General features: G+C 50.7%; 4 protein-coding genes across 4 annotated transcripts; 2 read left to right on the forward strand and 2 right to left on the reverse strand.

The window, feature by feature from the left end:
* The first annotated feature begins 11,376 nt into the window (after positions 1–11,376).
* SLCO2A1 (solute carrier organic anion transporter family member 2A1) lies at positions 11,377–41,021 on the forward strand. The gene is made up of 14 exons (XM_009899437.2): positions 11,377–11,623; positions 23,240–23,377; positions 26,170–26,332; positions 29,780–29,995; positions 31,337–31,435; positions 33,047–33,180; positions 35,095–35,176; positions 36,060–36,224; positions 37,311–37,500; positions 39,112–39,271; positions 39,645–39,814; positions 39,983–40,047; positions 40,196–40,316; positions 40,435–41,021. The coding sequence occupies exons 1-14, from the start codon at positions 11,534–11,536 to the stop codon at positions 40,553–40,555; spliced, it is 1,914 nt and encodes a 637-aa protein (XP_009897739.2). The 5' UTR covers positions 11,377–11,533; the 3' UTR covers positions 40,556–41,021.
* A 3,634-nt stretch (positions 41,022–44,655) lies between these two features.
* LOC104299285 (ovotransferrin) lies at positions 44,656–70,663 on the reverse strand. Its single transcript, XM_054166541.1, has 25 exons — positions 70,509–70,663; positions 68,019–68,182; positions 67,721–67,829; positions 66,257–66,448; positions 65,939–66,074; positions 64,993–65,048; positions 62,806–62,975; positions 62,510–62,696; positions 61,223–61,377; positions 59,671–59,764; positions 58,882–58,988; positions 58,133–58,307; positions 56,889–57,033; positions 55,094–55,158; positions 54,318–54,502; positions 52,879–53,065; positions 52,665–52,698; positions 50,205–50,314; positions 49,990–50,145; positions 49,770–49,864; positions 49,363–49,440; positions 48,082–48,164; positions 47,527–47,663; positions 46,595–46,649; positions 44,656–45,526 (listed from the first exon to the last, which is right to left on the reverse strand). Exons 1-25 carry the CDS (start codon positions 70,549–70,551, stop codon positions 45,310–45,312), a joined length of 3,135 nt encoding a protein of 1,044 aa, XP_054022516.1. The 5' UTR covers positions 70,552–70,663; the 3' UTR covers positions 44,656–45,309.
* A 196-nt stretch (positions 70,664–70,859) lies between these two features.
* On the forward strand, positions 70,860–102,337 carry LOC104299306 (uncharacterized). Its single transcript, XM_054166543.1, has 6 exons — positions 70,860–70,872; positions 70,991–71,167; positions 74,567–74,579; positions 99,214–99,324; positions 99,922–100,861; positions 101,480–102,337. The coding sequence occupies exons 1-6, from the start codon at positions 70,860–70,862 to the stop codon at positions 102,335–102,337; spliced, it is 2,112 nt and encodes a 703-aa protein (XP_054022518.1).
* Positions 102,338–105,324: 2,987 nt separating this feature from the next.
* On the reverse strand, positions 105,325–107,610 carry LOC104299307 (aquaporin-12). Its single transcript, XM_009899464.2, has 3 exons — positions 106,989–107,610; positions 106,366–106,482; positions 105,325–105,506 (listed from the first exon to the last, which is right to left on the reverse strand). The coding sequence occupies exons 1-3, from the start codon at positions 107,593–107,595 to the stop codon at positions 105,325–105,327; spliced, it is 906 nt and encodes a 301-aa protein (XP_009897766.2). The 5' UTR covers positions 107,596–107,610.
* Positions 107,611–114,849: the final 7,239 nt, after the last annotated feature.

The following is a 114,849-nucleotide window of genomic DNA, read 5'->3' on the forward strand; positions in this document are numbered from 1 at the left end:
AGGCTGGTTTCTCACCTGCAGCAATAGACCACAAGCATCTCCACACATTGGGAACCTTTTGGGTTGTCCTTACAAAATAAAGAGGAAAGAGATGATCCCGTTTCAACGCTCTTTGACTGTGAAAGCTTTTTGCCCTTCTGTGTTCCCTCCCCCAAAAAATCAATTAATAAATTAGTGCATTTTGTCTGGAAGCCAAAAGTTTTTCCACATTCATTTAGAATGGGGACATGCAAAAGAAGTTTTGGAATCATCATCTCTTAAAGGAAACAGTGGCAGAGTACTTTGCTCTGAAATGATTGTTTAGGAATCTGAGCAAATCCCAGGGTACTAAAAAAGCCATGATCTAAAGGAAATGTTTTGAGATTGTGAGAGGGAGATATTGCAGCCAACCTGAGCCTGAACCTTTCCTCTGTTGATGAAGCTTTTCAAGAACAGGGATTTTTGTCTGGCTTTGAGATGGGAGTGCTTTGAGGTTTCTCAAGCTCCCCAGGTAAGAGAAATTGCAGACTACAGCGAACGAGGACTCGGATTGCAGAATTATGATGTTCTACATCCCCTCTACCTTCCTTATGGAAAGCTGGCAGGATTTTTAACTTCTTTCCAGTGCTTCTCTGGTACCTGCACAAAAATTAAAGCAGGATCCCTTCACCCTTAGCAACTCACACCAGTGCCCCTGGACACAGCTCTCATGGGATCGTTCTCCCACACTCAGCTCAGAGAATCACAGAATATCAAGTTGGAAAGGTCCTCAAGGATCGTCTGGTCCAGCCTTTCTAGGTGTAGTTGAAATGAGATGGCCTAGCACCCTGTCAAGCTGAGTCTTCAAACTGTCTAATGCAGGGGAATCCACCTCTTGCCCTGGAAGATGATTCTAGTGTCTGACTGTTCTTGTGGGGAAGCATTTTCTTCTGGAGTCTAATAGGACTCTCTCCAGCTTCTCCCCATCACCCCTTGTCATTTCCATGGGACTCCTTGTAAAAAGGGAGTCTCCATCCTCCTGGCAGTGCTCCAGGTGTGGCACAATGTCTTCTTTTTCTCTGTTGGTGATGCCCTTGTTGATGCAGCCCAGTATCCTGTTGGCTTTTTTTTGCCTCTGCAGCACACTGTTCACTCATGCTGAGCCTGTTAAGTTCTTCAGCATCTCCATGGAGGAGATGCAAAGAGACAGCATTCTCCTGTCAAGTAGAAATCAAGAGCCTTAAACTCCCCAACTGTTCCCAGGTCTACTGTTTGCCTGTATTGAGAACTGGGAGGTCTTGTCACATTTTGGTACCCATCCTTTTCTTGCTCATAGCCCATTCAGATTATGGGTGGGCTACTTATTTGTTCAACTTCCCTCAAAGTCTTCTGGCTTCTCTCTTAATCCACTCAGGCAGACCAAAGTGGATGTCACTCAATGTCTTGTCTCTCTCTTTTCCCCATGATGGTTGGATGGTTCTTCATCATTCAGTCCACACCCCATGTGTTTGGTGGCTCCTTGGCTCCCTCCTACTGAAGTGGAAACCATTAGAGGACATTGGGAACTGTGATGGGATGACTCCCATGTGCATCAGCACAAACAAAATGTCATTTCCACTGGAAAATATTTCAAGGTGCTTCAACCTTCCAAGATGAAACAAAATCTTTACTTGCAAACTGTCAGTTCCAGCCATTGTTCCAGTTCCACTTGCCTATTCCAAGGAAAACAAATACATTTTGACTTGAAATGGCTGATGCTGATACCAGCTCAGACTCAGCCCTTCCCTCCTGCACATTCAGCACTAGGGGAGGATTTTGTGGTGATCAAAAACCTTCTGGATGTTTTCGTTTCAACTTCTCCAAACAGAAAGTTTCCAGAACTTTTTGTACAGGGGACATTGCAGCTTCCCATCCTGCCCTGGGTGACACCCAGATCCTCTTCTCAGGCTGTAGCCTGAGACAGAGCCAGAGTGACCAGCAGCAAGGTATGATCAAGACTTCACCTTAATTCTGGGCTTCTAGCTGCTAAATATCAACACTGGAATGATGAAGCCCATGGGAAGAGACTCCTGGCAAAGGTATTTTGCACAGGGGCGAAATGAGTTTATGGCAGTGGCCTTTTTTTGATTTGGAGGATGAAGAGGGGAATGAAGTGGGTCCACCAAAAGTAAGTTCCAGCAGAGCTCTACAAACCACAGCAGGGAGTGGTGGCTGCCAAATCTCAGTGTCTTGCTTATAACTGCCTCTGCCTCACGTCCAGCCTGAGGAGTACTGATTTTATTAGCTTGATTTTGATTTGTTGCTTCGTTGAAAGCTGGGCTACTTTATTGAGTGGGTTGACCCTTCCAGAGGGACAGCCGACACCTCCCCTCCCAACAGAGCATCAGGGACATTTAGAAGGGTTTGAACTGAACAAGGAGTTTTTATGGAACATCTGAGCTGGAAAACCCCCATAGATGAGATGATTACGCAACTTTGTTGGCACTTGCTGCTGCTGTCATTAAATAAGTCAATACAGAGTCTAATAAAAATATTTTGCTGCGTGTTAGTGGAGACTGACTCATTTTCCTTGCAAGCACATAGCTCTTGTTCTATGTTTAACAGTGCTCAGAGCTTCAGGACTTGCAGCAGTATGAGTACTGCCTTGTGGCCAGCTATTAGGAATGAGCTGTGCTGAATCAGCTTTCTTTTATCCTCTTTTCTTATTGTGTTTAACCTTTTTTTTCCCCCTTCCCCCAGAGGGAAGCAGACAAGGATTCAAACGCTGGTTTAGCTGCCCTTACCACAACTTTAGGAGGGATCAAACCAGAGCTATGATTATCACAGAATCATAGAATTGTTAGGGTTGAAAGGGACCTCGAGGATCATCCAGTTCCAACCCCCCTGCCACAGGCAGGGACCCTTCACACTAGATCAGGTTGCTCAGAGCCACATCCAGCCTGCCCTTAAAAACCTCCAGGGATGAGGCTTCTACCACCTCCCTGGGCAACTTGTTCTCACCACCCTCATGGTGAAGAACTTCTTCCTAACATCCAATCTGAATCTGCCCATTTCTACTTTTGTTCCATTCCCCCTAGTCCTATCATTACCTGACACCCTATAAGGTCCCTCACCAGCTTTCTGGTAGACCCCCTTCAGATACTGGAAGGCCACAATTAGGTCTCCTCAGAGCCTTCTCTTCTCCAGACTGAGCAGCCCCAACTCCCTCAGTCTGTCCTCACAGGAGAGGTGCTCCAGCCCTCTGCTCATCCTCGTGGCCCTTCTCTGGACACGCTCCAGCACCTCCAGATCCTTCCTGTACTAGGGGCTCCAGAACTGGACACAGGAGAGTTGCTGTGTGTTTGGAGTAGCTCCTCTCATGCAGTGGGGTGAAAGTCATTACATATCTTGGGTACTTTGTTTAATTTTTACCTTTTTTAATTATCATTTCCGTTTGAGTAGTGGCTGCCAGAGTACCCTGAGGACTTTCAGAGATGAGAGAATAGCTAAAGAAAACCATTTCCAAGGTGAAAGTATGTTTTGAACTTAAGGAAAAACATCTCTAGTTTGAGGGTGGCAAAGCTCTGGAGCAGGCTGCCCGGAGAGGTTGTGGAGTCTCCTCTGGAGGCTTTCAAAACCCACCTGGGCATTGCATTCCTGTGCAGCCTGCTCTGGGCAAACCTGCTTTTGCAGGGTGTTGGAGCACATGATCTCCAGTGGCCCCTTCCACCCCCCAGCATTCTGTGATTCTGTGATGTCCCACAGGCATCAGCGCTTGGAGGAGGTGAATCATAGAATCAGCAAGGTTGGAAGAGACCTCAAAGATCATCAAGTCCAACCTGTCACCACAGACCTCATGACAAAACCATGACACCCAGTGCCACATCCAATCCCCTCTTGAACACCTCCAGGGACAGTGACTGCACCACCTCCCTGGGCAGCACATTCCAACAGCTAACAACTCTCTCTGTACTGTGTCCTCTTGTTCTGGTGCTCATTGCCTGGGAGAAGAAACCAACCCCCTCCTGGATACAACCTCCCTTCAGGTAGTTGTAGAGAGCAATGTGGTCTCCCCTGAGCCTCCCCTTCTCCAGGCTAAGCAACCCCAGCTCCCTCAGCCTCTCCTCACAGGGCTTGTGCTCGATGCCTATCCACTGGGATGCATCCCCATCTCCCAAATCATGAAGACATGTTAGCCTTTCTGCTCCTTCTTGGGGCTTCTGTGAGGACTCTGTAGTCATGTTAATCCCTTGTTTGTCAGAGCAGAGATGTATCACCAGGAGTGAATAAGAGAGTGCCTCATCTCTCGTGGTGATGCATCTCACACATTGCCTGTCCCAGACGTTCACAACAGAAGGAGGAGGCTGAAATGGGAGGACTCCATCAGCTAAAAGACCTGAGGAGGATGCCAGTGCTTCTGGATTGTGCCCAACTGAGAGCAATTGTTCAGGTAGGTGATGTTGAGATGTCACCACCTTTTCTTCACTGTGCTGGCATGGACCACCCACCATCAACCATGTTATGGGATATAATTCTGCACAGGACCCTCTGGAGAGATCTGATTTGGTTACACATCTCCCCTTCATCCCTTAGGCTGGCCTGCCGCCAGAGGTTTAACACCATACCTACAAGCAGCAGCAGGTTTTGGTGCTGCAGAGTGCAGCCTTTTTAGGTGTGAAATAGCAGGTTTGTCCTGCAACTGATTTCAAGGCCCAGGAAAGCCTGGAGAAGTCTGTTTCTCCTGGGTGTGCAAGACCATGGAGGAATCATGGTTAAGGAATTTTACCAAAATATTTGACTCTACCTCTCTAGGCTGCAGAAGTCTTGCTTAGGGGCACTGCTCCTGGAATATTTACTGATTGTAAAGTTTATTGGCAGTGGGCAGAGTGAAATTAGATTGTCTCATCATGATCACTTGAAGCACTCCTGCTTTGAATGGCACAGTCAGATCCTTGTCTGCCTCATTTAATTGCTTTTACTACAGGATACTGATCCTTTAGATTGCAAATCCTTCCAGGCATAGACTGTCTCTTTGTTCTGGCCTTGCAGAACACATCCTGCAGTGGTGATGAGGGCTCTGGCCCAGCTACAAACATCCAGGTTTATTTTGACTACTGCACTCAGAGAGGGCTCCACAGTGGTGGCTGGAGGGTGCAAGGGTTGCAGGGTCCTCAGTGGCGCAGCTCTGCTGGGTGCTGACCCCACTATTCCCCAGCATCCACATTGCACTGAGTGATGCACATCATCTTCCATCCCTGTGATTACTCTTGTTTGTGGTGGGACAGCATTTATTGTGCAAATCACTAGCTGGGGAGAGTGTGGGAAAAAATGTTCTTAATTCCAGTCTCCCATCTCCTCCTTTTACCAAAGATCAGAGTTTCTGTTCTGGAATGTGCTGAACAAAAGGCCCCAAACATGGCATCTAAGGGCTGGCATCTCCAAACAGTGTTATGGAGAAAGGAGAGTTGACTGGTCCAAGGGAGACCCACCAAAATAATCCACACATTAGGTCATCTCCAGCTTAACTGGAGAGTCTTCAGTGTATTGCAGCAGGGATTCAACTGATGGTGAGACTCAAGTGGCTTCATTATAAACAAGGCTCAAACCAGTAAAAGGCAGAGGAAAGAGGAAAAGAAAGTGTTCAGAAGACGTGACGTAAAGTACCACCAGGGCTCATTTCAAAGCATTTCCTCCAGTCCTCTGTTCACTTAGAGCCCTCTTAAAAGTGGAGTTGTCTGCTTTCCTCTCTGCTCTTCTTAAAGATGCAGCCTGCCAAGCCCACAGCCTCCCAGTTTCCATGCTCTGCAGTCACTCTCTCAGGGCAACTGCAGCCCTGCAAAGCTTGTCTTCTCACTGACTCCAGAACGCATCTTTCTCCTGCCATTGCCCTGCCAGAGTTTTGATTAGCTGGGTTGCCATACGAGATGGAAAGCACAACAGAGTTGCTTAATGTGTGAGTTAGTCACCAGCATGGACAGATATCCTCTGCTTCAGGTTAGCTGGTTGTAGGTAGCCAGCCGTGGGAGGGATGGTTTAGTGCTGACACACACTTCTGCCATCATTTTCAGTACGAATAACCTGTTCTGCCATCCTGCCTTGACCTTGCTCCTGGTCTCTGGTTTTCTGCAGGGCTGGTGGTGGCCTTGGCTGAAGGGTAAGCACTGTCAGGTCCAAACTAGAAAATGAGAGCTTGCACTTGAGCTTAATGAAAGGTTTCTTTCCTGTGAGGGTGACAGAGCCCTGGAGCAGGCTGCCCGGAGAGACTGTGGAGTCTCCTTCTCTGGAGACTTTCAAAACCCACTTGGATGTGTTCCTGTGCAACCTGCTCTGGGTGACCCTGCGTTAGCAGGGTGTTGGACTAGATGATCTACAGAAGTCCCTTCCAACCCCCACCATTCTGTGATTCTTATGAGTCCCCCACTCTAGGACTTGGATATTACTTGTCCCCAGATCTCCTCTGTACACGTCTCTCCACTGCATACTTTCCCCGAGGGCTTGATCACCTCCTCAGGTGCTGGTAAACCACCTTTCCCTTGCTCTCCATCCAGAGGAGCAAGTTGGTCTGTAAGCCAGCCAAGCCTGTTGTTCAGGTATGGCTGTTCACCTCCTTCTGACCAGTGTTTGTGCTCTAAATCAAATATACATTGTTGGCAAACTAATCCCAGCCTGCCCCACTCTGCGATTTCCATTGCAACCACGGGCAGTGGCAGGAACTGCTGGTGCCCACCCAGCCCCTGCAGTCCTTGTCCCCTACTGTGGCACAGCAGAAGCCCTGGAGAATGAATGGTGTTTCCAGGGATTGGGGCTGGCATGCTAGCCTGCAGCCCCAGGGACTGGCTCTGGGAGCGCAGAGGGGTGTTTGTTTTTTATCTGCATTCCCAGAGCAGTGTTTGGACTTGCAAGACTGAAACCCTCCAGGAGCCCTGAGTGCTTTCGTGTTTGCATCTGCAGAGGCTTGTGCTGTCCTGATGCTGGTGTGCAGTAAGTAAATGGGGGTCACACAGCTTCAGGAAGTTTGCTTTTAAGATGTGGGAGATTCCCAAGTAAATACAGGGATCATGTTTTGCTCCCTTCCTAATTCTGCTTATGACTGCATCACAACAGAGCAGGAGACCCAGGCCACCTTGCATGACAAACCTCTAGGGCTGCTCATTTTGTGAGCTGTATGTGGGGATCTGATCCTGCTTTTGCTCCTTGCTTTCTCTTGTGGAGTCTACCCAGGTCTTCCCAACACAATGTGTGTCTCCAAGGGTCCGTCCATCTTCACATCTCATCCCATGGCTGACATCTGCAGTAGGACCTTCATCACCGCTACGTCTGAAAAGGTCAGATGCTTGGATCACATCTCGCTCCCTTCTGTTGAGCCAGGAGATCCCAAGGTCTAGTTTCTTCTGCAGCTTCTAGTTTTATCTAATGACAGAGCATTTCCCAGGTTGGGGGATGTACACAGGCTTATTGTGGCCTTCCCTGTTACTGCTGCTCATCTTATTGCTCCTTTCGGGCCAGGGCTCTCTGACTCCAGACCATGGATAGTGCTTCGAGCAAGTCTCTGTGAAATTAAATATTGACTGCAGAAGTCCAAGTCTCAATCCTCAGTCACTGATATGAAGAGTACTGGGGAAGAAATATCTTCCTTTCTGAAGGATCTGCTACTGGTCCAGCTTCAAATGTAGCAGGGACTACTGCCTCCTAATTGCTCTCTATGACTACCTGGAAGGAGATTGGAGTGAGCCCGGTGTTGGTCTCATCTCCCAAGTAACCAGTGATAGGATAAGAGGAAATGGGTTTAAGTTGTGCCAGGGGAGGTATTGGACATTAGGAAAATCCTCTTAACCAAGAGAGTGGTCAGGCATTGGAAGAGGCTGCCCAGGGAGGTGGTGGAATCACCGTCCCTGGTGGTGTTCAATAAGCTGTAGACATGGTGTTTCAGGACCATTTAGTGGTCATGGTAGCTGGGTTATGGTGGGACTCAATGATCTTAGGGACCTTTTCCAGCCTTAATCATTTATAGCACAGAGGGAAATCATCTTCCATACTGTGTCTCTTCATCTAGTCACAAATCTTCACAGAGGCCAAGAATATCATCTGAGTTAGACTTGAGGATCCTTCTGGATCCCTTCCAATTCAGGATATTCTATGATTTGGTGTTGGTGGGTGTGCACTGCCTTTTGAAGCCCAGTGGGCTAATAATCACTGAGAGTAATAGATTTGGAGTACTGTGGAGGAAAAACTAAGATGTGTCACTCCCTGACAGATTGAAACCAGGTGGTAGAGCAGAACTAGTGTGGTCCTAATCCCATGAATGCATCAACACACTGCTTGAGAAAAAGAAATGAGGAGGATGATGCAGGGAAAGAGAAAAGCTGTGGTCAGGTCAAAAGAGATTGACCCAATCTCCTCCCCAGCAGAAGAAAACTGGGGTTTGAGGCTTCTGATACTCTTCCAACAAAGTGATCATCCCTTGGTAGCAAAGAGGGACCTGCTTCAGCTCCTGCATAGCTACAGCGGTGAGAGTTTGGTTTGTCCATGGGAAACATGCCTGGTGGGCAGGTTTCAACTGATGGCTTGTTTAGGATGAGGACAAATGGCCAGGTACAGGATGAACAGGGGGTGTTCATAGAGAGCTGTGGACCTGGTTCAGCTTTGTGGCTGAAGTAGCTGATTCCTACCCAGTGACAGCAAGGTGGTCTTCCAGGCAACATCTTGGCCAGGGGAATGTGACTGCTTTCACAGGAACTCGTTTCACAGGGTGAGAAAGAAACAGCCCCAGGAGCCATGTAAAATGAACCAAACCCTGTTGATGTGAGATCTTTCCTGCCAGATGCTTAGCATCAGCTGTATCACCCTAAAAAAGCATGATGAAAAGACCTTGAAACCAAACCCTTCCCTTGTCAGCACCACTGTAAATCACTTTGCTTCTGTGCACTTATCTGCAGGCTGAACCCTTCCTTGCCAAAGCTGTATCCCAGTGGGAACAGAAATGCAGTGAAGAACCTTCAAGAAGAGGCAAGAATCTCTCTTTTCTTGTGTGTATCTCTTTTTGTTACTCCTATTGCACAACCTGTAGTCTAAGGTCTGTAATTCAAAAGCAGTGTCAGTGTAAGAAAGTTAGGGCTGAATTTGTGTCCAAGGGCTGGAGTTTCTCTTCCAGCAGGATCAAGGCTTTGGAGGTGTCAGTAGTGCTCTGTGATGGTCCCATCCAGGTGGGCAGAGCCTGCTCAGGATAGCCCTTTGCTTCTGCTTTGATACAGAGCTCCTGCCCTGGCCACAGGGAATGTTGTGGAGCTGCTGAAGCACACCAAGTCCTGGATGCATCCTTAAATTTTGCTTGCCTTTAATAATCAAAGCCATCATGACTGAACTTTTAAGTGCAAAATTTTCAGCTTTTATGGTGTGATGTACTACAGCTAGATAAGCTTCCAAGGCTTGGGCAACATTCCTTGCTTGGAGCAAGAGTGTTCACTGGAAGCTAGTTTGTGGGAGAGTGCTGCATGGCATAGTAGTCAAGGTGTGCAGCCCCTTGGGGGAGGCCCCCAACGCTACAGGTGGCTCACAGCTGGGTGTGAAGCAGGTGTGGTTTTGCCTTACCTATTGCAAGAGCTGCAGATTGAGAAATCCAGTGGCATTGTGGGTTGTCATCGTGCTTTCTTTCTGTCCTTCAGCAAATTAGCCCAGCTGGTGCATCCCTCCATGTCCAAGATCTACCAAGGTCTTACCAGGGACCTGGGGGGCTGAGTGCTGCCTGGTGACCCAGGTCCTTTGGTTTGGAGCACATCAGAGGCTGACCCATCCTCTGTCCCTTCCTTGGCCAGCTGGGATGTGTGGTTGGTTCCTACCAAGTGAGCCACATCCCAGGGAGCTGCAACATCCAGCCATAGGTGGTGTTTACCAGCAGCTGCATGCAGAGAGCTCTGATTACCTTTTGACTCAGCACAACCTTTTGCTTCCCTTTGGAGTTAACTCCACCAGCATGGGTTCTCCAGCCACATCCAGGGGATGTGGTATTGGGGCAGGGGTGTTTCTGCCAGCTGCCAGGCAGGGCACAAGCTTGTCAGGCATCACTCCTCTTGCCAGGCATGTCTTGCTGCACAGAGACACATTTGTATGGAAGAGCTGAAATTTGTGGCCGAAAGAGCTGCTGCGTGAAGGTGGTTGTGACGAAAAGGTGAGTGTCAGAGGTGGTGGCAGAAGAAGCTAAGACAGAGCTGTTAGCAAGCAGGTCAAGCACTGCCTGGAAAATCAGGACAGCAGCATGTTGAGCTCTCAGGGAGGGTTGGAAGTAATCAGAGGAGATGTTGGCTTGCTTGAGCTTTTCTATTAGCGAGGCTGAAACTCTGCCTTTTACAATCAAGTGGCAGCTAGCAGTTATGGGAGGGAAGGGTCTCTTCACATTGCTTTCTGCATCTAGCAAATTTGGGGATGGGAGTGGAAAAAAGGGAAGATGGGAACATTAGATGCCACTCACAGAGCAGTGATGTCCATCAGTTTCTGCCAGCAGTGCTCCTGGGACATGGGTAGAAAACTGGGAAGCCGATAGCCAGAATAGCTCTTGTTATCTCAGCACTGCTACTTTTCACACTGCTTTCGAGGTCTGTGCCTGGCCAGACTGGTGCTAGGTCCCAAAGATCCTGAGCTGGGGCCTTGCAGTGCAGCTTGGGTGAGGCAGGAGGAGGGGAGCACCCAGGGTTCCTCTCTCACGGATGCAATGCACCCTCTCGTGGTGACCAGCCAGGGCAGGTGCCTGGGCAGAGCATGGGTGTTGATGGGTGCCTGCTGAACAAGGGTTTGCTTCCTGGCATCATACCTGGGCACAGGTATCCTTCCAAAATACTTGAAACTGGCTTCCCCTCAGCTGGGATCAGCCTGCCCGCCTCATCTGATGCTTTTCCTCCCTGTGAGGAGCCTGCAAAATAAATCAGTGTTTTGCATAAACAAAGCCCAGGAGAAGTGTCGGTGAAAAAGCCAGTGGTGAGGAGAAGAGAAGTTTTTCTTTTTCTCCATCACCCCTTAAGCCAGGGAGGTATTTGTCCATCTGACCACCCACTTTTTCCCCTCCCATCAGCTGGGAGCCAAAGTTCGGCTTGCCGAAATGTGCCTCCCCTTCGTCTCGCCCCTTTCACGGGGAACTCAAACCCCCAGTACTTGTCCCGCCAAGGAGGCTGCGCTGCAGATCCCACTGTGCAGCCGTATCCTGCAGCCTTGGACAGGAGCAAGACAAAGGGGAGCTGCGGCAGGGGCGAGCGGAGGGTGGGCATCCCAGGCGTGACAAGCTTCGTGGCACCGGGGTGGTCCCCACCCCCAGGGCAGCCGGGGCTCGGCCAGCCCTCGCTCCCACCTGCCCCTTGAGCCGCTGGCGTTCTCTTCCTGTGGCTTTAAAGTTCCCTCGGCTCACGGAACAGAAGAGGGAGGAGAAAGAGTTTCATCATCGCTCCCGACAGCAGACATAAAAACTTCGCGCTCAGGCTGCCTGCCGCACTCTCGGGCTTGGAGGGCTTTCGGCGCCGACGGTGTGGGCTGCCAGCGACGGGACCGGCTGGAGAGGCGAGGGAGCCCGCCTGCAGCCCAGCTATTTAAGGGTCCCTAGGAAGCGCTCACGATGGGAGTCCACCCCGAAGCCGGCAAATCCCCAGTCGACGTTCCAAAAAGATCTGGCACTTGCTCTCGGAGTATCTTCTGCAACATCAAGGTAAGAAGCGGTGCCCGGCAGGGATGTGCCACTTCCGCGGCAGGGAAGGAGGAGGGATGCTCGCGTGGAGAGGGACCCCAGCCCATCCCAGGGGTATCCACATCCCCTGGACACGTCGCCAGTGAAACGAGGGCTGTTTGCTGAGATGCAGCCTTTGAAAGGCAGCTCCTTGGGCAGCCCAGGGCGACGCTGCTGAGGTCTGCCTTACCGGCGCACAAGAAGAGCTGGTGGTCTCGGAGGGGTTTGTAGCAGCATCCTCTACCCTGTATGGGTATGATGCCCTCTGGAAGTGGCATGGGCAGCTCTCCGTGGGCCTGCGGAGCTTACCCATGGCATCCGGTACACAGCGTCCTGCTGTTTAGGGAATGATTAACCACATCCTGGTACGAAAAGAAAACACTGCCCTGCTCTGAAAAAAGGAGGTGAGGAAGGGGCATTTTGAGTGGCAGAATCAATCTCATCAGGTCCGAGTGGGTTTTCTGGTGTTGGTTGCCCAGTTACTCACCTGCCTCTATTAGCAAGGCAAGATCTGTCATCCCAAATCTGGTCCCTGCCTAAGTGTCAGGATTCTGAGCTCGTTGGCTGCAGGAGACACCCCCAGCCATGCTCGTACACCACCCCTTGCCCTGTCGTGTTTGGACGGGCACCAAGGCTGCTGCCCGTGCTGACTCCCATCCCCAGGACATCTGCCTGCATTTGCCAGGATTTCTCTTGGGAAAAAGCAGCGGGGTAGGGGTGGAATTTTGTGCCTCAGTTGGCAACCAGGAGCACTTTTAGGGAACAATGTCTCCCATCAATACCTGGCCACAGGCAGAGCAGCTCTAAGTGTGAGAGGGGCTACTAGCTGGCCAGACCCCCTTGTGCTGGGGCTGCTGGCTGTGCCTGGGGCTCAGGTGTGATTTCCCACTAGTGTTACTGACTGTGAGCGTGTGCTTGCTGGGAGGAAGTGTTTCTCAGCACTTCCCAGCTAAGTGTGTTTTCAGGAGTGTGCAGTCATGGGCAGGACATCATGGTCCAGCATGGCTCTGGGTTTTGTTGGCCACCTATCTTTCCTCTTCTTGAATGAAGGATGGCTCTGCCTGCCATTGTTCGGGTTGTGCTTGCTTGGGATTGCTTTCTGGGCTGGAAAAAGTTTTGCCAAGTCGTGGGGCCCTAACAGTTCTGTTGGCATAGAATCATAGAATCAACAAGCTTGGAAAAGACCTCAAAGTCACCCAACACCTCATGACTACTAAACCCTCCCTTCAGGTAGTTGTAGAGAGCAATAAGGTCTCCCCTGAGCCTCCTCTTCTCCCTGATGTGGGGATGCTGCCAGGGTATCACGGGGCTGTTCCCAACAGGCTGCTCTTCTTCCTGGAGACTCAGAGGGCTGGAAACATCATCCCAGATGATGTCTTCTGGTTCAACATCCCTGAAGGTCTCTGCTGCCCAGGCTGGGCTGTTGCAGGAGGAAACTTGACGGTTCTTTATGGCTGTGAGCACCAAGAAGAAAATTGCCCTATGATTACCTTAGGTAATTTAAAGCTGCTTCTGGGATACTCTGCTACAGCCCCAGAGAGAAATGGTGACCTGACCCCTCCTCTGCTGGAGGTGCAGAAGGTGGCCCTAACCCCACTCCAGGATGCTCCAGTAATGACTGGAGGTGCTCTGGGTGAGTAACATCACCCCAAATGAGAGCTCTTCTTGTAGTTCACACACCTCCCTAGCCATACACACAGCTCCATTCAGCTGCATGTTTGCAAAATTATCTTGAACTGAAAAAAAACATTGCCAAACTCAATGGCTTTTTCAGGATTTAAAGCATTAAGGTTAAAAAACCCAGCCCCAACAGATGTTAATTTATTTCTACACCCCATAAGCAGCCACAGGATACACAGGCTGTTTGTGCCATATGAGCTGGGCTGGACGCTCAGCACCCTGCATGCCCCAGGTTACTTGGGTCAGGGACTGTGTCCTCCTCCTCAGGGGCATTTGGCAGAAAACATGGGGGTGTCACTTTGCTAGTGGCAGGAGCTCTGGCTGCGCCAGGAGGTGGCTGGCTGCTCACATTCATCAGCTCCAGCTCCAGTCACCCAGCATGTAGTGCCAAGTGGAGGGCTCAAAGCTTCATTTCAAAATGAGCAAGGATCTTGGAGCTCCTCTGGCAAGCCACAGGAAGTTGCTCCAGGGGAGCTTCAGGTTGGACATTAGGAAGGGTTCTTAACCATTTAAACAGGGTCCCCAGAGAGGTGGTTGAATTCCCACACCTGGAGGTGTTTCAAAGAGGCAGAGATGTGGTGTTGAGGGACATGGCTTAGCCATGGTACAGTTAGAGAATGGTTGGACTTGATGATCAAAAAGGTCTTTTCCAATTGAAGCAGTGATATGGTTCTATTCTAAGACTCTGTCCATCACTGAGCCTGTCCTAGGGGATAATGGTGATTTTGGAGGGAGAGGTGGTGCTGCAGCACACGGTGTGGCAACTGTGTGGGACCCCATGAAGAGTGATCCTAGGAGCAGGAGATGCCACCAGAGCCCCCCACCTCCTGCCTGCCCTGGCTGGTGTAAATGTAGCTGCACTAAGACAGAAGCAGCACTTTTGGTTTAAAAACTCAACAGGTTTTTTGCTAAGTCAAAGGGAACCAGCCCTCAATTTAGCACAGCCCAACAGTGGCACCATGCAAGCATGTCAAGGAGCTCTATCAGAAGATGCTTGTTAGGATCAATTGGATGATGTGTACCATCTGGAGTGGCAGGGAGTCAGGACATGCATCCCTTGGTGAAAATGTACAGGCAGTGACATCCCTCACCCCCTCCTGACTTGTACACTTTTCCTGTGCTGTGGCATTTGTGTTAAAATAGATACACATCAAACAAACAAAACCCCAAACCAACCAAACAAACCACCCCCCCCAAAAAAAAACCCCAACAAACCCAAGCCAACCAACCAAACCCCACCCCCCCAACAAAAAAAAACGGCCCTGCAAGGTAGATTAACTTGTCATCTCTCTCAGATCCCCAGAATTAGTAGGAAATTGGTGTCACAACTAAATTGCCAGGTCTGGGGAGTTATTTTGTTGTGACTGGGTCATCAGAGAGCGAGGTGTCCAGCAAGCATCCCAGCTTACATGGCTTTAGAGCTGATGTTTGTACAAGAAGCCAAGGGTGATGTAAATAACATGTCTTCACCTAGCTCCTAACTGTGTGGCAAGCTGCTGGCAGAGATGGGGACTGTAAATGGGTTTAGAATCATAGGATCACAGAGTTGTTTTGGTTGGGAAAGACCTTCAAGATCATTGAGTCCAACCATTCTCACAACTCTACCAAGTCTGGTGCAAAACCATGGCCCACAGCACTAGATCTCTCTGACTTTTGAACACCTCCAGGGATGGGAATTCAACCACCTCCCTGGGCAGCCTGTTCTAGTGTTTGAGAACCCTTTCAGGGAAGAAGATTCTTCTAATGTCCAACCTAATGGAGAAAATCTTCCCCACGAAGTGGGTGAGGCACTAGAGCAGCTTGGCCAGAGGAGTTGTGGAGACTCCAGCCCTGGAAATGTTCAAAGCCAGGTTGACCGTAGCCTTGAGCAAGCTGGTCAAGGAGGTTAGGAGGTGTGTTTGCCCATAGAACTAGATGGTCTTTAAAGTTCCTTCCAACCCAAACCAGTCTATGATTCTATGATTCTAAATCTCCCCTGGTGCAACTTGCAGCCAGTTAAATTAATTAAGCACAGCATCCTATAAATGATGGCAGTTTCTGATGAGGACAGTATCTCCAACACTTCTTGTAGCAGGCTTCAAGTCTTAATCACGAAGCTCCTATTTAATCCCCAGAGGTTTGCATGCCAGCATCATTTTCAGAGTGTCCTTTGCAGGGCTATGTCCAAAAGTAATGAATTCATTTTCTGTGCAAACTGTTTTGCTCCTCTGTATTCCCCGTGATGGGGACCACCACCACCACCCCTCTGCACTGGTTTATCACTCTTGGGGTGCTTTTCAGCACCACCTCAGTTGCTCTGCTGCTCAAAGGTGAGGAAGCATGGTGGTGCTGGGGATGAGCACGGGAGAGGCTAAGGTCCCTTTGGAAAGCAGTGGTTCTTATGCTTCTGTGGGATGGGGATGGTGGCTTTATGGATTGATGGGAGAGAGACTCTGCTGGGGATGCAAGAGAACCAGTGCAGGAGCAGATGCTCAGGAAGGCAATGCCCCATAGATGTGGCTCCTACCTCCTGTCCATGATTTGACACAACAGGCATTTACAGCTGATTTCTGAGCCTACAGGGACAGGGTTGGTGACAGACAGCTCCTTGTTGCTGCTGTGGAAGTTACTCCCTGTTGTACCTGGGCATTAATGACTGTAGCTAGCGCTACAGTCACACCAAATGAGAGCAAGGCTCTGTCCATACCTCATCTATGCACTGTCTGCACCTTGTCTCCCAGCTGAAATAAACCTGTCCTCATCCTTAGGTTTTTGAGTGCCCTCTCAGATGTGGCAGGGTTGCTTCAACCCCTTTAGAACCTGACTGCTGTCTTGAATGACCTTAAAGGGAGACAGCAGAATGCAAAAGGCCTTGAATTTTGAGGGCTGGGATGCTGCTGCTGAGAAAATCCACAAGAAGCTTAAATATCTCTCTGATCACACAGTAGTGGGGAAGATAAGTGATGACAAGCAAGGGCAATCCCCTGCTTTGAAGTTCACTAGAGCATCCAGGGTTGTGCTGATGGGTTGCAGTCCTTGGCACCGGGGCATTGGAGGGTTGCAGCTGTGCTCCATGGCAAATGTGGGATGAAGCCAGCTTTCAGGTGGATGTCAGCAGCTGGTGGCACTGGGCACACTGAGGACCACACAACCTAAAGGAGGAAAACAGGTTTGAAAGATGAGGAGGTGGATGGCTAGTCTCTTTGATATCCATGCATGGTCCCAGACCACATCGATGTCGCCAAGTCCAGAGTCCTAAGTGCTATCTCAAATCATCATGTCCATGCTCATCTTCCAGACATCCACTGAAAAATAATTACTTCAGGGGTATTCTCTGTTTGCAGTGCCTCACATGTTTTGGCTTTGTCACCTTTACTGTCTCTTTCTTGCTTTCATGTTATTTTGATTGATAGCAAATTGCTTGCTCAGGATCCCCAGAAGCAAGACAAAGAGGAGAGCTTTGTAAATATCTTGTCACTTAGCTGAGCTGGACTGGTTTCCATTGGAATCCAGTTAGTCAGAGAGTGCAGGCAGGGGGAGGCTTTTATCCTGTGGACCACCTGGTGTGGAAAGCTAAGCAGGAGGATAACAGAGTTATTGTCACTTATGACAATAACTGGACGAAGTTCAGGAGGAGATCTACCTTATGGGCAGATTGAAATTGGGTGCTCTGTTGGGGCAGGGAGATGACTGGTGTAGGAGAGGAGACAGCAAGGTTAGGAGACTGTGGGCTCTCAGAATGTGACAAAGCATCCAAGGGTGAAGATGTTCAGGGCATGTGGGGTGTAATGCCCAGGTGCAGGGAGCTCTCCCTTCCCTGGGGAAGCTGAATGCCTTCTGCAGAAGAAATGGGAGTCTTGCCTTGAAGTCTGAGGTCCCAAAAGCATCAGGGCAAGTTTTTTGTCCCTTCCTATAAAAGGACTAAACGAATTTGCTGAGAGCAGTGTATTCCAGAAGCCTGGAGAGGTCACAGTTGTGTTCTTACCTCCTGCTGGAAAAGATTACAAGTTGCCTTATTTACCTGTTAGCAAAAATAGAAGAGTCATCAAGTCATTGGTCTGAAAACATCAGGGCTGTAGATTTGGAGAGAGAAACAGCAAGAGGAGAAAGTCATTGCTGATTGGAGCCATTGGTTTAAGCAAGAAAATCAAAGGATATCCACCAGTGCGCAAGCAGAGACGGCGAAATGCATGAGTGCTTGTAGCAAAGAAGCACGCAGGGTCCTTAGGACAAATGGGGTGAGGGACTTGTGACTGGGGCTTTCCAGCATTTGTGGTGATGGTGCTGCCAGCAGAATGGATCTGACGCTGTGTTAAGGTCTGGTTTTGGTGGGGTCTGGTCTCAAAAGGGTAGATCCACTCGGCCTTCACCAGTAACACCAGCAGCGGGATAAAGAAAAAGATGGAAAGAGCCAGATGGTAAAACGGGTAGGAAGGTTTAGTGGGATCAAGGTCTAGGAGACATGAGACAAGGTAATTTTATGAGGGGTGAGGTGGTTCAGTGCCCAAACACAATTAAGGAGTGGTCAGCATAGATAAGATTATCATGAGCAAAATGGGAGAGGAGTGTCGCTGATAGGGAGCACGAGGCATGGCCAGAGCTGCGGGAGCGGTGTTTACATATCCTTGTGGGTCAGGCAAAATGAAACCAAGCTGAAGCTACCTTCAAGGAAATCATGACTGGACCCTGACCCACTATAACGAGAAGAAACCTTGTTGAGACACTGGAATAGGTTGCCCAGGGAGGCTGTGGATGCCCCCTCCCTAGAGGCGTTTAAAGCCACGTTGGACAAGGCCTTGAGCAACCTGGTCTAGTGGAGGATGTCACTGCCCATGGGAGGGGATGGAACTAGGTGGACTTTAAGGTTCCTTCCAACCCAAATCATTCTATGAATCTCTTAACATCTCCTCTGAAGGAGATTTAGGTTAGGATTGACCAAATAGCTGCCAACTCCCTGCTCTGAACCTGAGAAGCGTTGTCCAGACCATGGAGGTACCAGCCTTGTCTCTTCCCTGCAGTACAGTGACAAAGGACATGATCTAGCACCAGATTTGGTAGAGGTAGATAATGGTTGTACCTGATGAGCTCAATGGTCTTTTCCAACCTAAATGATTCCATGGTTGGATGATTCCATGTTTCTCTTGCTTATGAAAAAGGATTGCCCTGGGAGGTGCCAGTTCGCAGGAAGCGGGGCAGGGTGGAGGGGAGCAGCAGGTCTGTGAGGACCTCCCCCCAGGCATTTGCTTCCCTTTTAAATAAAGTGCTTCTTGGAAAGCACTCAAGCGTCTTGTGTAAACAGAGTGGAGCCAGGATCGCCCAGCTCTGGAGGAAGTGTGGGGATGGGTGATTAGGCTGGGATTGGGGCCAGGGGGGGTGCGGGTGCCTGTGGGCGCAGGCTGGTGGCCTGTCTGCAGTGCTCCCTGCCTGCCGCCCACGACTGCTGCTTGCCAGCAGCTCCAAAAATACAGCAGGCTCTGATGGGAGCATCTGCTCCGGAGGGTCAGCACTTTGCATTCATGGGAGTGTCCCTGACTCCACAACCTCCCACCATGCTTTTGCCCTCCGGGATGTCGTGTTGGCTTGGTGTCAGCAAAACCTCCCTTCAACTGAGCGTGGCTTTTCTTTAAGATCTCCTTCTTTGTCAAGCGTTATGGAAGATGGATGGCAGCAGTGTTGTCCCCTCCTGGGGCTGCTTGCTGGGTGCCTGGGAGCCATGCAGCACATCTGGTGCTCTCTGTAGAGACCTGGTTTCCATGGACGAGCAGGTTGTGGGTGCTCAGCATGAACATGGGGACTAGGGATGCATGGGAGAAGGACAGGGATGGGAGAATCCTATGAGGACCTGCAAGAGGGCATGGCAGAGTGATGCCCTTCATTTCCACCAGCCTCAGAGGTCTGCTTTTCCTAGCCAGAGTGTCTCAGCCAGTGCTGAGGGCAGGTAGTGCATGGGTTCTTGTTGGGGAGCCCCCCAAGGAAGCCCCTCTCCCAGGCATTTGTACTCAGAGGCTTCAAGGTTTGAACCATCATTATTGTAATTAGAATTGTCTGCTGAACGCAGGGGAAGTCTTAAATCAGGGACATCTCTCACCTCTGGACAGTCAAAGCGTGTCTGGAAACGCTGAGCTCCAGCTGCACAAGTCCTGCAGCAAAGGCTGACTGGCTTTGCTCCAGTGGTTGTGGGTGGCAACTTCTTCCCAAGCAAAATCCAGAAACCTCCTCTGCTCCTCACCTCCCACCCTCCAGACTCTGCATCCAAGGGCTAAGGCTGCTGTGGGATCAGGGCCCCTGAGCATCCTTCCTGCCTTTCCTGCTGTCCTTGCTTGCAAGAGCCAGATCAGAAGAGCTCATGGGCAGGGAGGAAGCAACCACACCCCATAGTCTTTCCCCCGCTGGTGTTCTCCAGCTGCATTTCTCCCATCTTAGTTTCCCTCACAGCTGGCAGCCCCATCCTGCTCCCAGCCTCTCAGGATCCACAGCCTTGTTCTGTCCATCCTCATCGGTTATCACCAACGCATAAACCCATCTGGGGCTATCTTCTGCCAGCTCTGCTTGTTTCCTGTTTGCCCTCCCTGACCACAGCCCGTCTCCCTCAGCTCCTGCCCTCCATCATCTCATGACGCACAGTCAGTGCTGATTGCCCGTGGTCCTTCTAATACCCTACCTTCCTTTCTCCTGCCAGCCTCAGCATTCTGAGGAGTCAAGCTGCCTCTCCTCCTTATCTCCCCTGCCCACCAGCATCCTCTCTCCCCTCCAGACTCCTCATCTCCCCATCTGCCCTGAGATTAAGCTGACATTTGCTGTGCTAAATTCAGCCTCAGTGATCCACCCTCTTCCCTCCCCATTGGTAAACAGCTTTGCTTCTCCAGCTAACGCCTTGCGCCGGGAGAGGTCTTCCTCCAGCTGCTCTGCATCTCAGGCGCTCACGGTCCTCCACTGTTTAGCCAGAACTTCCTTATCCGAATGACTTCAGTAGGGTCTGGCCAGAGCTGCAGGAACAAAACTTAAACGTTCTTTGGCAACAAGATCCCTCCTCCATTTCTCGTCCTTGCAGGAGTCACCTCTCTGCTCCAGCCCAGCTGGAGTGTCATCCCAGATCGGGGCTGGGGAAGGTGAAGGTGGTGGATCCAGCTGTCACCTGCAGGACCACGTGCTGGGATGAATTTCTGAACTCAGGAGTTGATAGCTGGAGGGTGTAGAGGTCATTCTGCTTCAAGAGTTTACTTTCAGATGTTTCACTTCCACTTTGTCCCTGTCTGGGAAGGTTTCCCATGTTACACCCCGCATCACAGCTCTGTGGCGTTTTTGTTGGGGCAAAGTCCCCACCTGAGACTTTGTCATCTCCTGTGCAGTTATTGCTGTGGCAGATGCCTGCCTGAGGCTGACTGTCTTCTGACACCCCTTCAAGTTGTAGCTAGGGAGCTGATGATGGCAATTCTCCCTGTGACCCTTCTTCTTTTTTTGGTGTTGCCCTTTCTACTACTTTCCTGTGGTCTCCAGGTTGTTCTCAGCCTGCCCTCACATGGCCAGGGCTACATCTTTTCTTTCTCCTTCATCTCCATTGTCTTCTTTCCTGCTCTCTGTCGGCACACTTGGATACTCAGCTGTGTCTTCTGGATGGTGCTATCCATCCTTTCAGGGGAATCTTCCCAGGCTTCCTGTCCATCTGCTACCTAAATTCTCTTGCAGCTTCTCTGAGAAGCACTCATAGTACAGGTTATGAGAACTCGTGCCAGAGGAGAACATGTGCCTTCCTCTACTCCCCCAAAAGCCACTCCACCCACCTACGACATTGGCATCCTCTGTGCCAAGTGGACACTTTCAGTCCTTTTTCTGGTGTGTGGTTTGCTTTGGTTTGGGTTTTTTCACATTCCCCCCCCCCCAAAATGGATCAAGGCTTCCAGGTGCTGTCACCATCTCAAACAGCTCCTAATACCAAGTCTTGCTTCTCTCTTGGCCAAGGCCACAAGGAATTTTGTCAGCCCTCCAGGAACTTTGATCCCCCATTCATCATCTCGTGCTTCCCGCCGTTATCTTTGTGGGACACGCTTCCGGTCTTCAGCAAATATTTGATCTCCTGTGAATTCAAATAAAAAGACCTTTGCTATCTTTTCTTTCTTTTTTTTTTAAGGTTATTTTAAAATACTTTTGGCACCAGGTGGATGTGCTCCATTCCAAGAAAAATAAAGGAAAACTGCTCTGGCTAAATATAGATCAAAAAGATGCTTGTGAGCTGCCTCTTGCATCCTTTGCGGAGAGCTGCTTGCATCTCCCTGGCCACCTGGGATTTTCTGACCATGCTTCTGCTCTGCACTATAAACTCTCTGTCTTCCCTCCTCTGCTCCAGGCAAGCTCTGCCTCCCTTCAGCTTGGTTCCTGGCTTGGCTCACAGTCTGACTCAAGGGAAAGATGCCCTTTTTAGAATACTACAGAGGTCTTCCCATGGTGAAGTCACACTCTGGATTAAGACCTTCTTGCTCTCTGCAGCTCCCTGAAAAGACGTTTGAGTCAGGTGGGTGTCAAGTGATAGAATGAGAGGAAATGGCCTCAAGTTGCACCAGGGAAGGTTAAGGTTGGATATTAGGGGGAAAAAAAAAATCCCTACAAGAATGGTCAGGCATTGGAACAGGCTGCCCAGCGAGGCGGTGAAGTCACCACCCCTGGAAGTGTTCATGAAATATGTGGACATGGCACTTTGGGACATGGTTTAATGGTCATGGTGGTGCTGGGTTGATGGTTGGACTTAATGATCTTAGGGGTCTTTTTCAACCTCAATGATTCCTCATCCTTTCCCTGTGGGGCTTTTAAAGCCCTTCTTCAGCTGCTTCTTGCGACACCCATTGATGCAGGTGCTGTTAACTGGCTTTACATACGAGTGAATCCACAGGATGAACTAGAAATACTGGATGTCAGGTAGTGCACACCAGCACAGCTTCCTTTCAGCTGCGGCACAGGGGCTGCAGAGTTGGCTCTAATATGCTCTCCCTCTTTTAGTACCAGACTTGGTAGAGTTAGGAAATGGTTGGAATCACTTACTTTGAAAATAAAGAAGTTTACAAAGTAATGATGTTTTCAAAGTAAAGAAGTTTCTCCTTAAGTTCATGTGAAACCTTCTGTGTTATGGTTTGTACCCACTGCCCTTTGTCCTATCACTAGACATCACTGAAAAGAGCCCAGACCCATCCTGATGACCTCCACTCTTTAGCTATTGCTAAAGAATGGAGATTCCCTCTCATGCTGCTCTTCTCCATGCTAAACAGCTCCAGGTCTCCCAGCCTTTCCTCATGAGGCAGAAGTTCCATTCCCTTACTCATCCTTGTAGCCCTCCATTGGATTCTGTCCAGTAGTTCTCTGTCTATCTTGAACTGGGAAGCCCAGAATTGGGCACAATACTCCAGATGTGGTCTCACCAGGGCAGAGTAGAGGAGGATGAGAACCTCTTAATGCACCACTGAATGCAGTTGGCCTTCTTGGTTGCGAGGGTGCATCGCTGGATCACGGGCAACTTGTTTTGGTCTTTTCCAACCTAAATGATTCTGTGACTCTGGGAGCACGCACTGAGTCCATGCAAAGTCAAGCCTATCTCATTTACCATTGTACAGCTCCCAGCATAACAGATCCTCAGGTTGGAGGCTTGCTCTTGAGGATGGTACAAGAGTTGCCACAGTACAAATTCCACAAGGGTAGAGCAGAGAGAAGACAAAACCAGAGCTCTTTTATCCTCTCTTCTGCATCACTCATTTTGCAAAGCTGTGTTAATCAAGAACCCAGGACTGAGCCCTTCAGTAGATCTGCTGCATGTCAGAGGTGCAGCCACACTGGCCAGGTTGAATCCATGTGTGTATGACCCTCACATCCCATGCCTGAGATGTGGTCACAAGCAGTTACACATCAGCAGGGCACTACTGGGTACTAGCCAATGACACTTTTTTCTCCCTGCAGGTGTTTGTGCTGTGCCATGGCCTTCTCCAGCTCTCCCAGCTCCTCTACAGTGCCAACTTCAAGAGCAGCCTCACCACCATTGAGAAGCGCTTTGGGCTCTCCAGTCTCTCTTCAGGTTTTATCTCCAGCTTGCATGAGGTAACTGGGTGAGAAGCTTGAGTGTGAGCCCTGAGGAGTGGTCAGAACACAGTGGGGACCTTTCCAGAATAGGTTCTCAGGATTGTTCATATCCAGTGCTTCCTTGGCCACAGCTGTATGTGCTAAATGAAGCAGCTGCTGCTGTGCACTTGGACAGCTCAGCTCTTCACACTTCTGCTCTGCTACATGCTGGGAGATTGGACGTAGGTTTATGTGGTGAAGACATGGCCTTGGAGGGCAGTAGCAGGAAGCAGGTTGCTTCAGAAGAGACCACTGCATCCTGAGCTGCCATGCATCTCCAGCAGAGGCATGACTGGGAGGAAGAAAACATCCATGTGATTCTTCTCTGTTGGTCACAGTTCTTGCCTATGTTTGCCTAGGTTTCTCATTGGCTTTTGGAATGACCCTGTCCTGAGTCATTCCAGCCTTTGTCTAAAAGGAGACTGGCCTGCAGTATCTCCAGTATCTAGACCTTTCCTCCAGTGCTCCCAGCTGCTGATGGTCCCCTGGCAAATGACTGTCTTGCGCTGGCATATTGCTGAGCTGGCTGAGGATTTTCTCACAAATACTTTCTAACCACTTCTCTGGAATAAATGTTCTAGTTCACATTTTCATGAATCATTACATTTCTGGTAGCTATTCAAGGCCATCTAGGAAGAGACCTACTGGCAGAGACTTTCTTTGGATGGCACACACAAAGTAGTGCTTGGTGGCCACTGGTCTTCTCACACGGAATCCTCCACCAAGAGACTATGCAACAGGAGTACTTTTGGGTCCTTGGGGAAGTAGATGCCCAGGTCTTACCTCAACATGTGGGCTTAGAAGACCCACTGGTTGAAAGCCTGTAGAGACCAGTGAAGGATTTCCCATTTGTTATGGCTAGGTCCAAACCACGCAAAGAAAGAAACTTGGTGCTGATGGCTATGGCATTGGTAATGATGAACTAGCATAACTAAACCCTGCTCAGTATCTCAAAGCTCTAGTCCATGTCCTCCTTATCCACTAGAGAGCTTGTATTTAGGAGAATGAATGCCTGGAGAAGTAACCTCAAAACAAACACAGAATCATAGAATCATTTCAGTTGGAGAAGACCTTTAGGATTATCAGACCCAGCCACTACCTTAAGCATGCCCCTTAGCACCACATCATGTAGAGCAATCTGTTGCTGCAGGAACATAAAGGGAAAAGGAATAGAACAGGACATGTTCCACACTGGCAAACAGCAGCCTGCAGACAGCATATACATCTTTCTTTCTCTCCTCTAGACAGAAGTTTCTGTTCTTCAGTTCAGCTCTTAGTGAGCTGCCCTGCTTGTCCAGGACCGTGGTTTTTTCACATTGATGTCTGCAGCAATTCCGGGAGCAAAACCCACAAAGAGATAAAGGAGCAAGCCCACGCAAACATAAATACAAAGTGTCCCTAGCCATGCATGTGCATGCTGAGGTTAAAATAATGTCTAGTTTGTCCCAGGTACTGGTAGTTTCATGGTCTTCACACACTTTTCTGAGCAAGCTGCATCTTTTCACATCTTTGTAGTGATCCAATCTGCAGCTGCAGAGGACCGGAGTCAGGAAATCTGCCATGAGCTGGACTTTGTAGCTGGGAATGGAGGCAATAAGTTTCATTTCTTGCTGTGGTTGGGGGAATTATTAGTTTATGTCATATCCTGTGAGGTACAGAGCAGGTGTGGTTGCTGAGAAAAGCCCCAGCCACATCACAGGGAAGCTGTGATGCTGCTCATGCCAAGGGATAAGCACAGGTGACAGCAGCCAAGGAGTGTTGGCTTTTTATGAGAAGGCAGTGGTGACTTGCTGTGAGTGTGCAGGTGAAGAGCTGTCCTGCTCCTGCTTGTGTCAGACACCACCTGATGAGAGAGCTCTACGCCCACTCAGACACAGTCATGGGGATCCAAACATAGCCTTGACTTTGTCTCCCAACATTAAATTGCCAGACCAGCCCAGATGGAAGCAAATGAAGCTGTATTTACAAGCAAAACTGCAATCTACAATGACAGGCAATGAATATGTACAAAATATACAGTAGTTACAATATTTACAGGTGTTTACAATTTGGAAACAGCACAGGAACCTCCCTGGCCAAAAAACACAGAGGAGCTGCTAATAGCTTCCCACTCCCTGCTCCCCTCCTTATCCTCCCGGACACAAAGGGACAAGAGAAAAGAGCAGAGTTATTTTGTTAGGGTACTCAGCCAAAACAAAGCAATGAAGCCAAAGTCAAACAGAAGCAAGCTAGTGTCTCCCAGAGTGAGGAAACCAAAAAAGAGAGAGAGCTTTCTTCACTGGCTGATGTTTGTAATCTGTCCAATGGATTGTTTAGAATTTATCATAGAAAGAGTGACTGGCCATTGGAATGTGCTGCCCAGGGAGGTGGTGGAGTCACCATCACTGGAGGTGTTTAGGAAGAGACTGGATGGGGTGCTTGGTGCCATGGTTTAGTTGATTAGATGGTGTTGGGTGATAGGTTGGACTTGATAATCTCAAAGGTCTTTTCCAACCTGGTTTGTTCTGTTCTGCTCTACTCTTCTTGTGCTGTATTTTATCCTGTTCTACTCTACTCTACTCTACTCTGCTCTACTCTGCTCTGCTCTACTCTACTCTACTCTATTCTATTCTACTCTACTCTACTCTATCATTAGTTCCCTTTTTACCCCCCATCGTAACTTACTTACTTCCTACCACTTTCTGTTCAAGATCTGTGGTAAATTTTAAAGGTACAGCCTAAAACTACCACACATGGTCAACGTTCTCCCTCTTTCACTCTGCCCTTTCCAGATTGGCAACGTGGTCCTCATCATCTTTGTCAGCTACTTCGGCAGCCGCGTTCACCGCCCGCGGGTGATCGGTGTGGGCGGGCTGCTGCTGGCGCTGGGAGCGTTCCTGGTTACCCTGCCCCACTTCCTCTCCGACCCCTACGAATACACCGTGCTGAGCACCGGTAAGTGCCTCCACCCTCACTGCCAGCCGCTGGCCCACCACAAATCCATCACCAGTTGCTCTGGGCTGAGTTAGGACTCCAGCCAAAGCGAGGGGTTGTATCCAGTGCACACACCATTCAAAGGCAATGTCTGGAGGGAAAAATCCAAGGCAGAGATTTGCTGGTTTCAGCCTGACTTCGGTGCAGCTCGTACAACCCTTTCCGAATGCAATAGTGGCGTGTGGGATCTCTTCTGCCTCTTCTGGCCATGTCATTCCATCCACAGTTTCAGGTGCTGTGGTCATGGTAAAGGACCTAAGTTCCTCAGAGATGCTCCTGAAGGCCTCCCTGAAAGAAGGTTGGAGCCAGGTGGGTGTTGACCTCTTTTCCCTAGTAACAAGCGACAGGATGAGAGGAAATGGCCTCAAGTTGCACCAGGGGAGGTTTAGGTTTGATATTAGAAGACACCTCAGTGAAATGGTTCTCAAACACTGGAACAGGCTGCCCAGGGAGGTGGTGTCCCTGGTGGTGTTTCAAAGAGGTGGAGACATGGTGCTGACATCCATGGCTTAGCACCAGCCTTGGTAGAGTTAGATACTGGTTGGACTCAACGATCTTTGAAGTCTTCTCCAACATAAGTGATTCTGTGATGCTGTTCTATGATTCTATATGGCAGCAGTCTGTGGTTCAAGTTCAGCAGGCAGGATGTTCTCTCCAGGCTGCCAAGACCTTTCTCCCTCCCAAAGGAGCTTGCTGTAGCTCTGAGAGCGCAACACAGAGAAGCTATGGAGGCTCCAGCCCTGGTAGCGTTTGAAGTCAGGCTGGATGAGGCCTTGAGCAACCTGCTCTAGTAGGAGGTGACCCTGCCCATGACAGTGGGGTTGGAACTAAATGATCTTTAGAGTTCTTTCCAACTCAGACCATTCTATGCTTCTAAGAGTATCTCACACCCACGTGTCAACCCTGGAATATTTATAAGGAGATTCCACATCCAGTGAGAGAGCATATCCTTCCACTTGGATGCTGTAAATGAGACCTGAAAACCAGCTCTTTAAATGGCCTCATCTGTTATTTTGAATATGCTTTGCTCTGGCTGTGCCCACACATCTCTCCTCAGATCTCTAAGCACCCTGTGTCCCTGCTTTCTGCAGGGATGTGTCCTTCCAGCCTGCTTCTGGGCATCCTGGAAACAGGTTTGCTTTCCATGGCATCAGAAGAGCCTCAGCTGCATCTTGAAGCCTGCAGCTCTGCCTAGAAACAGCAACATTGTTATTAATGATGACATGTCCTCTAGCTGTCCAAAACCCAGACAGAAAGAGCGTGAAACCAACTGTGAGCACAGCATGCTGCTGCTGAGGCAGCAGATTAGGGGCGGAAGCTCTGGGATGCAGGAGATGCTGTTTCTGCTGCTTCTGCCCTGTGTGATTGTAGACAAATCACTTCACTTCTGGCTTTTCTGGGGCACTGCCGCAATTCCAAAGGGGCTCAAGGGCTCTGCAGTACCTTGCTACTGAGCTTTTGTGCTTTTCTGAACACTGAGCTGGATTCACACCAGAATAGTGCTCAGTCTTGTCTTGATGGCCTTTATATGCTCAAGAAGTAGGTCGGTTCCATACGCTCTGGAAACAGAGCAGAGCAGAGCAGAGCTAAGAAGGCTTGAAAGTTCAGTCCTCATGTGTGTGTATGCCTTGTTGCTCCAGCTAGGCTTTGACCTGGCTGAAGGATAGAGTACAGAGGGTTGTGAGCAATGGTGCAGGGTGTAGTTGCAGGCTTGTAGCTAGTGATATTCCTCCAGGGATCAGTACTGGGTCCATTCTTGGTCAATATCTTCATCAATAACCTGGATGAAGGGACAGAGGTGACTGGGAGGAGTGGGTGACACACTGTCAAGCTGTGCTGCCATTCAGCAAGATCTGGACAGGCTGGAGAACTCTCTCCCAGTTTTGGGGAATCGTAGAAGTAGCTAGTGTTGGTGGTTTCACTGTGGGCAGCTGAGAGCTGTGGCAGCACAAGGTGGGACAGCCAAGCCTCTATCACAGCCTGGCTTCCCTGCAGCCCTGCTGAGAGTCCAGCCTGAACACAAATGCAGCTGATGGTTCCCCTGTAGCCCAAAGCCTTTTGGCAAGGAAAGGAACATTGTCTTTACTGAAGCCACAGAGGTATTGCAGCATGAGAAGAGAGGTGGTCCCCTTGCTGCTGAGCAGTATGTGGGTGACCAGCCAGAGTGAAGTTCTGCTTTAGCCAGCTCTGCTGTTCTGCTCTAGCCAGTATGCCTTACAATCTATGCTAAGGAGGGCTACTGGTTTAGCTGGATAGGCTTTGAGAAGAAGCCAGAGTGTCTGACAGCTCCAGCTTCCCTGCAGAGTCCAATACACAGAACAGCCTGCAGTATGTGCCACAAGGCTGGCTTCAGTCTTCCCAGAGTGATTTCAGCTCCTGAAACCTGGAGATGCTAATGAGCCTTTGCTTCCTTGGGGATTCCCACCTCTGAAAGTCCCAAGTCACCTCAACCCTGTGTCAAGTTTCTCCCCCTACCTGTGCCTTCAAAGGGAAGGACAGCATTGCCAGCCAGGGAAAGCTTTCCACCTCTGGTTAGAAGGTGCTTTCTCCTAGGAATGCTTTGAAGCTCTGCATTCCATCCTCAGCCTGATCCTCTGGGCTCATGGAGCCTTAGCTGTGTCAGGGAACTGCTGTCTGGCCTTGGGCAAGTTGCTCCATTTATCACAGAATCATAGAATCATTTTGACTGGAAAAGACCTTCAAGATCATCAAGTCCAACCATTCTCTAACTCTACCGAGGCTGGTGCTAAACCATGTCCCTCAGCACCACATCTCCACATCTTTGAAACACCTTCAGGGATGGGGATTCAACCACCTCTCTGGGGAGACTGTTTCAGTGTTTTAGTAAAGAAGTTTCTTTCAGAAGTTTCTTCTTCAGCTAGGTCCTGAGTTTTGCTGCAGCTCCACAAGACCTAGCATTTGGCACCACAGATTATTCTGCTCTTCAGTGCCTTCATTTTGCATGAAAACAATTTTTTTGGGGGGTCCATGAATATTTAGACTTTTCCACTGGCTTTGACAACATCTGTCTGAATTCTGTCAGTTGTCTGGGTCCAAGGTTGCTGCAACTTTGATGGAAAGCTTTTTTGTCCTCTGATGACAGCTGGAATGCAACTGTCTGGAGCCAGGCTGCAGGGCTGAGCCTGTGCTGGAGAAATTAATTTACTTCTACCTTCCCTGCTCAGGCTGGTTTGAAAAGTTTGGTTGCTTGCTATGCTGACCTCAGGATAATACCCCAAAGGAAGGGAGAGGTGATGAGAAATGCTAAACAAAATGAGTGATCCATCCAAAATCCATTAGTGTGTGCTGACTCAGCGAATGTGGGAGATTTCCTGTGCTTGCAGATTTAGTGCAAGAGGAGGCAGGGGACTTGCTCAGCGCTCTAATGCTCGTTCTTCTCCCTTTCAGGTAACAAAAGCCAGGTTCAGGTTGAACTCTGCTATGCAGAGAATAAGTTTATGTGCCCAAACACCACCCAGGACCCCCAGAAGGAGGCCAGCAGCATATGGGCCATGATGGTCATCGCCCAGCTGCTTGCTGGAATCGGGACGGTTCCCATCCAGCCCTTTGGGATATCCTATGTGGATGACTTTGCAGAAGTGAACAATTCCCCACTGTATGTTGGTAAGTGGACTGTTGCTGTATATTGCTGGAAAAACAAGCTTTTAAAACAGGTGCACAGCTGAGCCATTTGCAGCAGGATCAGGTGCCTTCATAGCCAGCATGCTCAGAGGCTCCAAACCGGCAAAGCACACAGAAATGGTCCATGCAGTTCAAGCAAACTCCTTTCAGATCACAGACTCACAGAATCACAAACTGGTTTAGGCTGGAAGGGACCTTTAAAGGTCATCCAGTCCAAGCCTCCTGCAGTGAGCAGGGACATCTGCAATGAGATCAGGTCACTCAGAGCCCAGTCCAACGTGACTTGAAATGTTTCCAGGGAGGGGGCTCCTATCACTTCTCTGGGCAACCTGGGTCAGTGTTTCATCACCCTTCACATAAACAGTTTCTTCTTTGCCCTGACCCAGGTGCAGGACCTTGCATTTGGCCTTGTTGGACACCATGAGGTCCATCTTTGATTGATGGCTTTCCTTGAGCCTTTCACCAACGCTGTATTGGAGCTGTGTATCTGCCAACAGTGGAGGACAGCTCAGGGCAGGCTTTACATTAAAAGGTGATGACAAAATTCTCTGTGAGGAGAGGCATCATCTGGAGACTCTGTCCTGTCCCAAACAGAAACACAGCATTGGGCACATGATGGTGTTGGCATGGGAACACACAGAGTCATTGCTGGTTTTGCAGTAAGTCCCTGCAAAATCAAGGCTGTTTGGTCTATGTGGGGTCCTGACATGTTGTGCTGGAGCCCTTGAGACAAGCAATAGATCCATTGTGCAAAGAGGAGGGAAGCTGAACACTTTCATTCCAAAGAATTCAGAAAGAAACATTTTGATCCAAAGAATTCAGAAGGAAACATTTTGACCTTACACATGAGGTCAGTTCAGCTGAACCAAGGGTGATCTGCTGGCCTTTTTGCCTTTGGCATCTTTCACCGACTCTGAAGTTTGCACCAAATAGTTCCTTAGCCTCCTGTAGGAGATTAAGGTCCCTGCCACCTGCAGGAGCCCAAAATGCCACCTCTGTAGTTCCACCCTTAATGACAGTGAAGCATAGATATTCACAGTGTAGCTGACAACTTCAAGCACATTGGCAAAGCCTTGACTGCAGCAGAGCAGAGGGACTTCTGCAGGCAGCTGCCTGCCCTCCTCCTAATCCTGCTGTAATACACACCACATTCAGTATCTGAGCAATGGGAAGCTTCTCAGTATCTACCACTTGATAAGAGATGGCTTTCTTCCTCTGCATGTTGGAACACCATTCCTGCCTCAGGTTGGAAGCCAAAAGCCATGTCTGTAATGAAGCTACTGTTCCCTGCTCACAGTGGCTTTCTCTGCTCCCTTTTCCCAGCCATCCTCTTTGCCATCGCGGTGTTTGGCCCTGCTTTTGGATACCTGCTGGGATCTGTGGTGTTGAGGCTCTTTGTGGATATAGGAAGAGTTGACACTGGTAAGTATTTCTCAAGTCACTATAGCCCTCCTAAAAGCCTTCTCTGAGTCAGAAGGTCACGCAGAGATGACTGGTAGCAGAATCTGTGTCACACAAAACCCATTTATCTGGAAAGTTCTGACCTAGAATAACACCTCCAGCACACTTCTTGACTCCATCTCCCCATGAGGGTGGTCCTGAAGCCACCATTGAAGCAGAGCCCTGTGGTAGGAACATTTCAGTGTCCTACTTGTGCTGCTGCACTAGTGAGTGGTCATTCCTGAGGTCTGCCAACTGCTACCACACTGAGGATGTATCACACCACCCTAGGATGGTGGTGGAGAGGAGCAGGGACATCTGAAGCATCCAGGGATGGAGAAAACAATAACAGGGCAACCTACTGGTGCACAGGAAGGCTCAAGACTACTTTTCCTCCTCCCCCACCATCCTTCACCAGCATCTGCAGAGAGAGGGACCAAGCCACCACCGCTGCAGGGCTTATTTTCCTTATCTGCAGTGTGTGCTTATTATTTCTGGTAACTTAATCACTAAAGAATTCTCCCCAGCCCCTTCATGAATGTGGCTCTTCCTGTGTTTCCTTAGAGGGATCAGAGCTTGCCTGACATTTTTGTCTGCTGCCTGATAAGGATGATAAATGAACCTGGGGCAGGAAATGGCAAAAAGCCTTGGCTCGCTCCCTGCCGTGGCGTCAGAGGGGTTCAGCAGCCTCTGCCCAGTTTCTCTGTGGTGATGCCTGAGCTCTGGAGTGGAGTGGTCCTGTTTGGGGAAGCAGAGTGATTGTTTCAGTGGGGCGTGGGCTCCTCTCCCGATGCACCCTGGCACAAGGCTCCCGCTCTGAGGCCGCGGCTGGTTCCTTTCCCAGCTGCCAGGTCCCGGCAGACGCAGTCCCCACGCTAAGCCAAGCAATCTGTCACACTCCCGTGAGCATCACTTGGCCCAGCCAAAGGATGTCTGTGCTGGAGACAGAGAGGCTCTCACCTTCTCCTCCTTTTTCCGGAGAAGGCGCCTGGGCTTTTGTCCGCTCGGAAGCCAGGCTCATTAGCAGCGCTCTCCTGCCGGCACGCGTCCCTCCCTTGGGCTCTGCCAGCAGAGAGTGACCCGGCCTGGAACAATGGGAGAGCAGCTTCTGCCAGCAAAGTGCCTGTGCCTTTCCCAGTCCCTATCTCTGCTCGGCATCCCTGGCAAGCAGCGCAGTCCAAACCCACCGTACGCCCCAGGCAGAGGAGGATGGAGTCAGGCCTCCGTAATCATGGCAGTGCTGGCTGGCTGAGCGGGGAAGGGCTGAACCTGTGCCATCAGCATACTTCCCTGCTGACTAAGTCCATCCCACAGTGATCTGGGAGGCTTGGCATGGGTTTTGTGGGGAGCGGCGGCACAGGATCCTCGCCAGGAGAGAGGAGGTCAGACACAACCAGGGCTGGTCTCGTTAGTAACACTGGTGGCAGCTCCCACCTCCATCCATTTGCTGGAAGCATAGCAGTGGAGAGTACTTTGGACTGTGCCCACATGAACCCTTTGTGCTCCACTGGTCCATACTTGCATGGGTATTTGCCCTTTTCGCCTCAGAGATGCAGGAGCAGAACTCTTATGGTGGGTCCTTGTGTCTTGCAGCTACAGTGGCCTTGACACCAAAGGACCAGCAGTGGATTGGAGCCTGGTGGCTGGGACTGCTGATCTCCTCAGGCTGCTTGGTGCTCACATCCATTCCTTATTTCTTTTTCCCTCGTTACCTGCTGAAAGGAGAGGTGAGAACTATCTCTGGAGGGCCAGAATATCTAGGTGCCAGGGCTGTGATGAAGAAGGGAACATCTGTCCCCAGAGTAGAGGGGTGAGAGGGAGGAAGGGAGCCCAGCAACCTTTCTTAGATGTGGTTACAAGGTCTCAAAAGTGAAAACTCTTCCAAACAATCTCTGTGCCTCCAACCTGTGTAGGAACAAACTCTTCACCACTTCACCATTAGTTGGAAAGCCAGAATCACCACAGCTCAGCAGACCAAAACCAGACCTCATGCCCTTCCTCCTCGCTGCACTGACAGCCCTGGGAAGGGTTTGGGTAGACTTGTGTCTTCCCTGGGGCAGGGCAATGGTTGGGTGGCATGCATTCCTTCTTGGTAAGGGTCTGTTCATGAGGACTCAGCTTTCCTGGCCTGGTTCTGCTGGTGATGTCTGTTTCTTACCTCCTCACTGCAACACCCCCTGACACCATCATGTGTTGACAAGAGGGTCCAGGTGAACCTCATGAGGTTCAACAAGATCAAGTACAAGGTCCTGCACCTGGGCTCTATGAATACAGTCTGGGGAATGATGTGATAGAGAGCAGCCTTGTGAAAAAGGACTTGGGATACTGGTGGCCAAAAAGCTGGACATGAGCTAGTAATGTACACTTGCACCTCAGAAGGCAAATCACAGCCTGACCTGCATCAAAAGCAGTGTGGCCAGCAGGTGGAGAGAGGTGATTCTGCCCTTCTGCTCTGGTGAGACCTCACCTGGAGTATTGTGCCCAGCTCTGGGGCCCCCAGCACACCAGAAAGGACATGGACCTGCTGGAGCAGGTCCAGGGTAGGGCCACAAAGGCAACCAGAGGGCTGGAGCACCTCCCCTATGGGAACAGGTGGGGAGAGATCTTAGAGTGGCTTTCCAGTACCTGAAGGGGGCCTACAAAAAGGCTAAGGAGGGACAAGAACTTGCAGTAATAGGATGAGGGGCAATGTTTTGAAACCAGGGCAGGGTAGACTTAGAGTGGACATTAGGAAGAAGCTCTTTACTATGAGGGTGGTAAGATACTGGAACAGAATCAAAATTAGGAGAAGGTTTAATGTCAGTGTTTCAGTTTCCAAAATAGCTTTGTTTTATTTTGAATTTGTTTGATCATTAGTTCTTTAAAGGTCAAAATCAAATGCAAAGCATTTCATTAGCTAGAGGACTTGAGCTGACCTCCCTCCCACCTTCACTCTCAGGCTTTTCGCAGATGTGAGGGTTCAGGGGAGTGAAGCTTTCCAAGCCCTTAACAGCTCTCTGAGCAGGACAAGCTTTGGTATCACAGCTCTGCTTGAGGGCTGTAGCAATATTTGAGCTAATTCACAGAATCACAGAATGAGGGGGGTTGGAAGGGACTTCAACGAGGCCAACCCCACTGCCAGAGCAGCATCATCCAGTCAGTCACAGTCAGTCACACAGGAACACATCCAGGCAGCTTTGGAATGCCTTCAGAGAAGAAGGCTCCACAACCTCCATGGGCAGCCTGGTCCAGTGCTCCCCCACTCTCAGAGGGGAAAAGTGGAACCTCCTGTGTTCCAGTATGTGTCCATTGCCCCTTGTCCTGTCACTGGACACCACTGAGAAGAGTCTGGCTCTGCCCTCCTGACAATTGCCCTTTAGCTACTGATGAGATCCCCCTCAGGCTTCTCTTCCCCAGGCTAAACAGCCCCCTGTCTCTCAGCCTTTCCCCATCAGGCAGATGTTCCAGTCCCACCAGCATTATAGTGGCTCTCTGCTGGACTATCTCCAGTAGTTCTCTGTCCTTCTTGAACTGAGGAGTCCAGTTCCTCTAACAGGCAGGGCTCAAATGCATCTGGGAAAGGCTATGCTTTTCCTCAGCAGGTGCCAACCATACAGAGATGTTCCCCACTCACTGCAGGATGCTCTTCTCTATCTCCCCAGGATCCAAACATGGAGGCTGGCATGCTCAGGAAGATGGAGAAGGAGATGGCTGAAGAAATCTCACTGATGGAGTTCATAAAAAGTAAAGGGCTGGCACTTGTAGGGGATGGTGGTGAGGGGCACTGGGCCATGCTGGGTGGATGGAGACCACCATGACAGCATTTCAAGCTGGGAGTGCTTGTTGGAAGCCTTTGAGTTTGTCCACCTCATTTTGTGGAGCTGCCAGGGCCAGCTCAGGCACCTATCTTCCCTAAGGACCATGGGAAGATAGAAACATAGAATTATTTTGGTTGGGAAAGACCTTTGAGATTGAGTGCAACCATTATCTGAGATGGACAAAACCTCCCTCCTGCTGTAAGACAGCAATGTTGACATGCCTGAATTGTCTTTCAAAATTGATCTGGGGATCTGAGATGGCACAAGCATGCTGGGACATGCCAGCTGGATGGTCTAACCCATAGCTCCAAGAGAGGGCATGGGGCTGCTGGCACCACCAGCTGCTGCTTTGAGAAGCTCACTGCACTGCAGCTTGCACTTGTTTATGTGTAGCTGCAGTGTGCTTGACCAGGGATGTCACTGATAAGAGAGAACAGTTTAACAACTCTTTTTTTAGGCCCATGATGACTTCTTACTAGCTAAAGCCCTTCCCCCTTCCCTCTCCATCCATCACAGTCGCAGCCTGGAGCTATCAGCTCCTTCTTCTTGGTCTCATTGGACTTTGATGAACAATGCCAGATCCCTGCAGCACTCTGCTAGAAGGGAAAAGCAAATCAGGGACCAACTAAACAGAGCTGCCAGCTGCTGGGCCACATTAGGATGTCTTCCCTTCTATTTCCCCATGGCCTTAGACACCCCTGATATGAGCTCACCAGGAACAGTCTAGGGGTGGAGTTTTTTCCACAGTGAGAATTGATGACATAAGGATCACATGGCTAAAGTACATTTTTCCTTCTGCTTCCCTGTAGGATTCCCAAAGATCTTCCTCAGGCTGCTCCTCAACCCCCTCTTCATCCTCCTGGTTCTGGCTCAGTGCAGCTTCTCCTCAGTCATTGCAGGCCTGGCCACCTTCCTTAACAAGTTCCTGGAGAAGCAGTATGGAGCCTCCTCCTCCTATGCCAACTTTCTCATAGGTGAGCACAAATGGGCAGTGGCAGCCATGGGGTGAAAGGTGGCCAGCAGCAGGGAGCCACCTGCCCACATTCACAGAATCACACAGAATCAGCAAGGTTGGAAGAGACCTCAAAGATCATCAAGTCCAGCCTGTCACCACAGACCTCATGACTAAACCATGGCACCTGGGCTTTTTAGAACCTGCAGGAGGAAGTCGTCGAAAACACATTTTCAGATGAGACCTGGGGATTACCTCGAAGTGGTTGATGACTTTCCTGACCTGAAATGCCTGCAAAAGGCCAGGATCCCTTGCATTTGCTTGTTTGCTCAGGTGGGCCAGTAACCACTTTTGAAAACATGCAGCCCCACCACATGGGTGATGCTTAAAGATGGAGCAAGAGCAAGCGATTACACAGCAAGCTTCGTCTTGCATCTCTAAGCCAGACTGCCAAGGCTGAGCTCTCTCATGGGTACCAACTGCCTTGGTTTGTCTCGGATAACGGTGGAATCTGAAAGTTTCTCCAACCACCACTAAGTCCACAAAGCCACTACCACCACCCTCTGGCAGCAGAGAGGCTCTTGGCAGGCAGGGCCCCTCAATTTAAGAAGGACATTGAGACTCTTGAACGTTTCCAGAGAAGGCCAATGAGGCTGGTGAGAGGCCTTGAGCACAAGCCCTATGAGGAGAGGCTGAAGGAGCTGGGATTGTTTAGCCTGGAGAAGAGGAGGCTCAGGGGAGACCTTATTGCTGTCTACAACTACCTGAAGGAGGGGGTTGGTCTCTTCTCCCAGGCAACCATCACCAGAACAAGAGTACAGAGTCTCAAGCTGCACCAGGGGAAGTTTAGGCTGGAGGTGAGGAGAAAGTTCTTCATAGAGAGAGTTGTTAGCCATTGGAATGTGCTGCCCAGGGAGGTGGTGGAGTCACCATCCCTGGAGGTGTTCGAGAGGGGATTGGACGTAGCACTTGGTGCCATGGTTTAGTAGTCATGAGGTGTTGGGTTGGATTGATGATCTTTGTGGTCTTTTCTAACCTTGTTGATTCTATGAAATGAGAAGCAGCTTCTATGAAATGGCCTCCACTTAATGCCCTAATTTCACTCCAGGAGCTGTGAACCTGCCAGCAGCAGCACTGGGGATGCTTTTAGGAGGAATCATCATGAAACGTTTTGCCTTCTCCCTCCGGGCCATCCCCCGCTTTGCTGTGGTGGTGCTCGTTTTCTCCATCCTTATCTGCCTGCCCATTTTCTTCATGGGCTGCTCCACAGGGCACATCAATGGGATCTACCCTCCCAGGTAATGCAGTTGCTTGAGTTGTTTCCAACCTCTTGTTCCTCCAGTTCTTGACCTAAGTATCTAAGGGGTGGGAGACAACGCTGGTGGAGGGAAAGAGGCAGTAGATATCACCCCACCACTGCTTGCTCTTTGACACCACTGCCTGGAGGAGCTCTAAGCATTATACAGCACAGAAAGCTTGAGAGGACACTTACTCCTGGTTTTCTGTACCAAAGACACACGGTGTACTTTTCACTCTGGATTTCCAGGGACAAATCAGTAGTATTAGTACCCATCAACTCCACACATGGACACCTTGGGTGCTCCTGTTGTTCCAGCTGGACATCACCTTTCTCCTCACCTAGGTGGAAACTCTTGGCTCTTACATTCTCTTTCAAAGACAAAAATGAGAGGCCACCCCAGGCTTGCTCTCAAGTGCACCGTGCTCATTTCCCAGTGCACAGCCATTAAGGAGCTTTCACAGAGGTTTCCCCTTTGCCCAGCAATAATCATCCTGTCCCCAGGGTGCAGTGGAGGGGTGAGGGCCAGAGCAGTCCATGCTCTTCTTCCACTTAAAAGCCACTTGATTAACCAAGAGCCCTCTGCAAATGGACAGCTGTTTAGATTTTCTCTGAGCTCCACACAGCATGCACCATGAATTCAGGAGCATGTGGAAGTCCACTGAGGCACTGGCAGCTCAAGCTCTGCTTTTCTTCAACTGTGAGGAGATTCCTCAGCTCAAGATCAGGTGCTGCATTTTGGGAGGCACCTTGGCATTCACCTCTTGCTGCCAGAGTCAGGTTGACTGCCTGCCTTAGTACCTCTGGGACACAGCAGAGTTGATGGGCTTTGCTGATATAACTAGGAGCTGCTAAGGGACTTGAATGGAAAAGGAGGCTCTTGCCTTATACCCTTTGGGAACCTGCCCACATGCAATGGCAGCAGTGCAGAAATGCCTTTTGCCTGCATTCCCAGGTAGCTGTAGGCTATGTGGATGGGTGAGCATGAGCTCTGCCCCAGCCCACCAGGTCCAAAGGCAAGTGCCTGGTGCCAGCTTCCTGCAGGAGATGGATCAGGCCCAGCTCACCATGCCCAAGGACAGCTCCCTGGTGCCATCTTCCTGTAGGAGATGAACTGTGCCACTCCAGCAGATGAGCTCCCTCAAATAGCAAGGCAAGGCAAGGCAGATAATTGGGCTTGTACTCCTGACTTTTCAGGCTGTCAGCCTTGTTTGGAAACAAGCCCACTTCCAGTTTCTGCCTGAATGATGTTTCCAGCTGGGGCTGTTTGTACATCTGTTCCTGCGCTGCTGGATGGAGCTCAGATACATTTCTCCAGGCATTTGGCTGATTAGTTTTCAGCAGGGGGGGGCAGGAGTGTGAAGTAAGTGTGTGAGTACTTGTTTGCAGACATAATTACTGTTAAGTTCACTGTACGCTTGCAGAGGTACCTGCAGGGGATCAGGGTCTGGCGCCAGGCCAGCCTGCTGCTGGCAGTGCAAACAGGAATGGGGAAAGCAACTAACTACTAAGAGGGACTTTTTTTTATTTCAATTCCTCCTGCCCTAATTCCTGATTAATTAATTTATTTATTTCTTCTTTTTTTTTTTTCTCCCCTCCTCCTTTCTGGCAGCACATTGAGTTCCCAGCAGCAGGTTAGGACGCCGAGTGGGTGCCACTGCTCTGAGCACATCTTTCACCCAGTGTGCGGAGAAAACAACGTGGAGTACATCTCCCCCTGCTTCGCTGGCTGCACAAACAGCACTGCTAACTCCTCCACTCCCAAACAAGTGGTGAGTACAACAAGTGGTTTTGCAAAGCAGAGGGCACCTGGCTTGCTGGTGATGATGGTGGAGGCTGCAGCGATGCTGTAGGAGCTTGATGAAGGCAGGAGCTGGGCAGAGCCTTTTGGATGCGGTGAGTGGGGAGGGCTACCAGAGGTGCTGAATCCCTGAGAAAGTGTGATGGGGAGCTGCTGTAATGCCCTGGGAATATGCTGGGAGAAATGGGGAGGGCAGCACGTGCCACTGCACGATCCCATAGCTGTGCCTTAAAACTGGAGCTGAGACTTGCTACTTGCAAAGCGCTGCAGTCTGATGCCTCACTGAAACCCTGCTCTGGGCTTTCACAATTTTGACATTTGTTTTTTCCACACATTTCCAACAGATCTACAAGAACTGTTCCCTGATTTCTGCTGGGAACAGGCTGTCCTCTGCCAAGACAGGCTCCTGTCCGCTCAGCTGCTCCCACATGCTCCTTCCTGCCATATTCCTCATCTCCTTTGCTGCCCTGGTAGCCTGTCTGTGCCACAACCCCCTCTACATGATGGTTTTACGGTGAGCAACAGGCAGGAGGGCGTGACAAGGTCCTGAGGGAAGCATGATGTGATGGGTTCCCTATGCTGGGATCAAGAGGGCCTCTTAAATGCGGAACCAGGCCAAGATGCTTGGCCAAAGACAGAGCTGTCACGGCAGCTCTGACCTCCCACGGCCTCTCCTCTGCAGGGTGGTGAACCAGGACGAGAAGTCATTTGCCATCGGCGTTCAGTTCTTGCTAATGAGGCTGCTGGGTGAGTGTCCATCTCCTCCTGAGTCTGGGGGAAGGCAGCAGGGTGCCCAGAGGCTTGCTTGAGCCCCAAGAGGTGTTGAGCCTCCTTGGGGCTAGCAGGCAAAGCAGGGCAGAGCTGGCAGCCTGACTCCTTCCTCCCCTCTCCAAAGCATGGCTGCCGGCCCCGGCCATGTTTGGTGCCCTCATCGACTCCTCCTGCATCTACTGGCAGAAGCAGTGCACCCAGCGCCGCTTCTGCGCCTACTACAACAACGACTTCCTGCGCAACAGGTACCCTGCCCTCTGTCCCCCTGGCTCCTCCCTCAGCAGGCACGCTCTCCAGCTCAGCTCAGGGCTGGCTGAACGTGCCACCTGCAGACATGGCATCTCCTGGCTCTTCTCCCAACAGATACCTGGGCCTGCAGGTGGGCTACAAGGTGGTGGGCACCATCCTCCTCGTCGTCATCGGCTGGAAGGTGAAGAGGAGCAAGGAGTACAACGTGCAGGAGAAGGCAGCAGGGCTGGTGTAGCCCACTTGAGAACTGACTCCACAGCTCCCATTAACACTGCCAGTACTTTGTCTTTTTTGGATTTATTTTTCCTCCTAAGGGAGCAACTTCACCTTAGCAGCTCTGAGCTCCTCTCCTGCAGCCCACAACACTGCCACTGTCCTGGCAAGAGATGCTCCACACCAGCCCCAGCCTGAGACTGGATCCTCCCAGGATAGGATGCACTTTGCCCCTAACTTTGGGGAGGGGTCAGCCCCCCACACCACCTGGGCCAGGAAGCAGAGGGGTGCTGGAGCACAGCACCATCCAATGTACCCAGAGAAGTGTCTTTGTGGGCCCAGGTCCTCCCTCCAGTGTGATGTTTTCAGTCATATAATGCTCTATCAGCTGGGACAGGAGCACTGCAGCTGGCTGACAACCCTGTGGGGCTGTCCCATGCTCCCCCTTGCCTGCACCCCTCACAGAGGTCACCATGGACAACACACGTGATGTGGGGTTTATTGCAGAACATTTTGGGGGGGTTGTTGCTCTTTTATTTTTTATAAATAAAGGTCACTTTTCCAACTGTGGTGCTTTGCTGCTCTCCCCTCCACCCCAAGAGCTGTCCCCACCAGCAAAGCAAGGCAGCAGATGCTTGTAGGTCACGGCCCTGGCAGATGCAGAGTGCATCCCTTGCTGAGCAGCCAGGGCACGTGCTCCTTCTGCAGCCCCAGCAGTGATGAGAGGCTGTGTGGAGCAGGCAGGCTCTGCTGGCTTACCAGCCAGGTGGCCCAGCCACAAGGGACAGCAGTACCTGCATACAGCCCCAGGCTACCTGCTGGTGGTACCAAGCCTGCAGCACAAGGCCTGCAGTCCACTGCACCCTGCCTACATGACCCTGCAGCCCACGGCCTTCTGCACCATGTCAAAAGGCACCTGCACAATGCAGCAGGGTTCTGTGAGCACTGGCTTGAGGACTGAGGGGAGCACACAGCAGGTACTGGACATGGGGAATGCAGACAGAGGATGGCAGGCAGCATGCAGAGGCCTGCAGGCACAGGCTGGGTGCAGGGGCTGCAGACAGCATGCTACAAGCAGAGGTGTGTTGCAGGTAGAGTGCAAGAAGCTGTAGGCAAGGGGCTGTGGGCAGCGCTGTGCAGTGTGTGGGGTGCTGCGTGCATGAAGTTGCAGGCAGAGTGCTTGGGGCTGCAGGCTTTGGGCTTGGGGCTGAAGGAGTAAGAGTAGTAAGTGGGGTGCTTGGGGCTGCAGGCAGTGGGCAGGGGCTACATGAAATCATAGAGTCCTTTCAGTTGGAAAAGACCTTCAAGATCACCGAGTTCCATCAGCAGCTAACTCTGCCAAGTCTGGGCACATCTCAGCACCACCTCTATGCCTCTTTGAAACACTTTAAGGGATGGGGATTCAACCACCTCCCTGGGCAGCCTGTTTCAGTGTTTGAGAACCCTTTCAGTTTCTTCCAAGATCTAACTGAGACCTCCCCTGCTGCCATGAAGGCCATTTCCTCCCATCCTATCACTTGCTGCTGGGGAGAAGGGACCAACCCCCACCCAGTTCTAATCTCCTTTCATGGAACTGTAGAGCGAGATGGTCACCCCTCAGCCTCCTTTTCTCCAGACTAAACAGCCCCATTTCCATCACCTGCTCCTCACCAGAACTGTTCTCCAGACCTCAGACCATCATTGTTGCTCTTCTCTGGACTTGCTCCAGCACCTCAATGTCCTTGGAGTGAGGGCCTCAAAACAATCGCTGTCCTGGTCCTGCTGGTCATATTGCTGACGCAGACCACAACACTGTTGGCCTTCTTGGCTCTGCCAGGCTGCAGCCTGAGGAGCAACTTCCCTGGCCAGCAGCAAGTCACGGGCTGAGAGCAAGGTTTATACACAAGAGCCAAAACCAACAAAGCACAAAGCTGGCTGCAGGGGAAACCAAGAAAGAAAATAACACACAGAGTTTCCAGCTCTGCCCTTTTCCCTCAGCCACCAGGGGAAAAAACGCCCCAAATATTTGAGAGGCCAGTCATGAGGCATGGCCCAGAAAACACATGCAGCTCTCCAACAGCCCATGGCACACTCTGGCCTGGGGACAGCCCCAGCTCAGTCACGAGCTGGCCGAGGAGGCTGAGGCAACTCCATCCAGCTGCAAAGCTGCAGAACGCTGCTGCCAACTCCCCCACAGAGCAGGGTAAGCGGTCTGTGACTTAAACCATGCCAGCCATGCACAGCAGCACTGCAGCTGCCTTGAGTTTTCCAGTGCAGCTGAGCCAAGAACCTTTTCTGTTAAGTTTTTTGGGTGGTGGTTTGGTTTTTTTCCCTATGTGATTATTGGAGCCCTGGAGCAGGCTGCACAGGGAGGTTGTGGAGTCTTCTCTGGAGACTTTCAAACCTCACCTGGATGCATTCCTGTGTGACCTATTCTGGGTGGTCCTGCTCTGGCAGAGGGGTTGGACTTGATGATCTTTCAAGGTCCCCTCCAACCCCTAACATTCTGTGATTAAGTCCTTCTCATTCAGACTACAGAGTAAATAGGCATCCAAAAAAATCCACAGCCCCCAAAGCCCTGTGTGTGGAGGAAGCATGAGATCTGGCCACCAGGCTGACCTCAAGTGTCAAGTGTGTTAAGCAGAAGCAAAGAGATGGCACCACTGAGAAAGAGGCCAATGAAGACAGAGTTGAGAAGAAGCATTTAAGCACACAAATACAAAATTAAGGAATACTTTTAATAACTTCAAACCAACCACAGCCTCCTGCTACCTTTCCCCCTTACTTCAGGAGGCTGGTGCTTGGCCTCTGCTCTTCAAGGAGACCAATCATTGCAAGTAGAGTAACTACCCAAAGACACAACAGTATTCTCACTTCAGCATTACAGACTCAAAGCAGGCAGCCTAGGAAAGATCTTCAGCTAAAGTAGTTCAAAACATGGCAAACAATTCTCTGGCTGCAGGAATATATATAACATACTTCACAAATATTACCCTCTTCACCTCCTGCATGGGCTGTAGAAGAGTCACTGGGTTCACAAGACTAGAAATGCAAGGCCCAGCTTCATTACAACAAGCACAGGTCTTTGCTAAAGACTATTCTTGCTCTTCCCAACAGTACTAACACTTGGCAATGCTACAGGGGGACAGAGGATACCCCACACAGAAAGCAAAAGAACACAACAGATCAGCTGAGTGATGAAGGAAGCATCAAACCAGAGAGCAGAGCACAAAAGGTCACCAGGAGATGGCTACCCCTTTCTACCCTGAAACAAAAGGGGAAGCAACAAAAAACAATGAAAGATATTAATGCTTACAGGACTTTGCAATATGCAGTGTGGAGAGCAATCACCCTGACATAGGTACTGCACACCCTATCACAGCAAAGAGCTCTGTGAAGCTACTTGACAGGACAGCTGTGTTTTAAGGCTGCTGAGAAAGGAGAAGCTGAAGGGACAGCACAGCACCAGGGTCTTGCCTCCCACATGACAAACCTGAACGCTGCTGGAAGATCTGCTTTGGATAACCAATGCTCCTGCCCAGAGCACGGGGAGGAGGAGAGCAAATGTGCCTTGGACAGTTCAGCAATAGGCTGAATCACTGCCCTCCAATACTCCAAGCAGCCTACTGAGCTAGCTCCAATGACAGGCATCCTCTTCATCTTCACTGCAAATCTGATAGTTGACATCACACAGGCAGTGGCAACTTTGGCTTCAAACACCGCAAACCAATGAGAACAAACTGGGAAAAACCTCACACTTCTTTCCCCTCTTCACCGAGCATCTTCCTCAGGAGGAGGAATCACACTAATGTACCAGCAGCTCCTTGACCTTCCCTCTCATTCTGCCACAACTGCTGGCTCATTACAAAAAACCCAAAGCCTCTTAGTGCAGTGACTGGAGCAGGAGACAGGGACTGCACAGCCAACGTCTGCCACGCTGCACTTCACATGCAGTGTTGCTATCAATCCAAACATGTGCCCACCTCACAGTTTCAAGCTAAGGCCCTACTAAAACTCTGCCACTTGGAGAGTGCACACATGTCTATGAGAGAAGTATGGGAAGGAGAAGCAGAGTAAAACAATAAAAGCCCTCCCAAGAACAGCGGGAATCACCCAAGGACACAGGCACCGCAGGCGGCACACGGTGACCAAGGCAGGGCAGGCAGCCACCCCAGGCCCACAGACAGGAGAATGCACAAATCTGGAAGAACAGGAAAGCAGGAGACACAGAGGAACACAGCTTTTTATCCTTTCCTCGATGACTTCCCAACCAAGAATCTGTGCACTTTGCCAAGGCAGCAGAGGTGATGTGCACAGTGCTCCCGAGCAGTGAGCGGCTGGGGAAGGAAGTCCAAATCAGGAGGAGACCAGTAGCTTCAAGACACAACAGCACTGCAATGTTAAGCCAGAATGAGACAACACACAGGCTCCAATCTAAAACTCACCTAGCAATGCACTCCTTCCTAATTTGCTTGGCAAGTACCAAGTGAAAAGCCAAAGATTATGGAAACAGATTAAGCTCAGAGTGTGAGCATCCCAGAGGAAGATAAAAGAAGAGGGGAGGGGGGGAGAATTAAATGTTGCTTTGTGAACAGTCTGAGGGAATTACACCAGCAATTGTGCCACGTTGCTCCCAAGCCCATGAGCAGCAGAGAAAAATACCACAATGCTGATTTCCATTTTAAGTTTCTACTTTCTACAGCAAGGTGAGATCTGAGTGCTTCCAACCATCTTCTTCCTTTCAGTCCTGTCCCTCAGCCTCCCCACGTCTCTCCTTCCAGCCCTGCCCATCTCCATTCAAGCAATCTTGGCCAGCCATTTCTCCAGGCCCTCGAAGTCGGCATCTCCCTCCTCTCCCTTGCTGCCCCGAGCACTGCACTCCACGAAGTCCACCTTCATGGGTAGCTGGGAGAAGTCAAAATCCTTGCCCTTCTTCCCCAGCTGGGCAGGGGCCCCAGTGGCTGAGCCATCCAGGCTGGTGGGGGCTGCAGAGCGTGTCACTCGTAAGGTATTGCTGCAGAGAGAAGGGAAAGGGTCAAGAACTGCGAGCGAAGTGCAGGTTACCTACGCCACAGCTGCCGGCGTGTTTCAGACTCAGATCTGCCAACCAGACACCAGCCACACCAAGGATACAAGGCCCCACTGCTGTCCTGCAAGGCACTGGCAGAGGCAGGCACTTAGGCCACTTCTCCCCAGTAGGCATAACTGAGGGGAGGCACTAAAGAGCAAGAGAGACAGGAGGCCACTCAAGGAGAAGGTGCTTAAACAGGTTTGGGTCTGTAATAAACAGCAAGAGCCAAGCGATGATGTTCTCCCCTGAGCTTCCCCAACAGCCCCATGGCAGGCACCAGCCACCAGGAATGACACTCCACAGCCCACAGTGCTCAGGATCAGCACCACTTTAACAGACTGACTGAGAAGGGCCACCTGTAAGATCAGGGACACAACCCACTGCCCCTTGAGTGTACCAAACACCTTTGGGGATTTAGAGGGGGGTGGAGTCTCCCCACTGCTCCTGAGAGCAACTCTTGCTCAAGGACCAGGCTGCAATGACACCCCTGCTCCTGCCTTTCAGCAACAGATCACATATTTGTCTTCCCAGGTTAATCTCCTTCCTGGGGGCAGTGGAACAGAGCCAACACAGGGTCCCAAACAGGCTCCTGCAATGCTTGTTAGCAGACCAGGAAAACCAAATACTCCCTACCCAGCTGTCCAGCTTTGCACAGTAAGTCCTTTGGCATCAGAAGAGCCCTTCCAAAAACCTTATGCCAGTACAACTGAGTAGAGCTACTGATACCTTCTCACCACTCACAGAGTGTGAGGAAGATATTTGGAAGGTATTTGTATCCCAGACAGGGCAGCACTCTGGCAGCCTTCAGGAAAGGACTGGCATGCTGTTTCTCCAACCCACAGACTCTAGGAGGCAACACACTGTGCCCACTGCTTTTGTGCATGCTTTAGCAAGGAGCAGTCTCCTCTCATCCCAGTTACACCTACAGGGACAAAACAGACTGCTCTTTTTCTACTTAGATGCAGCTCAAGGGGACTCCTTGAGCACTGAGGAGCAGAGTTTCATACTTACAGCTCTTTCTCCAGCTGCTGCTGAATTAGTTTTGCTGATTTTGCCATTGTGACATCTGGAGAGAGAAAAGGAAAGGAAATTAGCTTTTTGGTTTTATGCCAGAATTCACAAGCTGGTTCCTCCCCCCTGCAGGTACAGAAAGGCCTGTTCCTACTGTGCAGTCTCAAGAGCCACCAGGACAATGATGGCTGTGTCTGTGCTAGGAGAAGAGATTCTGGAGCTTTGGGTTTGCAGGTGTGAATGGAAGCTACCCAAGAGCCTGATCTAACATAGGGAATTAATTTTATCTTGATGGCCATTAAGTTGCTTCAAACTGAGGATGGGGTTTCATGTCCTGCTCACAAGGCCCAGCACTCTCATCTCTCCTGGCATTAGAGCTCAACACAGCCTTTTTCAACCCATGACATGTGGAGCCAAGAAGGCCTCAGGGAGCTCTTGAAGAAGTACACAAAAGAAGTTAAAAACCCTAATCTGATGCTGCTCAAAAGATTTGGTTTGTCTCACAGGGATTCACACTTTCACTGTCAAGGTTGTAGGGATTTGAAAATGCAGTCCAGCTGTTCCTGCTAGTCCAGCCAAGAGAAAACAATCCATTTTGTCAGCCATCTGATTTTGACAATAAAGCTACCAAGTGTGTACAAACAGTTCATTATGCTGAAGTTGATCCTGGTTTTGACAAACAGAAAGCCTTACTTAAGGCCATCTAAAAAGCCATGGGCCCTCCACACAGTGCTTCTCTTCAAAGCTATCAGACACACCTGACATAAGAATTCTTCCAATGGCTGATAGAAATGTTCCTGATGAGTAGTCCAAGTTTAAAACTCAGCTCAAGCCTTTGTTTTGTTGAAACTCCAACTCCTAACAAATTCAGCATCGAGGGCATTCACCCCTATCACTCAAGGGCCAACCCCAATATGTCCAGCCCACAATACCTTGTTTATTGCAAGCAATCAGCAGGGCTGGTGCATTTTTGAGCACGGTGCTATCAACCAGGACCTGGTAGAGGAACTCTGCCACATCCTTCACCTCCCGCTGGAAGGCCACACTGTCCACCACAAACACAATGGCTCTGAAGGAGAGAGGAAAGAACATATGATGGGCCTGAAGCTCTGCAGCCATCTTCCCCTCATCTAACACCTACTTCCACAACTCATCTCATCCAACACAAGGGCAAGATAGTATGTATTGGCTGAAATACAGCCCAAGTTCAGCCCAAGCAGGACATCTTCCCCTCTCTGCCCTGGGAATACACTACATGCCTGTACCCCTCCCTGCTACAGCTACTTTACCTCCTGATGCACTAAAAACACAGGTAAGCAGGAAAGCAGGACAGTAACTAACCCCTGCTATCTGATGGCAGAGCTGACTCTCAGGGTACCACCAGTCAATGCAGTCCAGCTCACAGCATCCCCAGCACTATCCCTTGGTTCAGCCCTTTTCAAAACATCACCTGCCCCCTCCTCCCCTGCCAATCTCCTCCAAGTTACCTGGCTGCAGCCTTGAACCTCTCCAAGAACTGAAGCCTCAAACTCTCATGGCCTGGAAGGTCGATTAAGGTCACATTAGCACTCTGGGAACAGAAGTGAGATGGTATTAGCAACACCTAGTCTGTGGGTACCTGTGATCAGGGACTGGGTGAAAACAGACTGATACTGGTTTCCAGACAGCCTGCTGCTGAAGCAGCAAGCACTAGGCAAGGCAATCTCCGTGCTGGGCAGATGCATCTTAACTCTCCTCAAGGTGCAGTCTCTCCACCAGCCCAAACAATTCTGACAGGCAAAGTAAATGCTGAGGAACAACATTAATGGCCAAGCCTCGGTATGAAAGGCAACACCACCAACAAACCACCCAACAGAGCTAAGAGAAAGCATGACTGCAGAGAAAAGAGAATGTTAACGCTTTTCTCAGCCACAGTACCATTAGGTACCAGTAGGGACACACAGTGCAAGTGACAAAGCTTCATCAATCACCTTCCTCTTGCAGACTTACACAGCAAGTGCAGCCACCTCTGCACAGCAAAACCAGGAACTGCTCTCCTGCAAGTCCTTCATACTGAATACTAATCTCTGAAGCAAGTTATCCATTCACACACACATTCTACCCAACTGCAAGTCTACCTAAATACACAAAACTTCCCCAGGAAGCCTTACAAGGGACTTTAATAGAAAGTTTCCCTTTCCACAGGCTGCCAGCCAGAGAGAGCAGTGATGTTACAGAGAACAAATGCCTCTCACACTCCTGCTCAAGATGTGGTCAAGTAAAGCCACGTCACTGTTCTCAAGCATCCCCTCCCAGCTTAGTGCCACCTCAGTCTTGCTGAGCGTGCCTTGATCCCTCCTCTAGATCATTGCTAAAGACATTAAAGAGAACTGGCTCCAAAACTGAGCCCTGGGGAAGGCCACTTGTGACCAGTTACACTTGTAAAAGCAGCTCCTTTTGCTCTCCTATAGAAAAATTACCACATGCTGCCTGCCTTTCAAAACTCAATACACAGATGTGGTTTTCAGTCAAAAAAGGTTTCACAATTCGACAAGCACAGAAGAAAGAACCCCTGGAGAGGAGCAGTCCCTAATACCACCCAGAATGCTTAGTGTGTGTTGCCTAGAAAACTCTAGCCTATGCTCAGACCTAGCTCAGGACAAGCTGGGAAGACTGCACAGCACAAAAATCACCAAGCCACGTTTAGCACAGGGAGCAGAAAACCAAAGCCAGTTGGTACTAGCTGCAGCAACCACGCACAAGTTAGAGTGGAAAACCTGCCTGCTCACCTTGTCATTGCTGGCTCTGTACACTGCAGAGCTGTCGGTGATGGACGTCTGGGTATCACGGTATTTGCCTGTCAACAGCTGCAGGAAAAAAAACTCATTTTCAGAGAAAGGCAGCTGGAAGAGCACTAGCCTCCTGCTTCATCGGCTCACACTGTCCCATTGCAGGAAGGTTTTTCCCCCAAGGCATGGGGCGGGGGAGGGGAAGGGATAAAACAAACCCAAACAAACCTGTTAATACAGTGCTTCTCCACATCACTAAAACAAGAAAAACATAATGCGCCTGCAAATACTTCACAGCACCAGCAGGAGAGGCCGCCAGGGGCTGACCGGGCGCCCGCAGCTTCCCCGCCCGGGGCTCCTCCCGTGGCCGCTACGAGCCCCCACCCCCGGCCCGGCTCCCCACTCACCCGCGCGAAAATCAACGTCTTCCCCGCGTCGCAGAGGCCCAGCAGCAACACGGCCTTCCGGCTGCTCCTCCTGCTCTGCACGAACCTCCAGATCACTGCGGGAGAGAGGAGGGAGCACCTCAGCCCGGCGCTGCCGGCACCGGCGCCCCTCCGCCAGCGCGGCCGGGCGGGTCGGCGCTCCCCGAGGCGCGACAGGGACTGCCCGCGGGCCGCGACTCACAGAGCGTGATGACGACGGCGATCAGCGCCAGAAGGACGGAGAGCACGGTGGGGTCAGAGGCCCGCAGCAGCGCCTCCAGGTGCGGCTCCAGCCCGGCCGCCATGGCCGCCACGCCACACGTCGCCGCACTCCGCACTCGGCTTCCGGCCCCGCGCCCTGCCGGGAAAGGAGCGGAGCCGGCCCGGGCTGCCGGGGGCGCGGCCGCCGCCGCTCACGGGAGTCGTAGTTCCGCGGGGCAAGGGGGCGTGGCTTGCGGGAGGCGGGCGGCGGGCTGGGGCAGAGCTCGGCGGCTCGGCCCGGCGCCGGCCGTGAGGGAGCTCGGTGCCTTTCCCGTGTGGAGGTGCAAGGCACGGCACAGCGAGGCGCTGGGGGGCGGTGAGAGGCTGCTGTGGCCAGGGCTGGGCTCCCCGGTTCCAGGGAGACAGGGAACTACTGGAGAGAGTCCAGCAGAGGCTGTGAAGATGCTGAGGGGACTGGAGCATCTCGGTGAGGAGGGATGGCTGAGACCTGGGGCTGTTAAGCCTAGTAAAGAGCAGCCTGAGAGGGACTCTTCTCGATGTTCAGCAAGAGCTGAAGGGCTGTTGCAGGCAGGAGGATGGGGCCAGACTCAGTTGTGCCCAGGGACGGGACGAGGGGCAGTGGGCACAAACTGGAACGGAAGAGGTTTCACCTAAACGTATGGAGAAACTTCTTTCATGTGAGGGTGCCAGAACCTTGGAGCAGGCTGCCCAGAATGGTTGTGGAGTCTCCTCTGGAGGCCTTATTGCTCTCTACAACTCCCTGAAGGGAGGCTGTAGCCAGGAGGAGATTGGTCTCTTTTTCCCAGGCAACCAGCACCAGAACAAGAGGACACAGTCTCAAACTGTGCCAGGGGGAGTTTAGGTTCGAGGTGAGGAGAAAGTTCTTCACTGAGAGAGTTGTTAGCCATTGGAATGGGCTGCCCAGGGAGGTGGTGGAGTCCCCATCCCTGGAGGTGTTCAAAAAGGGATTGGATGTGGCACTTGGTGCCATGGTTTAGTAGTCATGAGGTGTTGGGTGACAGGTTGGACTTGATGACCTTTGAGGTCTTTTCCAACCTTATTGATTCTATGACTTTCAGAACCTGCCTTGGCATTATGATCTTGGGCAACCTGCTTAGGGTGATCTTGCTTTTGGACTAGATGATCTCCAGAGGTCTCTTTCAATCCTGGTTAGACAACATGTGGAAGAATCACAGAATGCCAGGTTGGAAGGGACCCCAAGGATCATCTCATCCAATCTTTCTAGGTGATGGTGTCGTTGAAATGAGATGGCCCAGCACTCTGCCAAGCCAAGTCTTAAAACTGTCCAATGTAAGTGCTTCCCTTCCCTTGGGAGAAGTCTTGCTTTACACTTTCACTGGACAACTTCTGTCTCTTGCACTACTGAAAAAAACATATTCTCCTCTCATTTGGCTTTCCTGAAAACGTTGTGGTGGCTCCTCCTCCGTGTGGTTCTGTGAAATCTATGGAGGTGCAGGAAGTGATTTCCCCCCTCAGGTTAGCACCATGTCCTTAGTTTGACAAAACATCTTGAGCTTTCTGACTATATCTAGGTACTGTGTTTGAGTTTAGATCCTCTGATTCAAGCAAGATGTCCATGAATGATAGCCTGCTTGGAAGAGAGCCACCAAGATGGGCAAGGGTCTGGAGACTCACCCTATGGAGTGAGGCTGTGGGACCAGGAGTTGTTGAGCTTGGAGAAGAAATTATCACCTTTGCACCTGGCATCTGGAAGACAGAGCCAGGCTTTTCACAGTGGTTTCCCTCAAAGCCGGAATATCTTACCATCATTCTGCCCTCAGCAGCTCCTTCAAGCCTGCCCTGACAGCAGGACTGAGACCTGCTGGATTAGCCTAGACTCCGCTCCTGTGAAGCAGAGAGCCTCAGCAGATGTTTGTGTCTTGCCTTTTTATATTCATCCTGGATCAGAGCCAGGCTGCCCACTTACAGGTTTGTTTTCAGGTCAGCAGCACATTGGACAAAGCTACCAAAACACATGTTTCTAAGTAAATCCTAGGGTTGTTTTTGCAGAAAGGAAGTCTAACCCTGTACTCTCCCCATCAATATACTTACACATGTTTTAAAAGTACTGCCTAGCAGAAACTACTTCCAGCCATATCATCTTGTTTTGGTTTTTATTCTTCTCCACCCTTCCGCTTCCTTGACAAACACAGCAAGAGCCTGTCCCCCAACCACGCTGGGCAGCTCTCATCTTCTGGGTAATTAATGGGATAACCTGGGTGAAGCTAAAGCACAGAGAGTACAAAACATCTCCTAATTAGGCTCCAGGGCACATTTAATTCATTTTACTTTGGCAAACGTTGAAACAAATTTCTCTAAGGGGCAGCAGTAGCCTGAAGTGGCAATGGCCACGTTGGTTTCTGGCACTGTCCTACAGGGAGAGGTACTGAGGAAGGAATGGGTGTAAGGAACATTTTGAAGGATCTCAAGACACCCATTCAGATTTGAGATTTTATTTCTTGCTGTAATAGCAGTAGAGAACAGCAGAGTCTCAAACAGCCACTTTCAGAGTGATGAGGAAGGGCAGGAAGGCAGAGGGCCCTCTGTGGGTTGGTGTTTGGTGCTGAGGGCACAAGAGGAGTCATGGCTTGAGGTTTCCTTCCCTTCCAACAAGGGTCCTTCCCATGTCACTACTTGTCCTCAAGGAAGGTGCACACCTGGAGGAGATCTGAGAAGGAAAAGGGCAGGGAGAAGTTAAAATCCTGCCTTCAAACACTCCAGTCCCACCAGCACACATCCAGCCACACCAACAATGTAATTGTGTGGAAATGTCATCTTGCCACAGAAAAATGTGCCTGGGAGACTGAGAACAGCAATCTGTGGACTTGTCCTGGGCTCTTACAGTTACCTGATGGATTGCAGGTGTTGAGGCTAGCAACTGAAGCATAGTATTGATCTCCAAGGAATTCCTTGTACGTTATTCCTTCACGGAGTTTGACCAGACACTTGGTCAAGTCTTTAAAGAGAAGGTCCTTGGTTTGAGACTCAAACATCTTGAACTTGTCTTTTGCCACTCCTTTTGTTCCAAAGAGTTTCTAAAATAAAGGCAGAAAGAGGGAAGTGTATGGAAAAAGTAGGAAGCTGGCAAGATCCAGCTCTTACAAGCCTAGTTCTTAGTCTTAGTCCTTCACCATTACTCTGGGAAGCCCCCAGCCAAGCTCCAGAAATTTAGGACTGTATCTTCTGTCCAGCTGGTTAAATCATAGAATCATAGAATTGTTAGTGTTGGAAGGGACCTCAAGGATCATCTAGTTCCAACCCCCTGCCATGGGCAGGGACCCCTCACACTAGATCAGGTTGCTCAGAGCCACATCCAGCCTGGCCTTAAAAACCTCCAGGAATGGGGTTTCTTGCCACCTCCCTGGGCAACCTGTTCCAGTGTCTCACCACCCTCAAAGTGAAGAATTTCTTCCTAACATCCAATCTGAATCTACCTTTTTCTATTTTTTTTCTATTCCCCCCAGTCCTATCACTCCCTGACACCCTAAAAAGTCCCTCACCAGCTTTCTTGTAGCCCCCTGCAGATACTGGAAGGCCACAATAAGGTCTCCTTGGAGCTTTATCTTCTCCAGACTGAAGAACAAATGAAGGCTATTTCAGTTGTGGCACAACTGTCAAAGCCATTTTCTTTCCATTTCAGAGTCACTGCATGCAGAGACCATCCTTGGATGCTGCTAGCAGGTCCTATGCCTGGGTCATGAGTTAAAAGTAGCTGACTTCCTACCGCCCACCAGCAGACCCCAACAGTGGAGCAATATTAACGTTTCCAGGGTAAAATCCAACAGAGCTGGTTGAACCTGACTGCCTTTACAGCAGCAGCTGCAAGAGGTGTGTGTGCAGGGTGGCTCCTGTCCTACAGGGCTGTGCCTGACCCAGCTTTGTCAGAGATTCTGAAACCCCTCCCAGGGGGACAGCCCAAGCAATATAGCGTGACAAGAGCGGCCGCTACAATCAGGCTGTCACCTCCAGGTGTATTTGCTAAATGTACATATAAATACACATATCTTTAGCAAATACTTGTGTATCTATACTATATATGTGTATCATGAATATATATACACACATAAATGGTGCTAAAGATACACTGGAGCAGCAGAGGAGAAAGCAGTTTGGATGGGATGGAGGAAGCAGGAGGCTGGGGGACAATGCTATCACCCCATATCGGCAGGTTAAAATCTTCCAGGTTGCACTGAGCAGAGGAAACTCAGAGCATCGTTGCTCTAAAGGTGAAAACAGGCCACATAAAACCAACCCTAGAAGATCTCTTCCACCTCCAGTCCTACTAACCTCTTGTCTCTCCAGCAGCTCACGGACTTGTCTTGCTTTCTCAGGACGTGTGATCACAGCGTGGGTAGGAACTTTGGCCAGGTGGCAGTCCCGGTAAGCCATGACATTTTTCCGTTGCCCATCAGTGCAGAGCAACTCAAAATCTTCCATTCTCAGACTTTTGGCCCAGTCTTCTTTATTTCTGCCTTTAAGAAGAATTGGTTTGGAGATTCAGAGATCTCATTTCGCAGAGGAACACCAGCCTCACAACACCCAAGCAAGGTGGTTGTCCCTGCCTGCACCTACAGTGACACCTGGAGACTTGGCAGGTACAAAGGAGGCTGTAAGTAAACCTCAGGAAAAGTCAGTGGGATGAGTCAGACACTTGGAGCAGACAGGGAGATTTTGTTACATCATCTCTCTTGCCTCGTTTCCCAAATACTGGGAAAACTTCAGCTGCTGCCTTCAGAAATATGCCCTGAACATTTTCAGGCAAGTGGGGAGCTAGAGGGCTGAACAAAGGTGTCAAGGCAGAATTCTGTGGCTAGTGGACTGCCTGAATAATTGTGCAGCTGAAATTAAATTACAGTTTGCAGGAAAGGGGGAAAGTGTCCCTGCAGAAATGCCTGGGGAGAGCCACCCTGGGCAGAAGGCATTTGAAGTCTGCTTCTGCAGGAGGGGTGAGACTGACAGGTTGAGCAGGTAAAGCTGCTGTTACCTTCAGCAACAGGAACAAGAATAATGCAGACAGGGGAAGGCAGCCCTGCCAAGAGCCATGCAACAGATTAACCACCTACCATCAGTGTTTTCCTCAACGATTGAATGCTTAATAAAGGCCACATCACCCCGCTCCACCAGACACCTGAGGGGTACAGAGAAAGGCAGCTGATGTGGGTGCCTGAATCCTGGCCCATTCCCACAGCTTTGATTCTGACCTGCCTTATTTTGTTAAGTTCATCTCCTGGGAGCCCTGGATATCTGAAACACAGTCCTTTGATACATTTGGGGGTGAGGGGGTGGGGGGGAGTGCATTCTCCTCACATGATAAGTCAGGCATTTATTTTACTGTCAGAAGCAGCTTGGCTAGGCTCAGCGTCTGCTTTGCTGTCTGCAACGGCTGCCTGCACATCTTGTAAGAACACTGACTGGCACCAAAAGGACTGCACACTCTGAAGCAGGGTCTCTATCAGATGTAAATGAGGTAAGATTCATTATCTTTTTCAATTCATGCCCATTATGAATTACTTCGACTTGAGCTGATACTGAGCAGGTACAGAGGAGATGCTCCGGGGCTGGCCTCCGGGTTCTGCAGTTTTGAGAGGATCGTTCATTTTAACTAAGCCAGCAGCCTTTGTAGCTGAGAGTATCCAGTGGCAGCATTCTTTGCAGGTCTCCATCTTTTAATACTCTTTATCTGTGTTAAAATTGCAGCACTGTTGTCATTGTAGGAGGTCTGGCCAAAACGCTTGTGCCTCTCCAGGTTCACCTGAAGGCACCACAGAATCACAGAATGTTAGGGCTTGAAAGAGACCTGTAGATATTATCAAGTCCAAACCCCTTGTCAAAGCAGGATCACCTAGGGCAAGTCACACAGGAACACATCCAGGAAGGTTTTGAAAGTCTCCAGAGGAGACTCCACAACTTCTATTGGCAGCCCACTCTAGAGCTCTGTCACCCTCAGCATGAAGAAACATCTCGTGGTGTAAGCTCCTGTGTTCCAGCTTGTAGCCATTGTTCCTTGTCCTGTTACTGAGCACCACTGAGACGAGCCTGGCACCTTCATCTTGACACACACCCCTCAGATACTTATAGATAGTCATAAGATCCCTTCTCAGCCTTCTCTTATCAAGAATAAACAGCCCCAGGTCACTCAGTCTTTCTTCAGAGATGTTCAAGACCCCCAGTCATCCTTGTAGCCTCCATTGGACTCTCTCCAGCAGATCCCTGTCTCTCTTGAATTGGGAAGCCCAAAACTGGACACAGTATTCCAGGTGTGTTCTCACCAGAGCAGAGTAGAGTGGAAAGAGAACCACCCTGGACCCAGACCTAAAGATCAGAGCACAAGTTTTACAGAATGGGAGCTTTCTACATAATTTTGCAGGAAGCTGCATAAAGAAAAAATGTAAAGCTGGGTGTCAAGAGGGAGGGGACAGACTCTTCTCACTTGCACCCTGTGACAGGACAAGGGGTAATGGATATAAACTCCAGCACAGGAGGTTCCACCTTAACATGAGGAGGAACTTCTTCATTGCCAAGGTCACAGATCACTGGAGCAGGTTGCCCAGAGAGGTTATGAAGTCTGCTTCTCTGGAGATTTTCAGGACCCATCTGGATGCATTCCTGTGTGAGTTGTTCAAGATTCTGCTCCGGCAAGGGCATTGGACTTGATGATCTTCAGGGGTCCCTTCTAACCCTTAACATCCTGTGGTCCCGTGATATATATAACACTACAGACATACAGACCTTCCGCAATGTAATGGAGGAAAAGAGGTCAGCAAGTCAGTATCAGCATGAGGCTGTACTCCTTATGTGAGCTACCCATAAACTCTGTGATCAGACCTTGAAAGCAGCCTGGATGTTTCCGCCACCTACCGGAAAGCTCCAGTGTAGCCGTAGTATTTCTCGTGGCTGTTGGCCACGCACTTCTCAGGAGGGACTCCCTCGGAGCCTCGGCAGAGTTCACAGAGGCGGGAGTTAGGGGGAGAGCCAGGAGCACAGCCCTTACTGAAGTATTCATCTGAAGGCAGGAATAGGGGAAGAAAAAAAATGTTAAAGTGATCCCTTTTCCTGCATTGAAAAGTCAGGTTTGCTTTTAATAGTGCATCGTCACCCTGGATTTGTATTAAGTGTCACTGGGAGCTGGAAACTGGCCAGGAGAAGGAACAGGATTCAGGGCACAGCAGATCACATGCATCCAGTTTTCCCTGTGAAACTTGTTAGTGACAATGAAGCAGGACTAAGGCTCAGCTGCACGAGGAAATGTGGGAAAGGAAGAAAGTTTTCACAGCAAACTGCTCCCAGCTCACACAGGCACCGGCCAAACCACCACGGTTTTCATCAGTCATCACAACTGCATCTGGCACCTGGACAAGGGGAAATGGGCACAAACTAGAACCCAGGAGGTTTCACTTAAGGAGAAACATGTTTACTGTCAGGGTGCCAGAGCCCAGGACTAGGCTGCCCAGGGATTTCTTTGAAGACTTTCAGAACATTAGCAGGAGTCTTGGACTAGATGATTTCTGGAGGTCCCTTCCAGACTCCACAACCTCTCTAGGCAGCCTGCTCCAGGGCTCCATCATGCTTCCAGCAAAGTTTTCTCCTTAAGCTCAAGTGAAACTTCCTGGGTTCTTGTTTGTACCCATTGCACATTGTCCTGTCACTGAGTGTCACTGAAAAGAGCCCAGCCCTGTCCTCTTGACCTCCACCCTTTAGTTATTGTCAACACTGAGAAGATGAAGATCCCCTCTCAGTCTGCTCTTCTCCAGGCTAGACAGCCCCAGGTGTCTCAGACTCTCCTTGTAAAAGCTAAATTATGCCTATAATTATGAAAAGGAAATCTCTTAACCACAAGGTTCCTTTTTGGGACTGCTGCACAGGACAGGGAAAGGAGGCATAGCCCCCCAAAGCAAGTGACATGTAGTATCTTATTTTAAAGTTCAGTTACCAACAGCCTAAAACTTTGCTTAGTGAAATCTGAAGCAACAGAATCTTCTCCATTTCCAGTTCCAGGTGGGAATCTTTGAGGCACAGGAAACTTGGACCATCAGATGAGGACAGGAAACCATTTGTGCAAGCTGGTTCCCAGCTGGAAGAAAGGGATGCAGAACCCAGCTCACCGAAATTGCAGCTCCCTGTCATGTTGTGAATCAAGCCCATAGGAATGTTCCAGCCAGCAGTTCTCCCCACAGCAGTGTGGCATGACTTCTTGCCCTGCAGGTTCTTCCAGGTGATACCACTGTCAGATTTCTTCACAACAGCCACAGCGAAGTAGGAAGCTTTCAGAAGAGAAAGTTAAAGGAGAATTAATCTGAAGATCCCACTGTACTCCCTTAGGACAGCACTGGCTCCACCTGGGAGAGGGCACCTATGAACAATGTAGGAGAAATGCTTTGCCCTTGTAGATGATTTGGCAGGCAGTGACAATGGAAGAGTCTGCAGATGTTATGCATCTACACCCCTCGTGCTCCTGGAAAATTGTTATCCCTGACATCTCCCCACCCCTCCAAGCTCTCAACACTTGGGCATGCAGGAAGGCTACAGCCAGTCATACATGATGATTTTTTATCTCCTCTTTAGCAAAGGACAAAACCCTTCCCTCCTTTCCCTCTTCCCATTTCCACAAAGAACAATTCCCTTATGCTAGAACATTTCTGCTACAACCCAGACCCTCTTTTCTTTGGCACAGTTATGATGTGACTGTGCTCCAGAGAGCAGCAGCTGTGCATAAACCTCTGCCACTGCCCTGTGCTGTGCCTTGATATCTGCTTGGAGACCTGAACTTTCCACCTGACTCATACATCTGTCTCTCAATTTTTTAGTATCTACTTTGGACACAGTGGATCTTTGTGTGGAGACTGCCCATTTATTCTCCACTCCTGATTGTGTTTTCCTTTCTCCTTAGGCTCCTCAGGGCTGCTGTCTGCTGGCAGTAATTACCTGGTTCTCCGTCTGCTTTGCTGCATTGACTGTAATCTGAGGAAGGGGAGAAAAGAGAAAATATTAGATAAAAGAGATGGCAAATAAAAAAAATAAATTAAAAAGCATTGATTTTACTAATTTCTGGAGAAACTTCGTTCTAGAAGTAACTATTTCAGGTAGTACCTTGTGTATCGACAGAACAAAGCACAACCTCCATCTGCTCCTCTGAGCTCAGAGAACTGTTTTTACCCAGGCTGGTGCTGAAGGATAGGGACCTCACAATTAAACAGAAGAATCATGGAATTGTTTTGGTGGGAAAAGCTCACTGAGATAATGTGGTGGGTTGAAGTCCAACCATCAGTGAACTTAAGAGAGATCTCAGAGAGGAGCTGGAGGTCATTGTGCTCCTGAGTACTGACACCCACTCTCTCAAGGAAAGATGAGGTGTGCAGCAGTCAGCAGAGCTGTCTCAGACTACCATGGTGCAGGGTATCACAGTATCACAGTATCACAGTATAACTAAGGTTGGAAGAGACCCCAAGGATCATCGAGTCCAACCTGTCCCAACAGACCTCACGACTAGACCATGGCACCAAGTGCCACGTCCAATCTCCCCTTGAACACTGCACTGTGCAGCACTGAAGCTGCTTTCTAGGTTTCAGAGTGAAATAAATGCTTTTGCACCAGCTCATTCCCCACTACCTGGACCCAGAGGGGCAGCCTGGGCTGTGCTTACCCTCGTAGTTTTCTCCCATCACTGGCACCAAGCCACACACCCCAGCAGTGTAGACAAAACCTCCGTCTAAGCTGATAGCATCTGCTTCACCTTTCTGCAAGGAAAACAGTGCAGTGATGAAATGGCCCTGTCTGTCCAGTGCTTTGCAGGCCAAAGCTTTTCAGAATTCAGACTGTAGCAGAAGCACTTGATGAAAAGCAGAAGGGCTTGGGGCCAAAGGCACGGGAGAAGCCATCCCTAAGCATCTGGACAGATATGAAGTATGAGTGACGCAGGGAGAGTTCTGAGATTATCATTCCTGTGCACTTGTAGCCATGTCCAGCAGCAGCTCACAGTATCACAGTATGACTAAGGTTGGAAGAGACCCCAAGGATCATCGAGTGCCTAGGCAAGCACAGGCTCAGGCTCAGGTCTCTCCTGGCCTGAATCCATGCCAAAGAGATTTCCATAGCCCTCTCCAGGTCACATTTTGTGCTGCCTTCACAATTCTCATCTAACCTTCTGCTCTGCCACCAGCATCCCTGTCTAAGCTGGGAAACTGCTCCTCTTCTAAGCAGGCAACTGTTTTTCTCTGTATTTTACAGCAATTGTATTTTGCTTTCCTTTTCCAAATAAAAAGCTGCTTGACACTGGAAAATTGCCTTTTCCTTAGGAGAACTCAAAAAAACCCCAAACAAACCCAAACAAAAAAACACTGCCCAATGAAATTGGTTGAAAAATGTTAATCAGTGAAAAACTACTCAAGACCAGGGGAGGCTGGGTTCTGCCCAGTGGGATTTCTCACAAGGCTCCCAGTATTGCATTTAAAAATCTAACTCCAGTCCCCCCATCTGTTACAGAACCACAGAATGGTGGGGGTTGGGAGGGACCTCTGTGGATACAGAATACAGAATTAACCAGGTTGGAAAAGACCTTGGAGATCATCAAATCCAACCTACCACCCAACGCCATCTAATCAACTAAACCATGGCACTAAGTGTTTTTAAACACTTCCAGTGATGGTGACTCCACCACCTCCCTGGGCAGCCCATTCCAGTGGCAAATCACTCTTTCTGTGGAGAACAACTTCTCAACATCCAGCCTAAACCTCCCCTGGTGCAGCTTGAGACTGTGTCCTCTTGTTCTGTTGCTTGGGAGAAGAGACCAACCCCCACCTGACTACAACCTCCCTTCAGGTAGTTGTAGACAGCAATAAGGTCTCCTCTGAGCCTCCTCTTCTCCAGGCTAAACAATCCCAGCTCTTTCAGCTCTCCTCACAGGGCTTGTGTTCCAAACTCCTCACCAGCTTTGTTGCCCTTCTCTGGACACATTTGAGCAACTGAACATCTTTCCTAAACTGAGGGGCCCAGAACTGGACACAGTACTCAAGCTGTGGCCTAACCGGTGCTGAGCACAGGGGCAGAATGACCTCCCTGCTCCTGCTGGCCAGCCCAGTCCAACCCCACTACTAGAGCAGAATCCCCTGGAGCAAGCCACACTGATGGCTGAAAGAAGTAAAGCTGCCCTCCACCGGAAAGGTTCAGAGGGCCAAGGAGAGGACAAAAAGCCATACCATTATCTTAATAATGCAGTCATTGGCGTTGTCTGCCACGGTGCACTCCACATCCCCGTTGCTCATCACGCTCCAGAGGTCACACTTGATCTTCTCATTCTTGCCTACCGCACACCACCGCGTCTTGTTTTCTCTGCGGCTGGAGCTCAGATCATCTGCAAAAACACCAGAGGGAGGATAAGCCTAGAGCCCTGCTGAACAACAAGGCTACAGACAGGCTACAAACAAGCTGCTTCCTGGGCATGTGGGACTCGGCTGTGAAGCCATGTGTCTGCATAAGCCTGCTGCTGCCCAGGGCAAGATGTTGTGGTTTAATAAGCCCTGGGCTGTCAGGAGGAGCAATGATTCTTAAGGTGGAGGATGCTCAAAAATCAGCTTAGGGGTGAGACAGGAGAATTCTGCGTAACCCAAGCCACTCAGACAGATTTCTCTTAGATAGAACGTCACAACAGGTAGGCCACCATGCCTTAATGGTGCTTGGTATAGCTGCCTGTAATGCATTCTGTGTTTCTCCAGACCTCACAAGCCTAGATAACCACGAGATTAAGACCAAGATGGAAAAATAGGACTTGATGATCTTTGAGATTTTTTTCCAACCTTATTGATTCTGTGATTCTCTGAACACAACCTGGCTATGTCTCTGTGAGGGGACCTTGGAATAATCCGTACTGATGCTGCATTAAGTCCAACCACACCCTTCCACAAATGCCACCGTGCCTGAGCCCACCACGGCAATCTCTGAGCAACTACACATTTTAAGTAGGTTTTGGAGGTCATCTGTGGGATGCTTGAGTCTCAGAAAAGCCAGGCAGGACATCAGTAAAGGCTTGATGAGACTAGATGGAAATAGAGAACGCTGTTTCCCTCAAGTGGCCAACACTGGACCCGGCGTCCCAAGATGTTCTGTCCTCTTACATGCCAGAAATTGCTTTTCTAAGCAGCAGTGTTGACCACGCTGGATCTCTACCACCAGCTGAATAACTGTGGGCAATTTTTTGTTGTTGTAATTGTGGTGAAGGGACAGCAGGTGGAGTGTCCACCTGGTGTCCGACAGGTGGAATTTTTCCGCCCTTCTCGTGGTGGTGATGACGGTATTTTGATTTTGGACTCAGCAAATTCCTGCTGCTGATGTAAGTGAAGGCTGTGAATGTTGTGTCACTTTAATGCTAATACCTTCCAGAGGAACTATTTTGAAGAGAAAAAAATCCTGTTCCTTTTGCCCAGAGAGGTTTGCTGATTCCATCTCTCACACACAGCTCACGCTGCAGTGTTTCAAGTCCTGCCTACCTTCCTGAAGGCTCTGGATGGCATTGTAGTACTCATAGCCCAGGTAGAGCTGGGAATCCATCAGCGATGGGATACGCTTCAGCTGTACAGCAGAGTCTTTGAAAAGCAAGTCTTTCTGGCTTGGGTCCTTCTTGCCAGGTGGCCCAAAGAGGTGGAAGCTGCCAGTTGTGCCCACACCAAACTTTTCCTGCCATAAGGGGAAAAATAATCAGCAAATGATACATAGCAAAGCTCCTGGAAAGCTGAGAGAGCTAGCAAAGACAGAAGAAGGGAAGGAAAGGAGAGCTTGACAGTACCTGTGCTTTTGAGAGGAAGCTCCAGATATCATCAATCTTGCTATCATCTCGAGCCACAACAGCGTGGGCAGGCACCCTGGCCCAGTGGCAGGATTTGTAGTTATCCACAGGCTGACGGCTGCCATCCAGACACAGAAGCTCATAGCCATCCTTCTCCCCTGGGGCGTTCTCTGGAGGAAGGGAGGAACCATGAGTTGCACCACAAGGAAAACAGACCAAAAAAAAGCTCCAGTCTGGGGCATCTTTGTAATGAATTTCACAGTATCACAGTATAACTAAGGTTGGAAGAGACCCCAAGGATCATCAAGTCCAACCTGTCCCAACAGACCTCACGACTAGACCATGGCACCAAGTGCCACGTCCAGTCCCTTTTTGAACACCTCCAGGGACGGTGACTCCACCACCTCCCTGGGCAGCACATCCCAATGACGAACGACTCGCTCAGTGAAGAACTTTTTCCTCACCTCAAGTCTAAACCTCCCCTGGCACAGCTTGAGACTGTGTCCCCTTGTTCTGGTGCTGGTTGCCTGGGAGAAGAGACCAACCCCTTCCTGGCTACAACCACCTTTCAGGTAGTTGTAGAGGGTAATGAGGTCACCCCTGATCCTTCTCTTCTCCAGGCTAAACAATCCCGGCTCCCTCAGCCTCTCCCCATAGGGCTGTGCTCAAGGCCTCTCCCCAGCCTTGTTGCCCTTCTCTGGACACGTTCAAGTGCTTCAATGTCCTTCCTAAACTGAGGGGCCCAGAACTGGACACAGTACTCAAGGTGTGGCCTAACCAATGCAGAGTCCAGGGGCACAATGACCTCCCTGCTCCTGCTGGCCACACTATTCCTAATACAGGCCAGGATGCCATTGGCCCTCTTGGCCACCTGGGCACACTGCTGGCTCATGTTTAGGCAGGTGTCAATCAGCACCCCCAGGTCCCTCTCTGTTTGGCAGCTCTATTTATCTATTTATCTATTTATATCTGCTGAAGCTCAGGGGAGAGTTCCTTGCAGAAACCAGGTGGCACACGCCTCCTTTACGATGGTCATAGGGTATGGTGGTCGTGGGAAGGCAATGCAGAAAGGAGAATACACCTGCAGAGGTTCTCTCTGCCCCTCTCTTAATTAACCCATCAATAAGAGGATTTCTGTGGCAGTAGTGCCTGGACATCCAGACAGGCAAATGGATACAAATACAAACAGAGCCACACACGGCTTTTGAAGGCCAGTAGGTAGCCAATGTTAAGGCTGAAAACAGAGCCCAGCTTCCAGATCACCTGGTTACAAGAGAACTCAAGTGGGAAGGAACCCCTGAAGACCTCTGGTCCAAGCACCTGCTGAAAGCAAGGGCAGGCCAGGTTGCTTTGGGTGGATTTTGAAAACCTCTGAGGATGAAAAGTACACAGCTGGCAACTTGTCCCACTATTTGACTGTCCTCAAGAGGAAAATATCCCCTTGTGTCTGGTGATCCAAATCTCTCCTGTTTCAGTTTATGATTAGTGTTTCTCATCTTTCCACTATCCACCTTCTTAAAGATCTTGGCTCTGCCCTCTTGCTAGCTTCCTTCGAAGTACAAGCAGGCTGCTCTGAGATGCCCCCAAAGCTACCATTTCCCTAGACTGATCAAACCCACCCTGCTGAGCATCCCTTTGCAGGACAAGTGTTCCTGCCTCACGACCGTCTCTGTGGCCTTCTACTGATCTCACTGAAGGTTCTGGGCATGCTAAGCCATCTTCTGAGAAGTGCAGTCAGTGAAGTCTTGCTGTGGGTTGAATACCCTGTCCTTCCCTGACAGAGGAGCGAGGAGAATCAACCACAGAATTGCTCACCCTGCATTCGCTGCAACAACATTGCAGCTGGCTCTGAAATATGGCTGCCCAGAGAGGCATTCCAAACCCCCCTGGAAATGCTCCTGTATGGTTGACTTTGGGTGATTCTGCTCTAGTAGTAGGGGTGGACTGAATGATGTTCAGAGGTCCCTTCCAAACCTCTCAGAGAAGAAAAAGTGAACCTAACCCTAATCATCTCTCTCAATAGCAGCCCACACTGTGCAAAACATGTTCCCGGAGATGAAAGGAGAAGATGTTTAGGGCCAGCCTGGAGTGGAATGGAAGCCTGCACAGTGTAGACTAATTGCAAGATGGAGTAGCAGTGAGAGGTTGGACTAGAAAGGAGAGAAACAAATGATCTCACAGGCCTACCTTGAACAGTTGTGTGTTTCACAAAAGCCACATCTCCTTTACCATCCTTCAGACATCTGCAGGTAAGAGGAGCAGAAGAGATGTTAAAAACAAAAGCAGACATTGAGGACCCTATCTCACAGAATCAAAGAATGAGAGGGGTTGGAAGGGACCTCTGCAGATCATCTAGTCCAACCCCCCCTGCTAAAGCAGGTTCCCTCAGAGCAGATTGCCAAGGTTCACAGTGTCCAGGTGGGGTTTTAAAGCATCCAGAGAAGTATACTCCACAACCTCTGCTGTGAGGATAGGCTGAGGGAGCTGGGGTGTTCAACCTGGAGAGGATAAGACTTTATAGCTGCCTTCCAATGCCTGAAGGATTCTACAGGAAGGTTGGAAAGGGACTTTCCATAAGGGTGTCCAGGGACAGGACAAGGGGGAATGGTTTTAAGCTGAGGGAGAGTATGAGGGTGGTGAGACTTGAATAGGCTGCCCAGGGAGGTTGTGGATGCCTTCTCCCCAGGGGTGTTCAAGGCCAGGTTGGATGAGGCCTTGAACAACTGAGTCTAGTTGAGAGGTGTCCCTGCTCATGGCAGGGAGGTTGAAGTAGATGATCTTTCTTCATGGAAAGAGTGATTGGCCATTGGAATGGGCTGCCCAGGGAGGTGGTGGAGTCACCGTCCCTGGAGGTGTTCAAAGAGGGCTTGGACATGGCACTTGAAGCCATGGTTTAGTTAGTCATGAGGTGTTAGGTAATAGGTTGGACTTGATGATCTCTGAGGTCTTTTCCAACCTGGTTAATTCCATGAACCTCTCTGAGCAGCCTTCTCCAAGACTCCAGCGTGTGGACCTGCCACTTAGGGATGTGATTTAGTGCTGGTTCAAAGGTTGGACTGGATGAGCTCGGAGGTCTCTTCCAACCAGATATATTCTGTGATTCTGTGACTTCCCCAAAGGACAAATGACTTACTGGAAAGCTCCAGAGTACCCAGAATAAGGCGCTGAGCGGGAGCACTTGGTTTTGGCGTCTCCCTTGCACTGGCGGCACAGTTTTTGTTCACTGGTGGCACCAGGCACACAGCTAGCAGAGAAGAAGTTGGCCACCGCTACAGATGAGGAAGAAGAAATAGTTAGACTACAATTTACTTCTGCCAGGAAGGGAGGGAATGCAACAAGACTGTCAGCAAATGCTCTGTGAGCCACCTTTGAGCCCCCAGAGAAGATCAGGCAACACTGTTTTTACCGCACCACCACCCCTGGCTGCACATCAGCCCATTCCCCACCTCACCTTGTTCGATGGAGCCTGACTCTTTGCCCTCCCACTTGATGTCTCCCCGGTGAAGGAGTGTCCCAATGGGGATGTTCCAGCCAGCAGACCTGCCCAGGCCGGTGTGGCAGGAGGTCTTGCCCTGCAAGTTGTTTATCGTGATGTCTGTTCCTTTCTTCACTATGGCCACGGCATAGTAGCTGGTTGTGGAGCCTGCAGTGCAGGGAAAAAAGCAGGGGAGCAATGAAAAAGCAGGACTTGTGAACATTCCAAACCCTGCCAAAACCCCCATTTCAGAGAATTAAATGCTGCACTTCTGAACAATTAGCAACTTTGCTCCAACACTTACGGCCTTCTGGTTTACTTAGGGGTGAGCAACAGTGCCAACCAGCGCTGCTCATCACAGGTTGGAGCAGTAAGTGACCTGAGAATACCATCACACACTAACTGCTCTGCCAGTGAACTGACATTAGATGTGCCCATAGTTTTATAAGGATGCTTTCATGAGGCTTTTTGGCAAATCTTTGGCAAGTCTTCCCTCAAGTCCTGTTGCCCACAGAAGCACACATGTAAGCCTTGTGAGACTGAAATTCCACATTGAGTCTGTAAAATTTTACCTAGTCCTTCACATGAAGAACACCTCTGAGCTTTAGGGGTGGTACAGACCACAGCCTTCCATTTCACTGTTCTGTTTTCTTAGCTATCATGTTGAGAATGACTCTGCCATGTTGCTTTAATCCTGGATATTGTGGACAAACAGGCTGAGCTACAGGGCAGCAGTCAAAAGAGACTGGGAGCTTTGCAATGTGGTGGGATTGCAGGAGGGAAGAGAGACAAAAATGGGTTTACAGCATTGGTTTGGCTCCCAGGACAAAGATGGGAGGCACAAAGTGTGGTGCAGAGGCTAAGCATGGATGAAGCAACGGAGATAACTCTTATCAGAAGAAATGGCTGCAGAGCACTTTTAATGCTGCTCTTTTCTGTGCATTGCCTGCACCTCTCGCCTCAGTAATCTCAACTGAATGTTCCTCCACAAACACTGATGGCGATGTTGCTGCCTCTTCAATCATTTCTTTTCTCTTGATGACTCTGCAGAAAGATAGGCAGATTGTGCTATCTACCTTGCTGTTCTACCAGCACAGCTCAAGGCCACTGAAAGCAGAAGTTCTTTGACACCAGCACGATTTTTCATGCCATACTTATGGCATGATTTCTGCTCGTGGTGTTCTCCTTCCATGGCCACTGCATCATCACATCATCACATCTAACATGAGAAATGGGGCACTGCTTCTGCCTCTTTCCATTACAGTGACCTTATGACCATGGGTGATGATTCACACTCTGGTGTAACTGGAGTCTGGAAGCCAGGGACAATACCTCAGACACCCCAAAGAAATACTGCAGAGGCTCTGCATGGAAAGGATGGTCTTCACACTGTGAGTTTGTTACCATTACTTGGCTTAAAGATACCGCATGCAAACGTACCTCCAGATTGTTCGTAGACCTCAGCAACAATGGGCTTCAACTTGTAGGGGGCAAGGCCTGCCTCAAAAATGTGGCCACCATCCAGGCTAATGGCATCTGCTTCGTTATTCTAAATAACAGAAGGATTTGGGTCAATAAACAGAGAGCAAGGACACACAAGGGAAAACTGGGTTCTTGTTGGCGAGTCCTTCTCTACAGGGGGATCCCAGGTAGCAACCAGTGCCTCAAAGGAAACCCCAACCCTCTCCAGGCTGCAGTAACATCATCAGTGCCCAGCAGATATCCACTGCCCACTCACTGAAATGGCTTTTATGCAGTCGAGGTACGTTGCTTTCTTCAGGCAGCTCAGTGCAACGCTCTCTTGTTGCATGAGGTCCCTTAGACTATTGCATTTGGTCTCTTCCGCTGAGGATATTGTGCACCATCTGATGACTGGCTTGGGTGGAGCAGCAAAACACAGAGCTGTAGAAATAACCTCAAAGTTATTTTTGAGAGATAGCTGATATGTTCTAAGGAAGTCTCAGAAAAGGAAGAATCACAGCAGCACAGAATGGTCGGGGTTGAAAGAGACATCTGGAGCTCCTCTAGACCAACCCCCCACTGCTAATGCAGGGTCACCTAGAGCAGGTTGCACATCATGTCCAGGTGGGTTTTGAAAGTCTCCAGAGAAGGAGACTCCACAAAGACTCCGTGGTGCCTCCAGAAAGGCACTAAGTGAAGACAAAACCCATCTCCCTGCATGTACAATCTCCAGTTCCCTGCAGTCCTGGCCTCAGGTGACAGCCAGGTGCAGGATTATCCTTGCACATCCCCTAATTCATACAGAAAGCTCATCTCTTTTTTTTGCCTGACATGCACCTTCAAGACTATCTGGGAGAACCATTTCTGTCCCTAGATAATGGATGTCCTGCCTAGCATTGTGATTCAAGCAACCCAAGCTCAGGGCAGCATCCACAGGAGCTGGGGAACAAATCCACACATTCCAGCGGAAATCAAACTCAAGACTGCAAAATCAGAGAGGAAAGGTGGTCCACTGAAGCAGAGGGAGAGCAGCTCTGACCTGGCAAAGCTATATTCAGTATGTTGCCACACATGACCTCCTTGGCAGCTAGATCTCCTATGTTTAACTGTCCTCTTTGTATCTCACATCCTCCACTACACCCAGTAACAGAGATGTGTTTCAAAGAGGCAGAGATGTGGTGCTGGGGGACATGGGTTAGGACCAGCCTTGGTAGCATTAGATACTGATTGGATTTGATAATCTTGAAGGAATTGGTCTTTTTTCAACCAAAATGTTTCTGTGATTCTATGATTTTACAAACAAGAGAGTTGTGCAACTCTTTGGAGTGTGCCCATGACTCTGTGGGCATCCATGGCTCACTCCCTCCTAACCCTTGATGGCACATTTCATTCAGACATCTCCAGATTAATCTCTGCTGTTCCCATTTTCTCTTTCACTTTAGAATACCAAAATATTTTATAAACATTTAGCCAGTGTGCCCCTTTCTTAAAGGCACAGCCTCAAACTGCCACACTCTGAGATACTATTTTTCACTTGATTTTTATGCCATAAGCCTGCCAGCTGACATCTCTCCATCTTTCAGTGGAGATGCTGAATTTGGCCACATGCAGAATCCTTAGCCTTAATTCCTACTGCTGCCATTTACATCATTCAAGTCTTCACTGCCCAAAGCCATGGTCACCTTAATCACATGCTGCCAACCATCCTACCATTGGCAGAGGCTGGGCAAGGACATTCTGAGGGAGTCGGTCCAGTTGTGCTGGTGAACATTAAGAAGGCAACAGGAGCCTCTGCTGCAGAGCTTTTGGGCTCCTTCCATGCAGGGTAGGAGGAGGGACTCTTCACCATTCATAAAACCTCATTTCATGCTAGTACTCAGCAGAGGTGCTTGAGCAGCACAGGGAGCACTTCCCTCCAGAGGCCAGTAGACACCACCACAATTTGTGGGGAATCAGAAGACACCCAGTGGCTACTCTGAGAAAGGATCTCCTCTTCACCAGGCTGTGGCCCCCCAGGTCAGGTGTAGATGGCAGCAAGTTCCTTGCTGTGGCTACCTGCCCATTGCCTGCCAAACCCGTGAGCAGAGAGAGGGGCGAGAAATAGTGACTGCAAGCAGGGCCAGCACAGTTCAGGCACAAAATGCAGAGGAGCCCAAGCAAACTGCAGCTGCAGCAGCAGGATGGAGCAGAGCAGAAGAGCCACAAGCACAGAATCACAGTCATAACATTGTTCTGGATGCAAAAGACCTTTAAGATCATGGAGTCTAACCATGAGGAATCTTTCTTTAAGATCTATTTTATATGCACTGCCTTCAGGTTTAACCCAATGCACATGCAGGCTTGGCAAGGTGGTCTTGCTCTAGTTTCTCCCCCTCCTCTTCCAGCCCAGCAGTTGGCTGGAGGGTGATTTCTCCCCTTCAGAGCCAGTCCTGAGCAGTCCCCTCCCCAGCGGTAAGTGCCCAGAATGCCTTCTCCTTTCTGGTTCTGTGCTCAGCAGCTTGCTACGGGGAGCAGCAGTCCTCACTCCAGCTTCCATGCGCTGGCCCAGGGAAAAAGCTGCTGTCATCAGTGCTCCAAACACCATCCTGGTGGAGAGAGACCCACAGCCATGAAAGCCAGCATCACTTGATGTCCTGGCTTTTCCTGAACAGATGCCTGGGTCTGGCACACGCTGCAGCTCCAAACCAGCCGTGCCTCGGGGGACAGTCTGGCGTCCTGGGAGATTTTGACTCTTCTTCACCTAAAACTGCTTTCAGCAAGCACTTACCCACTATCCCGAAGGACAGCACAGCCGAGAGTATGAGTTTCATACTTGAGCAGGGAGTCGGGTGCCAGGGAGGGGTGTGCAGCAGCCTTGGTCACAGACTGTCCCCTCCAAGTCTGTGATGGCTCTGGAACCGCTTTCTGCCCCTTTTATAGAGGAGCAGCCCTGGCTGTGTTTGCAAAAGCAATGACCTAATGCTGTTTGTCCTTCCTTGTTTCTCAATAGCTCCTAAATCGTCCCCCTCCCTGGATCAGCCCATTTTTAGGAAGCCGTTCGCTTTGGCAGGAGCCAGAGCCAGGTAAGGCGCTTTTCCTGTTACAAGGGGCTTCAGATGGAAAATTCCCAAGTTGTGGCATGCGAATTCCCCGTAAGCCGACGCGCCGCAGGAGAGACTGTTTTCTTTGTGCTGCCCACCCCCTGCCTCGCACAGCTTAATCTCAGAAAGTCCCTGCTGGGTCCTGCCCTGAGTTTTGCATCTCTGCCAGTAACTGCTGCGGTCCCCCTGCCGCCCTTGGCTTCGCGGCGCCCCGAGCGCCCGCCCGCTCCCCGGCGCTCTCCTGCCGACGGCGATGGGGCTGAGAGGCAGCGAACGCTCCTCACGCGTGGTCTGGCCAGCTCCTTCGGCAGGCAACGGGAGTCAGGAGCGGTGACCAGCCGCCTCAGTAAGTGCCCTGCAGCCTCGTTCTGTTCTTGGGCTGAGCCTGGGAAGAAAGGCTGAGATTAGCAGTCATCCTCCTCCCCCTTTCTCTGCAGAACCTCTCCATCCGATTGTGCTCCTCCTGAGTTACCTCCTGCAGCCAGGACATGGCTAGCTCTAGGAAGGGCTCCTTTCATGGTGCTGTGCCAGGCTCAGTGTTCTCATCTTTGCTACCCGCCACAAGACCGGCTTTAGGTTGAGCTTAGCACATTAACGAGAGTCCCTGGACCACTTCAGCTAGCCCACAAGCCCTGACAGCATCCCTAGACAGCAGCTGCTAGGGCTGGTCCACCCGCTGTGTCAACTCACCGTAAGCTACAAGAGTGCTGTAGGAAGCCCAGTGGTGAGGTCTGGCTTCCAGAGTTGCTCCCAAGTCCTTCTTGATATTCTGGATTCTCTGCCCAAGTGCTTCTCCTCCCATTGCAGAGCTGTCATGGGCTTGCCCACAGTGGGCTCCTGACTGAGGATGGCTGGAAGGACCCTGGGTTGGCTCCTCTCTCCACCCCGCAGGCTTAGGGCACAGCAATCTGCAGGTGGGTGGTGGTGGCCAGAGTGACCTCAGTGCAGGTGGGAGCCCAGTGTCAGGTCAAGGATATGGCTCTACAAAGTAACCCAAGGGAAGGGGACTGCTGAAGGCAATGATCACCTTCACCATGATACTGTAAGCCTGCCCTGCCTGTGACTGGTGCTGGAGGTCCCCACAGGCTGAGCAAGAGGCACTCATGGTCATGCTGGTTATTTCAGCATCATCTTTAGCAGTTCCTTCAGCATGACTGGTTTTTATTTCTCATACCTCCTTCCACTGTTCTTTCCCGAAGACCAGCACTTGTATCCAGTGTCTCCAAACACACTGCAAAGAGAAGTGAGGGGGAATGAGTTAATCCCCACACAAGGCTTCCTCCCCTTTTAAAAACCTCACATTTCCCATCTGTATTTACCACAGCAAGCTGTGCCCCTTCAAGTTCTTCCTCCACTGAGACACACAGATGCCAATGAAATCCATTCCCAGCTCCCTGTGGACCTCAACAATCCTTACCTCACTCAGGGTGGCTGTAGAAACGTTCCCATCCATGGGAAGAAGAGGCACAAGGGTTCACAGGAGGCTGTCCCACAGAGCTCTTCCATAGCTTTCTGTCCATTTGTTCCAAAAAGCCTCTTTGAGCATAGCCCAAGGGAGCCTGGAAATCGCAGTGCCACTGCAAAGACACCTGAATAATGGTGAAAACATTTGCACATCTTGTCTCCACAAACAAGGTTGTTACAACACTAGTCAGAGAAGATAAAGGTAATTTTGCCATGTGAGGTATGAAGGTGGAAGATGCAGAAGACAGTGTGGAAAACATGAAGAGCCTGTTCAAGCAATAGAAGAGCAGTTGCTGGAAGAGCCCAGCCCACACCATCTTGCCTGCTGCATGTGGTTCCCAGCCATTTTTACATGGACCACCTCCTGTCTGCCCACAATGTGCTCTCTGCATCTGCCAAAGGAATGGCTCTGATGAGGTGCTTTGATGATGGTGGTTTTCACGCCACTTCTCTTTCCCTTTCTCTCCCACATAACATCAAGGAAGATGACCAGGGGTGAAGATGAAGACTTGGATTGCAATAGATTTTACTGCTTACCTCTTGTCCTCCAGTCTTGCCCAGTAACCACCTGGATCTCTGTATGTCCACCCACCAAGTGTGAAGTCACTGGCCACAAACACAGCAGCTTCCATACCTCCTTTTGATGCTACCAAATACGATCTTTCTCTGTGATGGATTTCCATGTTCCCATCTTCTGGCTACTCTAAGGCATCTTTTTCTCTCCTGTGGCCAAGAACCACTGCTCCAGCCTAACATAGAGCAGATCTGGGGAGAAGAAACTCTTCCAGTATGCAGCATGCCTTGGAGTTACCCAATGGCAGAAGCATATTAGATTGGTGATGTATCCTCTAGACCACCTGGGCTTGAAGGCTCAAACCTCTCCAAGGACCTAACAGGACTCCAAGATGCTCCTTTCTAAGGAGTACATCCCACCAAGGCAAAAGTATTCCATTTGGCCACAGCTGCAAAATGCTTTCCCTTTGGAGTCCAGGAGGGACAAGCTTCTTGGTGCAACTAACTTTTCAGGGGAAGAAAAGTGTCAGACAAGAGCTTTTCCTTGTTCTATGTTAGGAAACGTGTGCTTACTCACACAGTGAGTCCTTCCTCTCACTAAATGTTTCTAAAACATTCTAATTAGGTCCAGACCTCACTGCCTGGGTGCACAGTTTTGTGCAGAAAAGAGAGCTCCTCCCATGCCCCAAACGCACCTTTCTGGCTGACTCAGCTGAGAGTGAGCAGCGGAGTCACCCTAACGATGGAAGTTCTTCTTGTCTTTCAAGGTAAGAGGCCAATGCTCTGGCTCATGCAAGTGGGAACAGCTTTGCCAGAAAGGACAGAGCTAAGCCAGTGCCTCTTGGATTTTGCCCTTGCCATCCAGGAAGCATGGAGTCTTCCTCAGTCTGCATCTGTTGCAGTCCGTTGGATTGCAACACTGCGGATCCTGGCCCTTCTGTTCGCAGAGAAAGGATGCTGCTAAAAATTACATGAGGGATGAAGAAATACAAATTAAGCAGCCACAGGTCACTGGAGATGCATAAACACACCCAAACCCCAAGCAAAGACCCAGGCTTGGCCCCAGGCTCAGCAAAGTGCTGCTCATTTCTGTCTCTCCCTTATTACCGCAGACTGTGCTGAGGCTTGTGGTTGAGATGAGGCTGGACTCGAGTTTTGTTTGTGTCCCCAGGAAAGGATGTTTGTTGTGTTTGGGCTGGGATAAAGTTGGATTTGGCATGACTGGCTGGGAGAGGGCTTGGCTTTATCACAGTGCTGGCTGCTCCCCATGGCAAAGCTCATCCTGGAGCCAGTGCAGCTCGGTGTGGGCTGGAGCCAAGCTCTGGTAGCTTGTGCTCACGGGGAATATATTAACTGTGAAGAGGGAAAGCTGTGATGAAGGCACCACACCAACACAGGCATCTCACCCAACTCTTTGGAGCAGTTCTTCCCATTGAGGTACTCCTGTCCAGCAGTGGAGGCCTTTGGCGCTGATGCTGCTGTTCCCAGGAGCCATCAGGCTGTGTGATGAAGACTCATCAAGGTGCCATGGGCTGAGGGCACCAGGATTTTTGGCTTGTCTATAGAGCTGCTTTGTTCCCCTCTAGGCATAGAAGTTTCTAGTCTGTGGCTGGGACCTGCTCATGACAAGTGCTTGGTCAGCTCTGACAGTTGTGCTCCAGTTCTTGTCCATCCTGGCCCCACATGTCATGTCACAGCAGATGAAGAAAATACCAGCCTGCTGAGAACTCATTTTTCCTGACCATCTTCCCTGCTCCTCTGTCCATAGTCCAGAGCAAGATGTAAGACTGAGACTGGCTCTGAACTGGTGAGAGTGCCCCTCTCAAGAGATGGGAGATGATGCTGCTGAATGGTGAATGGATGGAGAGCAGCCCTGCAGAGGAAAAACTTGGGGCCACAGGTGGGTAACAAATTGGACATGAGCTGGCATCGTGCAATTGCAGTGCAGAAAGCCAGCCATGTCCTGCAGAGCCTGCAGCAGGTCCAGGGAGGTGATTCTACCCCTCAGCTGAGACCCCACTTGGAGTTTCACAGTATCACCAAGGTTGGAAGAGACCTCAAAGATCATCGAGTCCAACCTGCCACCACAGACCTTATGACCTCATGAGTAATGCAGTCCCCTGTAGAAGATGGACATGGACTTGCTCAAATGAGTCCAGAAAAGAGTCACAAAGTTGCTGAGAGGGTTGAAACACTTCTCCTCTGAAGACAGGCTGAGAGAGTTGGGGTTGCTCAGCCTGGAGAAGAGGAAGCCCCAGGAAGACCATACTGTGGCCTTTCACTAAAGGGGCTTATAGGAAAGATGGAGAGAGACCTTTAACCAGGGGCTGTGGTTGGATGACAAGGGACAATAGTTTTAAACTGAAAGAGGGTAGATTTAGAAAAGGAAGATATTTTTTATGATGAGAGTGTTGAGACACTGGAACAGGTTGCTCAGAGATGTTGTGGATGCCCCATCATTGCAAGTGTTCAAAGCCAGGTTGGATGAGGCTTTGAGCAACCTGATCTAGTGGAAGGTGTCCCTGCCCATGGCAGGGGGATGGACTAGATGGTCCTTGCCAACCCAAACCATCGTGGGCAGGGCAGGGAGAAGTCAGGGGGCTGCTGCAGAGCTTGGTCAGTGTAAGCACCTGGGGGAAATTCCAGCTTTTCTGCCTAATGCCAGGTCTCTGCTGGAAGAGGGAGTCACTGACTTATCCCCTGGGGCCCAGGTCAGCATGAAGCTTGCAGGAACTGTAAGTCACACCATCAGAGTACCAGCTTGGCAAGCACGTCTGTGGCCAGCAGCAGACTAGGACCAGCTCAGCATTCCCCATGGCTTCCAAGGCCTGGCAGATATCTGGAGACCTGTGGCAGCCTTTCCAGAAACATGCTTTCAGCTCCTGCTTGGATCTAAGGATCAGCTCCAGAGTCACCAAACCCATTTTGTTTCTCAGGAAGTGCCACAAACCAGTTTCCCCACTGGTTATGAGAAACACCTGGTGTCAGGTTGTGACTGGTGTTGCAATGCACTGTTTTCTACCTGGGATGAGCTGAACTGGCCACTGGAGAGAGGGAGCTGGTGTTGTTTGAACCAATATTTGCTTCCAAGCGCTGCTTCTAAGTATTGCTCAATTTCTAACCCCCAGACCGCAAACAAGGAGCTCTCTGTCTTTGGAGCAGCTCTTCCCAGCTCAGAGAACCAAAGCCAGCTGCAGCCTGCACCCTCCTGCCCTCACCCTGCCACCATCTCATGCCAGCATGTCACAACATTACAGGTTTGCATTTTTTATGTTGGAAACTAATGTCACCTCCACAGCCAGCTAGCAGCAGTTAACCCCTTTCTGCCCAGCAGCTTGGCAGGACAATGCCACTGCCCCATGTCCTCTCCATGCACATCCTGCCCTCCACCAAATGCCGGCTGGTCCAGAATAGGTGAAGAAACAGGTTTTCTTGACCTCCTCTCTCTCAAGCAAGCCACTACTAACTTCCCAACCCCCTTGCTGAAGTCAGGAGTGATTTCTGCTCTGCCAGCCAGCGATGCATGGAAAACTCACCCTCTCAGAGCTGCAGTTAGCACGATTCCCCTTAATGAAGCATTCTCATTTGTTTAATTAACCCAAAGGTCAACAGGATTACCAGCAGCTGTGCAGCCTTGGGCCCTGGGAGATTTTTTTTTTCTCTGGGAAGGGAAGGCAGAAAGGTGTGTTAGGTTAATCATTCCTGCTGAAGACACACTTGCAAAGAGAGCCACTGGAAACTGATAAAATTCACTGCCCCTTCCCATGTGTGTTCCAAAGATCTGTGGGAACAAGCCAGGAAAGAATGCTGGAGTGCCAGCTGCCCTGCACCCTCAACTCCTGTCCCACAGGTCCCACACTAGAGCACACACCAGGTACTTGCACAACTCTTTTGCCTGCAAAATCATGGACTCACAGAATCATTTTGGTTGGAAAAGACCTCTAAGATCATTGAGTCCAACCATTCTCTAACTCTGCCAAGCCTGATGCTGAACTATGGCCCTTGGCACCACATCTTTGCCTCTTTGAAACACTTCCAGGGATAGGGAGTAAACCACCTCATGGGCAGCCTGTTTCAGGGTTTGAGAATCCAAGTTTCAGGGAAGAAGTTTCTTCTAACATCCAACCTAAACCTCCCCTGGTGCATCATGAGGCCACTGTCTCTTGTCCTATCACTTGCTGTTTGGAAAAAGAAAGAGACTGACTGGCTGGAGCCTCCTCACTCCATCTTCCTTTCAGGGAGCTGCAGAGAGCCAGATGGTCTCCCCTCAGCCCCCTTTTCTCCAGAATAAACAACCCCAGTTCCCTCAGCTGCTCCTCACCCAGCTCCTCACCTGCTTTGCAGACTTTCTCTGCACACTGCGCTCTTCACGAATGCCACAACCTGTTCTCCAGACTCTTCAACAGCTTTGTTGACCTTTTCTGGGCACACTCCAGCACCTCACCTTGGAGTGAGGGCCCCAAAACTAAACCCAGTACTCAAGGTGTAGCCTCACCAGTGCTGAGTCCAGGGGAGCAATCACCGCTCTGGTCCTCCTGGTCACATAAGTCCTGATCCAGACCAGGATGTTGTTTGCCTTCTTGCCCACCTGGGCATACAACGGCTCTTCTTCAGCCAGCTGCCAGCCACCACCTCCAGGTCTTTCTCTGCTGGGCAGTTTCCAGCCACTCTGCCCCAAGCTTGGAGTATTCATGGGGTTGCAAAGGACCCAGCATTTGGCCTTGTTGAATCTCATCCCATTGGTCTCAGCCCATCAATCCAGCCTTGCCAGGTCCCATTGCAGAGGCTTCCAGCAGATCAATATTCTCTCCCAGCTCAGTGTCATCTGCAGACTTACTGAGGGTGCCTCAGCCCCCTCATCCAGATCATCAATAAAGAGATTAAAGAGAACAAAGAGGAAATGGATATGTCCAGCTCTGTGGGACCTGCCAGATGGTTTCCATGAGGGCATGTTCCCACAGAAGACGTTGGGCCATCCTGGAGGACATGGCTGAGTGAGAACAGGAGAAAGGGTGTCTTATTTCCAGTGGAGAAGGAAGTTGTGTCCATGTAAGGCCCTGTGCACACAGCCAGGGACAAGAGGGTAGGGTGTGAGTGGGTCATTCCTCTGCAGTCACAAATCCCAGGTCACCAGGATGCTGGCAGAGGTAAGGTGGTGGTTGTAGCCGATTGAAAAAAACACATGGGAGCAAGAGCAGAGAAGCATGAGGCACATATCAGGACACCACCACGGGAGGACACCCAGCTGGGTCCTATATCTTTGGCTGCCAAATGAGCAGGGAGACATCACTGAAGTAGACAGAAGTTCCAGGGAGCAGCCCTCTGTGTGCCCCAGAGGGATGTTGGTGATTCGTGTGGACCAAGAACGACTTTGAAGCATCTCTGGGCACTGAGCTGTGGGTGGGAGCAGGCACCAGAGACCAGTAACCAGGACAGAAAAGAAGGCAATGGGGGGACATCAAGAAAGGAAGACTTGTGAGCTGCCTTCACAGAGCAGTGCCAGCAGCAGAAGCCCCAGGGTAGGCAGTGCTGGCCAGCTGCTAGAGCAGCTCTCACAGCTGAATCCAGTCCAAGGAGCAGGAACCAACAGCCTGGCTGGCCTGGCATGGCCACCCACCACTGTGCTCAAGCATTGTGTTCAGCTGTTGGACAGCCACTCTGGCCAGAAATGAAGTTTGGTCATTAAATGAATGGGAAAAGGGTCAGCTCACCAGTGGGTCAAGCTGAACTCTGCCACTTGCTGTTCAGCCCCTTTCCAGTTAGTTAATTCATGGTAATCATTAATGCCAGGCCCCTGTCCATATGCAGAGCCTCACAATGGCTAATTTTTAAACTGTCACCACAACTACACCCTGTTACACATGTCCTGGTTGAAGCCACCTTCATGTTTGAACACCCTTATGGCCAACAGAGTTCCTTGCTGATTAACAGCGGGTTTGAAAGCACCAGAAGGTCTGCTGGCAGCATTCCCTTCCACTTTGTGATTTTAAAGCAGCATTAAAGGGAATTAATGGAAATAAGGCTTCAGAGTAACAGCAAGACTAAGCAAGGCTTAGCCTTTACTGGAGACCCTTTGAACTCTAGTTAAATTAATTTTCCTTCTGTTCTTGAGATTTTCAGCAGCAGGTCTGGCAGTCAGGCAGCCACAAGCCGTAGAAACATCTCACCCTTTAGAGGCCAATAGCTAAGCAAAACCCCGGTGACTAAATGCCAGGTCCTGCATCTGGGAGGGCATCTCTGCCCTGTCAGTGTCGGTGACCTCATCAGGAAAAGATCTTCCCTGCCAAGTGCTCTCTGAGAGGCCCACAGCCAGGTTAGACCTTTCAGTTCCTTCTCTCTCCTCCAAGCAGCAAAGGAATTTGTTTCCTGGACATTGGTCAAGATGTTCTCATCAAGATAAAATCTGAGGGGAACAACTCCTCCTGCCCTTGCTTCTCCACTCCCTTATTGCCTAGGGTTGGCACAGCCTGAAGGCACTGCTGGACCCTGGCTCTCAAACCACCACCTTGGCCTTTCCAGTAATTACTGTTTTGCAATGAGGAAAAGAATGAATGTCTTGGGACTACTAAATGCTCTAGGAGGAGCAGAGAGAGGGGAGCAAAAGGCCAAAGTAAGCAGATTTCAAAACCCCTCCTGAGAGCTTTTAGGCTCCTGTGGCATTTTAATCTTCTTGCCAATTCCAGCCACAGGGATAAAAGAGCAAAAACCCCAGGCAGAGGTGTGGGGGTTTCAGGGCACATGTCTGGCTAGGGCTGGGAGTTCTGGGGGTAGGGTGGTCTGCAGGATACAGAAGCCTCTTGCAGAGCCCCAGCAGCAGCAGCATCCACTGTGTTCTCATGCAGGTGCCTCAGCACTGGTAAAAGTGATGACAAGGTCCAGCTAGAGTGTGATGTGGCCCTAGCAGCTGCCGAAAACTGTTGCAAGAATAAGGAAGCAACCAGAAAACGTTCTTGCTTCAGATGCTTAGCTGAAGGTTGTGCAAGGTGGGGTAATGTGGCTGGGAGGCCTGCTGATCAGTTATGTGACAAAGGGTGCTTGCTGTATGAGGAGAAACAGCTCCGTGCTACCGACCTGGAATTACAGTTGCAAAAGAAAAACTTCTTCTGGGGAGTCACTGAGTGACTGAGGGTCTCAGCACAGCTGTATCCTTGCACCTGAGCTGAGATCTGTTGCTCTCCCATCTGCCAGAGGTTTTGCCTTTCAACGCCCTCCTCCCATCGTCTGCGTCTGCCAGTGGTGTCTGCCCCACCACTGTTCTGCCGTGAACACTACCAGCTGAGGGCAGAGAGAACAAGCTTTGGAGACAAAGTGGTCAGCTGCACAGTGTTGCAAGAGACCTCCTTCACCAAAGGACATCACCAGCTCTTACAACATCATGCTCTCCCTTTTTCAGCTTCACCAGGGACCCCCAGTGACAAGCCTCCAGGAGCCTGTTCATGCTTAGCCTATCAGTCCCTGCCTGCTCAATGCTGGAGGAGCACTGGTCCCCAAATCCACCACAGCTCTGCCTCTGTCTGGCCATGGCCCTGTTGATCCAGACCCTAACCCATGGACAGACTTCCTAGTCAGACTTTGGACCTGCTTGGTCACTCCAGACTTGCCTGGTGGTCCCCAGGCTGTGTCCAACCTGCTATAGTCCCCAGATCTGATCCCACCCTCAGATGTGCCTTGTCACCACCATCTGCCCAGGGGATCTGGACTCTTGGCTAAGCCCAGCTGCTATCCTAGGGTCCATCCTGCTCACCTTGCCTGGAGACAGTGATGGACAAGTCCTCTGCTTGCCCAGCTGTACCATCACAGTGGGCTCCCAGGAGCAGTCTGATCTTGCAGTATCCTGGCACGCAGGAGAGAACGAGACAAAGCTATCTCCCGGTTAAGCCACGGGATGGAAAACAAGGCCTTGACTCTGTGGTATGGCAGAGCCTCTATTTCAGTCCACCTGCAGCCCACTTTATCCTGGTCAGTTATTTTTCTAGGCAGCAGTGAAGATTTTTGCTCCTACTGAGGGCTGGCTCTCAAAAGAGCCCCACAGCCCTGAGCTGACATCAACACTGTCTTCTATAAACATGCCATGGAGAAATAACATGAACAAACAACAAGAAAGGCTTCAGGCACATCCTATCACAAACAAGATACTTGTTCCTCTTGCACATTCCCCCCTGAAGTGGGAAATCCCCATGAAAAGACCAGGCTGGCCTTCAGTCAAGGACATTGGACTTGTGTAATGATGGCAGGCTCCAGGGAAGCTGAAACTACCAACCTGTGCCTCCCTCCTTGTCTACCACAAGGGATGCTAGCACAGGCTTTAAGGGGACACCACTAAGTAGCTCCTGAGGGAGCATTTTACACCAGAAGAGCTATCATCTTTTCCTCCCTAGTGTAATATTGCTGTTACTAACACTTTCAGGCTCCATCTGTGATGAAGGGGGAAATGAATTGGAGAAGCCAAAAGCAGGAATTATCTTGCTCTGGTTTAGCCCTTGAAGTTCAGCCTGGGCTGCCTCTATTATCCCAGGAGGGTAGACATTTTCAGAGGCCACTATACCAGAGGTAGCACAAAGTATGCTGTGGATGTGGCAGAGGACAGGGTGGCTCAGAGAGGACATCCACTTGCCTCATGGCTGTTCCCACCTTCAGCAATCAAGGCTGAGTTAAAGGATTAACTGACTGCAAGTCAAGGTGACCTGATTTTAAGGAGAGACATCGGCACCTGAAGCAGTTCTGGGTTCAATCTACTGTACTCAACAAATGCCAAAGTACAGGCTGCTCATTTATCCAGCAGCCATGGTGAAATTTTTTCTGGTCACAGGTGACTGCTTAAAAACAAGAGGTGAGGGCAGAAAGGTAGGGGAGAGAAAGGCAGAGGATGTGCCATGGCTGGGCTGCTGGAGCAGGGACATTCTACCCTGGCTGGGGCGCCCTGATGGAAGAGCTCAGGGCTGTGGACAGTTCCTGTCACAACTCATGCACACACACATCTCCTACTCAAAGATTTTGATAGTGGAAGGAAAGGTAGAAGAGATCAATAAGAACTCAAGGTTGGACATGATGATCTTAGAGGTCTTGTCCAACCTTTATGATTCTATGCTCATGATCTGTAAGATTAGTTAAGGTTAAGGAACAATGTAAAGATGGACAAAGGTCTCCTGGTGTTCATCTGGTCAAAGGAAAGTAATGGTCACAGACTGGCTGAGGAGCACCTGGAAAAGGACATGTCCTGAACCAACAGAAGGGCAATGGCTGAAGGGTCTCTGGACACTAATGCCCATTCCCTGGGGCACAGGTGTTGTTGTGGAGGGGCATTGTGCCACCCCCTCCCTGGAGCTACCACTTGTGGAAGCACACTGACCAGCCTCCAGAGGTGGTCTCCAAGGCTGGTGGAAACCACTTCAGCTACACAGAGACCACTCCTTGTGACATGACCTCATGGCTGCAATTTGTCCCATGCCACTTAAAGCCATACAGACCTCTATGACTTCCCCTTTTCTCCTTTCAGTGCTCCTAGGACTCAGTTCCTCTTGCCACTCAACTCCTTCCCAACTGGGACTTGCCCTCTCCTTATTGACAAGCTGCCTTTTCAAAGATGTGGTGAACAAATCTGAAGAGGGGAAGGTTTGTGCTGGGATTTGGTGTCCCAGTAGACTGTTTGCTGCAGTTTCTATTCCAATTCTTCCCTGCTCCCCAGTTAGAAAAGGGTAGAATAGAATAGACCAGGTGGGAAAAGACCTTCAAGATCATTGCGTCCAACCTATCATCCAACACCATCTAATCAACTAAACCATGGCACCAAGCACTCCATCAGGTCTCCTCCTAAACACCCACAATGATGGTGACTCCACCACCTCCCTGGGCAGCACATTCCAGTGGCCAATCTCTCTTTCTGGGAAGAACTTCCTACCATCCAGCCTAAACCTCCCCTGGTGCAGCTTGAGACTGTGTCCTCTTGTTCAGGTGTTGGTTGCCTGGGAGAAGAGACCAGCCCCCACCTGGCTACAACCTCCCTTCGGGTAGTTGTAGACAGGAATAAGGTCTCCCCTGACCCTCATCTTCTCCAGGCTAAGGAACCCCAGCTCCCTCAGCCTCTCCTCATAGGGCTTGTAAGTCAGTTGAACTGCAGAGCCTCACTGGCAAGTATCTCACTTGGGTTACCTTCAACATAGATGATCTTTCCAAGAGGGAAAAAACGGGTCTGGAGCCCACTCTGCTGCATGACCAGAGCCAGTAGAAGCAACCTATGCCTGCACACTTCAACATCACACAACACCTGCATTTCCCTCAGCCTTGTTTCACAGAATCACAGACTTGTTTTGGTTGGAAGAGACTTTAAAGATCGTTGAGTCCAACCATTCACCAACTCCACCAAGCCTGATGCTGAACCATGTTCCTCAGCACCACATCTGCACATCTTTTAAGCATCTCCAGGAATGGGGATTCAACCATCTCCCTGGGCAGCCTGTTTCAGTGTTTGAGAACCCTTTCAGGGAAGGAGTTTCTCCCAATGTCCAACCTAAACATCTGCTGGTACCATCTGAGGCCCTTTTGCAGTGAATTAGTTTTCTTGAATACCAGCTCTTGTCTCCTTACAGCATCCCAAGGAGAGGCAGCAAAGAGTGTGTCAGCCTTAGCTCTGTGCCTGGTGGACAGGAGCACCTCCAAAGTGTCCTGCTGGCTGCCCTGGCTCAACACATTGCAGAAGATACAGAAGGCAAGCATGAGAAAATAAAAACATAAAGCAGTAAAGACAGAAATAAATGGCCCAGAGGAAGGTCATTCCCTTGGCCCATGTTAGAGAAAGAGATCTAAAGCCAAGGCAGCAGTGGTGAGGGAGCACGAATTGTAATGCATGATTCCAGGAACAAAGTTCACCCAGGCTGTAGCCTACTGAATCCCCTCTGTGCAAACAGCAGCTGCTTGCTTAGCAAATAGACCTACCCCAGCCAGGGCTGTGGCAGGAGGTTTGCAGGAGGGGGTGTTCTAACATCTGCAAGAACTGCTGTTTGGACCACTTATGCAACTGCTGTGTGCTGGGGGGATGCACCTTCACATGTGGCCACAATGTACCCCATTCCCCTCTCTGAACCACCTGCAGCAGTCTTCAGAGGTGCAAACAGGGATGCTCTTGCTCTGCTGGATGCAGGAGCAAACTCACAGCAGACAGCCAGCTCCACCCTCACCTTCTTTAGCAAATTGGCTTCCATGGGACTGTGGCTGGGAAGCAGCTGTGCCCTTGGCCCCTCTGGGAAAAATGTGTCTGCAGACTCACTGGGGAGAGCGAGCTCTCCAGGCCCAGCAGCAAGAAAGGACATCAGAGACGTTAGGGCAGGAGGAAGGTAGCCATGGAGACAGTGCAAGGGCAGAATATCTGAGCCCAAGTGTGCAGGAAGCAAGGTGATTGTGCTCCTGTTCCTCAACACATCCTCATGGTTGCTGTGTCTACCTCATTCTTCTCCTCCTGCCCCACCTGTCTACATGCAGCACCCATTCTGGCTCTTGTGACCACACCACAATGTCCTCAGTTCCCAAACCCTCTCATGTTTCTGATGAGTCACAGCTCTCCTCACACATAGACTCTGGACCTGAATCTGTCTCTCTGAACCTCCGACCTGCCGCTGCCAACAAGAAATGGCAAGGGCAGCCTTGGCCCAGCACGTACCTAGTGCTGTTTGAACAGCCCTTGCTCAAACACAATGGTCAGAGCTGGCTCTGCACAGGGTTGCAGCTCTCCACCAGCAGTGCTGCAGCCTCCCTTCCACCCTGACCTGCTGCCTCACAGCATCAGGGAACGGTGGGGGGTTGAAGGGATGTCTGAAGAGCATCTTGTCCACCCCCCCTGCTAGAGCACCCAGAGCAGGTTGCCCAGGATCACAGAGTCCAGACAGGTTTTGAAAGTCACCAGAAATGGAACCTTCACAATCTCTCTGGGCTGAAGCATCCTCACAGCAAAGAAATTTCTCCTTAAGTTCAAGAGAAACCTCCTGTGTTACAGTTTGTACCTGATGCCCTGGTCCTATCAGTGGGCAGCACTGAAAAGAGCCCAGCCCCATCCTCTTATCCCTCACCCTTCAGATATTGACCAGCCTTGAGAAAAATCCCCTCTCAGTCTGCTTTTCTCCATGCTAAACAGGACCAGGTCTCTCAGCCTCTCTTCCTAAGACAGACAGCTCCAGTCCACTCAGCATCTTCAAGGCCCCCTGTTGCCCTCTCTCTGGACCTGGTGAGCCCAGAGCTGGACACACAACTCCAGGGCTGAGTAGAGAGGGAGGAGAACCTCCACGCTCTTCTTAATGGACCCCAGAATGCTGCTGGCCTTTCTGACCATGAAGGCACATTGCTGGCTCATGACTGCCCTGCTGTCCACCAGCACTCCCCTGTCCTTCTCCATAGAGTTGCTTCCCAGCAGGTCAATCCCTTCACCTGTACTGGTGCAGTGGGTTACTCCTCCCCAGGTACAAGACCCTACACTTGCCCTGGTTGAACTTCATGAGGTTCACCTCTGCCCAACTCGCCTCATTGCTTCTTAGCTAACCCACAGGGCACTGACATCCAGATCAGTCCAATCATTGAGTTGCATATGGGAATCAAGCATAAACCTCAGGCAGTTTTGTACAGTGGGGCTTTGCTGGCCCAGGAGGGGCAGCAGTGATTTGGTCAGGATTCAAGCCCTGGCTATCTTCTGTGTCAGCATTGTCCTGAAGGTGAGAAACAATGGAAATGTGGTTTACACACAGCTTCAATGAGAGCTGGGCTGGGGCAGAACCCAGCAGAGATCTTGGGAACCCCAGCAGAAGCCTGATCTACAGCTGCTGCTCTAAGCAAACACTTAAGAAGAGAGTGGGCAGCAGGTTGAGGGAGGTTCTCCTCCCCCTGGAAATGCCACACCTGGATGACTGGCTCCAGTTCTGGGCTCCTCAGTTCAAGAGGGATGGGGAACTATGGGAGAGAGTCTGGCAGAAGATCACAAAAATGTTGAGGGGATGAGCATCTCTGTGAGCAGGAAAGGCTGAGGGACCTGGGGCTGTTTAGCCTGGAGAGGAGCAGCCTGAGAGGAAATCTTCTCAATGCTGAGCAATAGCTAAAGGGAGGAGGTCAAGAAGACGAGGCTGGGCTCTTTTCAGTGGTGCCCAGTCACAGCACAAGGGGCAATGGCTACAAACCAGAACCCAGGAGGTTCTGAGGAACTTGAGGGAAAAATTCCTTGTTGTGAGGGTGCTGGAGCCCTGGAGCAGGCTGCCCAGAGAGGTTGTGGAGTCTGCTTCTCTGGAGACCAAGAAGCTGGTAGGACCAGTACAACTCATACTTGAATGCTTTTCTGGGGGCATTTGACTTCAGAAGTCCTTCCTTCTTGGAGTGAAGGGGCAAAGGAGCCAGGACAGAACAGACCAGCACGTGCTGATGGAAAACCAGTATGGAAAAGCAAGGCTTCCTGACTTCTTCAGCTCATTTGCAGGTTTCCAAGGCCTGCAGTTTATTTCTCTTACCCTGAAAATACCTTGGACATGTCAAAAGATTGCTCTATGGCAACTGGGGTTAGGAAATGCAAGTTTTAGGGTCTTGGTTGCTGCAAAAAGTAGCTCTGATCAGGAAATACTTTAATGTGCCTGTTCTCTGGGCAGCTACCTGCCATTTCCACGCTGCTTTGATGACCCCTGCAGGGACAAACAGTAAAAAGTTCTGAGTTTTGAATCCCTTCCTCACCCAGAAGAGCAGGCTGTGGACACAGGCACTGCAGGGTTTTGTACTGGGACAACTTTTAAGGCTGGCCAGCGTCTTCTTCCTGTGGCAAGCAAAGGTTTAACACCTGCAGGAGGCTGCTGGGGTTTGAGGTCCTTGTGCAGGGAAGGTGACTGCTCTCAGTGGCTGTGGCTGGGTGTGAATGGAGGAACAATTCAGCATCTGCTGCATGGAAATTGCTGCAGAAGAGCCATGACTGCATGCACATTGATGCCAGCATGAAGTGGCGCTGACCATGTCCAAGGTCATCTCCTGACATTCTCTGTTTTTCCCTTGCCAGTGACATACAGCTCCCAGATCTCTGGAGAGATGTTTCCAAGCTGCCAACATCTTCCTCCTCCTGATCTCCTCACCAGAGGCAGGGGGAAAGACACTGATTTTCCCTGCAAAGACATCCCAGTCAGCAGGGCAGCTATGCAAGGGATTCTCCCCTTTGAGACTTGGCAGAGCAGCCCACCTTGGCCACCAGCTGCAGGTGATGAGTCTCAGCTTCTCTCCACAAGGCAAGCAATACTCCTGAGTGAGAGGTGAGACCAGGGTGACTCTCAGACCTCCGCCTTTGGGGCAGTTGTTTCATACCCATGTGTCAATGCTGCAGCTTTCCTACAAACCTCCTCTCTCTCTCCTAGATTTCACTCTCTTTTGTTTGCTATTTTTCAGGGGGTGAGGCAATGGCATTTATCTGGGCACCCTGTCATGCTTTCCATAAACAGGAGGCAGCATCAGACTGTGAGGTCCCCACCCTGTCTACCTGCTGATTACTTTCAAAAGCTACTTGCTCTGTAAACACCTGCTCCACTTGGTTTCCCTCAGTCAGGATGGCTTTTCTAGACAGGATTCATCTGGAAACCCTTTCCACTGTTTTGCTGTGGGCACCAGGCACTGACCAAGGCAGAACAGGAGCTGGACCCAACACTTATCCACCCCTCCAGGTCAGATGCAGTTGCCCAGGACTCTTACTAGTCCTAAAGATATCTTTGACCAATCCCAGGGAGAACACAGCTTCCTGAACTTGGAAGCAGCCTCCTTTCCCACTCTACTCAGTACTGCTGAGGCCACATCTGCACTGCTCGGTCCAGCTCTGGGATCCCCAGTACAAGAGAGATGCACTTACTGGAGCCAGTCCAGTGTAAGGCCATGAGTGCAATGATTTGAAGCATCCTCCACATGAGGGGAGGCTGAGAGAGCTGCAGCTGTTCAGCCTGGAGAAGAGTAGCCTCACAGATCTGTAGAAACATCTGAAAGGAGGGTCTGGAAATGAGGGAGCCAGGTTCTTCTCACTGGTGCCCAGTGACAGGGCAAGAGGCAACAGGAGCAAAAGAAAATGCATGAAATTCACCCATGCAAACTGCTTCTCTCCACCTCTCCTGAGGCCAGCCCATGGCCTCTCATGGCTGAGATGACCACTTTCATTTCTGCTTCCAGACATCAACAGTCAGACCAGCAAAAGTCCTCCTAGTAGCACATAACCTAGTGTCTTTGGGAAAGAAGGCATGGACAGACATCAGGAATTGTTCAGCAGATCCTAGATCCTACAAGGCCCTGGGGCATCTGGTCTAATGGTGAAGCCACCCTAAAATACACAGTTCTTTCTGTGCCCAGGTGCTGCTGGCTCTGCAGGCTTCAGAGGCTTCAAAGCAAAGCCCAGGTTTGTGAAGGATCATTCTAATCTCTCCGAGGTCTCTGACAAGGAAACAAAACCAACTGAAAAGAAATGTCAAATCCTGTTCCCAAGGTGAGTGGAGATGTATTTGGTTGTTCAAAGGCTTCTGATAAGGTGACCAAGATTAAAGAACAAATAAGTGTGTGGTTAAGGCCAAAGTCCCAGCACAGCCCAGAAGCACAAAGCCAGAAGCAGGCACACATCCCACCGGCCTTCACAGGCAAGGGGAGTTCTGTCTGCTGCTGGCACAGGCAGCAAGGTCCCCTCCCCAGTGGGCATCCCACACAGCCAGCAGCTGCAGTACATCAACACTGCTCCTGGGCTCAGCTCTCACATTAAAGAATCACAGACTCACTTTGGTTGGAAAAGAGCTTTAAGATCGAGGCCAACCGTTCTCTAACTCTACCAAGCCTGGTGCTGAACCATGTCTCTCAGCACCACATCTCCCCACCTTTGAAACACCTCCAGGGATGGGGATTCAACCACCTCCCTGGGCAGCCTGTTCCAATGTTTGAGAACCCTTTCAGTGAAGAAATATCTTCTACTATCAAACCTAAACCTCCCCTGCTGCAACCTGAGGCCATTTCCTCTCATCCTATCACTTGCTAATGGGGAGAAGAGACCAACCCCCACCTGGCTCCAACATCCTTTCACAGAATTGTAGAGTGCCAAGGTCTCCCCTCAGCCTCCTTTTCTCCAGACTAAACAATCCTCAGCTGCTCCTCTCCAGACCTGTTCTCCAGACCCTTCACCAGCTTCATTGTCCTTCTCTGGACACGCTCCAGCACCTCAATGTCCTTCTTGTAGTGAAGGCTCCAAAACTGAACACAGTGTTTGAGATGTGGCCTCACCAGTGCTGAGTAGAGGGTGCAAATCACTTCTCTAGTCCTGCTGATCACACTATTCTCCCCTCAGCCTCCTGTCTCTCCACACTTTGCTCTCAGCTTCCCAGCCAGCTGTTTTTGCTCCCACCGCTCCTGACCATCCTCTCAGAGGGAGAGAGTATTGATGGCCATGCCAGCAGAGTAGGCTGGCCTCAATGTCCCAGGTGAGCTGTTGAAGTCCCTGGGAACTGCCTAAGTGGGCATGCCCTGCTTGCTCTCCAGAGTGTCAAACTCATTAAACATGTTTGGGCAGGTGCTAATGGACCAGCCGCTGCGGAAAGGGAGGCCCAGGGCATGATTGATTTCAGAATGACTTGGAAAGCAAACTTGCACCTTCCTGATAACATGGGGCATTGGATTCCCCAGGGGAGGAAAAAAAAAGCCAGCTAGAAATGACCATGGGTCTCCTTGTGAGTCTGGAAACCTGTCTGAAACTGCTTTAGCCTGGAGAAGAGGAGGCTCAGGGGAGACCTTATTGCTCTCTACAACTACCTGAAGGGAGGTTGTAGCCAGGTGGGGGTTGGTCTCTTCTCCCAGGCATCCAGCACCAGAACAAGAGGACACAGTCTCAAGCTGCACCAGGGGAAGTTTAGGCTGGAGGTGAGGAGAAAGTTCTTCACAGAGAGAGTTGTTTGTCATTGGAATGAGCTGCCTGGGGAGGTGGTGGAGTCACCCTCCCTGGAGGTGTTCGAGTGGGGACTGGACGTGGCACTTGGTGCCATTGTTTAGTAGTCATGAGGTGTTGGGTGACAGGTTGGACTTGATGTTCTTTGAGGTCTTTTCCAACCTTATTGATTCTATGATTCTATGAAAAGCAACCACAAAAGCTGCACGAAGAACTTGCTGGTGGTGGGTAGAAAACTTGTCCCTCTCTGAAGTTTCTCTCCACCAGAGGATCTGCAGGAATGCCTGCAGACCTCAGAAACTGGGATGTCCCAGATCCTGATCTCTGCAACCTGTCACTGTGCTTAGGGCCTGACTCACTGCTGGGGAGACACAGGCAAATCTTTTGTCTTCTCATCTCCCTTTGAGATCCAGCAAGCTCCATCCTGCCAGGGCACAAATGAGGTGGCCAAAGGGATTGGGTGTGGGTAGAACATTCTGGACAGAAGTCCTTGCTGAAGCAAAGTGTGCAGCATACCAGAAAAAGCTGCAAAGAAGCAAAGATGAGGGGGGGAAAGTGAAGAAGTGACATGAGTGGAGACAGCCCTGGCAGCCTGCAGGATTCAGCTGTGCTCCTTGCTCTGAATAATCATGGCATTGCTTGAAGGGAGGGTCTCACGCACCAGCTCAGGTTGTACTTTTGTGCCTGTCTTTCTAGCTTGGCCTCTTCTTGCAGAGTGGGAGGAGGCAGCAGCACCACTGGGCAAATAGTGACCTGAGAAAGAACCATAAAATCATTAGGGTTGGAAAAGACCTCTAAGAGCATCCAGTCCAACCTTCAACTCAACACCAGCATCAACACCATGGCCATTAAACCATGTCCCAGAGTGCCATTGTCCACACATTTCTTGAACACCTCCGGGGATGGTGACTCCATCACCTCCATCACCAATGCTTGACCACTCTTGCAGCAAAGACATTTTGCCTCCTCTCCAACCTAAGCCTCCCCTGACACAATTTCAGGCCATTTCCTTTCCTTCTATCAGCTGATACTAGGGAGAAGACTCCAACCCCCACCTCACTCCAATCTTCTTTCAGGGAGTTGTGGAGAGTGAGGTGGTCTTCCCTCAGCCTCCTCTAGACTAAAAAACCCCAGTTCCCTCAGCTGCTCCTCACCAGACCTGTCCTCCAGACCCTTCCCTAGTTTTGTTGCCCTTCTCTGGACACACTCCAACACCTCAATGTCCTTCTTGGAGTGAGGAGCCCCAAACTGAACCCAGTACTTAAGGTGTGGCCCTGCCGGTGCTGAGTACAGGGGGACAATCCCTGCCCTGGTCCTGCTGGCCACGGTATTCCTGATCCAGCCCAGCATATTGTTGGCCTTCTGGGCTAAAGGAGCACACAGGTGGATTAAGAAAGACCTGAAACAAGAGGTAGAGGTGAGCTTAAGGCTCTCCTGATGGGTTGTTGTGAGTGTGCAATGGGAGACAGGTCAGTGGAGCCTGGACAGGTAGCATGGGCAAGAACAGGCACAGCAGGGACTGATGGTAGGAAACAGGACCTTGTGATCGTCCTGGATGAGCAATGGGACCCAGTCCAACAATGAACATGCCCTCCCTGACTTATCCCAGTCTAAGCAACCTCCCTACAGATCCTCAAAGTCTAGTTGCCTGCATGAAGCAGAAGGACAACAGCCTCAAATCAGGCAACTCTGGCTTCAGGGACCAGAGCTTCCACTGCAGGTGAAGCCAGTGCCACCAACTCTTGCTCATGGGAGGGCTCCTCAGCCCCTCTCATCAGCTGAGCTTCTTTGGAGGTGTTCCAGACTCCTCTAGTATGGGATCAGTATTGGGTTTTAACTCCTGGCCTCTCCCAGGAGAACTTTAACCCTGGCTATGGCTTTGCTGCAGTGCTCTGCTTTTCCCCCTCCAGCCAATGACTTCTCCAGGAATTTAAGGAGTTCCATCATCATCTCAAGCACCAGTATGAGTATAGGGATGTGGAGTGGGAAGGGACTGAAGGCTTCTACTATTAGCAGTCTTTGGTGTTCTTCCTCTGCCTTCTGCTGAGAGCAGCCCCTACCCAGGCAGTGCCTGATCACATCACCCAGTGCACATACCCTTGTAGCATGACCCTATGAGGATGATACTCACCTAGGGCAGTTCTGCACCACCAGGACAGTTCTCATGTATCCACAACAGTTAGGAGCCCATTAGGTCACCCCAGCAGGATCCATCTGTCCAATGAGAAGAGACAGTGCCCAGTCAGAAGCTGCAAAAAGACACATTTGCTTGCCCACGTCCCAGCCCCTGCTCCAGCATCTGCAGGAAAGGAGAGATCCCTGGGTGTAACCTCAGAGGACTGCTGTCTTCACCAAGGCCCTCAGACACTGGTCCAAAAGTGAAGCCCCTTCCTGTCCAGGTCATGCTCACAGCCCCAAACAGCATAACCTGGCACGGTTGCAGGGATCTGCCTCCTCTCTGGGGGACCTGGGGTAGTGTCTCACCACCCTCAGAGTGAAAATTTTCCTCCTTCTCCAGTCTAAATCTCCCACTTTTACTAACTCTGACACCCCTTCTCCTATCACAACAGGCTCTGCTCAAAAGTCTGTCCCCATATTTCTGAGCAGTCACTTTAAGTTACTAGAAGGGCACAAGAAGGTCTCCCTGGAGCCTTCTCTTCTCCAGGCTGAACAACCCCAACTCTCTCAGCCTGGCCTCATAGCAGAGGGGTTCCAGCCCTCACATCATTTCTGTGGGCCACCTCTGGCCCTGATCCAACAGGTCCATGTCTCTCTTGTGCTGAGGACTCCAGAGCTGGACCCAGTGTTCCATGAGGACACTCACAGACCCCTCAGTCACCTATTGCACATCCCTGTGCTCTCCCAAGCAGGCTTCTCCAGCTCAGATTGCATGGGAAAGGCTTGTGCCGAGGGGAGAAGAGGGGAGAAGCAGTAACCCTGGGTCTCAGTGGGCTTGAGCCCTGCCAACACCAAGCTGGTTCCTGGCTGTCAGCCAGCCCCAGACTCCCAGATAAGCTGCCAGCCTGGGTAGAAAGCCAGAGTGCAGGATGGGTGGAGAACATGCCAGCCCCACAGTAAACTTGTGGTTTCGATGAGGTCCATAGGGAGAGGCAGCACCTGCCTGTACCAGGGTGAGGGGGAGGAAGGAAGCTGGGCCCCTTTGTCCCTCGAGAAAGCCAAGGTCTGGGCTGGAAGTGAGTTATCTGTCTGGTATGCATTTTCTGAGACCCATGGGCACAGCGAAGGAACAGCTGAACTGTAAGGGTCTCTCCACCTGTGCCAGGAGGCACATGGGGAGCCTGGTGCTGGAGAATGGGTGTTGCACAGCCTGGACCTCATGGTACAAGTGACAGCCACCTATCCTCCATCTCCTGCTCTGCCCAAGGTGTCTGGTGCCCAAACACAAGAAGCATAACAATCCTGACACCTGTGCTTAGGGCCTCTGGTCACACAAAGCCATGGCTGTGTCTTGCTGATGCTGTGCAGGATGCTGAGATGAGACTCAAAGGGGAAGGGTGTGGAGGAAAAGCTACTGAAAAGGGAGGAGACTCTGGTCAAAGAACCACTTGCAGACCTCCATCATAGGTGGCAGCTTCCCAGTTCTCCTCTGAGGTGTTTTACACTGTCCACCAGCCAGCAAGAAGCAGACCCAGTGACCAGTTTTCTACAGGTACTGAAAAGCAGTTGGCTTCCTAGCAAGGCTGTCCTGCTGCTGGTCATCCTGGCACACCACAGGGTGCTGAGGACTTTGCTGACTTGGAGAAACACGGATTGCAAGAGGCTGACTTGTTAAGGTCGTGGTGCCTGGAGGCGCAGGTGGTGAAATGCTGTGCCTGGAGCAGCTGTATGGTGAGAGAAAGCAAAGAAAGGAGCTGAGGATTGCCTAACCACAGCCCAGGGTGGCTGGAGGAAATTAACTCCATGCCATGCAGGTGTGAGCCAGCTTGCACAGCAGCACAGACCTAAAGGCTTCTATCAAAGCAGGGATTATCAAGAGCTAAGCCAAACCACCTCTGTCCTCAGCTTTGCCAAGAAATAAAAGCAGGACATGAGGAGGGAAAATAAGAGACAACCACAAAGAGCAGAACAGGAGGACACAAGGGGTCAAAGTGGAGCATCAAAAGCCATGGGTGAAACCAAGGAGTAAGGTGGGGACATAGGCATGAGTGACAGGGCCACGTCCTGCAGCGTCCACGAGAGCACCATACCCACCGCCGGCCATGGCAGCTCACTGCCAGCAGTCCTGGAGGCCATGGCTCACTGCAGCCGAGGTTGGTCCCTCCCTGGGGAAGGCTCTGGAGAACAGGGCATGGGAAGGTCTGCTGCAGGCTCCCTGTCCTAGGCACCCCCCCTGGGGAGGGGCCACCAGCCGCAGGCACACAAGCCGAGCTTTGGGTGTTTGCTTTCCACTCTCCCAGTGTGAGGATAACCACCAGCTCCCCAGCCAAGGCTCCAGCCCAACATGCTGAAATTCAGAAGGTATTTGATCATGTAAGTCCACTTGTCATTTACTTATTTCAGTACAATATGATTGCCTTCAGTAAAATTCTGTCTCCACCCTAGCCAGAGGTCGTGTTCAACGCAGGTTCCTCTGTGCTGAGAAATGGTTGGAGACTGAAGGTGGAGGCTGAGATTCTTGGGAATGGGCAGAGCAGCACTTCTGGTCCACATCAGTCTGGGTGGATGGGGCTGTCTGTTCTAGGGAGGTTCCAAGGGCAGCACTGCTTCCCTGTACACCAGGCAGCAAAACAGCATCTTTTGACTCACCTGTGGAGAAGGTGTGGAGCATCTCTGTTCAAGACTTTCATGTGGCAAACCCAAAGAGTGAGGTGCACTCTTCCACAGCTTCTGTTTTGAAGGGGATGGAGGAGACAGGGCAAGACTTGGTTTGGCAGCAGTGCCCTTAGGCTGGGGGAGAGCGTTCAGGGGCAGCCGTCCCACTTGTGCCTGCAGCAGCTGGGCAGGGCTGCTGCACACCAAGCTGCAGTGCTGGAGGCATCAGGGTCTCTCCTGAGCCAGCTGTTTCAAGGGTAGGGCACTGACACACGGAGGTGTCGTGTTCAACCCTGCTTTGTGGGGGATAGGGAAGGGTCAGAGGGAAGCAGGTTGTCCTCTCTGCTTCAGGCAGAGGGGGAAAAGGAGGTAAGGATCTGCAGTACCACTGCCATCGACCAGCACCTGCTTCCAAGCAGCACCCCAGGCACCTCCTCTCTGCCAGGAGAAGTGAGACACAGCTAGGGACACCAGCCTTCTGAATCAGTGACCAGCACTGGGCTTTGGTTACATCCACTGAGCTGGTGCAGGAGGATTAAGCACAGAATCTCAGCGTGGTAAGAATTGGAAGGGACCTCTGGAGATATCTAATGCAAACCCCTAGCTTAAGCAGGGTGACCCAGAGAAAATTGCTCAGGATCACAATGTCAAGGCAGGTTTTGGAAGTTGGCAGAGCAGGAGAATCCACAACCTCTCTGGGCAGCCTGCCCCAGGGCGCCAGCACCCTCACAGTAAAGAGGTTTCTCCTCGTGTTGAAGTGAAACCTCCCACGTTCTAGTTTGTGCCCATTGCCCTTTGTCTGTCATGGGGCACTGCGGTAAAGAGCCCACCACTGACAAGGGTCAGCTGCTGGGGCTCTGCTGCTGAGCCCCTGCAGCCAAAGGCATCTCTGGGGGTGCTGGGTCCATCTTTGCACCCTTTTTTATCACTGTTGGAGGTGACAGCACAGAGCCTGATGTGCAGAGGCTCTTCAGCTACAGTCTGTCTGCACCCAGAGGCATTTCCAAAGACTCTGCAGGTTGCCACCTGCCCTATGGGGCAGTGTTGATGCTCATCAGCTCCAAGTGCATCTTGGATATCTTCTTGATGCTTTGATCTCAAGCATTTAAACTCTGCTCCAAGACACCCACACTCCCAATCTCATCCTGGCATGTTAAACTGAGAGAAGGCTGTGAAGGCCTTACCCATGGAAAGCAGCTGAGCCTTTGGAAAGCTCATTGTCCAGCTACAAATCATCCAGCCTCCCAAGCAAAGGCTTCTCATGCTACATGTGCCTTTTCATCTTCAGCACAAATTTCAGTGCTGTCTCAGCTCTCCCTTTCTCAGCTCACCCTCCTGTACATACATTTGCCCCACCAAAGCCAGCCTGGAGGAAGGGCTCTGACTTTATGCCAGGTACAAGCAGTGCATTGCATGTTCTCAACTGGTCGTTTGACCAACACAACAGCACAGGAGGCAACAGGCTGGCAGCAAAAGGACCTGGACCTCTCATAGATTCTCCACAGGTCAGAAGATTAGTGCTGAGCAGGGACCTCTGTGGAAGCAAGCCCAGAATTATATCTGCAAAAACTACAGCTACTGGAGTAGTAGAGGGTGCCACCCTCCTCAGCACCGCTTGCCAGGCAAGCGTTGCATCATTCTGCCTTTGCTGGCGCGTGTTCCTGCAGCTCTCCCCAAAGAGGGAGTTTGGGTGCATGGCTAAAGATCACAGCTTGTGAGCTATCCATTCCCATCTTGCTGCTTTGCTTAAGCTGGACAGGCACACAAACACTGACAGCTGTGCCTTAAGTGAGGTGAGAGCAAGTTTCCAATAAGATCTGTCCAGCAACAGCTTCATCCTGCAGCAACTCATCCTTCAGTGCCTTCTCCCTGTTTGGCCTTTCTGGCCATTAGTCACCTTCAAGGGCAACAAAGCTGGGGAGGGGTTTGGAGCACAAGCCCTATGAGGAGAGGCTGAGGGAGCTGGGGTTGCTTAGCCTGGAGGAGACTTAGAGGAGACCTTATTGCTCTCTACAGCTACCTTAAGGGAGGTTGTAGCCAGGTGGGGGTTGGTCTCTTCTCCCAGGCAACCAGCACCAGAACAAGAGGACACAGTCTCAAGCTGCACCAGGGGAGGTTTAGGCTGGATATTAGGAAGAAATTCTTCACAGAAAGAGAGATTGGCCATTGGAATGTGCTGCCCAGGGAGGTGGTGAAGTCACCATCACTGGAGGTGTTTAAGAAGGGACTGGATGAGGCACTTGGTGCCATGGTTTAGTTGGTTAGAGGGTGTTGAGTGATAATTTGGACTCTATGATCTCAAAGGTCTTTTCCAACCTGGTTAATTCTATTCTATTCTACTCTGCACAGAGGTATTTCACCAAGCTTTGCCTTGCAGCAGCTCTGGGGCAGCCCCAAGTCTCCACCCTTCTCCCTTTACCATTTCTTGGCATTTCAAGTGCTGTTTAAGTGCATTTTTCTGACCCTTTGCTTGCCACATCCATGTGTCTTTGCCAGCATGAGGCTCTCCTTGGTTGGCCAGACAGTAAGCTGTGCTCATTTTCACCAGCTACCCATCTCTCATCCCAGCCTGGCAGTCTGCTTGTCAAGTGCCAAAGGAGCATGGGCACCTCCAGATTGCCACCAGGTTTTAGGGATGCTGTGCTGCTGACAACTAACTTGTTCACCCTGCCGGCAATGATGTATCTTTGGAATGCCCAGCAGCATGGTCATGACCTGTGGCCTTCCAGCCTTTATAGCACCAAGCACTTTAGATATGAAAGATCTCCTAGGAGGAGCTTGGTGTTTCAACCTGGTAAGTGCCATTGAGAGAGGGGCAGAACCCTGCCCACGTGTGTCTGAAGCGATGGCCAGGTACTGGCAGTAGTGCTGTACTAAGCAAACTGCAGCTAGCCATACTAGCCAATAATTCCTCTGGAAGAAATCCAGGTTTTCAGTAGCAAGCACAAATTCCTGGCCAGTACCAATGGGATGCAGGTGACTGCTTCAGACAGCCCATGTTTGCATCACTGCCAGCTCATCTCTCCAGCACCTCACAAGAGCGCCCAGAGGAGGAGACAAAGCACTGTGGAGATGAAGAAAGTTCAGGTCAAGCAGGTGTGTGGTGTCCCAGGCCCACTCTCTTTGCCCAAACCTGACCACCAAAGGAAATGAGAAACACGAAAGAAGACAGATTAGTGGCAGGAAAGTGGCTTCCAAGCAGGCTCTGCTCACATTGCTTTCATTAATTCCTGCCAATTGAGATGCCTGTTTCATGCTCAGAATGTGCCAGCTGCCTCCATCTGAGAGTGGGGGAGCAGACATCTGAGGCTTGCAGGCTGGCCTCCCACCCGAGTGACCCACAACAGAAGACTTAACTGAGCCCTTGGCACACATCCTCTCCTGTTAGGCAACAGTAGGTTTTCTAGGTAGGAGCCAGCAGAAATGAAATGTGAACTGCTCCTTTCTGTCAGGAATCTTGGTGCCTTGATCGCTCCTTTTAAGATTAAGACTAAGCTCAAGTTCCACCAGGCTTTGCAGCAAGCCCTACAAACAGTGAAAGTCCAGCAGCAATGTTTTCCATGGCCTGACCATCCACACACACAATCCAAGGCCCCATTGTGGGCAGTGATGCCCGCCAGCTCCATCTCGGGCATCTTCCCGCTGCTTTGATCTCAACCGCTTAACTCCGCCCCAAGATCCACGCTCCCAATCTCATCCTGGCATGTTAAGCTGAGAGAAAGCTCTGAAGGAGTAACCCATGGAAAGCAGCTGAGCCTTTTGAAAGCTCATTGTCCAGCAATGATCTTGAAGGTCTCTTCCAACCTGGTCTGGGCTATTCTATCCTGTAGATCATCCAGCCTCCAAGGCAAAGGCTTCTCCTGCTCCCCGTGCCACTTTATCCTGATTTTGCTGCCTTCAGGGCAGCTTCAGCACAAACATCAGAACCAAGCCCCACAGCAGAGAGGCACAGCTAAGGGCCCTCAGGCAGCATCACATCTTCTGCCACAGCTGGAGCCTGCACAGCTGGCAATCACCTGCAGTGGCAGGTGTGGAGAGAAGGGGTGAGGAGCAGGGAAACCAAAGGCAGTGCTGGAGGGGTGCTCGAGCAGCCACGGCGTGGTGGTGAACACTGTTTACCTTTCGTTGTGATATCTTTGTCCTGGATGGAAATTTCCACCAGGCTACACTGCTTGAGCACAGCCTCTCAGCTTCTTTGGTTATTATGGCTGCCTCTGCACCTCTTCCACCTCTAAAAACCTGACCTTATCTTAAAAATAAAAGAATAGAGTAGAGTAGAGTAGAGTAGAGTAGAGTGGAGTAGAATAGAATAGAATAGAATAGGAGTAGAGTAGAGTAGAATAGAATAGAGTAGAATAGAATAGAGTAGAATAGAATAGAGTAGAATAGAATAGAGTAGAGTAGAATAGAATAGAATAGGAGTAGAGTAGAGTAGAGTAGAATAGAATAGAATAGGAGTAGAGTAGAGTAGAGTAGAGTAGAGTAGAATAGAATAGAATAGAATAGAATAGAATAGAATAGAATAGAATAGAATAGAATAGAATAGAATAGAATAGAATAGAATAGAATAGAATAGAATAGAATAGAATAGAATAGAATAGAATAGAACAGAACAGAACAGAACAGAACAGAACAGAACAGAACAGAACAGAACGAAAAAAGTGTTAAAAGTCTCCAGGTGTCTTTGCCCTTTGCCTGGCATCTGTGTCTAATGGTCTGCAATGTCTGCTTCCTTGCAGGAAGTTGAAAGCGCTATACAGGTGCCAGCCAGGTTGGCTCTGGACCTTCTTCAGCCTCCTCATCCTCCTCTTGTTTACACTTCAAGTTGTGGAGAAGCTGCAGCCTTCCAAGTAGGTGCCCTAAGCAGGACTGCAAACCTGCACCTCAGTCTCCAGCCTTTTCCTGACCACTGTGGTGGGCTCAAAACCCACCCTCCTGAAAGACACCCATGTCTGCTTCAGACAGAAAAGAACATCCAGGTGGGACAGGACCCCTCTGGGGTTCAACCCCTACACCCAGACCAGAGCTGAGCCCACCAGACCAGACTGCTCTGGGCTTTGTCCTGCCTGGCTTCAAAACCCTACAGCCCCTGAGTGTCCTCCCAGTCTGGGGTCATCTGCAAGCTTTCCTCCAGCTTCTCTTTGCCACCTGCTCTTCGCTTTCCTCACCTCCTCTTCTTGTGCCCCTTCCTACCAGCCCACCATGCTCCAGCAGGACAGGGACACTAGCACATCACTGCTGACCCATTCTTTTCTTCTTGCACCCACTCTGACCTCCCAGGGCAGTGGTCAAGTCATACTTCTGCCAGCAATGCCAGTACCCCAAGAAAGACAGGGGATCCTGCTTGGGGATGTCTGCAGGGGTGCTTGTGGGGCTCCAGAGGAGCTGTCCTCTTTGCACACTCCTTCCATGCTCTGCAGCCAAGTCTGACATCCTCCCTGTTACAGAAGCTGTCGGTGTGAGCTGGAACGTGCCCTGCAGCAGACCACAGACCAGAGCCAGCTCACCCATGCCCTCCAGACCCTCCCTGAGCTGGTGTGGGAGGATGACTACCCACGCTGGCAGAGGAAAGCCATGCCAGAGCCCGCTTCCACTGAGAGTCTGCAAGACGTTTTTCAGATGCAGCTGTACTTCAGCCAGAAGACCCCACTGGAAAGCCCAGGCAGCCAGGAGGAGCACTGGACATGGCAGCCTGCAGAGAGCAGCAAGAAGGTGAAAGTCCAACCCACAGTGCTGAAATCCCAGCTGCTTGGCCTAGGGAAAGCAACCAGGGAGGGTCCTTCTACAAGTCTCCCTGGGAAGATCTCCACAGTCTGGGGAGACAATGGTGCTGCCACCAGCAAGTTCATAATCTTTGCAAACAGGATGACCACAGAGGAGCAGAGGAGAACATCGCTGCCAGAACTGACACAGGCGACGGTAGAGAGCCAGTCCCAGCCTCAAGCCAGCGGTTCCCCCTACCATCAGTGGGGAAGCTCACCTAAGCACGCTGTGCCAAGTTCAGCCCAGCTTCCACAGGCAGAGGACTTTCACCGGACAGACCCGGAGAGAGGATTTTTCCCAGGCTGGACGGAAGTCTCTAAGGTTGAGGAGATGACCCTTGGAGAAGAGCAGCAGGCCAGAGGGGTCTCCTCTCAAGAGGAGACATGCGAGCCCAAGACCGACGTAGTGTTTCTGAAAGTCCACAAGAGCGCCAGCAGCACCGTCATGAACATCCTCTTCCGCTTTGGGGAGACACACAACCTCACCTTTGCCTTCCCCGTGGGAGGGGGCAACCAGCTCTTCTACCCACGGCACTTCTTGGCGAGGTTCGTGCAGGGCTTCTCCCCCCGGAGGCCTCGGCGCTTCAACATCCTCTGCCACCACATGCGCTTCCTGCAGCCAGAGGTAAGGGTAAAGCACCCTGTGGTGGGGGGCAGGCAGAGAGGGACTCCTGGGGAGCGAGGTGGGACACCTGCAGCACACCTAAACTCTTCAGGGATGAAGCTAGAGAGACAGGATTGCCACCAAGCGTTTCTGTTGCTCGAGTCACTGGGATGGGGCCTGAGATGAGCCAGGAAACAGCATCTGTAGCAGTCAACAGCTATCAGTTCTTTCTTGTCTGGTGGACCCTTGGAGATGTCCTGCTACCTGGACAGGCCCAGAGGGTACCGACTGCAAGAAGCAAACAGCTCAAGCACATCACTTCAGGTCAGCTGTGCCCAGCATCCACCTCTCTGGATGCCACCTGGGGACACACAAATGGGATGAACGGCAAGGAGACAGGCCATCCAGCTGTGGCACCATGGAGCAGGGGGATTTGGTCACTGCTCTCCCCACAGGTCTTCTGCCAGCTGTGTCCTCAGAGCTGACAAAAATGCTCCTTTGATGAGCTGCATCCTGAAACCCTCCCCAGCACCCACCATCTCCAACCCCAGTGAGCATTTCTGCTTCCCAGCAGAGCACAAGATTGCAAGCAAGCAGGTCCCTTCTCCCCTTTCAAAGCCTCCTTTTTTTCTTCCACAGGTGCAGAAAGTGGTGTCCCACTCAGCTGTCTACTTCTCCATCCTGAGGAACCCTGTGCAGCTCATGGAGTCCTCCTTTGTGTACTACAAGGGCGCATCAGCTTTCTCCCGTGCTCACAGCCTGGAGGAGTTCCTCAGGCACCCCTACCTTTACTACAATCCCGCAAGCAAGGACAGTCACTATGCCAGGAACCTCATGACATTTGACTTTGGCTTCAACCCCAATGGAGAGGTCTCTGCTAAGCGGGTCCAGCTCATGCTGGAGGCCATCGAGGCCTCCTTTGACTTGCTCCTCATCTCCGAGTACTTTGACGAGTCCATGGTGCTGCTGAAGGAGATGCTGTGCTGGGACCTGGACAGCGTCATCTACTTCCCACTCAACAGCAGAGACAGCAGCACCAAATCTCCCCTCCCAGACACCATTGTGGAGAAGATAAAGAACTGGAACAGGCTGGACTGGGAAATCTACACCCACTTCAACAGGACCTTCTGGGAAAGGATCGACCGAGACATAGGCAGGGAGCGCATGCAGCAGGAGGTGAAGGCGCTTCGGGCCAGGCAGGCGGAGCTGGCGAGGACCTGCCTGCAAGGCAGGGGCAGCGTGGCCCCAAAGGACATCAAGGACTCTTCCCTGCGGCCCCTGCAGCATGGCAACGCCAAGATCTTGGGCTACAACCTCAAGCAGGGCTTGGACGCGGAGACGGAGCGCGTGTGCCGGCGGCTCGTGACCCCGGAGCTGCAGTACAGCAGTGCTCTCTACAAGAGGCAGTTTCCCCCAAAGCATCCCCAGAGCCACCAGCCCCCTCCCTCTCAGCAGGGCAATGCCCGGTGGCACAGGCTGGAGGGGTCCCAAAACTGAGCCTCCTTACCCTCCAGGTAAGGTGTTTGCCTCCTGGCTCAGGGGCTTGCTGAGGACAGCCAGGTGCCTGCCTCCTGGGCTCAGAGCAGGAAGGCTGGGACACTGCTGCTCACCAGAGCCCCTGGCTACTTCTGTCTGTTCAGGGCTGTGCACAAGCTCTTGGGTGCTACATACTGCCAGTGCTGCCAAGCAGGATGGACTGCAATGGGGGGATCCCAGGGGCTCCACACAACACAGCTTTTCTAGGGTAGGTCCTGAACAAACAGGGCAAAACCCCCATCGGTGGCCAAAGCCTTGGAGGAGACAACCCAGGGCTTTGTGCTGCATAGCACTGACTCCAGCAGCCAGGAGCAGAACCAGGAGGATAGCCCAAGCCCTTGGCCCCACACCAGAGACCACAACAGCACAGGGCCAAGCTGTTAATCAGAGCTGCAGAGCTCGGTTCACAGCCTGGGAACAAGCTTCCAGTCTGTCCAGCTGCATCTCTCCTCCACTGCACCTTATCGCTCCTGTGCTGTAAAAGCAGCCTTAATTAAAACACAACAATATTCTGTCACTCCTACTAAGATCTCATTTATTACATCAGCAATCTCCCCAGCAGATCAAGAAACAGACCTCAAACATCTCCAAGTGTCTTAAAAAAACCCAACAAATAAACACACACCCCCAAAACAGCATGTTTTTGCCCTGAAACTGTGGTTCCACCCTACCATCAGATGCTGCATTTGAAGGATCACATTCTGCCCCGGAGCTGATGCCAACACCATGGTGTCAGACTGCAAGGTGAATGCCCACACATCCAGGAGACACCTGGCGAGCAGCTCTGCAGCCAGACCTCCCAACCCAGCCCTTGGGGCAGCTGGAGTAATCTCCTGTGCTCTGCCCAGGGGAAAATCCCACAGGCAGGTGTTGTGGTGGCCTAACCAACCTCAAATCATCCTCAGATCAAAGGTGGAGCCCCCAGATTGGTTTGGAGACAGAGGCCCCATCTGGGGACCTCCAGCACAATTTCCAAACTAAAAGAAGTTGAGACAAAACTTGCAGAGGGGGATCAGGGTATCCCAGGCTCACCCTTGGGCTGCTCACATGGAGCCTCAAAGGGTTTGATTTCCACCCAAAGGTGCCCCATCTCCTGCTCACAGTCTGACCAGCATAAAACCCAGACAATTCCCACTGCCCTTCCCCAGGAGGGACCACATGGCACTGAGCACCCAGCTGGGCATGATGTGGGAGCACCACTTCTGGGGTGTTTGTTGCATGGTTTTGGGGGTGCTGGTTGTTCCATAAAGTTTCCTCTCTGAGGTATGGTTCATGTAGCACTGCACTGGTCCCTTCCCTCATTTCCCCTGTTGGGATGTGGCATAGTCTCATGGTTTGCAAAGACCCAGCTGGGATCTTGGGCAGCCTCCAGTTCACTCCAGAGGGTAATCCTGCATGGGAGCAAGGGACATGGGCAGTCCACAGGCAGTGCACCCAGCACTGCTCCCCAAAACTCCACAGGGGATGGAGGGGGGGTGCAGGGAGCAGTGCTGGCACCCAGGAACCAAACCTACATCTGACACCTTCATTCCAGATTTTAATCAGGTGCCACTTCCTTAAAAACAGGAACAGATCTTCCATGCTCAAGCTCCTGCCAGGGTGGCCCAGGGCAGGGACACTTGTAAAACCACAGCATTGTGTGTCTCCATGCTTACTCACATGAAAAGCACAGAGACTGCCCCCAGGAGCTCTGAGGGGCCACAGTGCATCAAGAATATATTCTGCTCAGGGATTTTCCACCTAGAGAGCTCCTGCAAAATTGCCTATTTCCTGTAAAATGCAGGAAGTGCCTTGGTTTGGGCTGGGAAGACCTCTGGGCAGGAGCTCAGTATCCAGCTATGCCCAGGGATGCTGCACATTAGATTGTCCCAGCCCTTGATCTTTCCCATGGACAGACCTCTGGGATGCAGCAGCCATGGGGTGCCCTGGCTCCAGCACAACCTCGGGGAGCCCTGCTCACCTAGCTGATGTTTCCACTCAGATTTCCCCCATCCAGAGCAAACAGCAGGCAGGCCAGTTGGAGCCAGTTTGGACATCTCCATGGCATCTCCCATCTGGGGGGGGATCAGACAGGCTGATCTCCCCCTGCAGAGTTCACAGAAATCACATCACTCACCCAAATATCCATCTCAACATTTATTATTGTTTCCACAAACTGTAATTTCACCTACACAGGGAGAGGAACCCCGGGATGCACTTGCTCACACCAGCTCCACAGTGCTGGCCTGAGCCTCACTTGCTTCACCACAGACACTTTGCACACCATTTCTTGATGCCCTAACAGCCCACAGGACCCAGGGTGAGCACCACACCCACAGAGGAGCAGGGTCTCCCGTGGCCAGTGAACTCCCTTGCCCTGCAGCACTTTTAATCCCTCTCCAACAACTGCCAGGTTCAGCCCCTGTAATTCAAGGACCTCAGTGGAACTCAAAGAGCAGCAGTTTTTGAACAATACCCATTCAGCAACTCAAAAGATCAAAGCCTGCTTCCTCCTCACCCCCACTTTCCAAGGCATTTACTGGCTCATGCTTGGCTGTGCTGCTGCAAGGGCTTCAGTCAGGTTAGTTCAAATGTTGCCTGATGTAATAACCTGGGAGCTGCTCAAGCTGCCCACATCATGGCCCTGGCTTTCTGTACCTTCCCTGGCAATACAAGGCCACTGTGCAAAAGCCTCAGGCTTTTTTCATCCACTGAGCCAGCCATGCAGGCTTGAAACATTTCAGGCAGTGCAGGGAGTCTTTCCAAACTATTCCCAAAGGAGCACAGGGATTCAGACATCCTGCAAGGCCAGCCAGGCCGATGCCTTTGCAACCCATTAAAACAAAATCTCACCCTGGGGTAGGGAACCAAACAGGCAGGGCAGATGCTGGGTGGGATGAGCAGCAAAATGCTTGGCACCAGGAAACCCAGGAGATGGGCTGCAGGGACCTCCTTGGCCACTCTGTGGCTCAGGCATGAGGCTTGGTGGTGTTCTTCTCCCCTTTCTTCCTCTGCTGTGGCTTGTCACCCTCCACCTGCAGTGTCACCCTTGCTCTGGGTATCCTGTACTTGCTTTTCTGGCTGTAAAGGAGGTTTCTCTGGAAGAGCCGTGGGATGTTTCCTTGGTACAGCAAGAGGGCAGCAAGCATCCCTGAAAGGAGAGCACAGAGCACTTCCATGTGCTGCATCCAAGGCTGCATCAGGCACAATAGGCACAAACGAGAGCACAGGAGGTTTAATTTGAACTTAAGGAAAAACTTCTTTCCTCTGGGGGAGCCAAAGCACTGGTAGGCTGCTCAGAGATGTTGTTGAGTCTCCTTCTCCAGAAGCTTTCAAAACCCACCTGGGCACATTCCTGTGCAACCTGATCTAGAAGGACCTGCATTAGCAGAGTATGTTGAACTAGATCTCCAGAGGTCCCTTCCAATCCCCGACATTCTGTGGTTATAAGCATCTCCACCCTCCACACAGCTGAGCAGTGAATTTCAGGTCCTTGCTACAGCCTTCATCTTGACCAAAACATAGCTCAGCAGCACTGAAGTTCCCACTGACATCTGAAAGCCCCTTGCTATATTTCTTCAAGAAGAATTTAACCATTGTACCCTTACTGTGGTAAGTGGGGCTTCTTTTGATCCAAAAGGGCCATAAAGCACAGCAGCAGTCTTCTACCCCCTCTCTGCATTTAAGGCAGCACATATCCAGCTCTCTGTGGTCAGCCTGAAGCTGTGGACAGCCTGAGCTGTGGAGCTCAGCCTACTGTTGCTCTAAAACATCTTTGCTTCATCTCCCCCAGACTCTGGCCTTGGGGAAGATTTTGCCCACAGCCCATGTAGAAACGGGATTGTAAAAACAGATGAGTGACAAGTGGGACAGAAAAGGACACTTCCCACTGGCAAGACTCAAGTTCAGCCTTTTGCCAGGGACAGTTTCTGTTACTCCCAGCATTTCTGCTCTGCTCATTTCTCCCCATCCCAACCCCTGCTCCCTCCTATCTTCCAAAGAGATCTTACCTGCGAGGGGCCCCAGCCAGTACACCTGGACGTAGTCCCAAAAGCTGTTCCCCGAGCAGTGGAAGGTGGCAGCTGTGGCCAGGGCAGGGTTGAAGAAGGCTCCTGTGAATGGTCCAGCTGCATGGGCAGAGAACTATGGCCATGAGTTCACTTACACACTTTGAAAGACTGACAAAGAGCTGGACCAGGAAACCTGCAACCCCTCCTGCCTGCCAGGAGCATCTCTGCAGCTGCCCAGCTCCAGCAGCTGCATCTCTTGGCCTGTGTAACAGCAGCACATTGGGAAATCTCACCCTTGTTGCCCTGAACTCTGTGGGAAGGAGAAGTGTGGGACCAAGGGGCTGAATTTGGGGGCACTCAAGGAAAGCGGTTCCAGTGTTGGGGCAAGCTATGGCTTCACATGTGCTAGCATTTCACCTGCTGCCTAAGGTATCCTAAGATGCCATCTTCATCCCCAACATGGATATTCCCCAGGATAAGTAGAAAGCAAGCATCTTGATAATCATTACCTCTCAGTTCCTGCAAGATAAAAAAGAGACTGTTCCTCTCCCACAAATTAGGCATTTTTCTAAATTACTCAGAAAAAAACCCCTAAGACAAATGAAAAGGTAAGAGCTGCTCACCTGTGTAGGTCAGGAAGGTGACAGTGGCTGCCAGCGTGGGCACTCGGTACACTGGGTGACTCTGCTGCAACTTGAGAAGCACAAGGTGGAAAAAGAAAGAGCAGGCACCTTCCACAAAGGCAGCATGATGCAGAGAGGTGTGGATGGAAGAGCTGCACTCTGATGAGATCAGGTTCTGGATGAAGTGGAGCTGTGTCAGCTCCCAGGACCAGTAGAGCTTAGTGAGAGCCCAGCCCAGCCCTGTGCCCACACCCTCGGCCAGCAGCTTGGCAACAGCTGTGGCAAGGTTGGACTCAAGGAGCAAGAACTCCTGGACAGAGATAGTTGGGTTGGCAGATGCTCCATCAAAGGAGGCACCATGAACAGCAAAGAGGAGGAAGAGCAGAGTCAGGACCACATCTGGGCCAAAGCCACCACCCCACAGGCCAATCTCCACCAGCATCCTCAGCTCAAGGCAGCTCATACACAACTGTAATGAGCCTGCAAGTTCTCTGGCAAGGCAGCTGTATGCTCCAGGAGACAGAAGCCACTTGGAAAGCCACCTGAGTGCCTGGCACAATGCAACAACCAGGGAAAAAAAGGTAATGGAAACATTGAGGCCAGCCATAGCTAAGGCTACATGGAGGAGAGAGACTGATCCAAGCCCTGTGAAGGAGCAGTGAAAGCTCCTGCACCTCCTCTTTATAAGCCACGTGTAAGCAAACGTGGCACAGCCCAGTGGGCTTGGGAAAGGCCACAGGTGCTGCCTGCCTTCTCCTTTGCAGGACCATGCGTGCTGCCACTGGGAGCCAGCAGACTCACCTGCAGCACAATCAGCTGCCCTTGTTTGTCTGAGCAGGGACACCTCACGCTGGATCAGGCTGCCCAGAGCCACGTCCAGCCTGGCCTTAAAAACCTCCAGGGATGGGGCTTCCACCACCTCCCTGGGCAGCCTGTGCCAGTGTCTCACCACCCTCATGGTGAAGAACCTCTCCCTAATGTCCGATCTAAATCTCCCTCCTCTAGCTTGGATCCATTCTCCCTAGTCCTATTGTGACCTGACACCCTAGAAATTCCCTCACCAGCTTTCTGAGTCCCCACAGCTTTGCATGGCTGCTCTCCTACAAACAGGACTGGTCCAAAAGCCAGATACCAGCACTGAAAACCACTTCTCCTTGGCCAGAACGTCAGACTTTTCCTTTCTAAGCCAGATTTGCTTTCAGATTTGCTTGTGTGGAGAACTACAAAAGCTTGAAAGGCAAGTATTTTGCCATGGGATTGGTTTTAGCCATAGGATGGGAACAAGCTGGCATTTCTGCAGTTGGGAAACTTGCCAGAAACACTGAGGGGTTTACAAAAGCTGAAGAGAGCCACCCTGGCTCCACCCCCACCGTGTTATTTTCACCCACAAAGAGGCACTAGCTACAGCTGAGTACAGCTGTAAGGTTATTTAAGGAGAGTTTTACTGGGCAGGAGGGGGTGGCTAGGAGCTTTCCAAGAGCAGCCACTTGTTATCAGCTGCTGCAGGGTATCAGAAGCAGCAGCAGGTTTCCTCCCACAGGCAGCCAGATGAAAAGGGCTCAAGTTGAGCCATGAGATAACCAAGCTTTGCAAAAAAAAACCTGAATCCTTAGCACAAGCATTCACTGGGAGGGAAAAACAACAAAGATGGATCATCCTTGGCTCTAGCACCCTCGAATTTAAAGGAAATGTTTGTCCTTAGGAAGGTCACTTGTGTAGTCAACATCAGACAAGAGCTGGTATGTGTTTCCCCTCCAGAACATCTTGTGGAGATGCCCTGAGTCACATCAGCATCTTCTCTGTTGATCCACAGTCATACCAAGCTGAATGCATTACTGTAAAGCCCCTCAGGAAACTCCAGAAGCTGGAGCCTGGGCCTTGGGACACAGCTGTGCATTGAGACATACTCCGATGTTCATCCCATCCTCCTCCTCTTGACTCAATAGATCTTCTGCAAAGCAGAAGCCTGGTGGGTTTTCAGTGTCCTCAAGAAAATGAGCAATCATCAACTTCCCAGGGGGAAAATTCCATTAAAATAATAGTTCCAATAAAATAGTAATCACTCCCTACACACTGCTTCAATGACCAGCTAAACTGGATGTGAAATGAAGCTCCTAGGTGCTGCAGAGGGACTTTTCATAAGGGTGTCTAGTGACAGGACAAGGGGGAATGGTTTTGAGCTGAGAGAGAGGAGGTTTAGACTGGATCTGGGGAAGTTTCTCAGTACAAGGGTGGTGAGACTCTGGAATAGGCTGCCCAGGGAGGTTGTGGATGCCTCCTCCCTGGGGGTGTTCAAGGCCAGGCTGGATGAGGCCTTGAGCAGCTGAGTCTAGCTGAGAGGTGTCCCTGCTCCATGGCAGGGAGGTTGAAGCAGATGACCTTTGAGGTCACTTCTGACCTAAGCCATTCTGTGATTTCTGTGATATTCTCCCCACAGACACTGGTGGGCAGGGATGGGAAAAAGCAGCATCACCATAACCATAACCATGGGAAGCTGCACTGGCTCTGCCCTCTTCCTTCTTAACAGACTGCAGGTAGAAAAAAATAGTCAGGAATTCATTGCTTTAATTTGGTGGTGTTTTTAAACTTCCCCTCAAAGAAAGGGGGGGGGGGGGGGGGGGGGGAACTAAGAGATAGAAGAATCCTTAGGCTGGAGTTCAAAGGAAGGAGAAAAGCTCTTACAGAAACCTGCTTCCCCCACACATCTGGAGAGCAACATCAAGAATACGGCTGAGCTCAGCAGAGTCCCAGCTACCTTTCTCACAAGACAGAGGGTGGCTGCTTCTAGTTCAAACAATCTTCAGAGCAAAATGCAAGTTATAAAAATAGGAAAACATGCAGCTGTACAAATCCCTGGGAGCAGGTGTTTGAAGCCAGCAGCTGTGCTCACACACGAGCCATGCAAACTGCGCTGAAAGCCAAAGTTCTTCTCCAGGCACCACTAGGGAAGTGCTGGTAAGAGCTGAAAATCCTGTTTCATGCCATGCTGGCTTTAACCAGTGTTGCATGCACAGTCTGAATAATTGTGCTCAGCTCTGTGGTAAACTCACTGCCACCAAACAGCAGCCCTGAAAGAGGAACTGCCACCCTTAGTTTTACTCTCTTGAAGAACGACGTTTTAAATGGTCACAGAAGCACCAAGGTTGGAAGAGACCTCAAAGATCATCGAGTCCAACCTGTCACCACAGACCTCCTGACTAAACCATGGCACCATATGCCACGTCCGATCCCCTCTTGAACACCTCCAGGGCTGCTCTTGGTTCTCATCTAGGCCAGGTATGTGCAAGTTCACACAAGCCTTAACAGGATTTATCAAGCGAGGACTAGAAAACTGTCCACTTGCACAAGCCACACTCAGCCCAAATCCTGCCCTCCTTCCAGTAAGCACAAATACCAACATCCAGATAATCAGCAAGTTCCACTGAGCATCTTTCTCCCTCCTCTTGGCAGCTTTGTCCCCCCAAAAATGAAATGCAAAATCACTTAAAAGCAAGAGTTAGAGAACATCAGTTTAAATGCATAAAGGCTCAAGTATATATAAAGATAGTACAGCAGATTAATTCACCTGAAGAGACAGTGCTTTGTGCAAGACAACCTTCTCCAGTCTGGTTGAAAAGCTGAGTGATTTCATTGCTTCCTTTTGTCAGTGGCATGAGCAAAGCTTGTACAACATACAGGCAAGAGATGATTTCCCAAGAGTACGTGGGAAACAAAGCCACAAGGAGTCCTGGACATTTACAAGCCAGACAGAAACTTCACCTGGATTTCAACAGAACTGGTCTCAAGCCCCAGGTAAATTGGTTGCGATGTCCTTTGCTTCTCACCATGCCAACATCCTGCAGCATTTTCATTAGTTTGGATGAAAATCACAAGCAAGTCTCAGCAGCCTGCCAACAGGCACCACCGATCTCAGCCCCCAGCCCCAGGCGAGCTGTCAACACCCAGCACTCTCACCCACTTCAGCTCTACTGGTCAAATGCTGCCAGTGGGGATGGTGCAGGACCAAGAGCCACATCTTCCAAGCAGGCACTAGCACAGCTGATTCCCCACATCTCCTGTGTTGTAATGCTTACATGCAGGACACTGGACGATATTCACAGGGCAACAAAGCAGTCTTGCTCAGAACAGTTACTGGAGCATCACCATACAGAGTCAGAGTGGCTGGAGAGCAGCCAGGCAGAGAGGGACCTGGGGGTGCTGGTTGATGGTAGGCTGAACATGAGCCTGCAGTGTGCCCAGGCAGCCAGGAGGGCCAATGGCATCCTGGCCTGCATCAGGAACAGTGTGGCCAGCAGGAGCAGGGAGGTCATTCTGCCCCTGTACGCTGCACTGGTTAGGCTACACCTGGAGTACTGTGTCCAGTAGGCTGGAGGTTAGGAGGAAGTTCTACACAGAGAGAGTGATTGCCCATTGGAATGGGCTGCCTGAGGAGGTGGTGGAGTAATCATCACTGGAGGTGTTCAGGAGACTTGATGGGGTGCTTGGTGCCGTGGTTTAGTTGATTAGGTGGTGTCAGATGATAGGTTGGACTCGATGATCTTGAAGGTCTCTTCCAACCTGGTCTGGTCTATTCTACTCTGCCACAGCTGCAGTTTACTGACCCATCAGTCCCACCCCAGTCACTACCCAAGCAGCTACCTTACTGCTGTGGTTCAATGAATGACAGTGGAAGACGTGACTGTAACAAACTAGGTTGGTCTTTGCTTTGCTCCCTTTTCTCTTCCACACTGGCTGAGAAATATGTTTCAGCACCGCTCTCCTCTCAAGGAGGCTGGAGCACGGTGCAGGAGGCATACCCACCTGTCAGCAGTGCAGGAAAGCCTGCAGTTATCACAAGGCTGAAAAAGACACTGAGGAGCAGTCACATTTTAAACAAAGCAGGGCAGGCTACGACAGTATATAAAGTGATACCCATCATACTTAAAACCTTAACTAAAAACAAATACATTCTGTTAATCTCATTGAGACATCTAAACACACAGCCTCTTCTCAGCTGCTCTTAGACTGGACAGATGGGCAGAGTCCAATGGGATGGGTGCTGCACTTTGGCCACGGCAACCCCATGCAGAGCTACAGGCTGGGGTCAGAGTGGCTGGAGAGCTGCCAAACAGAGAGGGACGTGGAGGTGCTGGTTGACAGCTGCCTAAACATGAGCCAGCAGTGTGCCCAGGTGGCCAAGAAGGCCAATGGCATCCTGGCCTGCATTAGGAATAGTGTGGCCAGCAGGAGCAGGGAGGTCATTGTGCCCCTGGACTCTGCATTGGTTAGGCCACACCTTGAGTCCTGTGTCCAGTTCTGGGCCCCTCAGTTTAAGGACATCGAGACACTTGAACGTGTCCAGAGAAGGGCAACAAGGCTGGGGAGAGGCCTTGAGCACAAGCCCTGTGAGGAGAGGCTGAGGGAGCTGGGATTGTTTAGCCTGGAGAAGAGGAGGCTCAGGGGAGACCTCATTGCTCTCTACAACTACCTGAAAGGTGGTTGTAGCCAGGAAGGGGTTGGTCTCTTCTCCCAGGCAACCAGCACCAGAACAAGGGGACACAGTCTCAAGCTGTGCCAGGGGAGGTTTAGACTCAAGGTGAGGAGAAAGTTCTTCACGGAGAGAGTCATTCATCATTGGAATGGGCTGCCCAGGGAGGTGGTGGAGTCACTGTCCCTGGAGGTGTTCAAGGGGAGATTGGACGTGGCACTTGGTGCCATGGTCTAGTTGTGAGGTCTGTGGAGACAGGTTGGACTCGATGATCCTCGAGGTCTCTTCCAACCTTGGTGATACTGTATAAAACTCCTGATGGGGGAAGAGGAGGAAAAAAAACACCACAAATGTTTGGGGATTGGGGTGTTTTTTTTTTAAACTTTATTTCTAGCCCTGAAAGAACAGTTATTAAACAAAGTCAACAAATACAGTAGTTAATATTGCAGTAACAATTAAATAACATAGTGGGATTAAATTACACAAAAGGCAACATTAAAAAAAAAAAATCTTAAGACAGTTAAAAAAATAAAACAAAGAAAGCTTGCATCTACTTCCATTCCCATTGACAGCGTGAGAAACAAGAGGGGAAATGGACCAGAGACGTTTGTTCAGCTCCAGCTAGTTCCCAACCCAGCCCAGCCCGCCCACCATCCCCTCTGCCAAAAGGGACCAAGCCTCTCCCGCTTGCTCTAGCAAAAGGTGTGGACCTTTGCACCTCCTTGCACCAGAGGGAAGCCTCCTAAGTCTTGTTAACACTTCAGGCTGGTCAAAGTGCACATTCCCAGGGCCACAGCTGCTTTTAGTGAGAAATCTGGTTCATCCTATGGCACCAAGAAAATCCCAGGAATCACACACTCCCTGCACACCTGCACCTCAGTCATAAACTGCCCAGCTCCACATAGCCAATGAACCACACCATTGCATGCTACACTTCATACATCTCACCATATGACTCTGACTCGGGACCTCATGCTGACACCCAAGAGTGAGACATGGGAATCCCAGCACTTCCAAATGCAGTCCTTCCCATACCATCATCTGTTCCAACTCTGGCTGCCTTAGTGATTCAGCAGAGTTGAGCAATCCTGCAGCAATCTTAAGGACACCCATCTGCTCCCAGCAGGGAAAAAAAAACCCCACAGCTTGCATGTTTTAATCTCACAGACATCCAGCTGATACTGTTAGAAAAATGATGCCTGACCCACACAGAAATGAAAGCACAGCAGCCTTCTCGTGCCTCTCCTCTTCTGCCAGCTCCATCTCTGACCCTGCTTTCTGGCAGAACATGAGAAACCTCACCACACAATAATAAAGCTGCTGTGTAGGGCAGGGGAGATGTGGTTCCTTCTCAGTCTCAGATCTAAACACCTTTCCTTGGCACACAGCAAGCACGAGATGTCCTGGTATCTTCTGGACTGGGCCAAGGTTTCTGTGTTAAGATGGCTGAAAGGTTGGGGGGGGCTGGGGAGGGAAATCACCTCACAGGAAGATTAAACTGGACAAATTTCATTAACTGTTCCCATTCACCAATAAAAGTGAACTAATAAGTTAAAGCTACTTAGGATCTCTTGGTTTTCTGTTAAAAAAACCAAAAACAAAACAAACCCAAAACCCAACTAAACAACCCTAAATTTTATCACAAGTTATCTTACTGGCTAGACTGTGCCAGGAAGAAAGAAAAACAAAGCTCCCACTCTGGCACAAGGAGTTTCACAAGGTCCATTGCCAGCAATGGACAAAGAGGAAATCACTGGTACAACACAGGGTTTGTTTTTTTTCTCAGCTAAGCCTCCTCACTGCTTCATCTGCCCAGGGAGCATCACCATTACAGTGTTCCAGCACCCATGGCTCAGAACACATTTTGCCCAGGAAACCCATCCAGATTTTTCTTGCCTGGAATGAGACACTTCCTTGAATTTAGAACTACAATTCTCTTTACACTCACAGCTAGAGGGATTTATTCCTGTCACGGAGCCCGGTTCATTTAGCCATTGTCAATGTCTGCTCCCACACAGAGCAGAGCACAAAGCTGAACTGCACCACTGCAGAGCCCTGCACAAGAAGAAGGCATCTTGCTGCTACCACACCAATGCTTGGAAGATAATGAGTGGCAGCAGCAGAGGTTGTAGGACCCTAGCCCTGCTTCCTCTCCATCCTCAATACAAATTGCCTCTGCTCTTCTGGTCGGCCACCCTCAGCTGGACGTTGGTTTTGTCACTCCTTGCCTACCAGTCTCCAAACCGTAGTTCTCTCTCTGACTACACACCTACTGAAATGATGGGGAAATGACTTCCAGCTTCTGCCAGCAGTGTTTGTAAAAGTGTGCAAAAAACCCACTTATTCAGGGTCCTCCAACCATACCCAGCCATAAGCCTACCTGTCCCAGGTCCT

Source organism: Dryobates pubescens, chromosome 13 (genome assembly GCF_014839835.1).
Source record: "Dryobates pubescens isolate bDryPub1 chromosome 13, bDryPub1.pri, whole genome shotgun sequence".
Taxonomy (NCBI): domain Eukaryota; kingdom Metazoa; phylum Chordata; class Aves; order Piciformes; family Picidae; genus Dryobates; species Dryobates pubescens.

Coding starts and splice junctions, on each gene's coding strand:
- SLCO2A1 (XM_009899437.2), top strand. CDS start 11,534: ATGGGAGTCCACCCCGAAGCCGGCAAATCCCCAGTCGACGTTCCAAAA. Junction 29,996..31,336: donor CAATTCCCCACTGTATGTTG/GTAAGTGGACTG, acceptor CCCTTTTCCCAG/CCATCCTCTTTGCCATCGCG. Junction 39,272..39,644: donor CCTCCACTCCCAAACAAGTG/GTGAGTACAACA, acceptor CATTTCCAACAG/ATCTACAAGAACTGTTCCCT.
- LOC104299285 (XM_054166541.1), bottom strand. CDS start 70,551: ATGAAACTCATACTCTCGGCTGTGCTGTCCTTCGGGATAGTGG. Junction 55,159..56,888: donor GGCTACACTGGAGCTTTCCG/GTAGGTGGCGGA, acceptor TGTACCCCTCAG/GTGTCTGGTGGAGCGGGGTG. Junction 50,146..50,204: donor CCCGCGGAACTACGACTCCC/GTGAGCGGCGGC, acceptor CTTTCCCGGCAG/GGCGCGGGGCCGGAAGCCGA.
- LOC104299306 (XM_054166543.1), top strand. Junction 99,325..99,921: donor GAGAAGCTGCAGCCTTCCAA/GTAGGTGCCCTA, acceptor TCCCTGTTACAG/AAGCTGTCGGTGTGAGCTGG. Junction 100,862..101,479: donor TGCGCTTCCTGCAGCCAGAG/GTAAGGGTAAAG, acceptor TTTCTTCCACAG/GTGCAGAAAGTGGTGTCCCA.
- LOC104299307 (XM_009899464.2), bottom strand. CDS start 107,595: ATGGCTGGCCTCAATGTTTCCATTACCTTTTTTTCCCTGGTTGTTGCA. Junction 106,483..106,988: donor CACCTTCCTGACCTACACAG/GTGAGCAGCTCT, acceptor CTGCCCATGCAG/CTGGACCATTCACAGGAGCC. Junction 105,507..106,365: donor CTGGCTGGGGCCCCTCGCAG/GTAAGATCTCTT, acceptor CTCTCCTTTCAG/GGATGCTTGCTGCCCTCTTG.